Below are 126551 nucleotides of genomic sequence, written 5' to 3' on the forward strand. Positions count from 1 at the left end.
AATCGCGCGGTCAAAGACTTCATTAGATTTTTCAGGGGCACTAGCGCGGGGGTTCTGAAGTTGGTTTTGTAAACTGACTTTGTTTGACACCGTAATTAGCGGTCAAACTATCACTATTCACTAACACGCTGCAAATCAAACGGGGCAGTATGCTTTTCTTTAGGACTACCACAATATCAGGCGGCTCATGCAACAAGAATCACATACATGCATACTACTGCTTTGTAGAGTAGTAGTAATGTAGTATTGAGTAGTGGAGTATATACAACCTAAAGTACATATAGTCTGCAGTTTATACCTGCAGAAATATAGGCAGAAACATACTACTACTACTGCGGTTGCGATAGCTTTTGCTCTATGGACAGTTTAACGTAACCGTGAGGCCGGGGAAATAAATGTCATCGAAGCGCGGTTTGATTAATCGACGGAAAGCTTCTGGTCACGCAGCTCAAGAGATTCCAGGCTTCCATGGGAGCGCAGACCAGTGCCTGGGTCGCCACGGTTTCCGGGCGTTGTTTATCGCTTCGAAGGCGTTGAATGTTTGCTGCCCCCATTAATGGTCACGTGAGGTGGAAGCCAGCCCGCGCACCCGCATTGGCCCTTCGTCTCTTCGCTCAAAATTGTTGTTGATGATCCATCTCTGGTGTCAGATCTCTGTCTCTGGAGCCTGGAGGCATCGCTGTCTTTTTTTTTGAGGCATTAACCGTACAGGCTGCGGTATCTGAACTCTCGCACAAACTCACACCAACACCATACTCACATCCACACACGCACACTGTGCACGAGCTAAACCTACACCTATACCTAGGAATGCACTGTAACGTCCCGCCTCCCCGAGGCCGGGTCCGCTTACATCTGGCTGCTTTCTAGGACATAGACTGTCCTCACAGACCAACACCAGCTTTTTCTGCACAATTTGTTCTCACTCGTGCGCACCCGGGAAGAACTTCCCGGTCGGTCACCCATCCCCAAATTTCTCCGGGCCAAGCACGCTTAACCTCGGAGTTCTTTGAAGACCGGCTTCCGGAAAAGAAGTTGCAACTTGTTGATATGAGTATCCTATTAAGCCCTGGGCCGGGGTGTCACATGCTCACCCCCTTAAGAGACCGACGTCCTCGTCGGTCAATCCCAAGTCAGGAACGTCCTCTCTTGGCCACGTCCCGTACGTCCAGTGCCAGCAGCCCATGTGCCATGTCCGTGCGTTCAGTGCCAACGGTCCCTGTGCCACGTCCGTGCGTCTAGTGCCAACGGCGCATCCCAGATGCCCGCGCACTGACCCGCCACGCGCCCGTGCACATGCCGGTGGCATCTGCGCCCCCACGCGCCCGTGCTCATGCCTCCGCACTTACGCTCGTACGTGCCCGTGAAACCGCGAGAGTCGGCTCTGATACCATTCTGTAACGTCCCGCCTCCCCGAGGCCGGGCCCACTTACATCTGGCTGCTTTCTAGGACATAGACTGTCCTCACAGACCAACACCAGCCTTTTCTGCACACTTTGTCCTCACTCGTGCGCACCCGGGAAGAACTTCCCGGTCGGTCACCCATCCCCAAATTTCTCCGGGCCAAGCACGCTTAACCTCGGAGTTCTTTGGAGACCGGCTTCCGGAAAAAAATTACAACTTGTTGATATGAGTATCCTATTAATCCTAATAAGCCCTGGGCCGGGGTGTCACATGCACGCGGCTGAAAGATCTCCGAAGTCCTCGAGTGTAACGGGCACGTCACTCTAATCATTGTGGATCATCTGCGTGTTGAAGCGCAGTTCAACCTAGAATCTGAAATAAACTGGGGAAAAACCCCAGTGAGCACCCGCGGGAGTCAGTACTCGAACGCGGGCGGGCGTGGGCGCGCACCTGGCGCCTTTGTTGGAGGCATCGCTGTCTGGCTGGTTGCTTTGACGCGGTGGCGCCAAATTGTGGGCCGTGCCGAACCGTCCTGCTGAAGGCCCACAAAGAAAATACCGGCCCGGCAGGGTTCGGCGCCTGGGTTCGCCCCACGTGGCCCGATTCCGTCGAGCCTCAAGCTGCATGGGCCGCAGGAGGAGGATACCTCCCGAACGGCGCTTTTTTCTTTTTTATATTTTTAAAAAATAAAAATTTAAAAAATATATGTCCGTTTTGAAATATTTCAAAAATATCCCCCGGTCGCCCCCCATAGGGCGACAGGCCCTAAGTGTAATTTTTTTTTTCTTCAAATTCGCAACGAGATCCCTGGAAAAAAAGAGGTCTGTCGCCCACCCCAGGGGCGACAGGGGCCTGTCGCCCACCCTAGGGGCGACAGGGGCCTGTCGCCCGTTGGGGGGGCGACAGGGTCCCCTTCACCCTATATAAGCCCTGGCCGCCATATGCCGCCATCCCCTTTGTCATTTGAGCCTAAAAATTCAGGAAAAAAGAGAGGGGTGAGGAGAAAAAAAGCGGCGAAGCTCTGCCGAATTGCGTACTTGTGATCTACCGGTAACTTCCGTATGAATCCATTGATATTGTATAAAAATTTAATTTAATTAGCGGATTAGCTGAATTAGATTTGGTGCTTTATAACACTTGTTTAGTATTACAATTTCACTACTATTGCAGACTTGTTTTTAAATTAATTATGAATTAGAATAGAATTATGAAAGTACCTTATCGATATTGCAGCATAAGGCAATGGTTGCCTCCAATTGTGGAGGATTTTCATGGACCGAAGAAAAATCTAGTATAATACTTGATATCATGACCCATCTTGTTATCAGTAAGAAGTTGGATCCGTTAGCGGATGGTACGATAGAGATGGTGTTGTCCAAAGTAGTAGAGTTTAAAGATTTCACATTATTTCAAGGTATTACGACGCAAGATGTAAAGGGACACCTGCTAGAACGTCGGAAGATATACATGAGAGTATGTGAACTAGCGAATCATCCTAATATCATTGGATTCTTACAACGTTCTTGTAAGATATGGATGCGGCCAGAGGTGTATGAGATGCACATTAAGGTAACTCTCATTCAGTTGTAATCCCGTCCGTCATTTCGAATCCATATTTATAAAACAGTAACATTGTTTTTTAATTATATGCTAGGATTACCCCGAGGACACGAAGTTGATTAACAAAACGATACCAAATTTCCGTAAATTGGTATGTATCTTCGGTGGACTTATGCTGCAAACTAGACGAAGGAGGCGGATAAGATCTTCGGGTGATAGTACTTGGCCTGCGCAAGAACAGATGCCCGGAGGTTCGTCGAGTCATACTTCAGCACCTCAACCACCAACTTGTGTTAACTGGGATGACGACATGGATGACTTCATGCCCCCCAAACCATGGCCTCCAACACATGATGTTCCTCCCCCTGTACATCAACCTAGAATCAGAAAGGAGACAAAGGGAAAGGCAAGAGGTTCGTCAAGTCATGTTGCACCACCTGCAGGACAAACTTGTGTTAACTGGGATGACGACATGGATGACTTCATGCCCCGCAAACCATGGCCTCCAACACATGATGTTCCTCCCCCTGTACATGAACGTAGATCCAGAAAAGAGAGAAAGGGAAAGCCAAGAGGTTCGTCGAGCCATACTACACCACCTGCAGCACCACCATCTGTCAATTGGGATAACGACCTAGATGATTTCATGCCCTGATCTATAACATATGATGTTCATCGGTTTAAGATGTATTCGCATTTAGTATTGTTAATGTTGTATTATGCTTGTATGTATGTCTCGTACATAACTTGCATTCACTGGACATGTACATAATGTCGAGTTTGAATCGTACTTAGTCGTAATGGAGCATCGAAGTATAAACATGTCACTAGAATACTAAAAAGCACATATTTAATTAATATAACGGTAATGGAACATTTCCAGTTTGACTTCCATTTTCCCTTGAATGCATGTACTCGCCATGGACATCCATCATTCACACACTTCACCTCATATTCTTTACTACCAGACTTTATGACTCTGAATTCTCGTTTCAATGATATTGCCCATAGTCTCACAACATCTTTTACGGTTTCAATGTTTGGATATGTTGCACCTTGCACTACCTCATTCCCTCTGTACTCCCACTCCTAATTTCGTACATCTTCTGCGACATGACTGCCAAAACCATGCTCATTCCACTCTTTTGGCAATGAGTACTGCTCGTCATCAGATGAGCCCTCATATTCTTCCATCTCTATTGCGGTTTGGTCTTCTGCCTCCATCTCGTCCACAATGCTATGTATCCTCTCTCCCTCATCAGCAAGGCCCTGTGGTCCTATGTTTTGGTTCTCTGTCTCTTCTGACTCGTCTTGCTCAACATAATTGGTTTCTCTTCGAATACTCGGAGTTCCTTGATCTGCACAATGTTGGATTTTATTTTGTGTCTTCTCCCGGATTTGAACAAGAATGGCCAGAGGCCACCCACGCTCTAGAGCTGCTTGCATGTACTTCTGCCAGTCATCAGTGCTGTGTATCATCATCAATTCTCATAATTCACTTTCTACCTCCCAATTAACAAGAGACTGGACGGTGTTCACATGTGTCAACGGATCAACACGGAAGCCACGCTGCAGCCACTTACATATAGAACCAAAACTTCTTTCTAGAGGTTTATCTATGACGCTAGATGTGCACTTAAAGGCAGAAAGATCTACTCCATTTGGCCCATACATAACATTGTAGTCACCATAAAATACTTGAAACTGCATCTTGCTCGGCATATCTGTATATCACATAAAACTAAGTATGAAATTCAACTACAACGTATAAGTATTCATAACTACGTGATGACACTCAAATTCTATACTGCATATGCCAAATTCTATTCTAAATCATAATTAATTTATAAACACGTCTCTAATAGTACTGTAATTATAATAATAAATGCGTAGTACTAATTTTCTAAACTAATTTACTACAACGTAACTACAAACTAAATTATCATTAAACTCCTACTTAAATGGTTCTACTATAGAACTAATTAAATTAAATTACTCACCCGTACTTAAATTACTCCTACTTAGATGCGTAGTACTTAAATAAAAAAAATATAAACTAAATGTACTAACCTGCAGATCACAAGTGCTGAATCCGGCAGGGCTTCGCCGCTTCCCTTCTCCTCACCTCTCTCTTTTTTTCTGGATTTTTGGTGGAATTTTCAGACTCAAATGAGGAGGGAAGGGGGGGTTGGATCTTATATAAGGGGGGTTACCCCGGTCGCCCGAGGGAGGGGGGGCGACAGGCCCCCCCCCCCGGTCGCCCGCGGGGGGGGGGGGGGGGCGACAGGCCCCCCTGCCGCGCCCGTGGGCTGGGCCCAGTGGTCGCCCGAGGGGGGGCGACAGGCCCCCTTTTTTCCAGGGATCTCGTTGCAAATTTGAAGAAAAAAAATTACACTTAGGGCCTGTCGCCCTATAGGGCGACCGTGGGGTATTTTTAAAATATTTCAAAACGGACATATATTTTTGAAATTTTTATTTTTTCAAAATATAAAAAAGAAAAAAGCGCTCCCGAACGGGCCATACGGGCCACTTTTCCCTGAGAGCCCAAAGGAAGAAAGCTCAACACGGCCCACTGTGGTTAATTGGCGTCCACAGCTTCTGCTGAGACGCAGGCAAGAACCGCCGAACCGGCGCGTGAGAGAGGTTCAGAGCTTAACACAGATGGGGAAAAAAATATAGGGTCTGTTTAGTTCATTTTGCAAAAAAATTTACAAATGAATCTTGGTCATTTGAAGTACTAAATGAAGTCTATTTATAAAACTTTTTGCACAGATGGGTTGTAAATCGCGAGACGAATCTAATAATGCTAATTAATCCATGATTAATCAATAATTAGCGGACGGTTACCGTAGCATCACTGTTGCAAATCATAGATTAAGTAGGCTCATTAGATTCGTTTTATAAATAGACTTCATTTAGTATTTCAAATTAATAAGATTTCTTTTCACTTTAATGCGTTTACGGTTTTTTTGTGTTTACATGTAAGGAACACAGGGCCATAGATGGATCAGAGCGACCGCCGTTAACCCCAGCAGCCGTGCTCCTACGTCCTACCTCCGCAGTGTGCGCTGCAGCGCTGGTGCTGCTGCTGGCCTCCAGCAGCTTGCAGCGGGCCGGCCGCCGCCCCGAACCACTAGGTGCGCACTTGCAGTCGCATCGGGAGAGAGCGAGCGGTCAGGGCGGACGAGCGGGCGAGCGACTGCTGGCGGAGATGTTAAGTGCTGGGCACCTGTTCAAGTGCTGGTTTGGACCATTTCTTAGGGTGGGCCGTGGCCCGACCCACCTGGCTGCAAGAGGAGTCGAGGATCAGCCTGCTGGGCTTCTTTACATGGGGCTGAAAAACAGTATTTGTCCTGTTTCCAAATTTGACGTCCTATATTCGGTACATATTTCAAATTTATTAAAAAATACGAAAACGAGCTGGTAAAAATGTATAAATCTAGTGGAATGGGACGAGATTTATCCCGACTGTTTTCAACACTAGTAACCGTTATAATGCACGAGTTGATGGGCGATAGATTCTTTTTATTTAATGTTTTTCTGAATGCAAGAACCGCTCAATTTATTCAGCTTTACGTGTGCTTATGTGCAGGGTACGACAACACAGACCGACAACGAAGTCGATCGATCATTTTGGTAGATTATTGACAATGTTGCGGAGTACTTGGACTACTTGCGCTTGAGGGAGTTGGTGAGCGCCAAGCCGATGATGGCGACGAGGAGGCTGAGCAGCGGCGCGGCGGCCAAGATGATCCTCCTGTTCCTGTAGTAGACGGCGTGGAGGCGGCTCCTCGTCCTCCTCCTGGCCCGGAGCTCGACGATGCCCTCGAGCGTCTGCAGGTAGAGCTCCTGGCGCGGCAGCGGGTCCATGAGGGCCTCGAAGAACTCGGCCGTCCGCTGGTCGCTCATGGTGCTGAACAGGATCCTCCTGGACCGCAGCTCCTCGACGTCCCGCTCGGTGCGGATGAGCGAGCCGAGGATAGCGAGGTAGGAGCTGACGCCGCTCTGATCCGACCGGTCCGTCACGCACTCCAACGCCACCATGTTGATGAGCCAGCAGCACGGCAGCCAGCTGAGCGCCAGCTGCGGGAGGACGAGCCGGCCGACCCGGAGCGCCGCCGGCTCCACCCTCACGTCCGTCACGCGGCACGTGCCGCTGCCGTGGATCCGGATGCCGGCCTCCGCGAGCTCCACGGCCGACGTGAAGTGCGCGAACGGGCGCGCGTAGTCGCAGTACCGGACGCCGGCGCCGGCCGCTGGCGCGGCGGACCCGCCGAGGTGCCGCTGGTGGACGAGGTCCAGGAGGTGGACGGGGCTCAGCCCGTGCCACGGCGCGTCGTCGAACCGCGGCTCACGGCTGCCGACGTCGAGGTAGGCGAGGATCTTGGCGACAAACTCGTCGACGCGGACGGGCCGCAGCGCCGCGAGCGCGCGCACCACGGCCCAGGGGATCTGGTTCTCGAGCAGCAGGATGTCCTTCATGATCCGCAGCATGCGACCGTGCGTCCACGACCAGTGCTCCAGCTCCGCCGGGTAGTCCTTGGTGAGGATCGCCACCACGGCGAGCAGGAAGCACCCGTCGACGACCATCATGTTGGCGAAGTCGGTGTCGGCCATGGTGAGCCCGTCGGAGTAGCAGAGCCGCGCCTCCGGCAGGACCGGCCGGACAGCCTCGAGGAACATGTCAACGGTCGTCTTCCCCTTCACGGCGCTCCGGCAGAACTCGTGCGCCACGGCCTCCTTCACCTGCTCCATCTCCACCAGGTGCGGCGAGGCGCGGTGGTGGTAGGGCCCGATGGAGACCACGTCCGGCGAGAAGTAGCGCTCCTCCAGGCCGGCCCGCACGCTCGGCGGCACCTTCTGGATGATGAGCGGCCGGCTGTGCCGGTGCTGCGCCGCGCGGAGCGTCGCGTTGCTGGTGGACAGGCGGAAGGACAGTTCCCGCTGGTGAGGAGGGAGAAGGCCGGCTTCCGGGTCGTGGAGCTCCATGGCCGCCGGCGGGCGGAGGCGGACCTCGCTAATCGCACTGATCGCTTCATCATCCCTATATCTATCTGGTTCGGTAATTGCATGGTAATCACATAGTAAGAGAGACGAAAAAAAGCTTTGGTAAATTGCTTTGAAACTGCAAGTTATTTCCATCGTGTGTCTTGCAAGCAAAGAATGCATGCATCAGAGCATGAGTGACCGAGTCCGTATGGGAAAATTCTTGTTTATTTTTCGCATGATTGTATATAGGACTTTCTATTGTCATTTTGTTCGGTGGTAGGATATAATAATTAGAGTAAAATGCACTGTGGGTCCTTAAACTAGTTCTCCTTTTCTGTTTAGGTCCATGAACTTTGAAAATATATTTCTAGGTCCACGATCTATTTAAGTGAGCCATTTGAGGTCCAAAACGCCCTTGACCTGCTCTGACCGTCTACGTGGATCGCCAAGCCGGCTCTGACGTGGACCTGGCCTGTGTGTTGGCATCTGACTAGAGGCAAAAAAATAAATAAATAAAGTGCAAGTAGGCCCTCCCATCCCGACCCCTCCTTATGCTCCCCTGTTCTTTCGTCTTCCTCAGTGACGAGGCGGAAGGGGGCGATTAGGGCGGCGGCGATCGGCGTTCATCGAAGATAGTGAGGGGCCGGCGGCAGTGGATGCTCGCGAGAGGATCTGAAGGGAGGCAAGGAGGGACCAGTCGTGGCACTTGAAGCGCAGCGATGGCGCCGCGATTGCGGCGGAAAGCAGAACCTGCGCCCGTGTATGGTGAGTCGATTAAAGCCCCAATCTTTGAGATTAGTTAGTTGTCGGTCGAGTATTGGTACACGTAGATCATGTATTTGGTGGAAATGTCGGGTATTTGGTCGATTTCAGGAAGATTGTTAGGGTTTTGGTTGAGCCGTGGGGTTTTGTGGAAGGTTGTGTTCATGATCCATGTGCAATTTTGTGTAGGTTCTGGTAGTGATGAGTTCACAGTAGAGGTCCGACATGGCTGTTTTTTTGTTGGGCATGGCCAGTTGAGGAGCTATGTGGATGGGAAGGTTTCTTGGTTCGATTATTGTGAGTCAGAGACATGGTCTCCTTTGTGGTTTGATGATTTCATAGAGCAACTTGGATATGAGAGGACTGAAAGCATGAGGATTTACTGGCAGTTACCTGGGAAGGATGTGGCTGATGGATTAAGAGTGATTTCCAATGACTCATACACTAATGTGATGGTGTCAGTTGTAGATAGGGTCAAGAACCTTGTGGTATACTTTGATCATGATGACAACATTGCAGGCTTGGACTTTGATGATATTGTAGTGAACCTAGTTGCTGATTTGCCCAAGGTACTGAGCCCTCACAAGGTGCAGTATGTTCCAAAGAAGGTGGATGAGAAGCTACCAAATTTTTACAGTGATGTACCAAGCACTAGTAGAGGCATGGTAGATGATGAAGGAAGTGATTCAAGTGGTGGTGATGATGGCAGTTCTGAAGACTCAGATTTCGTGGACAGTGACTATGAAATTGATGCAGATGATGATGACTTGTTTGTTAAGAATGTTGATGTGGGGTTGAATGATGAGGGTGCAGCTGTGAATGCATCATCAAGTCAAGGTGTTGATGATGATATTTGTATAGATGAGGACTGCTGGGATCTTCCAGATTCTGAGGATGAAGGAGAAGTGAGATTAAGGTTCAAGTCTTGGTCTGCAGAGGACTTTAGTAATCCAGTGTTCAAACCAGGGATGTTGTTTCCTTCAGTTGAGGTTTTGAGGAAGGCAATCACTGAATACAGTCTGAAGAATAGGGTGCAGATAAAGATGCCAAGGAATGATAGAACTAGGATAGAGGCTCACTATGCTCCAGGATGTCCATGGAGGTTGTATGCTTCCCATGATAGCAGGGCCAAATGTTTCATGGTCAAGACATATCAGAGTGAGCACAACTGTCAAAAGGAATTTGTTTTGCAGAGATGCACTTCCAAGTGGCTAGCAGAGAAGTACATTGAGGTGTTCGGAAGTAATGATAAAATGAGTTTGGCAAACTTTGCAAAGGTTGTGCAGAGAGAATGGAATCTAACCCCAACTAGAACCAAGTTGGCAAGAGCTAGGCTCATTGCTCTGAAGAAGGTCCACGGAGATGAGGAAGAGCAGTACAACCAGTTATGGGATTATGGGCAAGAGCTAAGGAGAAGTAATCCTGGGATATCTTTCTATCTCAATGTAGTTAGTAATCATTTCAGTACCTGCTATTTTTCATTGGATGCATCCAAAAGGGGATTTCTAAGTGCATGCAGGCCCTTGATATGCTTGGATGGGTGCCACATAAAGACTAGAACTGGAGGAATTCTATTGACTGCAGTAGGTATTGATCCTAATGACTGTATATATCCCATTGCAATGGCTGTGGTTGAGGTAGAGTGCAAGGACTCATGGCTGTGGTTCTTGAATACATTGAAGAGTGATCTTGGAATTGAGAACACTTATCCTTGGACTGTAATGACTGATAAACAAAAGGTAATCAGATAATCCTCATGCTTGTACTCATAATTGTACTCATGCCTATATTCATTGTACAGGGTTTGATCCCTGCTGTGGATCAAGTCTTTCCAGAAGCAGAACATAGGTTCTGTGTTAGGCACTTATACTCCAATTTCCAGCAGCACTTCAAGGGAGAGACACTGAAGAATCAGCTATGGATGTGTGCAAGATCAACCACTGTGATGGATTGGAACAGAAACATGGACCAAATGAAGACATTAAATGCAGCTGCCTACACATGGTTAGAGAAGATGCCACCAAACACATGGGTAAAGGCCTTCTTCTCTGAGTTCCCTAAATGTGATATCTTGTTGAACAACAGTTGTGAGGTGTTCAACAGATACATACTGGAAGCAAGGGAATTGCCTATACTCTCTATGTTTGAGAAGATCAAGTGTCAAATGATGACTAGGATTGTGAACAAGCAAAAAGAGATGGCAGAAAAGTTCCAAGGTCCCCTGTGCCCCAAAATTAGAAAGAAAATTCTGAAGAGGTTTGAATGGGCCAACTTGTGCTATGCACTGCCTGCTGGCCAGAGTGTGTTTCAAGTAAATGAGAGGGAGAATCAGTACATTGTTGAATTGGCCACCCAACACTGTGATTGTAGAAGGTGGGACCTAACTGGGATACCATGTAACCATGCTATAGCTGCCTTAAGGCATGAGAGAATTCCAGCTGAATCTGTTGTACCAAGTTGCTATTCTGTAGAGAGTTTCAGAAAAGCGTATGAGTTCAACATTTGGCCATGCAGAGACAAGAGAGAGTGGGAGCATGTTAATGGGCCACAAGTTCTAGCTCCAATCTATGAGAAGAAAGTTGGGAGGCCCAAGAAGTCAAGGAGAAAGCAACCTCATGAGGTCCACGGAAAACATGGGCCTAAAATGACAAAGCATGGAGTGGTGATGCATTGTAGGTACTGTCAGTCCGATCAACACAACCAGGCAACATGTGAAATAAAGAAGCTAGGCTTGAGACCCAAACAACCAGCAAGAAGGAAGGCCCAAACAGTCCAGGAGGAGGGCAATGCAACATGTGACATGGTAAGTCTCAATGAGTCAGACAACATGTGTAATTGTCAAACCACATATCTTCTGATTGTCTTCTAATTCTGTGCAGGAGGACATCCAGCAAGAAGTAGGTAGTTCCCAACTTATGTCACAACTTAGTTCAACAATGATGAGCCAGATGACTGCTGAAGGATCACAATCCAGCAGGCTTCTTCTGAATCATGGACCATTACCTGATTCTGAATTTGTTCAGAACAACCGTCCAAGGGCCAGACCTGGAGTCCCATTAACAATAGCAACCAAGGCTGGGAGGCAGGCAGCAACATCAAAGAAAGGGAAGGCCTCGAAGAAAAATAGTCAAACTGGTGGAGATGGACAGGAATCATCCAAACAAAGGAAGGCAGCCAAGACAAATACCAAGATTGGTGGAGATGGACAGGCACCAACTAAGAAGAGGAAGCTAGCCAAGAAGTAGACCTAGCTTACAGCATCTGTGACTAGCTCAAATCTTTTGTGACCTTTTGTGGTTTGTCTAACCTACTGTCATGGTTGTACAGCAAAACAATAGGGCTTTTGTGCTTTTGGTAATTGCTGAAATGGGTCTACAACAAAACATTAGGCTGTGAACTCTAGTTTCTGTGAAATGCTTGTGAACTAGTTTATGAGAAATGGCTGTGAACTCTAGTTTCTGTGACATGTCTATGAAATGCTAGTGAACTCATTTCTCTGAAATGCTTGTCAACTCATTTATCTGAAATGGCTGTGAACAATAGCCACTGCCCTCTAGTTTCTGTCAAATAGTTCTGACAATTCAAGCTCATGTGATGCTTCTCAAATTACATTCATTAGTTCTTGGTCACAAAGACTTCAAATTCCATACATTTCATGCTCAGTTCATACGTGCTAATAGCTTCCATACATTCCATGTTTAGTTCTTAAACACTAAGAGCAACAGCATCACACATTGCACACACAGAATAGATACACATACAACACATATTGACTTTAGCAACCTAACTATTTCAGTGGCATTCTTCTTCTTCCATTCTCCATCTCTAGCATGCAGAAACTCCATCCTTGGGGCTGCAATAGGGCCTTCCAGCTGCATTAAACTGCCTCCTTTCAGCAACCCAAGACTCCTTAGCTTGACAACGTAATCTTCTTCCCAGAACCAAAAAGGGCATCCACTTCCATCATGCTACACAGACCAACAAAACAAGCTCAAATCTTCCTCAATTAAATCAAAGATGAGCGGGCAACAAATCAACACATCAACTCACACCCGAACTCACCTTGTGCAACGGGCAGCAGTAGAACACCTTCCCAAAGCTCCATTCCTGCTTCGATCTGCGCCGCACCACTTGCCGGAGCCCACAATCAGTGCAAAGGATGAGCGGGAGCTCATCCGCACCCCACTGCTCCGACGCCGATGCACTGGATTCGCGAGCCATTGCATGGATCTGGGCCTCAGGGGTAGGCACAGAGAGGGGGGAGAAGAACACGAGCCATTGCCGTTGACGAGGGAGCCATTACACGAGAGAACAGAGGATGAGATTGCCGTCAAAACCCACCGGCGAGTAGCAACAGGCAACACGAAGAGCCGGGAGGTCGCTGGAGCGCTGGCAGGCACTGCTCCCTCGTCAACGGCCCGCAATCCTGGCACACGCCACGGCTTTCTAAGACGCAGGGCGTGCCACCTGACCTATACCCAATCAGGAAGGTGCGAACGTGCTTGCGACGAATTGCCTACAAGCACACACACGTGTAAACATTAGTCCGAGCCGTGGTCGGCTCCCCGGGACGACTCTTGCATCGGCTTTCAAAGAACCGATCAAGTCCCGGTGTCAGATCTGATCTGTATATCTGGATATCAGTGGATAAAGCAAATAACTATGAGAACTTGCTTCAATTGAATCTAGCTAATCCAACCCACGACAGTAATAGCTTCACCGCTAGATCGGAACATCCTACACGTAACTAGGCCTAGCGAGTATAACAGATAACTAAACCATAACAAAAAACAGAGGCCTAAGAACTAGCAAGAGCCGATTCCCGGAACAATCCCTATCAAGGCTAGAACAAAGCATATATTACATCACCGGAACATCCAATCCGTTTGCAAGGCCTAACCTAGCGGATATTGAGCTAATCCTTATAAAATAAGAACAAACCATAACAGATTGGATCTACTAGATAGAAAAGAAGCAAGGTGTTATCTCTACGCAACTAATCCTTTGCAACGAGAATTAGCTTAAGGTCAAAGCATGAACGCATAGAGAAAACATGATATTCGTAGATGGTAAACAACAAGAGCATGATAGATCTACTAAAAATCATGCTACGAATATCAAGATAACTAGCATTACTCGCCATTAAAAACACTTCAGTACGAGTAATACCAAGGTAAAGGCAAGAACAATGTTGCCCTGATCGCAAGAAGACGATCAGGGCAGCATGGCGCTTACTTGGATGAAACCCTAGAATTAGGGGCGGTGTTGCGCCAAGGTGTTGTTGCAAAACTTGATGACGTTCTTCCTTTACAAATGTCATAGGGTACATATTTATAGTCCAGAGACTTCTTGCCGTGCAAGGCAACCTCTAAACTCTTTCCTAAATGAAGACTAGAGATAGATTACAACTCAATAAAGACTTGAAGATTAGATAACATGATCTGGACTCTTCCCTCCACCGGTCCAGATCTTCATGAAGCTTCCAAATATTAGCCGAAACATGCCGTATAATTGTAGCAGATTCTGGTCGTCCTATTGTTTCAGCAATTTCTGTCGACTCCGAGCGAATCTGGACGTGATTCCAGTTGTATTGGAAAGCTTATCTCCTTATCGTTCCATGCATATCTAGAACATCCAAAACGGAGTCCATATGTGGCCTGGGCGTCCATTTTTGTGCTGCCTCTTCCTGCAGTCCGAACCAGCCTCGCGAATAGACTGGGCTTCAACATAGATTAGGCCCGTGACCCCATCTCAGCTTGACCCTTGAGTGCCCAATTATCATTGTATTTGGCCAAACTTATGATATAAGCCTGTCTAAGTGGACTCCTTTACTGTTTCTTCTGACATTTGGCCTACCAATCCTGGTCAAATTCTGGCGATAACACATGCCCCCCCCCAAGTTTGGCCAAATATGACATAATCTTCTAAGTGCCAGCCGTAAACCAAATAAAAACATCATCTCCTCAAATTGGCTTCTTATGCCACTGATGGTCTTGCCCCCCGAGCCGATAGATCGGCTATTAGCCAACTGACTTTGTGACCGATTGCATGAACCGGCCTCACGCCTTCCTCGACCAATCTCAATGTTGTTGCAGACTGGTCCTAGTTTTCATATTCCATGGATGGCACTGACTTATGTGATCATCCTCGTGCTTCATCAGCTCAGCATCAACACATACGGCCTCTCCTGCAAAACAATCACTTGCCGAACCGACGCTACAAAGATCATTGTGAATCGGCTAAAAGCTGATGAATCATATTCGGTTAGCCAAACAGTCCACATAAACCAAACCATCATCATTGATAAAAATTTCTTCCCCCCACAAAAATATGCTATGTTATGCAAAGAGTGGTGAGCTTCCAGGTATATCTCAAAGCATTTACAAGTGCTAGCATGTATATACAGTGAGGGTATAGTATAAAGACACCGCATAGAAAAGCTCAAAAGAATATATCTATATTAGAACATGAGCAAGGAATTTTTAGGATTTTCAAAATAAAAAGCATCACCACTTAGCCCAACCAACTAGTACATTAAAGCATGACAAGCAAAAATCAGCAAGTACCTACACCAGTGAGCTCTTTCCGATACAAGGATCTTTTAACAAGCTTGATTACTCATGCCCTCAGGTCTTGCAGGTTAAAACATATTGCATTTGAAACTCAAACAAGCCTTTTGTTCTGTGCCAGGGGTTATTTGCTTATCAGGCCACTTCTTACCAACCAATGCTAAGCCTAGGTCTGTTGAACCATCAGAAGCTTAAAGCAAGGTTTTGGTCATTCACAGCCACGTCCAAGTTCATGCTAAAGTGCAATAGCAAGCAGTCTCGAACTAGATCAGTGAGACAAAACAAACCCACCTGGATCTTTTCATTATAGCACAGCATGGACATCATTCAGATTTTAATGTAATTTAGCACAAGATTATCATATAAGCATTGAGACTCAAGCTGCATAATTGATTCCAAGCAAATGATTTAGCTACCAAGTATGTACAAGATAGTAAAAGCAAAGTCAGCCTACACATACTAGTAGCCAAGTAAAGCGGTGCCCATATTTCAGATTTTCAAAAGAATAAAAGCCATGCTCGGTATCAGATATTCAACATATTCAAATGAGCCTAACCACACATGGTCACCAGCATCCACACCTCAAAATATATACACGAAACACAAGTAGAAGCTACTAAGCATACAAGGAAGCTAGTGCAAGTGATAAACGCATATACTGTATGATGATGCAATGGTGGGTTTGAATATTACCAATCAAATTGGTTGTTGACGAGCCGATGGTTAAAATCCCGCCTGGTCCGTACTTGCCATAATGCATTCTCATCACAACTATCGGCTGTTAGAAAGCCGAACAACTGTAGCCTAAAGTCCAATCAGCACATCTGTTGTCGTAGAGAGCTCTTCAAATGCTTTGTTGACGTGGATGAAGTAACCGATGTTGATCACATCGAAGGAGCACAGAAGCTGAATCAGCCGGCTGATGTGACGAACGCCCTGACCCTCTATCCGCGGGGGTCGGGCGAGGCGGACCCGTCCGAAGGCAACGAATGCCCTGACCGTAAGAGCTGAATTCGCCGATGTCGATTTGCTGGATCGGCTGATGTAACAGACACTCCCACGCCCACGTGGGAGTAGGAGTAGCTGATGGCGATGAACGCCCTGACCCCGTAGGAGCCGAATTCGCCGATGTCGATGGTGTCGCAGGAACGGGAATAGCCGATGACGATGACGATGATGATGCAGAAGTACTATTGGCCGGATTGATCGGCTAATGTATCAGACACTCCCACGCCCACATGGGAGCAGAAGCAGCCGATGTCGATGGTCGGAACTGCAGAGTTGGGCGAGGGAGTGGAAGTAGCCGATGGCGAAGAAGCTGTAGGAACACTGGCGGTAGTTCTTCAACCGGACGAAAATTTTTGTATGGGTCTCCATATTTCATCACCAAATCTCCGCTTATGCCCCCCGAGCCAGATCCTTCATGTATTGGATGAGATCGGCTCTCCAATCGGCCGTGCCCAACTGCAATATTTCATCCTCGTCCAACTCAGCACTGCAAATCACGTGAGACATAACATAATAAAAAAGGGGCCGGTGGCCTGCATCGGCCGATATTACTTCACTATGAACCGGAGAATTCAGACGTTTTGCCGCCGATTGCTGGAATCGACTGTGTTTGGGGCTGATCTGCCCATCGGCCCGGACTCGGATGTTAGTCATGCAGCTAATTTGTTCTGCTACTATTTCTTTCGACTTTCTTTTTCTAAAGGCGATGCTGGTGCACCGGCTTTTCTGGCCCCGATGGTATCGCATCGGCTGGGGCCGATCGCTTAGATCGGCCACTACAGGGCATGATCCCGTAGAATTCATAAAGTGGTGCTAGAATGTGTTTATTCTGTGAGGCCAGTGGATAGGACCAGCCTCAATCCGTTTTTTGTCGCTTCGATCCGATCACAGTCTTCCAGCGCAATCCCTGAGATCGGCTCTTGTCCCTCCGCGTCCCAGGCGTTCATGTCTGCGAGCGAAACCTAGCTGGAGTCATCTGCACGGACCAGCTCCACTTCATCGCCATCCCATTGAACCAAACACTGGTGCATTGTGGAAGGAACACAACAATTGGCGTGAATCCAATCTCTCCCGAGTAGCACTGTGTACGTACTCTTACTGCTGATGATGAAGAACGAGGTTGGGACGGTCTTGCGGCCAACTGTCAACTCCACATTGAGGATGCCCTGTGCCTCCGACGGCTGGCCGATGAAATCATTGAGCATCACGTTGGTCTTGATAAGATCAGCAGTAGAACGACCCAATCGGCGCAGCACTGAGTACGGCATCAGATTGACCGCGGCGCCGGTGTCGACCAACATCCTGTTCATGGGCTTGCCGTCGATGAGGCCCTTGATATATAATCCCTTCAGGTGCTTGTAGCTTTTCTACTTGGGCTTCTCGAAGATGATCGGCTGTGGGCCAAGATCCAGCTACGCGACGGCCAATCCCTCCGGTTGGGGCGCCCGAAACTCCGACGGGAGCACGAACACCATATTTACATCAGCCGATGGCTTTTCATCGGCTCTTGGCTGCTTGGGGCGCCACTCCCTCCTTGGAGGGCGGCTTTCCACCCTTCGCGGGTGCCTGACTTGTTCCGCGAGATCCGGACGCGCTTTCCTCAGCACATCGGGGTACCTTGCTTCTGCCTCCTCGAGATTGCGTAAGCGCTGCACTCTTCGCTTCTGTGAGCGGCTGAGCCCATCAGGACACCATCGTGGATGATGATACTTATCTTCTCCTTCCAGCTCGAGATCATCCCTGGATGGCTGCTCAACATGGTCGTCGTGACGCGCTTTGGGCCCCAAGCACTAGAACACCGACGTCCCGCCTGACTGGCGTGTCCGAGGCCTGCACTCCAAGCAATCATCGATAGTAGGCAATCGACTCATGCCGGAATTCCAATAGTACCTGAAGAACGGGCAATGCTAGGGGTCGCGTATAGCCTGACGCCTCCCCAGCGTCCTTCCCGTGCGGTGCTCATACTCCTCCTCTTCCGATTCATACCGACGACGCAGCTTGTACTGATACTGGTATTTTTCCAGGAGCCGATTGGAAGCTAGGAGTTGATTGCGGATGTGACGCACTTATTCTTCAGTAACATGTTGTTGCTCTGACTCGTCTTCATCCTGGGGCCATTTGCCAGAATCGGCCTCTCTCCTCTGCTCGTAATGGCGGCGTATGGGTCCCGCCATGTTGATCTGGAATGCCCAGTTCTGGCCCTCGGGTCCAAGATCCGACACCTCCACCATGTTAGCCTGTGGGAATGGTTGACTGTCCACCTTCATCGTGTGTTGGGCCAGAATTAATCGGAATTGCTCGATAGCCGATTGGATCTGCCGACGCAGCTTCTTGCAGTCATTCGTGGCATGGGTGAACGAGTGGTGCCACTTGAAGTACAGCCTTCCCTACAGCTCCTGTGCCGTTGGAAGCTTGTGATTCTCTGGGAGCTTCAACTGCTTTTCTTTGAGCAGTAGATCGAATATCTGCTCTGCTTTGGCCACGTCAAAGTCAAAGCCCTTCACAAGCCCCTTCTGTTTGACCCACTTGCACGGGACGGGGTTTGCCCCCCGGGTCCACTCTGCCACAACCACTTCTTGTTCCTCGCCAGAATCATCGGAATCACCTGCTTGTGCCATATTGACATGGCGCTTGAATTTTTCCTGGTACAGCTCAGGGTGATAGTGTTCATACGCCATAAGCTTCTGCACCATGTGTACCAGAGAAGTGAATTCTAACTGAAAAGCCAGATCCTTGATCGGCTTAGCGAGCCCCAGGACAACCAAATCAACTGCCTCCTTCTTTGTGATGCGCAATGAGTAGCATCGATTCTTAACTTCTCTGAAGCGCTGGACATAATCTGACACACTTTCCCCTCGCTTCTGCTTGACCTGGGCGAGGTCAGCAATCCCGGTTTCAGCAGCCTTTGAATGATACTGGGTGTGGAACTGATCTTCCAGCTGCCTCCAAGTATGGATCGAATCTGGGGGCAGTTATGTATACCATCCAAAAGCTGAACCCGTGAGAGACTGGGAGAAGAAACGGACCCTTAGAGGATCTGACACTGAGATCATCCCGAGCTGCGTTAGGTATCGGCTCACATGCTCGATAGAGCTGGCTCCTTCTGATCCGCTGAATTTGGTGAACTCCGGGAGCTTATACTTGGGTGGCAACGGGATCAAGTTGTAGTCACTTGGATACGGCTTAGAATAGCCGATCATCTTTCTCTTGGGCAGGATGCCGAACTGGTCCCTTAGTATTGCACTGACCTGCTCCACACTAAGAACTCCTGGCGTAGGGCCCTGGTGCGCTCCTCTGACGGCATGGACAGATCAACGTTGTCGAGAGCGCCCTCTGGTGAGAACCCCTTCCACCTGATGACGTGGTTGCGGGTCCTCTCGAAAGAGCCGACGAGATCGGCTTCGAACTGAGCTTTGACCTCATCATATTTTTGCTTGTGTTCTAGAGTCAGCTTTTCATACATGACAGGTTTGGTGACCGGTGGAACGGGAGCTTGGTCTTGAAGTCCAGTCATCTCTGCGGCGGGCGTTGTTGTTGATGAATGTCCCACCGGGTGTGCCAGAATGTGTTGTCGGTCAAAACCCACCGGCGAGTAGCAACAGGCAACACAAAGAGCCGGGAGGTCACCGGGGCACTGGCAGGCACTACTCCCTCGTCAACGACCCGCAATCCTGGCACACGCCCCGGCTTTCTAAGACGCAGGGCGTGCCACCTGACCTATACCCGATCAGGAAGGTGCGAACATGCTTGCAACGAATTGCCTACAAGCATAGACACGTGTAAACTTTAGTACGAGCCGTGGTCGGCTCCCCGGGACGACTCTTGCATCGGCTTTCAAAGAACCGATCAAGTCCCGGTGTCAGATCTGATCTGCATATCCGGATATCAGTGGATAAAGCAAATAACTATGAAAACTTGCTTCAATTGAATCTAGCTAATCCAACCCACGACAGTAATAGCTTCACCGCTAGATCGGAACATCTTACACATAACTAGGCCTAGCGAGTATAACAGATAACTAAACCATAACCAAAAACAGAGGCCTAAGAACTAGCAAGAGCTGATTCCCGGAACAATCCCTATCAAGGCTAGAACAAAGCATCTATTACATCACCGGAACATCCAATCCGTTTGCATGGCCTAACCTAGCGGATATTGAGCTAATCCTTATAAAATAAGAACAAACCATAACAGATTGGATCTACTAGATAGAAAAGAAGCAAGGTGTTATCTCTACGCAACTAATCCTTTGCAACGAGAATTAGCTTAAGATCAAAGCATGAACGCATAGAGAAAACATGATATTCGTAGATGGTAAACAACAAGAGCATGATAGATCTACTAAAAATCATGCTACGAACATCAAGATAACTAGCATTACTCGCCATTAAAAACACTTCAGTACGAGTAATACCAAGGTAAAGGCAAGAACAATGCTGCCCTGATCGCAAGAAGACGATCAGGGCAGCATGACGCTTACTTGGATGAAACCCTAGAATTAGGGGCGGCATTGCGCCAAGGTGTTGTTGCAAAACGTGATGACGTTCTTCCTTTACAAATGTCATAGGGTACATATTTATAGTCCGGAGACTTCTTGCCGTGCAAGGCAACATCTAAACTCTTTCCTAAACGAAGACTAGAGATAGATTACAACTCAATAAAGACTCGAAGATTAGATAACATGATCTGGACTCTTCCCTCCACCGGTCCAGATCTTCATGAAGCTTCCAAATATCAGCCGAAACATGCCGTATAATTGTGGCAGATTCTGGTCATCCTATTGTTTCAGCAATTTCCGTCGACTCCGAGCGAATCTGGATGTGATTCCAGTTGTATTGGAAAGCTTATCTCCTTAGCTTTCCATGCATATGTAGAACATCCAAAATGAAGTCCATATGTGGCCTGGGCGTCCATTTTTGTGCGGCCTCTTCCTGCAGTCCGAACCAGCCTCGCGAATAGACTGGGCTTCCACATAGATTAGGCCCGTGACCCCATCTCAGCTTGACCCTTGAGTGCCCAATTATCATTGTATTTGGCCAAACTTATGATATAAGCCTGATTAAGTGGACTCCTTTACCGTGGGCTTCTTCTGACATTTGGCCTACCAATTCTGGTCGAATTCTGGCGATAACAATTTATCATAACCAAACGTCCACCTACCGACATATGTTTTGCTTTCCAACTACTTAGTTTTTTCTTGAACTTTTCCTCTACGATCCGCCAATCTGCATTCCAATATTTATTGCTTTATCTTTTGTTTAATTATTTATATAGTGTATTCATCAAGGTTTAGTGGTTGGACTGAGAGAGATAAAGAAGAGACAACGGTGGTGCGCTAGGCCTGTTATAGAGAGTGTGGATGTTTCATTTTTAGAACATATTATGGACATGCATAGACTACAAGACTACAAAAATTCCTGGCAGCTTCTTTCACTAGTAGAGAACAATACATACTATGTGTGGTGGTTGGTGCTGATTTAGTATTAAAGAACAGTACTGCTGGCTGGTTGGCTGACAAGCCAAATGAACAGAGCGAATATTGTCCCAGTTATAGGAACCGGGACTATGAATTCGGGATCAAAGATTTCAGACTTTAGTTCCGGTTGCTACAATCGGGACCGAAGGGTATGTAATGCTAAAAAAATTTGTGGCCTATGAGATTTGAACCTGAGACCTAGCCCTGGGCATAATTTCCTGAACCCCAAATCCGAACCCGAATTACTTGAACCCGAACCCTAAATACCCGAACCCGAATTTCCCGATCCCTATTAAGGATAGGATTTACAGAAACCCGAATTTATGTCGGATAATTCGGGTACAGACCTCCGGTACCCGAATTACCCGAAATATCCGAATCTATATATCTTATATAGATTGCACCCACTAACTATTTCTCTCTTCATGCAAGGTGTCCACCTCATTCTCCACTAAGTGTCCCACTAACTTTCAACCACCTTATTAATTACAAAAAATGCTCATGTCATCTCTACAATATGCAATACTTTTAATCTTTAATTAAGTAAAGTAAAATCATATACATACTCTATTTTTTCATCACCTATTCTTCTATAATGTGATCAAATATTCTATTGGTGTTTCTTCTTTTAGCTCATCGATTTTTACGAGATTCAATAAACAAGAAAATGTCCATATAACCTCTACTATGTGCAATATTTTTAATCTTTAATCTATTAACGTAAAGTAATATACATACTCTATTTTTGCAATACTTTTAATGTTTAATCTATTAACGTAAAGACTTATATACATATTCTATTTCTTTGAGCACCTATTCTTTTATAATGTGATCAAATATTCTATTGATGTTACTTCTGTTAGTTTATCGATTTCTACCAGATCCTGATAAAAAATAACATGCAAGTAAAATTCATATCACCTATATAGCCTATATAGATGACACCCACTAAAGTCATTAACTCTATTTCTCTTAACATGCAAGTTATCCGGATCATATAGGAACATATTATATCAAATGTCACATCAACGTCCACTAGGGCCATCTATTTATGTTTTCCATCGATTTTTTTATGAATGTTGCCATGCAATATCTTAATTTTTCTATTTTTAAATTTTACGTTAAAATTTTATTTAAGAAATCCCGCGGGAAAGCGCGCGCGATATCAAAACCCACGACCAACTAGGCTCAGCCCCAGCCCAGGCGACATCAGCAACTAACCCTAGCCGTGCGCACCCCATCCCCCCAATCTATTCCACTGCTCCACATACCCAGCCGCCAGCCTCCTCCCGAGTACCTGCCCTGCGCCCCTGCCGGCGACGGCGGCCCTTGGACTTACCCCTGCGCGCGGCCGGGCGCTCCTGCGGCCAGCTTCGCCATCGACAGCCCGTCCGCCCCTGTGGCCCTGCCCGGCGTGCACCGCCACGGCCACCTCCCGCCCTGCCCTGCCCGCCGCCCTGCAGCCTTGCCTGCGCTGCTACTCCCTGCGGCCTTGCCCGGTGTGCGCCGCCAGCCCGCCACCGCCCTGCGCCCCTGCGCGGCTGTTCCCTGCAGCCCTGCCCCTTTCTGCTGGACCCCTTCCTGCCCCTTCCTGTTGAATGCTTGAATGATTGTTTGTGCCTGCGTGTTCTACTAATCTGATTCCTGTGTTGACAGCTGATAGAAGTTTGGGTAATCGGGATTACCCGATACTCAGGACCCGAAATTTCGGGTATTCTTTTTTCAGTCTAATTTTGGGTAGCATTTTCAGCTACCCGAATTACCCGATCTGAATTACTCGAACGCCCAGGCCTGCCGAGACCTATCACAACTCGCACATAGTTTGCTTGCCACTTCACCTACACAACACACGTGACTTAATATGAGATGCCTTCCATTTGAACTAACCATAAAGGACCCTTTAGTCCGTGTTAGTACCACCAACCGGGACTAATGTCCTTTACTCCAGGTTGGTGGTACCAACCGAAACTAAAGGGTTGGCTTTTTAGTTTTTGTTGGAGCCACCCACCGAGACTAAAGATGAACTTTTAGTCTGGGTTGGTGATTTCAACCGGGACTAAAGAGCATTTTCATTCTCTAGCCGTTGGAATCGGGGGTAATGCCTAAATTAGTCCTGGATCTAACTGTAGCTGGGACAAATGATAAGAATAGAAGACCTATTCTATAGTAGTGTTTACAAGTGCCCCTAACAATTTGCGATACATTTCGATAACTACATATCATAACCGTAGGTAAATTTTAATTTTGTTGGGAATTATCTTGTTGGTGGTTCGATAAAACTGTTGCAAAAGATATGCAAACTATACCAGGAAATTAAAACTGTCGGCAACTTAAGAATAGAAGGGAAATATATAGCATTTCTTGTAATGTGGTATACTAGTATTTAATTATTAATTAAGAATAGAAGGGAAAGCAACTATTCAAGTAGACAGCTACTCAACTGAGAGTGAGAGTTACAGCACCGTCCACGGCCTTTCACGCCAAGACCTCAATCAGAAGCATTAGCATAGTCATAGTCAATGTTTGGGAACAGAAGGATTCAAGAACGAACGACCATAATTACTTGGAACAAGCTAGCTATGTGTGATGAGGAAAATCCGAAGGAAGTTTCTCACTTAGGAAAACCTTCTCTGGTCAAGAATCGAACGGAATATGTGCTCAGGCACATCTGCGAAAAACACTCGAATGGAAAACTATGTATTGCGGGACCCCTCTGTGTCACTGTCAGCCCATCCAAGATACCCGAAATAGGCACACGTACACAAGCTTCTGGACTTAAGTTGCAATCGGAAGAAACACGGCAACAAGACTATCTCGAGTCTGGACTTGATGAAGACGCAGCAACTCTACATGTTTTTTTTCAAGTCTGAGCCCGCTCAATCTAGAGTGGCAGGCACATATATTTTCAGCACAAGTTATTTAAGTGCATGCATTCGTTGGTACTGCATCATATCTATAGTCAGATGAGATAAACCTGCGATACATGTTTTTTTCATTGCTAGGAAACCAAACCATTATGCACCTATAGTTTTAGTCATAATCATAGCTTACGCGCCCCTTATTGACCAGAGCTGAAATCCAATGTTCCAGAAGAGCTGAGAGCGCACCCACGACCAGTCTTGCCATGTCATGGACCAGATGCTGTATCCTCACTTGTTGAACCACGGGTAGGCCACACCTGAAGCTCCTTGTCCATTGAACCTGACATTGTAGTCTTCGCCTGTGGTTCCTTGGCCTTTCCATAGAGGTACATATAAAGGCCACTCAAAACCAGGCAACTGCCCAACAAGCTGTTAAAAAACAGTAACATGTATCGGTGATGACATAAAAAACAATTGAGTAGAGATATTCTTATGTGCATTTCCTCCATGTTTTCAACCCCAAACCCCATAGACCACCTGCTAAGAACATCTGCAAGCCCCTCCTCTTTCCCTGTTTGACATTGTAATTAACAGAACAAAGTACAATTCTTTTTAATGCAAAGTTCAAGTATTAAATAAAATGACTTCCTTAACACATGATTAGCATAAAGGATTACTTTCCATTGTGATTCTGGTATGCTGGTAGACATGGTTCAAAAGGAAAGAGAGAATTTTTTGAGTTAGTTTTAGGCAATTGAAAGTCTTTCAGCAAGTCGATGGCACTTGAATTTAATGCACAGTGGGTATGGCACATTGACAAGGCATCATCATCCATTAGGATTAGGTCCATTTCAATATCTAGTTATGGTGGCTTATGCTAACAATCCCTTTTGCACCTTTCTGAAACCAGTTATGCTTCTCGGACTCCTAATATAATGTCAGCACTTTGTTGGATCTTAGAAGCATTAGATAAAATGAATATGAAATATTAATTAGTATTTTAAAATACCCTTAAGCAATTTTTAGAAAAACCTATATATAGGGTTTTCTAAACTATGCACGTAATCAAATTGGAGATGATGTAATTTCAACAAATATCACATCCCTGCTACCTTTTGGTAAGAAATCTACTGGAGCCTGAGCAAAGCTATAAACAGGGCAACTTCAAGGAATTGGTATGTGATTGTTTAATTACCTCCCAATAGTGAGGCTCTCTCCAAGTAATAGTGTTCATAGAATTATGATGAACACTGCAGATAATGTGCTGAACATCGGGGGGTAAACTGGGCCTCGTTTTTCCACCGCATACAGATTCAGCCAGTACTTGGCTGCTGTGCCAAGTGCAGCCTGCCAGTTACAAATGAAGTAAAATGTTAGATTTAAAATTTCTAGAAGCAAGTGTTTTGAATATTTCAAGTCATCAATGGTATGGTATCCTTCGATAACTCTCAGCCATAGGAAATCCTCACAGGCGAGTTCCAGACATTTGAACTGTTAGCATTTAACTCATATTATGATATGCCTATAGATTCTTCTAGCCTCAGTAAATGCTGAATTCCCCATTTAATACTCATGTGGCCGCATTTTGTGTACAAGTCTTTTGAAACTAATAATAGTATGATGGAAGTAGTATGGAGGTATCACGCAAGCGTTGCTTGATTTTGCATGGCAAAGTAATAGGTTCTGCCATGATAAAGATCACGTAGATGTAAACAAATATGTGGAAAATCATGGCATTTTACATGATCAAAGTATTCCTCACAATATTTAATTGCTGGAAAATATAAAATTGTGTACATTATGAAAGGACTTACTGAGTAGACGATGGTGAGTAGTTGAATATTCCATCCTATTTGCCAGGCAAGTTTGTCCCTTCTCATGATTATTCCTATGGCAAAGGTTTGCAGACCTCCGAAAAAACAAGTTACCACTGAAGACCAGTGTTTCCATGGGTACACGCCTAGAACTTTCACCTAAAATATTATATTTATGCGTAATTACCAGCCAAATCTCAAACGTAAATTGCAGGCACAAGAAGAATTAGAATAAACACTAGTTTTATGGTATGCGTGTTAATGGAAAAAAAAGGTTAGGGGCATGAGCCTTCGTTCAGAAAATACCAGCTACAATGAAATGTACCTGTATGGGGTACCAACATGCATAGCTTATGCAATTACCCAACAAAAGCAGGGTGCCCCTCAAATGGTGTGGACCAGCAGCTCCATTAGAATCCTTATGACCCACTCTTACAACTGCACGTCCGAGCAGCAGAACTTTCCCTTTGTAGAGACTTATCAATAGAGCCCCGCCAAAGCAAACCAATACTCCAGTCACCTTTGAACTGCCCTCTTTGGATCTGAGGCGCAGTTTCTCCATGCTGCAGAGAAGTTTATACATACTGATGAAATTCACTAACTTCAGCAGGGATGCATTTCTAGATGCTTAAGTTGATATAATTTCAACTCAACAAGAGTGATTATTAGGGAAGAAACATGCGCAAATGGAGGTTGTAAGTTGTAACTCAAATAGTAACAGTGTATGAAGATGACGACAGATATCATTGACTGACACAATATGGCATTTTTTTTCAAATTCAAGGATTATTTAAATTTGAAAATACCAGTTCGTAACTGCATACGAGAAAACCTTCAATCACCCCATAACTGAAAGGGAAAAAAATAGAAAGAACTCTTTAACATTTATGTCGTCTAATGCAGCATCTATGGAAAATGTCCACGTCACACTTATTTTCACATCAAGCATTTTATATCAGAAGAGAATTAATGGTGTTTACCCAAGCAATATGGACAGGACAAAAGTGACGAGCGGAGTCAAACTTGCGAAGATCACAGCATAAGAGGCGGCTGTGTCCCGTAGCCCGAAGTAGTACAGGGACATAGGCGATGAATATCTGATAAATTGAAGATATGACTGTCAATATACACCATAACGATCACTGCTTCTGAATCAATACACACAAATTTTTTCCTCGCAAAAAAAATCAGTTAAGGTTAAAAAAATATAAACCATAAAACATAGACAATGTGTGGTTTAGTCGTTTAGAGGTCTCATGCCGTGAGAGCGAAATCGATATTTGAGAGTTCGTTTTGTAGAGAAATTTTGCAGTAGTAAGTGCCTCCTGTTTCCCAAGGTGCCTGGAAGTATAGGCTCAATAAATCCGGGCACTGACTTTTAAGGGGGTATGGTAGAGGCGTATAGAGCTGTCACAAAAATTTCTCACGCTAACGTATTAGAGAAAGGTTCAGTACTAGTATCATCGAGATGCAAGCTCTGGTGAACGATCGAGACTGAATCCAGGGAAATACTACTAGTATCATCGAGTAACTAGCTAGACGTCGTAAGTTTCATCATGCTATTGTATGCTAGCACGTCGTAAGTCTTGTCGTGTGGCTCGTTGGCCGCCCTACCTCTAGCTCGGTCGTTCGCGTAGGAAGGGAGCTAGCTATCAGGGCGCCGCTTAGCAGCAGATGAAAATCACTCTGAACAAGACGACGGCCACCAGGGAGAAGAAGCGACACGACAGTAGAAAGGCAAAGAGCATGGAAGCGGAGAACAACAAGGGTTGTCTTTCCTTGTATGTATTGTAGACCATGAAACTAAACATGACTATATTTATCATTAGTTACTCCATATATAGGATATATAGGGAAGAACACGGAGATTTTATATTGAGGCACGGGATAAACCTTGTGTCGATGAACGAAGTATATGTTTCGTAGAGTGATCCTCAGGTGCACCTCCAATCCTATTTAATTCATACTATTTATTCATAGTTTCATACTATTTCTTCAAAAATAGAGTTGGAGGTGCACCTAAGGGTCATCAATTAACACCCCTAATGTTTATAATGGAGGGAGTATATGCGGAGGGATTTAGAAAAATCGATCTTCATAATATTGCTAGTGCAAATGTCAATAGGGTAGTTCATCAGATATTCAGATACCCGGCAAGTGAATTCAGGAAGAGCCATCCAAGAGCCCTCTTGTCCAGATCCTTCCACTTCCCACTGCAGAAATGGCATTTACTTGAGTCAATGGTAGCAATGTACTTGCATGCATGCATGGTAGTTTGCTTCCATAAAAGATGATAAATAATGGGCGGATACAAAATTACAAATCAAGGAGAAACATCCTGACCTCTCGAAGAACAGGGCAAACGGCAGGGTGAAAACGGCGCCTAAAATGCTGCGGTACAAGAGCAACGAGAAGACGAACGTGCCCCAGTCGATGGCAACCTTGCTTAGCAGTATCGTCCCCGTGTTGAAGACCTCGGAAACGACCACGCACAGAGCAGGTTTCCATCCCCCTGCCGCTCCATCGACCATTTCAAGCACCAGATTAGAAATACGGCATACTTCGAATGAATGTCGCGTGATCTCATAAAAAATCAGTAACAACAGGGGATCGAAAAACTTTGAAGAATCCCCTGAAACAAACATAGGTGAAGAAGAAGAAGAAGAAGAACATCTATCAAGCGTTCGAGCGAGCCACCGAACGCCGTCTTACTAGATCGTCCTATCTCTAGAACCTTCTAGATTTTTCCATCGTGTACTACATGTCCACATATTGCACTGCTGTATCTATTTGGTTCGGAAACACGGCGAAAGAGACGGGAACGTGGTTTGCGGCGGCTTGCCTAGCTGCACTTGTACAGCACGTACCGGAGTTGGCAGCAGAGCGCATCTCCGGCGGCGGCCGGGTCGCCTGAGCGGCGCCGGCGAGCTCCTTGTCGTCGGGTTCCGGCATGCGGTCGCCCGTCGGCGAGAGCGGCTCGCGCGGCGCGTTGGGCAGGAGTGGGGAATGCCGTGTCCCTGTGTGGCTGTGTCGATGGGGGCTAGCTGCGCGCTGCGTTCTGGGCAGACGGCCGACCGGGGAGGAGGTCGAGGTTATATACCCGAGCACGAGTAGAGAATACCAGCACGGCAACGCCAAGCAGGGAAGGACCTTATGAATGTGAATTGTTGGAACATATTCTGAATTAATCAGTTTGGCGAGCTCTGAACTGGAGTTCGATCGGCGAATTCAAAGGTTCGATTTGGAATTCGCAACCAGGCTCGTTATTTCAAGTTCAATCCTCTCGCCAGCTGGTCATCACGCGTGCAAGTTTATTCGTACTCTCTTGTCCCCCGGCCATTTGCTAGCAGGCTAGCAGAGTCACTTATTGGTCATTCCAACTTGTCATGCTTTTTGTATGCTCCTTAATAGTACCCGTCTATTAAATGGTTTATTTATCAAACGAGAAGGCTGCTCTGCAACTTGTAACGATGACTGGTTGAGTTTACAACTCATGCAGAGACCGAAATGTAAAGATTATTCTTTGTTTCAAAAAGAAGTAGAGCGCCGAGCAATACCGTCAAGACTACTACAGACTCTACAGCTAAGCTGCTGAACGAACAGCATTGATGCGTAGGCAGGACCTTTCTTTGACACGGCATACAAATTCAGGCACTATTCTTTGATACGACATACTATTTTGGTACTCTAGAAACTCGTTCAAGCAGTATTTTGGCGCCATGCCCAGCGCAGCCTTCACATACAAGCTAGATCAGCAGAAAACGCTAACACCAGTTGGCACTTCAGATTGGCAAGAGATCCTTTTATGTCAGGCTTGCACATGCGATCTGTTAAGCATTCAAGGGGAGCATATATAGCTAGGCAGAAGACAAGATTTGTTCTAATGTGTGGGTTACCAGCATGCATAAGTTACATCCAACAAAAGCAAAGGTGCCCCTCAAATGGTGTCCAGCGGGTTATATTGCCAAACAGGCTAGCACGCTGTGGTTGCTGTTCGTTTTTTTTTTGGTAATGGACCTGTGCTTGCCTGTGGGCCGACAGCCCAGCCAACCACACGTCCGCCACGGCCCATCGCAAAACAGCCGATAGATCGGAAACTGATAGCATCTATTATCTTATTATTTGGCCAACAAACAGAATCTCCACGTTGACTCTCAAGACCTAAAAATTCCCACGTTAATCAAAGAAAATTTAAAAAAATAAAAATTACCCACCACTGCTATTATAAAAAAATTACCCTAAAATATTCATGTGACTAATTAAAAATCACCCACCAATGCCATTATGAAAAAATAAATATAAAATATCATTTAGCTATGTATCAATTACAAACATATGCTATCAATAAAAATTAAAGCTAACAACAATCAATCAAAATAAAATAAAAATAAGAATAATTATATGCATAATATTATTAAAGCTCAACAAATCCAATTGTTATTATAAGTAGATCATATTTGAATTATTTTAACCAACAATATATTTGCCCAACAAACAGAGCTTCCACGTTCGCTCTCAAAGTCTAGAAATTCCCACGTTAATTAAAGAAAATAGAAAAAAAATAAAAATTACCCACCACTGCCATTATAAAAAAATTACCCTAAAATACTCATGTGCTTAATTAAAAATCACCCACCAATGCCATTATGAAAAATTAAATATAAAATATCATTTAACTATGTATCAATTACAAACATATACTATTAATAAAAATTAAAGCTAACAACAATCAATCAAAATAAAATGAAAATAAGAATAATTATATGCATAATATTATTAAACCACAACAAATCAAATTGTTATTATAAGTAGATCATATTTGAATTGTTTTAACCAACAATAAGATATAATTTATGATAATGAACAGGGTGATGTATGTTAAAAAAATAGTAAATCTTTAAGTAAAAATACAACGACATGCATACGAATTTTTGAATTTTCAATACTAGCCGTGCAAATGCGCGGGATATATGCCTAGTTTTGACATTAAAGGATAACCACGAAACGGCAAATACTAGCATGTAGAGGTAGTCCAAGTAAAGCTGAATCTATGATTAAAAAAAGTAAAGCTGAATCTAGTATTGCCACCGATTAAATAACCAAATAAAGGACTCCAGTGAGAGCAAATGCATGCATGAGTACTCGATCAGCAAATAGAAGGCTGTCCATCGACAAGCACAATGACAAAGATCATTACAGTCCAAGCTAGCCACGAGTCCATGAACACTGATGAAGTAAACTTAAGATACGAAGGGCCTGTTTAGTTTTGTGACTTTTTTTGGATGTGGCTACTGTAGCACTTTCGTTTTATTTTGTAATTAGTGTCCAATCATAAACTAATTAAGCTTAAAAAATTATCTCATTATTTCCAGTTAAACTGTATAACTAGTTATTTTTTTAAACTACATTTAATGTTCCATACATGTGTTCAAAAGTTCAATGTGACAGGAAATCTTAAAAGAATTTAGAAACTAAACATGGCCGAAATGCAGAACATAAGCAGCAGGTCTCCAGCAAGCACCTTAACAAAGTTCACATCCAAACACACGGCCCAAAAGACAGCAAGATCGAGCACACGAAAGCACAGCACCACGGCGCGGCCTAGACTTCACCTGCGGCGCTGATCCTGTCCATGATGTTCGCGACAACCTCCTTGGACTGGCGGAGCAGGACGATGCTCTTCCTGAGGCGCTCCCTCTTCGTCCCGGTGCTCGGCGACGGCGCGAGCATCTTCTCCACCCCGGCGAGCTTGTTGGCCAGGAGCTCGTTGCCGAGCTCCTCCTCCAGGTCCTTCTCCACCAGCAGCTTCACGCTGAGCAAGACGTGCAGCGCCGGGCCGTCGACGAGCCTCAGCACGATGCTCTTCCAGTACGCGGTGAGCCGCGCCCTCAGGTCGAACGCCTTGCCCGCCAGGTCAGCGTGCGCCCTCAGGTGCGACACGTCCACCTCGCCGAAGCCGTCGAGGGTGATCCTCGTTGGCTTCGAGGTGTCCTCCACGGCCTCCCTGAACTTGTCGAACCCTTCCATGATCTCCGACCAGATCTTCATGTAGTCTGGGTTGGCGGTGTAGTCCGCCACCAGCTCCATCGCTATCAGCTCCCTGACGTGCTGGGCCGAGCGCGCCCGCAACTTCTCCATCAGACTCTGCACGGCGCGGCGGCAATGCGACTGCATCTGGGGGAAGTTCTCAGAGTGCTTCTCTAGGATCCACATCACCAGTTCCTCGACGTACGCCCAGACGCCATTGATAAGGTCCTGAGGAACCTGGTCAATCGTCCCGACCTTCTTCTTGAGCAGGACCAGGAACGCGGATCTGGGCAGGAAGTTGGGGAGATTGATGCCCTTCGTCTCCTCCAGGATGCGCACCTCCTCCATCAGGAACGGCTCGTCGCTGCTCGTCGGGCACTGCGCTGGCAGCTTCTTCGCGTACTCGCTCAGCATCTCGGCGATGCGCGCCGTGCCGTGGCACTCGCGCTCATCGGGGTACTCCTCGAAGTCGCCTCGCACCAGCACCTTCTCCAGCGAGTTGCAGACCTGCTTGACGATGTGGAAGAACACCCTGACAGCATCGGCTACGTTGTTCAGGTCCTGCGGCATCTGGTCCAGCTCTGCGCTGCTGCGGCTGAGGCGGTCGTTGATCTGCTTGACGATGTCCGGCAGGCACTTGGCGATGATGGCGGCCTGTATCTGCATCAGCCGCTGCGCGAGGACGGGGATGCCGACCATGGACTTGTCGATCTTGGACAGCAAGGGGTGGTACTTGAAGAGCCGCTCCTCCTCGACACGGGCCTGGTCGTACGTCTCGTCGCCGATGCGGTTGCGGACGCAGACGTAGCCGAGGCCGATGTGCACGTCGTCCATGGTGACCTTCTCCAGCAGGCCCTCTGGGGCCTTGTCCACCTTGGTGACCACGGCGAGGGTGCGCTCCCCGGTGCGGTCCACCTGCTGCGACATGCGGATGGACTCGCACGTCGGGAAGTCCACCGTGGCCGACAGCACGTTCAGGATGATGCTCTCCTTGGGGGCGACGTACTGCTTGATGATCCTGGCCACCTGGTCGTAGATGTCCTCGGGCTGGCCCTGCACGGGCACGCGCGTGATGCCGGGGAGGTCGACGAGCGTGAGGTCCGGGACGCCCCGCTTGCGCACGACGAGGGTGATGGGCGCGTCGGAGATGCCCTTGCCGCTCCCGGCGATCTCCGCCGTCGCGGCGTTGATGGCGTCCGCGACCTTGGCCTCGGTGGTGGCCACCACGCGGCCGCTGCTGTACTCTAGCTGGAGCTTGGGGGAGTCGGCGGAGGGGTCATCCTGGAGGCGCATGACGAGCGGGACGCGCGTGCAGATGCCCTGGCCGCGCGGCAGGCTGATGCCGGCAAGGGACTCGAGCACGCTGGACTTGCCGCTGGACTGGTCGCCGACGACGACGATGGTGGGCAGCTGGATGCCCTCCTGGGTGACCTTGAGGTGGCGCAGCCTGTCCACCGCGTCGAGGAGCTTCCACCGCGTCGAGGAGCGGGCGGATCTGGTCGTCGTAGGAAGCCGCGATGGCGCTCGCCGTCACGGCGCTGCCGCCGTCGGCGGCGGCCGCGCCCTTGCCGTCGTCATCGGCGTTCGCCTGCTTAGCCCCCATCTGGTGCTTCTTTGGCACGTCGGAAGCAATGGTTGTGGGTGGATGTGGTGGAGCGTGGCGTGGCTACTAGTTCGCGACGGGGGTTGGGCGGCGAGTGTGACTCCCGTGAGGCCTTGACCGGCCTGTTATATACGGGGGTGCCGGGGAAAGCTTCCTCGTGGAAGGCGAAGGGGCGCGCTACCAGCGCAGAAGCCGAGGGGAGCTGTGCCAGTGCGCATGGGCCATGGGAAGTCGCAGCGGCGATGCCTGCCGGGAGATGGGACAGTAGGCGCTGGTGGGTGGTGGCCTGGTGCCGAGGAACCCGCTACCACTGACGTGTGGGCCTGATTGGACAAGGGCCCGCACGTCAGTGTGGCACTGGAGGTGGAGGCCAGGAGCCCAGGAGGCGGCTCGTTAGTCGTTCCGGCTTCCGGCGCAGGAGGGAAGGCATCCGCCGTGCAGAGCATTTACGATCCAGCATTTCCCATCGCCAACGAACCACTACCAGGAAGCTCAAACGTCGATTGGGCCTGGTTATTCTTGGAAGGCCGGACCAGCGAGAAAGGCGCGTGTCTTGGCCCAAATTCTCCCATTTGGACCGTGTAGCTGGAACTGATTTTGGCCCAGCCAAAGGAAGTGCTTAGGTGGGCAGGATTAGACCATGTAGGCCCCTGCCGAGCCCAGATGCCATTCCATTATTGCATCAACCGATTCATTAGCTGCTGGTGCCTGGTTTTCAACGAGCTAGGAAACAGCGTCAGGAATCAGGACACAGCTCAAGGCCACCCACAGCATAATTGAGCAGGGCAGCAGGCTCAGTCTGCCGTACAGTACTATCATGAAGACATGATAATACGAGTATTATCAACAGCTTCCTTACAAGGATTACAACTCACCAAGGACTACAATCATGGTACAATAATACTTCATAAACAGGCTTCCTTTCCTGCTGGCTATAAACAAAAGAACAAACTGCACATACCAACCATATAGCTACAAGCTCACCAAAAAAAACAGAGCAAATACATGGACACTCCCTACCTCAGCACAAAAACAAATCTGAAAGCTAACCAAAAGATTACATCTGAAAAAGCATAAATAACCCAAAAAGATCCTCCACATCTCCACTCAGTCTAGATAATTTTTCTTTTGTTTTCAACATGCCTCAGAAGCTGGCATCATGATTCAGCTTTGTGCAGCTTTGGAAGGCCTAATGATTCCTACCACCGACCACCACAACAGAAAAGGTAGGCAGTGCTGGACCAGCACAAAAAGGGAGGGCTTGCTTCCGGCCCACAGGCAAAATGAGCAGAGCCTCCATCACCTTGCAGAGGGACTATCACCAATGCAGTGCTTTGGATCATTCCGACCCAAGCGACTGAATGCATACCAACTACCAAGCTAGGCTAATCTGCAGACGATAATTGTGTCAAGACGTTATTGCTGATAATAGCCAAAGTCTTCTCTTTTTTTTAAAAAAAAGATCAGGTGTCAGCCAAAATCATGCAACTATCTGATTCAAGGAAGATAACATAAGATTGTATCAGTATTAAGTTATAACATATAAAAATTAGCAATACTTACCACACGTATAGATGAACTCGCTACACTGAATTTGTAGCAATGGCATCACCGGCATTCTTGACGTGAAGTTCCACATTCCTGAGATCGCGAAGATGCTGCAAGATCTCCTGAAGGAGGTCCATGCCCCTGTCTCCTTTCTTCAGGGACTTGATGCAGTGCCTCAGGAATTCCTTGTCTGCCTCCAGAGCTTGCAATCTCTCGTACACATGATCAACCTCCTCTATGATCGCCAGCCTCTCCTGCTCTTTGACAAGCACGGATACTGATTTTGTCGCCGAATCATCAGCTTGACCTGCGTCTCCTGCTCTTGTAGACGGCATCTGATTACAGGTCTCATCGCCGACCGCATCGAACAGAGGCAGAAGACTCTTGCCCCTACTGATAGAGGTCCTGCCCCCGAACCTTTGCTTGTCACCGGTGAGAATGTGCTCAGGTGACTGAAGGCCGTCGGGGGACAAGTCCAAATCACCGGAGGAATGGCCAGCAGCCGCATTGCCGGTGATGTCGTCGTCTTCCAATGTGAAGAGTCTCTCCTCCAGTGCTTTGAGCTCCTCCAAGATGGAGAGTCTCTCCATCTCAAAGTACGTCAAGGAATCATCCAGAGCCACGAGGTGCTTCGTGCTGTCCTGATCCCTCACGGAGCTAAGAGCAGCGTCCGACGAGCTCTGAATGTTACCGCCGTCCGGAGACTCGGCGAGCTCGCAGTAGTCGTCGGAGTGCCCATCGCTGTCCTCGCCGCTGGACGACACGGAAGCGCCACTGCCACTGGGGCTGCCACCATTATTGGCCTTGAAGCTCGCCATCCTCCTCCGCTCCTTGTCTTCGTAGTGCTGCACCCTCTGCCTGCACAGCTCGAGCTCCCTCTCCAGCTCCTGCTTCTCCCGCTCCCGCTTGGTGACCAGCTCGTTCAGCAGCTGCAGCGCCTCCTGGTCGTACTCGGACTGCTCCTCCATCATCCGCTGGTACTGCAGCGCCTCCATCTGCATCGCCGCCTTCTCCTCCTGCAGCCTGTTGATCATCGCCATCGTCTGGTTCGCCGCGATGGCCGCGGCGCTCCGCTCTTCCTCCAGCTCCGCGTACAGCGCGCCCAGCGCCTTCCGCTCGGCCTGCAGCGCCGATCTCAGCTGGTCCACGGTGGAAGGCTCGCCGCCGTCCATCTCACTTGCCACGCTCCCGTCCAAGGATAACGACAGCGACCGTTTCCTCTCGAGCAAAAACATTCTGTCCGAGCGTTGCGTAGCGACGCTGTTCGTCGGTGTCTCAGGTGCTTTGTCTTCTTCCATCTCGTTCTGTCCAGTTGGTTGGTTGTCTAATCCCGTGCTCCTCACCACCTCCTCCTGTTCGGCTTCACCTGCTTCCAAACCAACAAAAGTTAAAACTGAATTTAGTACAGCAAAAGCACCAAATATCAACAACATTTTACCGGGGAAATCGTAGGTGAAATAGTGCTCAATCGTTTTACTACTACCTTGTTCAGTTGGGGCTAGGATCTCCAATGGCGATGGCTGATCATCTGCACCAGCCACTGCAGCAACGGGATCCTCAAGCGCCGCCAAGTCTTGAAATGTAACGACGTGGTCATCTTGCTCCCGTTCGCATATATCGCTTCCGATCGATACTTCGCAGTTCGTGTCCACTTCTGCCGTTCTGTTGTCATCTTCAGAAACGGCTTCTGAAACTGAATCCAAAAATTTGTGATGGTTACCAATTGACAAAGCTATGAACATGACTCTGAGAAATACATGAAGAACGTACCTTGAGGCACAAAGATGCGATCTTCTTCAGCTGTGGAATCTCCAATTTCAACGGCATCTTCAGGAACATCTTCATCATCTTGGGGAATGGAGTTGTGATCAGGATGGGCCGGGCTCGATACGGTCTCTGGACAAGGGATGGGGCTGATGGGCACGGCAGAGTCCTGGATCACATCAGCCGGCGTTGCAACCGAGGAATCCAACATCCTCTTCTCCTCCAAAACCACTCCGATATCCACATCCCTCGACTCCGGCTCATCTTCTACTTGATTCATTCCATCCTCCCCTTCAACATCCCAATGCAGACCCGAATCATCGGCGATCGTCATCTCATCAAGCACCACAACCGGCACCAATCGGCCGTCCTCGAGCGCGATCTCTTCGCCCTGAACCATGACTTCCAAGGATTCGTCCTGAACGGCAGCCATCACCTCGTCTTCTTCTCGTCGTTGTCCTTCCACCTCGCTCTGTTGCTCCTGGTTTTCGACCTCGTCCTGCTCCTCCTCTTCATGATCTTCTTGAGCCAGCAGAACGTAGCCTTGGTCGTCATCATTTCCTTCTTCAGTTACCTTCTCCTCGGCATGTTCTTCCTTTATACCCTCGGGCTCGCGCGAAGATGTCCGTACAGCAACTTTGCAGCAAGAACACGCCGTGGCGCTTTTCTCCCGTGCGTCGCTTGTCTCCTCCTTGCACGAGGACAGGCAGCCCTCGCACATCTCTCCGGCCTCGGTGAGCCGCCGGTGCCGGAGGCAGTACCCGAGCGCGGAGATCTCCGAGGCGTGGTCGCCGCAGAGGGCGTCCCGCAGCCACCGCGCGCCGCCGGACTCGCCGCCGCCCGCCTGGAAGAGCCGGTCGACGCGGGAGCAGAGGAGGCACGGCGGCGCTAGCCCGAAGTAGTCCGCGAACCTGGCGATGGCGTAGGCGAGCAGGCCGTTGATCAGGAGCAGCGCGATGAGGACCCACTCCAGGGCCGCGTGCGCCAGCGCGGACGTGACCCGGTGCGTCCTCCGGTGGAGCGCGGTCGCCAACCTGCCCGCCGACGCCGACGCCGCCATGGCTGCCGCGGTGTCCTCCTCGACCACCACCCCTACGCCTGCGGCATGGACAGCCGCGATCTCGCCTGGGAGAATCTCGCCGCCGGACGGGGCCGGAGGAAAGTGCGTGGAACGCTTGCCGCGAGCGGCGACCTGCAAGGGCAGCGGGGGAAGGGTGTTGCCGGGTTGGCAGGATGATGGATGAGTTGTTTTGAAGCTTCTTGCCTTCACCTTTCGAGCGAGAAAGCCCGGGCCATTGGACCCCATGAAAGAAAGAAAGGAAAAGCTCCGTCTACGGTCGGGCCGAGTCTAGTCTACGGAGCAGCACCATGTGTATGAGAAAAAGGCCCAGGTCTCTCCTGGACTGTCCTGTTTCTGGGACATTCCGAGAGGTAGAAAAGCCACGGAGCACGGAGATATTGGGCGAACTGCTGCACTTACCAAGAAGTGGCAACGACCGAACGAATGATTCCGACCCGTTGCGGTGGTACGGCGGCGCCGTCCGTTGGCGGCGAAACGGGCGCCGGGAGCGGCCGTACGCAGGCGGGGACGGTGGACCAGCTGCGCGGTGGTGCGGAGTTGATCGGCTGCGCTGCGCTGCGAGGCGCGGCGCCCCACCCGCCACCGACCCGGCCTGCAGCCGCCCTCGCTTTCGGCAGCGCGCGCGCCCCCTTTGCTTGCCCCTCTCCTTTGATGATCGCTTTGCCACCAGGTGCCAGCGCGTGTTTTTTCCGTTCGCTAACTGCCGCATCTCCCACTTGGCCGTCCGCGCCGCCCCCACCGTCCCGGCCATCGTTTCTCCGGGCTTCTTTTGCCATCCGGCTTTGAGAGCGCTACCAGTTTGGACTGTGGAGCCAGGCGGCAGACAGAAGATTAGAGCCCTCATCTCCAAAAGCGGCAGTTCAACTTCAAGGAATCGCCTGAAGCAAACACGGCAAAATAGAGGGCACAAAGGACGTGAGCAGAATGCTGTGAGAGGTTAAGTCCGGTGCGGATTAATTAATTAATTAGGGTGCTGTTTGGTTGCCCACAGCTCGCCACAACCACAGCCCAAACCATGCTACAGTACCCCATGCTACAGTCAACGGTAAAAACTGTGGCTGGCTGTGGCGGGTAGAATGCCCGCCACACCTTGTGGCACGGACGAGTGTGGCGTGGCCTGCTGTGGCCACCAACCAAACAACCTCTCTAGATCCTGCGGTGCAACAGAAATGCGAAAGGACCGAGTCTAGTGTCTATTTTATTATTCCCTCTATAATGTGTCTACTTCATCTTGCGCGTCACTCGTTTACGAAGCTATATACCGCTACCAGTTCGATGCTTCGATGGCACCGGTGCAGTACATACCGCTTCTCCAAAAAGATCCTAAAGGTGTGGTCTTTGGTGAAAAAGTTTGGATTTTAGTATTGTAGCACATTTCGTTGTTACTTGACAAATAATATTATTGGGTTCTCGGCTTTCTTACAACCCAATTAAAATGCATACACGAAGGTTGAACAGAGTAAAGTGGCAGACTTTCGCCCTCATATATTGAAGCGTCCTGACCCGTAGATCAAGACTAAATCATGTATTAATTACCAAATAAGGTCTCCGGCATAATACATGTTACATCAAGTGGAGTCCAGAGTCATACAGAGCTTTATTCAACACGTACACAAGGGGTGAAGTGACAACACAACGCTACACAGAACAATCATAGGATAACAACTAGCATGACGGCATGGAGAACTAGCTCTTCATCCATCACGGCTCCACTCGATCAGCTTGGGTGCGGACACGATCTACTCGTAGTCTTCTGGCACAAAGTCAGGATCCTCTGGAGAAAATCAACAGAAGTGAGTATAAAAGTACTCAGCAAGCCCCACCTCGCCCTACGGGAGGGGAAATGACATGCACGACGCACATTGAGCACAATGCATTAGCAATGCAACTAATGGTATGCAACTCTTCCCGACACAACCCACAGTAGTTAGCTCACTAGTTGTCAGGACCACACCGTAGCTTGCCCATACCGTGGGCACGGACCATTCGAATGGATTATACACTCTGCAGAGGTCGTACACTGTACCCACACGCTCGGCTGCCCGAAAGGAAAACCGACATAGCCGACACCCAGCCGTGGTCACGCCCCAGCCCGGCCGCACAAACCCTCGGGCCCTGACCTCAATGGTCTATACCCGTAAACCATCCCCGCGACCGTCAGGCTAACCAGTGGGATTAGGCTAAGTCCGGCCCATACCGGAACCTGTGGTCGTACTAAAGTAAGCTAGGTGAGATGTCAAAACAACTCGGTCCTTATGGTTCACCAGGGCAGCAACCATCCCTCAACATGTCAACTCGAGCCTACAACCACGGTAGCACTCACCTGCCAGTCTACCACCACGGTAGCGCCGGCTCCAGCATACCCAGCTGCCCTGGTCTCAGCCAGATCCCTTCGTATCATATTCTCAGCTCTGGATATGCATGACTACTCAGATGCATGCATGAGCACACTCAATCACTCAAGTACTGGTATATGTAATCGATCCTAGACCCAGGCTACAGCTAAACGTCCTCACATGGATGCAACCGCTCATGTAGGGGTCGATGAAACTTGCCTTCGCTTGCGTACGCGTCATCAGTGGCGGCTTTCTGCTCCTGGTACGGGTCTTCTGGCTCCTTGGCAGGCTCCTCCTCGGTCACTCCGTGATCTACGGGCGAAAACGGCCCAACCGGCAAACAAACACAAGCAAGCAATAAAATAAGCTCAAATGGAGATGAAAATAGGAGGAATAGATAGTATATGATTTGAGGAGAGTTAAGGAAAAAGAGTTACGTGAAAAGGAGTTGATATGAAGGAGTTTTGAGTTTACAGTATTGATTGGTAGAATGATTTGGATTAAGTGCTCACGGCCTGGTGGGTGTTTTGGGCCTTTATTAGTGTTGTGGAGTTAATGGTCGGGGGAGCTGTCTGCCATCTCACCTTGGCGCGGAACAGCTCGAGGAAGAGGGCCAACTGTTGGAGCTTCGTCTTGTGAGTGAGCTGGGCTCGGAAGGAGTGGTTCAGCTAGCGGAGCGAAGCGGCTCGATGTACTTGGGCTGGTGACGGGGCTCGTCACGGCCTTGCTCCTTTTATAGGCGAGGAGAGCAGCAGTGGCGTCGTACAGGGACGGGCGACGGCGTGGGCTGCGGCAGCTCGTCGTCAACGCGAACAGTGGCAACGCTGAAGGCGCAAGCGTCGAGGCGGCAAAGCCGGCGAGGACGCTGCAGCGGCGTGGGCGAGATGGGGATGCGGGGGTGGGCGGCATGGCGTGGTGCCGACGGCAGTGCGCGGTCCCATTGTGGGGCCGGCGTGTCGCGCGTGCGCGAGCGAGAGCGAGCGGGTGAGGCGGTTCGGCGGAAAAAATCTCGGCCGGCACTGTGCGTGGCGACCCCGATTTATAGCAAGGTGGGTGCTGGCATGATGGGTCATTTCAAGGTCAATGGTGTGGGTACTCTGTGGCTTCCAGGGAATGATGAAGTTATGGGAAAGGAGATAGGTGATGTCATGATGGTCTGGGAATTATGGCATGGTACGGTGACTCGAGAGACTTCTATGGAAAGAGACGAGATGATTTTTGTCGTAGGTGCAAGCATGCGTATGCTGGTTACTGAAGGGAACGAATGTACTAACGCAAGGCAAGAGTATAAAATAGTTTACCTAGTAGTTATGTAATACCTCGTATAATGTTAGTATTATTTTACGTTACTAGTTTAATTGCAACATAAGTTTTATTTTAGTGATTTTTGGAAATTGAGGTGGCCCTACTAAGTTGAGGATCTACACCAACTCACTTCAGAGTCGGTCGGCTTCTAGTTACTTAGTGTACCGGGTCCTTTTGACGGCAGAGCCGCCTTTTGCTTCCGGGAGGCAGAGCCTAACAACAGATGAAGCTGGCTTCCGGGTGGCAGAGCCAACCTTCGATGAAGCACAGACCCTTTTGTGATCCTGGGTGACAGAGCCAACCTTCGATGGATCACAACTTATACACTAAGTACTAAGCTTAACTGGGAGACTAACACTTATAAAGACAATTACCTTATTGGAGCAACAAAGTTACAAAGTAACACACATCTTGTGGTGGCTAACCTAGCACACCCTACCTATGCTCACTTCTACCATGCCCTTGGATGTGTGTGTGATGGAGTGGAGTAGTATGGCATGGTAAGGGGTGGCACTCTCCTTATATAGGCACTCATACCCTCTTGGATGAGTGACACATGTCATACTCTAGGAAGTTCCCTACAAATATCTAAGTTCTCTATAAATATCTATTTCTAGAAAATTCTAAATTTTACCATGACAAGAAAATATTCAAGCTTCATGTCTTCTTATGATTCTTGTGGAACATTCTAAAACCTTGTCATGGTGAACAAAATTATGCCATGGTTTATCCTTATTTTTATAGAACCTTTTAGAAGTTTGTATTGTATATTTCAACACTCCCCCCTCAATAGTGATGAAAACTGGTATGTTACAAAACTACCCCACTTAGGTTGAATCTCGTCCCCGAGATTCAGCTTCACCACTAAAGAGACTGGGAAACTCGGCTCGGAGCGCGTCTTCTCTCTCCCAAGTTGCTTCTGCTTCCGAATGCCTGCTCCACTGAACTCGGCAAATCCTGACTTCTGAGTTGCGGGTTCTTCACGTCACAGTGTCCAGAATTTTTACTGGTACCTCTTGATATCTGAGATCATCCTGCAGGTCGATTGTCTCTGGGGCCACTTGTTCTTCTGGTACTCGCAGACACTTTCTGAGTTGGGACACATGGAATACATCGTGTACATCTGACATCTCTGCTGGCAACTGAAGCTTATAGGCTACCGCTCCCACTTTCTTGATAATTGGGAAAGGTCCAATGTAACGTGGAGCCAACTTTCCTCGTACTTGGAATCTGCGTGTGCCGCGAATTGGGGAAACTCTAAGGTACACATAGTCTCCAACTTCGAAGCTGAGAGTACGTCTTCTTTTATTGGCATAACTTTTCTGGCGGGATTGAGCTGCCTTTAGATTCTCTCTGATTTCTGCTATCTTGTCTTCTGCTTCTTTAATAAAATATGGGCCCTCAATAATGCGGTCACCGACTTCGGTCCACATGAGAGGTGTGTGACACTTCCTCCTGTAGAGGGCTTCAAACGGTGACATCTTTAAGCTTGACTGGTAGCTGTTGTTGTAAGAGAACTCTACATATGGCAAACTGTCTTCCCAATTTTTACCATAAGTAAGAACACATGCTCTTAGCATGTCTTCAAGGATCTGATTAACTCTTTCGGTCTGGCCATCAGTCTGAGGATGATAGGCTGAACTGAAGTCCAACTTTGTACCAAGTGCTTCATGTAACCTGCTCCAGAATCTCGAAGTGAACTGGGTGCCTCTATCTGACACAATCCTCTTAGGTACTCCATGCAACTTCACAATACGCTCAATATATAACTTGGCTAATTTATCACCTCCATAAGTGGTAAGCACTGGGATGAGGTGTGCCACTTTAGTGAGTCGGTCAACAATCACCCAAACTGAGTCATGACCACTCTGGGTTTTTGGTAGACCGGTGATAAAATCTATTCTAACTTCATCCCACTTCCATACTGGGATCGGCAACGGCTGGAGTAATCCACTGGGCTTCTGATGCTCTGCCTTGACCCTTTTGCACACATCACAGTGAGCGACGAATCGAGCGATATCCCCCTTCATACCATTACTAAGCCTAGTAGTTATGTAATACCTCGTATAACATTAGTATTATTTTACGTTACTAGTTTAATTGCATCATAAGTTTTATTTTAGTGATTGTTGGAAATTGAGGTGGCCCTACTAAGTTGAGGATCTACACCAACTCACTTCAGAGTCGGTCAGCTTCTAGTTACTTAGTGTACCGGGTCCTTTTGACGGCAGAGCCGCCTTTTGCTTCCGGGAGGCAGAGCCTACCAACAGATGAAGATGGCTTCCGGGTGGCAGAGCCAACCTTCGATGAAGCCCAGACCCTTTTGTGATCCCGGGTGACAGAGTCAACCTTCGATGGATCACAACTTATACACTAAGTACTAAGCTTAACCGGGAGACTAACACTTATAAAGACACTTACCTTATTGGAGCAACAAAGTTACAAAGGAACACACACCTTGTGGTGGCTAACCTAGCACACCCTACCTATGCTCACTTCTGCCATGCCCTTGGATGTGTATGGGATGGAGTGGAGTAGTATGGCATGGTAAGGGGTGGCACCCTCCTTATATAGGCACCTATACCCTCTTGGATGAGTGACATATGTCACACTCTAGAAAGTTCCCTACAAATATCTAAGTTCCCTACAAATATCTAAGTTCCCTACAAATATCTAAGTTCCCTACAAATATCTATTTCTAGAAAATTCTAAATTTTAGCATGACAAGAAAATATACAAGCTTCATGTCTTCTTATGATTCTTGTGGAACATTCTAGAACCTTGTCATGGTGAACAAAATTATGCCATGGTTTATCCTTATTTTTATAGAACCTTCTAGAAGTTTGTATTGTATATTTCAACACTCCCCCTCAATAGTGATGAAAGCTGGGATGTTACATATATGCACGTGTCAAGTACAGATTGGTTGGAGGTATTTATATCCCTAACCTTTGTTACATAATGACTATAATGCCCCTACCTGCCCAGAATAGTAGCCCCTCGCGGGCGAGGGCCGACTCCGACGGGCCGAACCCTCGAAGTATCTATCTCCTGCAATCAAAAAACATCTCCCTCCATCGGAGGTTGGAATGAGCCGAAGGTTATTTATTTACACGTGTCGACTCTTTATTAGGTGACTTTTCGGTGTTCTCGATTTTACCGTTGTCGTGACTATTCACTCTTACCCCCCTATATAAGGGGTGGGGGGGAGTCGCTTTCACGGCCTCTTATTGTAGCGAAGCTCTGCCAGTTTTTTGAGCTTGCCACGACTGGGCCCAGTTCTGGTTTTATGCTAAAGTTGGTTTTTCTAGTGCTGATGATCCTGCGAAGGTGTCATATCCTTTGGCATCGAAGGTTCAGCTTGTGGAACACATCAGCCAAGCCGAGTTCCGACGATCAAGTGCTGGCTATCGGGACTGCTTGGGCGCTTTTACAGCGGTTGCTGGTGTGATCAGTGGTAGGGACTTGGTTGAGGAGTTTGTTTGTGCCAATGTTTGGCCCTTGTCAGTTGGATGGTTTGCTGGTCCTATTGCGAAGGTTAGGGTGCGTGGTCTAAAGGAGACGCTTCCCTTCCCAAAGTTTTCTTTGTCGAAGCCGGCCAGAGAATCAAATGAGGCTATTGTAGCGGAGGTTGAACAAAGAGCTTCGGAGATAGTGGGTCCGTACCTTTCTAAGGAGTATGATTCATTGTTATCTGTTGCTCAGGAGGGATCCGGGTGAACCGGTCTTTCGCTGTTATGGATGTGAAGTACCTAGATCGGAAAGAGCCCAAGAAACCTGAGAAGAGGAACAAAGGAGCTTCGGGCGAAGATCCCATTGCTAAGAAGAGGAAGACTTCGTCAGACGTGGTTGAGCCATCGAAGGTTAAACCGAAGGTGCAGGCGTCGAGGCCACCCCGCCCGCCACTGAAGGTCCCTTCTACAAAGAAAGGTAACCGCTTGGCTCGTTACCTTCGGGGGGTCCCTCGTAATGATTTGTGTAGCGAACCCTTTTTACGAGAGCTGGAAGAGACAATAAGCTATTCCCCTCTCCGGGGGGAACCTATGGAGCTTTATCTTGACCAATTTGGGTCCCTTCTTTCAAGACCGGACAGTGTCGGTGATGTGGTTGTTAAACTTAACCCATCAAGGGGCACTGGTCTTCGTAGTGTCAGCTTATTGGACTTTGAAGATGAGGGTGCGACCATTGATCCTGATGTGCCTATAAGCGGGGCTGGTACTGGGCCGAATCCTGCCCCGGTGAAGGTTATTGCGAAGGTTGCAGATGCAGCGGGTGCGACCTTGAGCGCACAACCTTCGAAGGTGCCAGAAAGCTCTGTCGGCCAGAAGACTGATGTTGTTGATGCTGAAACCCGCGAGGGCTCTACAAGGGCAGAGGCGACACTGGTGAGTGAGGACGCTCAAGAAGACGGACAACATCACTTTGATGAGCTAGGTGGGATTCTACTGCCTCGTCCTATTAATTTTTAGGGACCGGATATTGATCCTTATCTTCCTTGGGTTCGTGAAGTAGATGTTGCCACCATGATGGCGATGTTGAGCCACGAGATCGAGTTTGGATCTGCGGGGGTTCCTTTACCTTCGCAGGAGACCTCCTCGGCCATGAAGGAGCAGCAGCTGGAGAAGGAACTCTTTGATGTTAGAGGTATTCTTGCTTTTTCTGGTGGAGTGTGTGTTATTGAATTATTTTAACTGCTATGGTTTATGCAGGTTTTCAGGAGGAACTTGAGGGGTACGGTACAGGCAATCTTAGCTGTGTGGTTGCGGCTATGAACGCGAAGGCTCTCGTGGCTGGGAGAGTGCTATTGCACAGGGCGAAGGCGGAGTCCGACAAGATGCTCGAAGCTTCGGTTGAGAGGCTCTGCCTGGTTGTAGAGAACGAGAAGCTAAAAAAGGAACTAGCAGCGCTTCAGGCTCTCGATGACTCTCGGAAAAAATAGAATGAAGAATTGGAGGAGAGGACGTGACGCCATGATACTGTTGTTGCTGAGATGCAAAAAGAGTTGGATTTGAAGGAGGCTACCATTGAGAGCCTGAGACAGGAAGTTCTGAAGAGTGTTGACAATACCAAAAAGGCGGAGAGCCTTGCCGTTCAACTTTCCGGCGAGTGTTCTAAGAAAGACCAGCTAATTGAAAAATTACAAGAGGAGGCCCGAGAAAACATGCAATTGCTTAGCGAAGCTACTGACGAGATTGTTGAGAAGAGTTCAGAGATCTTCGTAGCTTACAGAGATGCGCTCGCGGCCTTCGAGGCAGAGCCCGAGCCTTTGTTAAGGTCCGACGGTCTGGGCGTAAATGGTCTTCTCGACTGGATGTTAAAGGAGTTTGCGGTCTTGGGGAATATCTTGACAAATATTTTAGACAACTCGGCAGTTATCTCGTGCGAGAACGCCTTCGCATTGCTCGAGCACGAAGGCTGCCAAGATTTGGACAAGATTGCCGCTCCTGGGTATCAGTTCCCGGAGTCTTCGGAGTTGGAAGCTTGCACTGGGAGGATTCAATCTGTGAACTTTTCTGCGAAGGTTCTGGTTATCTGCTGGACGGCAGGTTTTGCGGGATACTGCCCGCCAATGTCTTGAAGAGGTTAGGGTGTTATCCTTCGGGGTCTTCTTTGGTGTGTTAAACATTTTCTAACCGTTTTTTATTGTATAGTCCAAGCGAGCTAGTGAGGCCGCGAAGGGAATTGTTAACGAAGGTGTGGACGCTGGAGAGCTGACGGGGACATCGGGTCAAGCTGAAAGCGACGATGAAGGGGAAAACCCGAAGGTCTAGGATTATAGTCTTTATGAGATGAACTTGTCATTTTGTGACGTAAATTCTGATGTAAATATTCCCACCCTGGCCAGGCGGTTGTGCCGGCAGGTCAAACACTTTCTGTGGTGCCGCTTCGAGTCAGGCGGGATGGTGTTGCTGCACTTTGGACTGACTGGGAGCATTTCAGCTTCGCTCACCCGGGTGCGAGTGTTGCTGAGTTTTTGAATGCTAGCGGTGCTAGGAGCATTTGATCTGACTGAGTGGTGTGTTTTTTGCTCATGTGATTACCTGTGATGAATCTATGAGATGCTGGTTGTGACTAATCTGTGGTGATATTTGAACTTGCTGCGATTATCGCATGCTCACTGTATTTTTGTGTTTTTTGGCTTGGTCTATTGCTGTTGCTTCTAAGCTTCGAGTGGCGTGTATTACCTTTTTGAAAAGACGTCTCCCCCTTTACTTGTGTCGAGCCTGGGCAAAGGCTGTTGGGTTTCGAGGGTGAAACCATTAGTTTTGAACTTCGATGGGCATAGGTTGCTGGTGCTTGTTGGGACTTGGACTAGGGTCTTGAGGTTTTGCCCTTGTATAAATGACCGCAAGCTTTAAATGGCATGGGCATCTCTTATTTTTGGAAAAACGTCTCCCCCTACCTTGCACATGCTGGGCGAAGGTGTTTTGGGGCGTTATCTTTGTTTGAATGGCCGCGTGCCTTAAACAGCATGGGTAGGCTTTTGATTTTAGAAAAAAACATCTCTCCGTGCCTTACGCATGCTGGTTAAGGTTGTGCGAAGTTATTTGGGGTTTCGGCCTTGTATGAGTGACCGCGTGCTTTAAACAGCATGGGCAGATCTTGTTTGTGGAAAAACGTCTCCCCCTACCTTGCACATTTTGTTTAAATCTAAGCGAAGGTTTTTATTGCACTTTTGATTTTTGGGGCGAAGGTGTCTTGGCTTCGACTTTGGGTCGATAGCCCCTTGCCTTTTAGTGCTTGCTGCACCTTTGATTTTTAGGGCGAAGGTGTTTTGGCTTCGAGATTTGGTCGACAACCCCTTGCCTTTTAGTGCTTGCTGCACCTTTGATTTTTAGGGCGAAGGTGTTTTGGCTTCGACATTTGGTCGACAGCCCCTTGCCTTTTAGTGTTTGCTGCACCTTTGATTTTTAGGGCGAAGGTGTTTTGGCTTCGACTTTTGGTCGACAGCCCCTTTCCTTTTAGTGCTTACTGCACCTTAGTTTTATGGCGAAAGGTGTTTTGCTATTTTTAGCGACATGGGTAGTTCTTGAGAAAACGTCTCCCCCCCCCCACCTTGCCCATGTTGCTGAAAGCGAAGGTTTGGACCCCTTTGGATAAGTACGCTGGGCTCGAGGGGGAAGCGAGCCTAGCTGACTTAGTTTTACAAATTTCGTTGAGCGACGGTCGAAGTTCGCAGCTTTAATGTTGCTTCGACTATCGAGAGCTTCGGAGATAAGAGAAATTATTTTCATTCACAATGATGAAATTTACAAAGGGTTCGCCTTGTTAAAACCTCACCTCCTAAATGGAGTCCCCTTTGTGAGGAAAAGAGTACGGCTCGAAGGTGCAAAAATTAGAAGGAACTGAAAGAAAAGCACCTAGTGGGTCTGGTCTTGGTCTTGCTTATAGATTCGCAGTCCAGCCCTTTTTACATTTGGCTAGATGTAGTACTTTTTGAGGCTATCGGCATTCCATGAATGCGATAGCTCGTTGTCTTCGGAGTCGTCCAGGTGGAATGATCCGGGCCTTTTGCTGGAGATGACAAGGTATGGGCCGTCTCATTTTGGCTCCATTTTTCCTACACTTTCTGCGTTTGGCTTGCGCTTGAGGACCCAGTCTCCCATGGAGATGTTCTTTTTTACCACCTTCTTGTCCCTCTATTTGGTGGTTTCTTTCTGATATTTACTCAAATTGGAGGCTGCTTGTAAGATGTCAAGCTCTATTAGATCTGAGTCGTCCGGAGGTCCATTGCCTTCGGGTGCAGAGGTTGCCCTTAGGCTTTTATTTTTTAGCTCTTCTGGGCTCATGGCTTCGGCACCGTATAGTAGTCTGAATGGAGTGAATTTGGTGGTTCTTATTTCAGATGTGTTGTGCGACCAAACGACCTTCGGGAGTTCATCCACCCATTTACCCTTTTTCTGGTCAAAGAGGCATTTTTGATGCTTGTGAAGATAACGCCATTGGCGCGCTCTACAGCCCCGTTAGATTGGGGGTGGTAGACTGAAGCGAACATGAGTTTAGTTCCTATGCTTCCACAAAATTCTTTGAATGGCTGCGAGTCGAACTGTTTGCCATTGTCTACCTTGAGTTCCTTCGGGACCCCAAATCTGCATATGATATTCTGTCAAAAGAATTTCCGAACTGCTTCGGAGGTGATGTTTATCAAGGGCTTAGCTTGTACCCATTTGGTGAAGTATTCTACGGCCACCACTGTGTATTTGTAATTTCCTTGGGCAGTAGGTAGGGGGCCTATGAGGTCCATTCCCCACCTTTGGAGAGGCCAAGCGGGAGCTATCAGTTGCAATGGTTCTGAAGGTTTGTTGGATTTTGGGCCCAATTTTTGGCAAGCGTCACATGTCCTGACAATTTTCTCTGCATCTTTTAGTGCCGATGGCAAGAAAAATCCCTTCCTAAAGTCTTTTGCTGCGAGAGGTCTGATCCCTATGTGGGATCCACAGATGCCGGAGTGGATCTCGTTTACGAGCTCGACGCCCTGAGCGACTGGGATGCATTTGAGCCAAGGGGTTACTACCCCTGATTTGTATAGCTCGCCTTGCGAAATTACGTATCCTCTTGCTCTTTGAGAGAGCCTTTTCTCTTCTGCTTCGTCGGAAGGTTCGTAGTGTCCCTGAAGGTACGCCATTATCGGCGCCCTCTAATCTTCGTTGAAGATTGCATTGATTCTACTTTTCTTTTTGGCTCTGGTCAAAGGTGTAGAGATTTCCTCAAAGAAAACATCTGGTGGGAGTTGCTGCTTTCTAGCAGCTGCTTTTGCGAGCCTGTCGGCTTCGTCATTCTGGCCGCGAGGGATATAGATGATTGTGAAGCCTCTAAAATGTTTTTCCATTGCCCATACAGCTTCCAAGTATTAAATAAGCTCGGGTTTCTTGGCTTCGGATTCTTTTTCTATGTGGTCTGCTATGACCTTCGAGTCTGTTTTCGAGTCTGTTTTCATGACACAGTTTTGATGTCCAAGTGCTTTCATTTTGCGAAGCCCAAGCAGGAGAGCTTCATATTCAGTTGTATTGTTTGTTGATGGTGCTAACTGGTCAAAGTTGAGGCGAGCAGCGTATCTTATTTTTGCTCTCGAAGGTGATTCGAGGATTGCTGCAATGCCGACACCTTCATTCTGCCAAGCTCCGTCACAGTGAATTGTCCAAGTTTCTGCGGGCTCTTCTTCTTGAGCTTCGGGGGATGTCCAGTCCACTATGAAGTCAGACAGAACCAAGGATTTGATTGCTGTTCGCTTTTCAATATCAACTACCAGTTCTGATAATTCTGAAGCCCATTTTGCTATTCTTGGCGAAGCTTCTCTGTTGTGTAGCAGGTCATGTAGAGGTTGATCAGAGATGGCTATGATTCTGTGGGCTTCGAAGTAGTGGCGAAGCTTGCGGGAGGCCATGATGACCGCATAGGCTATCTTTTCAAGTTCTGAGTAGTGCAACTTGGATCCAGCAAGAGCTTCAGATGCGAAGTAAACTAGGTATTGTTTGCGAGTGCCATCTGTCTCTCTCTCGACAACTAATGCGGCGCTAACAGCTTTCTGAGAGACCGAAGTGCATAGCAAGAGTGTCTCCTTCGGGTCTGGAGAAGTTAATTTGGTCATGTTCTGAAGGTATTGCTTAAGGGACTTGAAGGCTTCTCTTTGTTGTTCGCCCCAGTCAAATTTCTGAGAGCTTCGGAGCACCTTAAAAAACGGTAAGCTTCGATCTGCCGAGCGTGGGACGAATCTGTTCAGGGCGGCGATTCTGACCGTGAGCTTTTGCACGTCCCTTATTGACTCTGGCTCTTCCATGTTGCAAAAAGCTGTGATTTTGTCTAGGTTTGCTTCGATACCTTTGGTTGAGACCAGGCATCCTAGAATCTTTCCCTTGCGTACCCCAGAAACACATTTTTCGGGGTTGAGGCTCAGGCTTGCTTTCCGGAGGTTGGCGAAGGTTTCTGCCAAGTCTGATATGTGATCTTGTCGTGCTGCGCTGATGACGACGATGTCGTCGACATAGGCTATGATGTTTCTTTTTAGCTGTGGCTCCAGAACTTTGGCAGTCATTCTTGAAAATGATTGGCCGGCATTTTTCAGATCTTCAGGCATTCTTGCGAAGCAGTAAGTGCCGAAGGGGGTTATAAAACTTATTTTTCTCTTCGTCTTCCGTTCTCATCCAAATCTGGTGGTACCCAGAGAAGCAGTCCAAGAGTGACATCAGCTGGCTGTTTGCAGCATCATCAACGATTTTATCAATTCGTGGAAAGGGAAAATCATCCTTCGGGCAAGCTTTGTTTAAGTCTGTGAAGTCTATGCACATTCTCCATTTTCCATCCTTCGGTACTTGACTTTGCGGATAACCTTCGCGTCCAGCAAACGATGTACCTCCGCTTTGACAGCGGCAGCCTTTTAATCGGACATCTTTCGGGGCTTTTGCTTTTTTGGCTTGGCACTAGGTCTGATGTCGAGGCGGTGTTCAACTATGTCTCTGCTGACTCCCCGAAGGTCACCTGCTGACCATGCAAATACATCTTTGTTCTTGTTCAGGAAATCAAGTAATTCTTCTTCTTCTTCTTCTTCGCAAGAGAGTGTTGCGCTAATTGTTACAATCTTGTCTGGGAGATGCTTGTCAAGGGGTACTCTTTTGAATTCGCACCCTTCTCTGAAGGTTACTTTTTCTTTGTTGGGCTTTTTGGTGGCTGTGTTTTTTTCAGCTTCGAGGGCGTGAACGTTTCTTTGCCCCGGGGCTACTCCTCACTCTATGTCTCTGGCAAGCTGCTGATTGCCACGTACGATAATGATGCCTCTTAATGCCGGCATTTTCATGCACAGGTACAGTTGGTGCACGACTGCTTCAAATTTGTTTATGAGTCCCCGGCCGAAGATGGCGAGGTAGGGGTAGTTCATTTCGACCACGTCGAAGGTGATGTGTTCTGTTCTTGGGTTGGAAGTGTCACCGAAGGAGACTGGGAGTGAAATTTTTCCGAGGGCCTCGACCCTTTTCCCTCCGAAACCAATTAAGGGGATTTCAGCTGGCTGAAGAAGGTTTCTATCAATGTTCATTCTGTCGAAGGTGCTTGAGAAAATGATATCAGCGGAGCTGCCAGTATCGACTAGTATTTTTTTGATGGTCCAACCTTGAATGTTGGCTTCGATGATCATTGCATCAGTGTGCGGGTAGCTGTTCAGGCTCATGTCCTCCTCTGAGAAGGTTATCGGCATGTGAGACCAAGGTGTTTTCTTTGCCGGTCCGTCAACGAGAATGTTGTTGACTTGTCTGAAGTAATCTCTGCACTGCCTCTTGTTTTGAAATTCGAGGGTGGGACCTCCGGATATTGGCATGATCATGCCGAAGGATGGCAGTGCAAATGTTTGGGGAGTTTGGGAGCCTTGAGGCTCTTGCTTTGGGGGTGGGCCTGGAGGGGGTGGAGGTAATTCTTCCTGAGCCTGCTGTTGGCTCGGAGGCGGAGGTAAAGAGAGCGGTTTGGGGTAAGCTGGTGGCTGAGGAGGCCAATTATTTGGGTATGGGTTGTAGGTGAAGGCGGGCGTGGGTTGGAAGGTTGGATTGTATAGAGTAGGTGCTGGCGGGAACGGCGCCGCCGAAGGTCCTGACCACGCAGTGTGGCTGACCAGCTTTGCCTTTTTCTCTTCTTCCATTCGCTCTAGTGTTCTCTTTTTCTCGGGGCAGAAATTAGTTGTATGATCCGACTCGTTGCCATGGAAATGACAGAAAAACTTTTTCGGTCCATGCGAAGGTCCGCGACTTTTTCTGCGACCGCGCCCGCAGCTTCGGCCTCTGTGCCCTGAATGATTATGGCCTTGGTTGTTGCGTTGATCTTCAGGGGGTTTATTTGGGGGAGTCATGAATGGGTCCTGATCTTGATCGGGACTGGTTTCTTGCGAAGGTTCCACGGGGAACACAAATTGCGGGTTTTTGTTCTGATAGTTCCAATTGTGATTTTCAGCTTGCCTCATTATCCTTCGTTGCTCAACCCTTCGTCTATGGTCTGCATCTGACCTGGCATATTTTTCTGCTCTGCATATAGGTCACTGAGTGTTCTGGGTGGTTCTCTAGACAGATGCGAGGCTAGCTGTCCGGGTAGTAAGCCGGCGATGCACTTGGCGATTGCATCTCTTTCTGGGAAGTTTGGAATCAAAGCCTTTTTCTGGACAAACCTTCGGAAGTAATCATAGAGTGGTTCCTTGTCTCCTTGCAGATACTGGAAGTTTTCTATGGTGTTCGGGTTGAGTCACCCGAAACCTTGGAAGTCTTGCTTGAGCTTCGACTTTAATTGAGGACAGCTTGTGATGGAGCTCGAGGGTTGGTGGGAGTACCAGTTAGCTACTGGGCCTTCGCAAGCCATGATGAAGGATTTTGCCATGATAGGACCGTCGCACGCCAGCTGAAGCTATGGTGGCTTCGTAGGTCATGATGAATTGGGTGGGGTCTTCCGAGCCGTTGTACCTTGGAAGCTGCATTGGCTTGTAGCCCAGTGGCCAAGGTGTGTGCTGCAAGGCTGCAGAGAGTGGCAAATTTGGGTCATATGTGCTAGCCAAAGGTGGGACGTAATGATCTTGGAGGGTATGAATGGTTCGAATGTTATGGATCTCGTTCTGATGAGGAGCCCCCATCGGAGGTTGCTGTTCATGATTGGACTGAGTACTTGCACATTCTTGCTGCATTTTGTCGATTTCTGCTTACATAGCTGCTACTTTGCGCTTGGCTTCGGCCAGTTGGTTTGCTCGGTTCAGTGCATTCTGCTGTGTGGCTAGCTGCTTGGCGAGGATATCTTTTTGCCTCTCCAAGACCTGGAGTTGGAGGCTCACGACGGTGAGCTCATCTTGATTGGGCCCCGAAGGTTCTGTAACTTCGGGTGTTCCGTTGGTCGGGTGGTTGGTTTTCTTGTGGTGGTGGTTGTGTGGAAAGGTAATCCTGGGAAGTTCGGGAATTATTTTGGTTGTCATCCACGGGAGGGTCTGTGGGTTTCCTCTTGTGTGGTGCCATCGGGGGTTGGTTTTCGAGCTGGGAACACAGTGGGCGCCCTTGTTGGGTTCTCGACTTTCTTACAACCCAATCAAAATGCATACACGAAGGTTGAACAGAGTAAAGTGACATAGTTTCGCCCTCATATATGCACGTGTCCAGTACAGATTGGCTGGGGGGTATTTATACCCCTAACCTTTGTTATATAATGACTATAATGTCCCTACCTGCCCAGAATATTCTGTGAATATTCCGGGCCGTAGGTCATTTCATACAAGTTGGAGTATACAAATTGTCTACCCTATCCGATTCGTGATCGAGACGCTACCCCGAAGGTCCTCGGTAACCTTCGGGTCTGCGGTTGACCTTCGTACACTTCCTTGAACCTTCGGTTATTTTCGGAGACCTTCGGTCGGCGGATTGACCTTCGGCCTCCCGCAACCTTCAGTAACTGGTGGAGACCTTTGGCTTCTTCTGGAAACCTTCGGACGCATCTGTTGACCTTCGGGCGGCAACGCAACCTTCAGGCTTCAGCAACCTTCGGCTTACTTGGCCCTCGTCTTACAGTTTCGGGCAACCTCCTGCATCCGAGATGGTGATCCCCAACAAATGTCTAACTAGGTAGGCCACCCGCGCATTTGCGCGGCTAGATATGCTATAAGATTACATCATTTATTTTGTATTGTAACTTTATGCTTTTAAAATTTTAAGTACAAACTATATTTTTTACATATAATTTTTAAATTTTAATTTGTTTTGACATCTTGTAGATAAAAGTAGTATATAAAGTTGTTAATTGAGGGTGTGTATACTCTAAAATGTTAATAAAATAGCATCGACAGTTCACATGAGATAGACAAATGACCTTAATAACATTATCAGCTAGACAAATGACCTTAATAACATTATCAGCCTTATCTATTTTCCATTCAATTTGTCCTTGTCTTCCATTACCTTATCTCGTTGGCATTGATTTGTCCTTGTCTTCCAGTTTCTTATCCCCTTGGCATCCCATAGTTTCGTTTCTGAATTTGCTTAATTTATCATCAGGAACAAAAATTTAGTTTCGTAGTTCCTTAATTTGTTACCTTCTCAGCTATGTTGTTCAAGAATTTTGCTTCAAGTTTATCATCAGGAATAATTTTTTTGACTAAATAACATAGCTTTCCTTCAGTCAAGTTTTGGTTGTTCAACTTGAATCGAAAGATAAATGATTCTCCATAAAGATTCCGTATGTTCACTTGTTTCTTCGGAGAGTTTGTACTATGTTCACTTTTCACAAACTATTTTTAAAAACACCCTTATCTATCAATGGATGGTTAACGATAATCTTAGAGAAACTTTGGTGTTTGGCTGATCAAAAGTCATGGTAAACTTTCTTGCCCATGTACTGAATGATGGGTTTGTTAGTTAAACAAAGGTCTGGATGCAAGGTGGTTCTTTTAAGTTTAGTGCAGATTTGCAGCTTGTGGGACAGTGATAAAAAATCATGGTAAACTTTCTTGGCCATGTACTAAATGATGGGTTTCTTAGTTAACAAAGCTCTGGATGCAAAGTGTTTTTTTTTTAACTTTAGTGCAGATCTGTTAGCTTGTGGGACAGTTTCTACTTGTCCAACTTGTGAATATTTGCATGTAAGTGTGATAATAGCTTACCGAGTCATCTAACAACTAAAGGACAAAAATGTAGCGTTAATCAATCTGCCTACTATAAAGTTAAAACAAAAAAATATAGCATTACCTCTGTTGCTGCCTGCTGTAATTAATTATAGCTACTCTGGTTGATGCCACTTTGCACAGATCGTTCACTGAATATGAGAGTTTTATCGACAAAGATGCATACTTTTAATAAATTTTATTACTTAACTCATTCTCGTATATTCATGATGACCTATGGATGAATATGCAAGCATGAAAGTACCTTTGCATGAAAGCTTCGAGAAATCTGATGTTCAATGCTTTGAAGATCTCCGTCGAGGTATAGAGATCACAGAGGCAAGTTCTGGAACTTCGGCGGCGAGTCGTAGATATCGCAGAGGCGAGCAAAACTCCGACAGCGAGTCGTACAGATTACTTTTATGTAGTCAATCTGTTCTCGTATGGGTTCTGTATGAGCTTTGTTCGGATTTTTTAAAATAGTAAATCTGTCTCATCTATAGAAACGTGACGTCAACATGTTTTCATATGGATTATGTTTAGATTTTATTCAAAAAAAGTAAATCTATCTCGTATGGGTGATGATGACATAGCCAAACGTGATGAGCCTATGATGACGTAGCCAAACATGATGAGCCCATCTAATAAAATATGAGTATTTTTGCCTAATTTTATTATAATAGCAGTGATGAGTAATTTAATTTTTTTTCCGATTTAACGTGGAAATTTTTAAACTTTGAGAACGAACGTGGAGACTCCGTTTGTTGGTCAAATAATAGGATAATAGATTATGGACTCATTAGACTTAAAAGATTTAGTTTGTGCTAATCAGTTAGACTATGTAATTAGTTATTTTTTTCAACTGTATTTAATGGTCGATGCATGTGTCCGAAAATTCGATGCGAAGAATATTGTGCAAAAATTTTTAGGAACTAAACATGGCTAATTTCATCGTAAATAGAAAAACAAGAAATAAGTGATTGCAAGGGAAAATCAATCCATCGCCATCATCATCAGCCGAGACCCCAGACCGAGAAGGATTCCAAGCTGGCTGGCGCACACGCCGATCCAGCCCCGCGCGGCTGCAAGCCTGTAACGCCCACACGGCAACACCCACCAGGCCACCACCAAGCGGGCACGCACCAGCCAGCCAGCGCCCGCCCGCCCGCGGCCCCGCCGCTCACCACCGAGAAAACACCGCACCACCCGCCCGGCCGACATTGTCCGGCCGCCCGATCCGGCCGCGGCCGCTCCCTTTTACCCCTTCCGCGCCTCCACGCTGACGCCCGCCGCGGCGTCCACCCCCAGTCCAACCCCAAATCCCCAACTCCGATTCGGCGGGGGCAGCCGTTCTCCGAATCCCCCCATTTTTTCTTTCCCCCCTGCCCCGGAGGCCGCGGGGATGAACCGGATCCCGTCCGTCTCGCTGCGGGGCGGGGCGGACGCGGACGCCGTGGCGGCGTCGCCGCCCCCCGACCCCGCGGCGCTGGCGCGGTGGGCACGGGCCTTCTGCGTCATCCGGTTCGACCTGGAGCGCGGGCAGCTGGTGGAGGCATGCTTCCCGCCCGACGCGCTGGCGGCGGCCGGCGGCGGCCTCGACCGCCTCGTCGCCTTCTCCTCCTTCCCGGACTCCATGTCCCACCACCTCCCGCGCCACCGCTCCTCCGTCCACGACTCGCTCTTCTCCTTCCGCGTGCCGGACCCCTCCTCCCCGCGCCGCGCCTTCCTCTACGGCTTCGTCTTCAACCGCCAGCGCCAGGACGAGCGCCTCCCTCGCGGCGGCGAGCAGAAGTCCGTCGTCATCCTCTCCCACGCCCCCTACTCGTCGCTCTTCCGCCTGCTGCTGCAGATCCTTGGCCCGCTCTGCTTCGACGTCGGCCCCAGCGCGCTGGCCATGGTTGCTTCGCACGTCGCCGCGTGGCCAGCGCCGGCGCCGGGGAAGCCCATGGAGCTCCCGATCGGCAGTGCCGCACTGCGCGTGCACCTCCCGCCTGCAGCTGACGACCCTGGCCCGCCACCCGCACTGCTGCCTGCCAACCCCTCGGTGCCGTACGGGCTCTTTCATGATGCCAACCTGTTTGCCGCGTTCCGTGGCCTACTTCTCCACCTATGGACGCTCTGGGAGCTCACGGTGGTCGGTGAGCCTGTGCTGGTCGTCGCACCGTCCCCAGCTCAGTGCTCGGAGGGTGTGGCTGGGCTTGTTAGCCTTGTTGCTCCACTTTTGTATAGTGTGGACTTCAGGCCGTACTTCACTATACATGATCCGGATTTTGCTCGCTTGAATGCGCTTGCAGAAGGCGAGGTCTTCCCGCCAATGGTGCTTGGAGTGACCAACCTGTTTTTCTTGAAGAGTCTTAAGAGCATTCCCAATGTCGTGTCCGTGGGAAGCCCCAATCCAAATTCAACAAGGGTGCTCCCAGTGGGTGGCCAAACGCCAGGGAATGGAACAAATGGGACACCCGGGAAGCTCAAGCTTGACAAACTTGCAATCAATAAGTTCTCTCCTACTAGCCTATTGAATTCCATCAAATTGAGAAGAGAAGGTCCTCTTTCTCTCATGACAGAGCACAAGGAAGCATTGTGGAGCACGTATGCGCCAACCACAAAGCCTGATACTTCTGTTCTAAATAGGCTCGTTGACGCTGGTGTGTCACCGAGGATTGAGGAGTCCATGTCAGTAGTCAACAATGAGATATTGCGACGGCATTTCTTGGAGCTGACAACCAACTTCCTTGCACCTTTTGGGCCATATCTGAGAACTACAACACCATCAGAAGGGACTTCACCTTTTGTTGACCCGCCATTACTACCACCATTTCATGCGGATGAGTTTGTCAATGGTTTGGCAGTTAGAGGTCCAGGGAAATTTTTGTCCAAAAGGATGAGATCCAATTGGTTAGATCTGTATAGGTAAGCTGGACCTTTTTTTTCGTGAAGAAATTTACTAGGTTTCTTCATGAGTTGCTGGCATATTGAAGAAGCATGACTTATATTTCTCATCTTTAACAGGAGATTCCTTGAAGGCCCCAATTTCATGCCTTGGTTCCGGCAAAGACGCGCTGCTGCGGAGCAAGAACAACAGAAGCTCTGGAGGCAGGCTCGCATGAATGTTGACATTGAAAAGCTAGTGTCAAAGATGTCCGAATTAGAGAGGATCGATTCTTTTAATGCTGTTGAGCGGTATCTTCTCAGAGAGATGGAGGTAACTTTCTTCATTACATTTAAAAAAGAATATGATCTACTAAGGTTTGCAATTTCTTAAATATACAAGCATAGCATTATTAAGGCATTCATTCAACAATCATGTATGAAACTTTAAATCTGATCATTGGTACAAGTACAAGTACTGTGTTCTGAAAGAGATAGGCCAAGAACAGCAGAGAATCCAACATTTTAAATAACAAAGAAAAAATTGCATAGGTTTGTATCAATAATTTTGTTACCTAAGACTGCAAACTTATCCTAACACAAAACATAAATAAAACTCAGCTGTCTATCTCAAGACTTTCTTTTGTGGGGACTGCTTAAGTTGGACCTCGACTCAAAACTTTAATTGGTCAGATAAGGAGAATCCTAAGTTCCCAACATATATCTGATGGCATGATCTATGAACTCATGCGAACCTATATCTATGATAAGCAAACATAAATAATTAACTGAGAATAATCTTGCTGTTTGCTTATCAGCAGCATAGGGCCCAAATGTCATAATACTCAAGAATGTCAGAACTCCCTTTAGGAAAAGATTCAGCATCATGTATCCATGTGACTTACCTCAGAATAATGAGCACGAATGAAGAAAAATAAACACTAGAATTGCTGGCTGCCACTGCCATAAGAACAGCTTGCTTGCTCAACTCTTATCAAATGGAAACTTCAAGCTACCATCTTTCCGCATCAAGAGCATAAACATATTTGGTGCTAATCTGCCATCTTTCTATAATAATTTGACCATGAATAGCCCTTCTCTTCCATACTTAAAGATTGGCAGAGCATCTGTATTCTGTACTTCAAATATTGGATACTGACATAATATTGAAGCATTTATTAAAAAAAGACATAATATTGAAGCCATTCCTTGTTTTCTGACTGCCATGGCTTCTTGAATATTTAGTATGTTTCAGCAGAACTACAAGTTGGGATCTAAAAAAAGCAATGTTAACTGTCTCTTAGTTTTGTTGACGACAAACATGTTGGGCTAATGTTTCAATGTTGATCTTCATAATTCTACTGTATGGCAACTATATTGATCATCAGTTTTGTTTTCTATATCGAATGCCATTTGATGGAATACTCTAATTTCTAAAATCTTGTAACTGCATTCATTGGTATAACGGGTAAACTAACCAACAGGATGAAAATTCCTTATGAATTATGATTGATAGGTTAAAACGAAACAGTCCATTCCCAGTATTTATTCTCTGAAGAAAAGTTAGTTTTGTTAATTTCTGACCACACATTGATGGTTCACAGCTATCTGAAGTTTTATATTTAGTATTTATTTTCTGTCATTGGTTGCAGCAGCAAGCAGAGTTTATTGCACCAGATATGAGCATGGGATTTCTTAAATAGTTTATAGCATATAGGGAGTTAGAGGTCAAAGGAGTATATATTGCACAATTAACTTGCTCAAAATCCCTATTCTGCTATTCAGTCATCTGTTCTATAGACATTATTTACTGGAGGTCCTAATGTTATTTGTTATTCTCGGTCCTACAGAACTCTGGAAGAGGAAGTGCTGATTCAATCGCAGCATGCCAGAAGCTGAAGGGAGATCTCCAAGCAGCATTTAGCGCCCTGCCGAAGGACATGCAACAGCTCCTGCTCTCCAACCCTAAGAGAGCTGTTCTTCTCCAAGGTAGCCAAGAAAAGGCCCCGGGGGCCAACGGCATTGTCACCCAGACAAGTTTATAGCAGTTCTTTTTCCCCCATCTGTAACATTACCACTGACTTTTTTCCCACACATAATACAAAATTTACACATTTTGTACTTGCCTGCTGGGTTGATCCACGGTCGTACATTTTCGCGTCCAAATTTATTAGTTTTCCATAACCTTTTTGTCTGTTTTTCCTTTGTTTTTATCCCGATCTTAACTATAACTGACTGTCTATGGACTCGCATCAAAATGTGTTGGTGTGTGTTTTACTTTTTCCTTCTACTTGTGTTTGTTTTCTTCCTAATGAAATGATATGCAGCTTTCCTGGCGTTGCTGTAAACTGTTTTTTTCCCCTTGTGTGTGTGTGCTTGTGTGTGTGTGTGTGTGTGTGTGTGTGTGTGTGTGTGTGTGTGTGTGTTTTACTTTTTCCTTCTACTTGTGTTTCTTTTCTTCCTAATGAAATGATATGCAGCTTTCCTACCTATCCGTGAAAAAAGCGCTATCCAAACAACCAACAAGTTATGTCTATATGAATTAATTATTTTTTTGTGTTTGCATATTCTTTACCGAGGAATATCATTTAATATATATCAACCATTATATACCTTTGACCACTATATGTTGTTGATGTCGTGTTTGGTTGCACAACTACAAGTCTGCTAAGCTGCGCGGTGGTCATGTTCACAAATCACACCCACTTGGTAGTTATTTGATGAACAATTTTCCTTTTCATTCATAAAGATGACCCACGTCTTATTTTGTATACGGGTTTGTAATATTTATATTCAGTGCCGTGATGGACGATTTGTCTATGCACTTTCTTTTTTTAGTTATGATGAGATGTCAGATCTGATAATCTAATTAAGTTACAATAAAGGAGATGAGTATGGATTATGGAATACAGGAATGAGGTGAGAACTCTTTGATATCCTATTTGCTCAACTTGATTTTCAATTTGGTGGGTTTATATTATATGCACACATCAAGGCTACAAAAAGGTTATGCGATCTTTGCTGAACGTACAAAGGAACTCGACATAGTTTAAATTGCTATAAAATTCTAAACATATAGATATGCATCTAGTATTAATAGCAAGTATCACAATTCGTACTCAATCGTAGCAAGATACAGGTATTCTACTAGTAAAAATAGTTTTACGGAGTCTAACAACTCATTAAAAAAATCAGCGCTTCGTTCCCCCGTTCTCCCTCCTTTCGCTGCCTTTTCTTTCTCCCGTTCACCCTCTATCTCTCGTGGGGCCTTCTTTCTAGCGGCGACGACTGGGGCGAGCGCCGCCGCCCTACGCCAGGTACCCTGGTCTTCATCGGGCCCTTCGCCAGGTCTGCGTCTGGCTCTTCGCCGGCGAGGAGCACCCTGCAGGTATGCCCGCCCCTTCTCTTCCCTTCCTGCAGCCAAACCATAACATAAGCTATTTGTCTTCGGATCTGATCCAATCACAATTGTATAAATTTATTATACCTACTAATCTCGATTTTTTCTTTTGCAAAAAATTATCGGGTGTAAACCCATGTCTTCGCCCCTGGCTGTGATATAGGCATGCCTGATTATTACGGCGGCGATGTTGAGGAAATGGAGGATGAGTACGACATGAACGAGCCAGTCGATGACATGGAGGATGAGGACGACGAGGAGGAGGAGGATGAGTACCAAGAGCCCGCGGTTAGGGACTCCGATGTCGAGGAGGAAGAAGACGAGGACCAATCGGTGTGTACCTCTCAATTTCACGTTTCTCTGTTGTATCTCTGGAGATATATGTCTGGTATATGTACTTTATGCATGCTTTTTTTTTCCCGTGTTGGGTTCTGCTGACAAACATAACTTTTGAAGGCTCTGGAAATTGATTAAGCTAAGTTACTTAATGTTTAAACCCGTGAGTTGAGAATGAACATAATCAATGACCACTGCTATGATTCCACTATCCTTCAAAGGATATTGATGCTGCTGTCTGATTTCCTCTACATCTGTGCCAAATTTCTTATATACTTATAATTACAATTTTACATTACATTGAAGTCCATTTCAGTGTTGGACAGAAAGAAAAGGTCACTGAGATATTATTTTTTATGTATTTCTGAGCAACTGGAGCCAAAACTTGGAATTCTCTGAAAATTCTGTTCTATTTAGCGTAAGGTTCACGACACATCAGCAGAAGATGTAAGAAATGGGAAAGATATACAAGGAATACCCTGGGAGAAGATGACGATCACAAGAGAAACATATAGGCAGGCCCGGCTAGAGCAGTACAAAAACTACGAGAACATACCTAATTCAGGAGAAGCAGCAATGAAGGTACAGCCTATAAGTTTACTTACTTTCCATAGGAAAAAATACTCATCACTCAGGGAGTTATTCTGGTGTAAAGCAGGCATGCAAGTCTACTGAGAAGGGCGGAACATATTATGAATTCAGACGAAATACTAGATCAGTGAAATCTACTATCTCACACTTTCAGGTGAGTGCATTGACACTAGCTTATCTGCATCCTGCCTTTGTTTGCTAAAGAAAATTTTCTGCAAAATAATTACGAGACCCATCATTAGCTCAATACTTCACATCAGATGTCTGGAACTCTTTTCTTAGAGTATTGTGTACAGGCAGGATCACTTAAAATATTGGATTAATCTAATTGAAATGCTACTTTACGTTGTGTTAATACATCACTTTTCTGCAAATGGTGCAGTAAAAACTACTTGTTTTTAAAAGCATAACCAGCATAAGTAATTAAATTAGTGAATCCTCTCACCTATAATATTGAATAAAGAAAATATCTTCTTCTTAAGACACATCAACACATCATTAAGAAACTCATAGTCATAGCCCTTGGATCTTATCTTCATTCTTTGTGCACCATACAAACACACTGTCAAGTTGTGGACGCATTAGTCAGCTGCACTTATCTCTTATCAGCACTGTAAGCGGTGACAACTCCAGCCGAGCTCCCACAACATCGACCGCAGATTACAGATTATGCTGTCTGCATCTTCATTTAGTTAAGATATCTAGTTAGGAGGATAAGTTAATGATTTGATAGTCAGTCTGTTTGGGAGTTGTTAAGCGCTCACTTATATCAATTGCTTCAGCAGTTGAGTTCAATCCAAAAAGAAGTTGATCCATAAATCCATCCAATAGCTATTCAGATCCTTAACTGAGGCCGAACATCAACAACCTGCACCCTTCTGCCCTTCCAATCAAATCTACTACCTATATCACAAGCACTCTCCATAACCCTGATTATTTCTGAGTTCCGACATGACAGAGAGTTGAATTGATTTTGATGGCTTAGCCCATTAAAGATCTATCTCTTTCATGATTCAATGATTATTTTTCATTTTGGTTAGATAAAATATGAAGGCTAACGGTAGAGATGTCAGCCCATTCGTGTCCCGTAACATCAATGGCGATGGTGTGGTGAAGGAATGTTGCTACTTTGAACTCGTTTGTAAAGCTGGTAACCCCAGCATTCTCTTTCGCTTTCAATATAAAGCAGGGTCAAGGTGGGTCCAAAATATGAAGACTAATTGTGGCAAGTCTTGATTGATGCTGCTTTAATCTGTTTCCAGTGCATAAATGTTATTTGTTCAATAAGTGGGTAAATGACTCTCTTTTATACCTACAGCTGAGAAATTTAGTATGGGCCACATCGAAGCATGATGTCTACCTATTGTTCGATTACTCTGTACTTCATTGGTCGGCCTTAAGTGGTGTGGATACAGAAATTATGGATGTAGATGGACACATTGCACCAAGTGAGGTGGGAAACACTTTTTTTTTATAAAAAAAATCCCATTTGAAACATTAGCACCTATATTTATGCTATTGCACTGTCTTATTGCAGAAGCACCCAGGAAGCATATTAGAAGGTTTTTTTCATACTCAAATCAGTACCATGGCAGTGAAGGATAATTTGCTAGTAGCTGGCGGTTTCCAAGGAGAGCTAATATGCAAAGTAAAATTTTCATGTTACTTACATTTGAGTTAGGGAATTATGAAATCTTATTGAACATGAAATACTGATAATTTATTGTTGGTACCATTTATAAATATGATGCAGCACCTAGATCGAGAAGGAATAAGCTTTTGCTGTAGGACAACATTTGATGATAATGCAATTACCAATGCATTGGAGATATTCAGCACATCTAGGTAAATGATCATCCTGTGTGGTTAGACATTTAACCTTGTGATCCAGACATCAGAAATAAAGGCCTATTTTGACTGCTGTTTGGGCTCCTTTTGTTTTTGGGTCCTACCCTCTTTTGCGAGCAACTCCAAAGTAGAAATTAGACTAAAATTTTTGCATTGATCCAAATCCTAGATTCAACTACTGCCTCCTCAATCCTACCCCTATCTATACTTCTGGTAACATTTTTCATTTTTGTTTTTCTGGGACCTGATATTGACATTCCATTTTATCTGCCCCCCCCCCCCCCCCCCCGGCCAAAGAAGAAAAAAAAACTCTGATGTCACTTTCTTTCCAGTGGAGCTCTTCACTTCATTGCATCCAACAATGACTGTGGTGTAAGGGAGTATGATATGGAAAGATACCAGCAGTATAAGCATTTCCGATTTGATTGGCCAGTGAATGTAAGTACATTCTTTACTTTTTCTCAATTTTTGACTTCTTTAATTTTGTTTATTTACATAAGAGAAGGATCCTAAAAATAAACCGCAACCATGGGGAGAACATGTTTCTTAGGCTTTGTCTTAAGAGTGTGGAGTACCGATACTACACGACCTGTGAGCACCTAGATTCAAGCCTGGGTAGTGGCCTGTCAATTCGAGGCTCTACCAACCATGAAGGATCCTCTGAAACTATTCAGATTTAATAGAGCGTACCTAGTGCTGAAAGCCCCCCCCCCCCCCCCCCCCCCCACCCGCAGCTTTACTGTCACTTATTTTTCAAGGAGGCTGGTTCAAATCTGGGACCTCCAGGACACAAGTGGAGAGACTCTATTACTGTGCCCAGCCTGCCCTTCCAGAATATTTAGATTGAAATATTCGAAAGGCATATAAGGTGAAAAATACAAGGATGCAAAGAACCCAGGAAACCGGCCAAAACCAAGAGGCTAAAATTACTAAATGATATCAATCGGTAGCCAAGTCATCACATAACTTATCATTGAATAAAAGGATGTCTATGCATTCAGCACCCAAGCATGTGGTAGGAATTCCTGAGAACTCTCTCCTTCAGCTATGACGTCTATCTGCCAACAGAAGTCTCTTGCAGCAGTGCTTGTTACAGCGGGCTTTGTCAAAGATACAATTCTCAAGTATTCTTTTGACACAATCATTTCTAATAGCATTCCTGTTTTTTAGCTTAGATTGTTCCAAGGACCAACTTATACCATGATAGGGCAAATTTTATTGAGGCCCTGTTTAGTTACCACCCCGTAAACGCAAAAAAGTGCAAAGGAATCTTGCTAATTTGAAGTACTAAATGAAGTTTATTTACAAAACTTTTTGCATGGTTGGGCTGTAAATCGCGAGACGAATCTAATGAGCCTACTTAATCCATGATTTGCAACAGTGATGCTACAGTACCATCTGCTAATTATTAATTAATCATGGATTAATTAGCATCGTTAGATTCGTCTCGCGATTTACAACCCATCTGTGCAAAAAGTTTTGCAAATAGACTTCATTTAGTACTTCAAATTATCTAGATTCCTTTGCAAAAAAAATTTGCGTTTACACCCCATCGGATCTAAACAGGGCCTGACTATACTATTGTTTTTGGTCTTGCTACTGTCTTGTTGACAACCCTATGAGACGTGCAGACTGAATTGATGACGGTTCAGTAAAAAGAACAAGGTCAGGGAATACTTAGTATTTTGATTCTTTTCTTGTCGAATGGAATTTCTGTTGCATTTCGTTCTTTCTTTTCTTACCAGTGTGCAAGACTGCAAGGAATAAAATCAGAGCTGAATAGGTGATTCACCTGGAAGTCTAAAATTCAGATATTCATTCTCTGTTTTTTAAATGCCAGCTATAAACACTTCTTCGCTGTATTTGTGTTTCTGATAGTACAAGAGCAGATTTAATCTGTTTCAGAGTTCAGTGCAGTGTGACCTAAAAAACGATTATGTGGTGCTTGTGAGATTTTGCATTTTACCCATTTGATTTAGTAAGAGCCCGTTTAGTTCCCAAAAAATTTCACGCGCTACAGGAACTTGCAACATTTGACTACAAATTTAGAGTATTAAATGTGGATAACTGACGAAACCCATTCCACAACCCCCGGGCAAAATCGCGAGACGAATCTAATGAACCTAATTATGCAATGATTAGACAATGTTGTGCTACAGTAACCAACCTCTAATGACGGATTAATTAGCCTTAATAGATTCGTCTCGCGATTTCCCGTCCATCCGTGTAATTAGTTTTATAATTAGATCATGTTTAGTTCTCCTAATTAGTGGTCAAACAACCCCAAAAATGTTTGCCCCAAAATTTTTTGGGAACTAAACGGTCCCTAATTTGTTTCTTTGTTGACACAGCATACTTCATTGAGCCCTGATGGAAAGCTTGTTGTTATTGTTGGCGATGACACAGATGCTTTGCTTATTGATGCTAATTCAGGAAAGGTAAGTGTTCTGTTGCAAAAGCAGGTTTAAAAGTCAGATTTTTTTTCAAAATAGCTGTTTGTGCATTGATTTAAGTTAATATGTCTTGTATCTGGAAGCAGACTATTCATTCAATGAAAGGCCACTTGGATTTCTCCTTTGCGTCGGCTTGGAGCCCAGATGGACGGACATTCGCCACCGGTAACCAAGACAAAACTTGCCGGATCTGGGATGCCAGAAATCTCTCCCAGTCTGTCCATGTCCTGAGAGGCAACGTTGGAGCAATAAGATCTATTCGCTTCACATCAGATGGACAGTTTTTGTCGATGGCAGAGGCAGCAGATTTCGTCCACATCTTTGACATCAAAAGTGACTATAACAGGAGACAGGAGCTGGATTTCTTTGGTGATGTATCTGGTATGTCTTTCAGCCCCGACACGGATGCACTTTATGTTGGAGTCTCAGATAGGGTATATGGCAGCTTACTTCAGTTTGGCCGCCGCTATAACTACTCGTACCTCGGTTCACTACTATGAAGATCAAAGCAAACAAGTGTTGGGCGTCTTGTGTCTCAGCTGTGCTGATAGTCAACCCAGATTAAGTATCCCAATCAGATTTAATTTAGCTTGGTGTTCTCGTCAAGAATCATGTACCCTGTTGTATGTGTATATAAAGAACTGTATTCTATCGACACCTATAATCTGCTTTGAGATAGAAATCAGGTGTCAGGACTCATCCTATTTAAATTCGTTGTAGCAGTAGATGAATCCATAAGGTCAGAACTTTGCATACTATTGTATGTGACGTTTCATAGTCGTGGTTGGTGTGCATTGCTGTACTGGTAGCAAATGCTTGTTGGACCTTTCTGTTGTGCCGGACTCTCTTACGAATGGTTTTCATATGTTGCTCGTTTGGAAATAAACGATGCAGCGGTCCCGCTCTCGACCTCGAGGAAGACATGCATGCATCTCCTGATCTCCACGATATCGTTGGAGTCCTCTGGTTAGAATTTAGATGGTTCGCCTAGTATTGGAGGAAGTGGAAACAAGGCGGCCGTCCTTGGCGCACAAATGGAGACAAATCTACCAATATGACACTGACAACCTCAGCCAACCCATAATCAACGGCGTCTCGTACGCGATCGGTGGGTCGGTGGCCCAGCGGTTTGTCCCTCTGGTATCATCGTTTGCACAGAACATTATCCCAGTGAACACCATGTTAACAGTCAACTCAATGAACTATTCTTATTTGGATCCAAGTGCTAATTGGTGAAAGTGACAAATTTTAGCACTACTATATCCAAGAATGCTAATAGAGTGGGTTTAAGTTTAGCCAAGACTTGAAAATTTTAGTAAAGGTACAAGTGCTAATAGGTGCTAAAGTTTAGCACTCAACTTTAGCCCCTCCAAACATACCCTAAGTCCACTACTTTAGCATCTAGCTTAATAGAAAAATTAATTGTAAGTAGAAATATCTCTTTGGCCATATAATCTGTATCATCGTCTGCACAGAACCTCATCGCGGTGAACACCATGTTAACAGTTAACTGAAGCATGGCAGTGTGGTACCAACTACATGAACAGAGTAACCGGAAGCCGGAATTTCAAAAGGCAGAAAAACGGAGCAGCATACAAAGCAGGGAAGTGATCATCCCACAGCCAAGAGAGTTAAACTACCATATCAAGCTATCAACTACATTAACCATGCCGTCAAGATAACCCAAGCATTCAGAAGAGTAGTCGATGTTCAGTATCCAGGAGGAATTTTGTGCCGCAGCAAAGCTTTAAAAGACTGATGATCTGATATCAAACGGAGACAGTTGATTCAACTGGTGAGTCAGGTGCAGAACCTGAAACAGTACTTGAAGTGCCCCAGCTTCCTTCGCCTCAGCTGAAAACAATACATTTGGACACAATATAGTATTTATCAGATCAAACAATGAAAAGGAATTAATATATGTATAGATACATACACATGGAAAACTCAGAACATACATATATTGCTTTGTTACAAAGTACAAATTCATAAATGTGAAGAGCATTTCTGTTGAGGTATCAAAACTTAGACAGTACCCAAAACTTAAAATGTATAGATATTACCCACCATAAATTTAAATCTAAAGCAGGCATAACATAAAAATACGAAACTGTAAAACATCAATCAAGGTCTAAAATGCTAGGTGTGGACGTTAGAATCTAGGGCACATTTTTTGTAAGTAACAACCTAGAGCACAGTGATTTCAATGTCACTAATATCTAATATGGCAAATAGGATAGGGATGGAATGAACTAACGCCCACCTGGTTGCTGTGGCCACACTTCTTCTTGCGGCAGTTCCTGGCCCCAGGGGGCAGGGTAGCATAGCATCTGGAAGGAGAAAAATGGTTAATAAACATATGCTTTGTCATGTCCATTGCAAGGACAAAATGATTTACCAACTTTTTGTGGGGAATTATTAACCAACTTATCTTATCATCTAAGCCAAGAGACATACAAAACATGCAAGAATTGCAGTTTAAACGAATGTGATTTTTTAGGGAATAAAACGAATGTGATTTTAGAGCTTGTTCAGGTAACTTGCACATCTAATTGAGTAACCAGTTTTGTTTCCAGATATAGTTTAAATAATCACAAATGCTTCGATTTCGCAATGCATAATAAGTACTCAATAACAGATTAACGAACCAAACAATTTCTGCAGTTGCAGCAAAGTACTGACTGGGAAATTGGTTCGTAAGGTGATTTTGTGGATTCAACTAATTCATCATTCCTGACATCCAATGGACCTCAAAACCATGCAATTAACTTGCCAGCATGACGAACAAGGGACCTGATTGAAAATTACAACTCAGGCATTGTAAAAACTAAAAAAGGACCGATCCATCCTACCAGTGACAAACAACCGCTGGACTTAGAAAACACTAGAAACAATGCAGCAAATCGATCATTGCAGTCACTCGATTAAGTTTCACAGATCACGCAAACAAATCCATACAATACATGGTGCATGTGCATCTATGAGTACAGAGTACTTACTTGCGGCAGATCATCTTTTTGATGTTGTGCTTGTACACGAGGGCGCGGAGGTTTGGCTCGATCCAACAGTAGCCGCCGAGGAGGCCAAGCTCCAGGTGAAGCGTGGACTCCTTCTGGATGCCGTAGTCGGCCATGGTGCGGCCGTCCTCCAGCTGGGTCCCCGCGAAGATGAGCCGCTGCTCGTCCGCAGCGACACCTACAAGCACACGACGACCGACCGATTGAGCACGGATCGAGCAAAAACCTAACCAAAAAAATTGACGCACGCGGGCAGCCGAACTAGTAAAAGCAAGCGAAGCAACGCGAGGTGGAGCACGATGCAGCGGCCAACAAGCTAAGGCAACAACACAGATACACGCCAATACCTTCCTTGTCCTGGATCTTAGCCTTGACGGCGGCGACGGTGTCGCCGCCCTCAACCTCGAGGACGGCGGTCTTCCCCGCCAGCGTCTTCACGAAGACCTGCATCTCCTCGATCTCGCTGGAGTCCTCGCCCTGGTTCGACGGATCGATCGCTTGGTGATGGCAGTGGGAGTGGAACCAAAGGCAGCGCCGCGGGTGTGGCCCTTATATAGCCGCCGGCGGCGACGCCCACCCGCAACCGCAAGGCCCGGTACGTAGCGCACCCGCAAAGTCACCGTGGAGACTGGAGAGGAAAACCTTAGCTGCCAACCTGGCGCTCAAACGACGAAGTCGCCGTGACACTACGATGGTTAGGAACGGTAACCACCTGTATTAGCGCGCTAATACTCATTTGCCTCTCACTGAGGCGTTGTTAATTACTTCCGGCCCAGATCGGCCCATCTAGCAGTAAGAGCAACTCTAGTCACTACTGGAAACCGAACATCGCCGAGTGCCGGACTCTTTGCTGAGGGTCTTTCTTCGGGCACTCGGTAAAGTAGTGCGTTTGCCGAGTGTCAAGAGGAACACACTCGGCAAAGCCTCCGCACTAAAAAAAAAACATCTTTGCCGGGTGTCCTCCGCTTGACACTCGGCAAATGTTGAGTTTGCCGAGTGTCAAATGGCAGACACTCGGCAAAGCATATAAAATATGGTTTTCCTCTTCTTATATAAATACATATGTAGTGTCACAATGATTTAAATACTCATAGTTTTACATTTGAAATTGTAGTCAAGGATTTAGATAGGCCTCCATTTTGATAGTTTTTGCATCCGAGGTCGTTTAGAAAATTTAAATTTCAAATTTAATGGATTAGAAATTGTTGGAGAATTTTTAATTTTTCAAGTTTTCGTTGACAAGATTATTTTAAACAAAAAGGTTGTCAACTAAATAGTTTCATATATTTTTGAGATATATAACTTTCATTTTGGTTGTTTCCCGTCGAAAGTACTTTTTAAAATATTAAAATTTCAAATTTACAACATTCAAACATGCTTTTCGTTGGCAAAAAGACTTCAAATCAAAAAAATTGAACTACAAAGTTGTACAACTTTTCCAGGCGAACAACTTTTATTTTGGTTTCGTGGCCATCTGATGAAGTGGTAGAAAAGTTGTTCACAAAATCAACAGCTCTCCGGTAACGTTTTCAAAACGTAGTCGAGGAGTTGTTGATTTTGTGCCCAACTTATTTACCACTTCATCGGATGACAATGGAACCAAAATAAAAGTTGTTCACCTTGAAAAGATAGACAACTTTGTAGTTCAAATTTTTTTTGATTTGGAGTCTTTTAAGGGTCAAAAAATTGGTTTGAAATTTATGTTTGACGAGTGCTTAGAGGAAGACACTCGGGACAAGCTAGGTTTGCCGAGTGTCAATGATATGGCACTCGGCGAAGGGTCATTTGCCAAGTGCCCCATCTCTGCACTCGTCAAACCTAGGCCTTTGCCGAGTGCCAGATCACGACACTCGGCAAACCACCGCAATATACTGCCAGCTCCGGTCAACTCCTCTCCAGTCGCGACGACGTGCAAAACAGAACACGGGCGCTACCACCCCCGCTCCCGGCACCACCACTGGCCCTACCACCGATGCCACCGCATGCCACGCGGCCGCCGGTGCCGCCCCGCTTCCACGCGCCGCCCCTGCTTGAGACGTGCACAGGTGAGGATCTCTCCGATCTTAGGGTTAGGATTTGGGAGATTTGGGGATTTTCATTATGGCGCGCCGACCGCCGCTGCCCGCACCGGCCGTTGCTGCCACGCGTGCCAGCTGTGGCTGCCCCGTGCGCCGCCGCCGCCGCCGCCACACCTGCTGGCCGCCGCGCACCGCCTGCGCGGCCCTCACCGCGCGGTACGGCTGCTAGCCGCCCCGCGACACCGCCGCCTCCTCACCTTAGCCTCCGCCATCTGCTCTATCCTCCTCCACGACGGCCTGACTCTTACCCTGGCGTCCTACCTCCCCGCGGCCATCGCTGCCCTTCGTGTCGCTGGGCCTGCAGACCTCGCCGCCACCGCCGCCTCCGCCCTCGCCTTTCTGCTTGCAATACTCCTGCCCCACATCCCATCCCCCTCTTCATCCCTCCTGCCCGATGTCTCCCAGCCTCGATGCTGCAGCCGATTGGGATGCCATGGCGGCTCATCTGGAAGCTCTCCTCGCGGCTTCTGTGGACCAGCGAGCCAAGGTGAGAAAACCGGCAAGGAATATTGAATTTGCAAGAGACATTTAGCAAACTTGCTCATCATTTACCATACAAAGAGTTAGAGCATCGATCGAGGACACCATTGGAGCTCATACACTCAGATGTCTTCGGTCCAATCAAGCAAATATTTATTGGAGGAATGAGGTACATGGTGACTTTTATTGATGACTTCTCAAGGTACGTCTGGGTTTACTTTGTGAAAGAGAAGTCTGAAGCTTTCACAAAGTTTAAGGTGTTTAACGAGAAGATAGAAGGTGAACTCATTATGAAAATTCAATGCCTCCGCACTGATAATGGAAGGGAGTATCTATCAAATGAGTTCACTATCTATTTCAAGGAGCACAAAATAAGAAGGCAATTGACATGCCCTAATACTCCACAGCAGAATGGAGTAGCAGAGCACAAGAATTGTCACCTTGCTGAAACTTGCCGAAGTATGCTCCATGCAAAGAATGTGCCTAGGAGATTTTGGGCTGAGTGTATGAGGACGACAGCCTATATCATTAATAGGCTACCTCAACCAAAGTTGGGATTCAAGTCTCCTCATGAGTTGCTATGGAAGGTGAAGCCAGTAGTAAGCCATCTCAAAATATTTGGTTGTGTCTGCTACGTGTTTGTGCCTGATCACCTAAGGAGCAAGTTTGAGAAGAAGGCAATTTGGTGCATTGTTGTCGGATATGATGATGCACGAAAAGGTTGGAGATGCTGCAATCCAACCACAGGAAAGTGCCACACCTCAAGAAATATGGTGTTTGATGAAGCTTCAGCTTGGTGGTCACCTGAAAAGTTCGAGTTACCTAATTCTAAAGGATTGGAGGAGGTTCCAGAAGAAATACTAGAAGATGAGGAGGAGGCACAAACTCCAAATGAGAAGAAATCCTAGAAGATGAGGAGGAGGCACAAACTCCAAATGAAGATAAAGAGGGTTCATCAGTGAAAGCCAAGAGCCCATGGAAGACCGACATACATCATATGACACCGGAGGACCCCCAATTGCCATAAATGGAGCTTGAGGAGCCTATTCAAGAACTACGGAGGACAACAAGGAAGATCAAACCTAATCCAAGGCATGCAAATATTGCCTTTGTCGATGAGCATATACTTACTGAGCCATCTTCATATGAAGAAGCGTCAAAAGGTCCTCAGTGGCATAAGGCAATGGAGGAAGAAATGAAGGCACTAAATGATAATCAAACATGGGATTTAGTGCCAAGCAAATGAAGTAAAGTCTATATCTTGCAAATGGGTCTACAAAGTAAAGACTCATCCAAATGGCTCAGTTGAAAGGTATAAGGCTCGACTTGTGGATCGGGGTTTCTCTCAACAGTATGGGCTGGATTATGAGGAAACATTTAGCCCAGTGGCAAAAATCACAACTGTTCGATTCTTGCTTTCATTGGCTGCTTGTAAATTTTGGAAGTTGTGCCAGATGGATGTCAAGAACGCATTCCTACATGGCGAATTTGATAAGGATATCTATATGGAGCAACCAAGAGGTTTTGAGAGCGAGATCCACCCCGAGTACGTGTGCAAGCTGAAGAAGGCTCTCTATGGCTTGAAGCAAGCATCACGAGTATGGTACGGAAAGATTGGTGAGTTTCTTATGCATAGTGGTTTTAAAGTCGCTCCATCAGACTCTAGCCTATTTGTGAAGACCAAGGATGGTAGACTACCAATAGTACTAGTCTATGTTGATGACTTAATCATCACTGGGGACTATTATGGGGAGATACAAAAGACAAGAGAAAATCTTTCAGACCGGTTTCAAATGAAGGAGCTTGGAGAGTTGAAGCACTTCCTTGGACTTGAGGTGGAGCGCACAAAAGAAGGGCTATTTCTGGGTCAACAGAAATATGCCAAGGATCTTCTACAATGGTACGTGATGATTGACTGCAAGCCCATGTCTACTCCTATGGATTCCAATGTGAGGCTACAAGAAGAGGAAGGGAAGGACTTGGAGAATGTGACTATGTATCGGCAACTGGTCGGGAGTCTTATCTATCTTACCCTGATTCAGCCAGATATCTCCTATCCAGTTGGAGTGGTCAGCCGATACATGAGCAATCCAAAGAAGCCTCACCTTGATGCAGTCAAGCGCATTCTCAGATACATTAAAGCCACCATCAATTTTGGTATTCTATACAAGAAGACAAAGGATTGCCAGGTGATGGGATATTGCGATGCCGATTATGCTGGAGATTGTGGCACACGACGATCAATCGCAAGATACTTCTTCAGTCTTGGGTCAGGACCCATATCATGGTGCAGCAAGAGACAACCCACTGTGGTATTATCAAGTACTGAAGCTGAGTATCGATCAGCAGCAATGGCAGCTCAAGAAAGCACCTGGCTTAAGCAATTGATGGAGGATCTTCATCAGCCGACAAATTATCAAGTATGGATTTTCCGTGACAACTTATCCTCTATACGCCTAGCAGAAAATCCAAATTTTCATGCAAGGACCAAACACATAAAAGTCCACTACCACTACATAAGGGAAAAGGTCCTTAAAGGTGAGATCGAGATGGTGCCTACAAAGACAAAATAGCAATTTGCTGACATCTTCACAAAAAGTTTAAACAAAGCAAAATTTGTCAAGTTTCGAGAAGCACTCGGCATAGTCTGCAAAAACAAGTCTGGATAGAAGTTTGCCTTGAGGGGGAGTGTTGGAAGAATGCAAGGCAACCTTCTAGAGTATTCTCCACAAGGCAATAAGAAGGTATTTTCAAGGAGTACTCTAGAATTAGTAATAAACAAATTAGAAAACCTTGTAATATTTAGGAATTCTCTAAAAGGGGGGACACATGTCACCACCCAATGATCTGCCTTGGCCTATAAATAGAGGACCCCTCCTCCTTGCCATGCCATCCATCCAAGAGTATGGCAGATGAGAAGGTGAGTGGTTGGATAGCCACAAAGAGAGAGTGTGTTGTGTACTCTTGTGTAATACTATTGTGTTATAATAAAACAAGTGTTTTGTAAGTGTTAGTCTCCCAGTTTCTAAGTACTTAGTGTATAAGTTATGATCTATCGTAGGTTGGCTCTGCCACCCGGGATCACAAAGGGTCTGGGCTTCATCGTAGGAAGGCTCAGCCTACCGGAAGCCAGTTTCATCTGTTGGTAGGCTCTGCCACCCGGAAGCGAGAAGGTGGCTTTGCCGTCGAAAGGACCTTATACACTAAGTAGATAGAAATTGAAAAGGCTAACCGACTCTAGAGTGAGTTGGTGTGTCTTAAGTGTAGGTCCTCAGCTTAGTGGGTATTTGGGCCACCTCGATTCCCAACATTGGATCTTCTCCCTTCACCACCAGAAACACCTCCTCCAAGCCCTCCACCACCAGAAACACCTCCTCCAAGCCCTCCACCAGCTCTACCCATGCCACACCTTCCTGAGACCCATGGATTTGGCTCCAGAGGGAGAACTGGTATGTTCGACTACCAGAACAATTGGGGGACAAAGTATCATGATGGTGGTGGTGGAGCAGTGGAGAGCCAAAACATCACATCATTTCAGTTATTGCCCCCGAGGTCGATCACACCAATCTGTTTGGGTAGGCACAGTCTATTTCAGTAGGATCTATTTCTGTACTGGGTGATTCAAGGAACATGAATTCTGAGATATTAGTAATCAGCTTTCAAAAAAATATTGGTACCGGTATGTTTCATATATTTTTTCAGTCTGTTCGGTGGAATATTTAAGCTCAGATCCTCAGGATAATTCTCAACTTCGTTTATGCCCTGAATAATGTTCCTCTTTGTGTTGTGGATTGATGAGGACATCTGAAGAATGTTCTTGTGTTGTTTGCATGTGGCCATGACTTGTCGATTGATGTTAGAGCAAGAATATTATGTATGTCGATGCCTGTGTTTTTATTAGAATAAGTAAACATGTATGTTTGATATTTACTATCTCATTGATTGTCATCATCAGTACTAGCATGCTCAGGATCCTCTGGATCAATGGCATTAGACCAATCTACATGCCTCAAGGAGCACGATGTTTTTTCGTTTAAGAGAAAATCATACGATATCAGTACTTATGCATCACATGGAGTATAATTTCTATTACCACATCCAGTACGTAAGTGAATATGATTTACTAGCATGAGAGTAGTGTTGCTGGCGTGAAAGAAACTGGATTTCATAGAGGTCTATCCATTAAAAATGATAACTAGATAGTCATAACATGAGCACGAGTAAACAAGCAACATCTCACTTCTGGCTAGTGACTACAGCCAGCTTTGGAACAGAACATAATGACAAGCACCACAAGTGTGTCACACCCGGTTTATGAAAGAAACCGAATGCATCCCGTATGTATGCCAGTATCAAGTTCCGTAAACACGATAGACAAATAAAGTGAAATATCATTACAGTGACATAACAAAAGAGAGTATATAAGAACTTTATTACATGACCGATAGTCTTAATCTTAATCGAATAAACAATGTCTCAGAGTAACAGCGGAATCTTCATCAGCACAGGCAGTTGACTGGGAGACATATGCCTAGAAATCTTCGAAGTCTTCAGGATGCTCCGGGCAATTATTATCTTGGTCTAAACAGTGTTTATGTAAGGGTGAGTGCACTTATGGTTGGTACTCAACAAGTGGTAGGGAAACAACTATATTATAGGCAAGGCTAAACCAAAGGTATGGCTGACATGGTTTGACTGCGATAAGCAATTTTATTTGGTCAAATTTTATTAGCAAGCATTAACTAAGTGTAAGTATATACCATTAACTCAAGTAAGTAAAGAGTAACAACAACAATATCATAATAACCATCGATTTAGATCATCTTCAAGTTCAATTATCATGTGAGGGTCCAAGCCGCTCATGACCATGAGCACGGCTGATATATCAGTTTTACACTCTGCAGAGGTTATACACTTTCCCCACAATTCGTATCCTCCTGTGTCGCCCGGGTTTGCAAGGCCCTTAAACACTTCCTTTGGTGAGTGGCGAGAGGTTCACTACGGGGCCTTTACAAAGATTCCCTAACGAGTAACAATTCGCTAAGGTTTCAAGCCAAAGCAGAGCATAACCCTCCCTAATGGTTAGCACCTTAGCTAAGGCTGCTACCCCAAGAGGACCGGGCTATACCCCATCGATGCATCTCCTCTTGCCCTTTCGGTAAGACTGTCACTAGCTAGAGTTTCTAATTAGTTGACCAAGACCAGAACTATATAGTATTGTGGTTGCACTATTTTTCTGGGTGGTTCTCCATGTTCCAATTAAAGTATATGATCTTGTTTAACAATAATAACCAGTGAACATGAGTAACTTTTGTTGCATTTGTCTCAATATCTCTAACCATGATCTAAGTATAAGCAACTAGCAAAGCTACCCAACATAAATAAAGTAACCCAAGTTTGATCAAGGATAAATAAAGTAAACTAGGCATATCCTTAATTGGGTCCCCATCATATCATAGACTCATACATGCAATAAAGTAAATGTGAATAATTTGTGAATTATTTGGGATAATGAGCACAATCAAAGGCCACTTGCCTTCCTCAAACTGTTGCTGCTGCTCCGCGTCTTCAAATACTTGCTCGGGCTCCTGCTCGAACTGCGTATCGTCTATCACACACGTTCATACAAGCAGACAAATGCAATAAATAAGAAATAGTACACCAATCAATATAAAAAGTACAAAACGACATTACAGAACTGTTCTACACGTTGCAAAGATCGCGTGAGCACAAGAATCGTTTAAAATGGAGTTAAAACGAGAAAGTTATGGCGAAAACATGGTTCTAGGGGCTTATTTGAGAAAGATTTGAAAGAACAGGGGCTCTGAGTAAAGAAACTAAGATCTAAAATGTAATTAAACCTTGTTTACAGGGGCTAGCAAGCAAAATATCAAGCTAAGCACGGTGGGTTCTATTTTATAAAAATGCAGGGACTAAAACGAAGATAAAAGGGCTATTTTGTAATTACTTTTGAACTACGATGGACGGTGGGTTGATTCCATGAAAACCGAGGGGCTCTTTATCAAAAGGGGTTGGGTTCACCGGTATGTGTTGGACCCGGGTCCAAACAAATCTGGGCCATAGGTTTTAGATCTAGCGGCTCTAGATTAAAACGGATTGGATCTATCCGATCCGTTGGATCGAGATCGGGGGCGTTTAGTGGCGACATTGTCGCCGGCGGTGGTTCGCGAACACGCGAATCCGGCCGGGGTTTTGGCTCGGGTTTGGTCGGGGAGAACGAGGGCGAGGCCGCGAACCCAATTAGGGCATCGACGTGGCGAGACAGAGGCCGACAAAGGTGTGCGGCGGTGAAGGGCGGCGCGGGCCGGAGTTTGTTCCAGCGAGCCATCCTGCGCGAAACAGAGGGGGAAACAAGGAAAGGAGGGTCCAACGTCTTTACCACAACGCGAAGCTCCGGGGCGGCGAAGGCGTCGAGCAACTGCGACGGAGAGACATCACAGGGGCGGCGGCCCCGAGCTCGAGCAAAGGCGACAGTGTGGCTAGGGTTTAGGCGAAAGCGATGGCGGCGACTTCAACAGAGGGGTCAAGAGGGGTCCATGCGGCGCTATAAATAGGGCCAGGGCCTCGGCATGCGAGCCCAGGCGTGGGGAGGTGTGGCCGGGTCGGACTCAAGCTCAAGTCCGGCTCGATCAAAAGGAGGCAACCCCGACAAGCGGGGCCCGCCTGGTGGTGAAAGAAGGAGGGGGAAGGCGGACCAGGCCGGGAAAAGGAAGTGAGCCGGAGTTGGGCCGTGCGAGGAAAGGAAAGAGAGAAGGAAAAGAGAGAAGGAAAAGAGAGAAAGAAAGCGAAAAAGGAAGTTGGGCGGGCCAAAAGAGAGAAAGGGGAAAAGAGAATGTTTTGCATTTTTCTGAAATGGATTCAAACAAATTCAAATTGAGTTCAAATTCAGGAAATTCAAATTCAAGTTGAACTACAAGCAATGAAGTAATGCAAAGGCAGCATGAGATGCACAAAGCCTATTTAACCTTATATTTCATTTTATGGCTAAGTAAAATATTTAAATTCTCGATAAATGCTCTAAATTCAAGATAAATTTAAATAAAACCTTATCGAACCTATACAAATTCAATTAAATTTATTTAGGTTCCTAAATTGAAAATTAGGGTGTTACAAAGTGGCAAGTGACTACAGCCAGGTTTGGAACAGGATAACACAATGATAAAGACCACAAGTTCCGAGTGACTACAGCAAGGTTTGGAACAAGAACACATAATGATAAACACCACTGGTGCCAAATATTGATGTTATCATGCAACATAAGAACTTGGCATTTCATCTTTGCCTCCTCGGTGTTTTCCAGCAACAGGGTGTAAAATATGACCTGGGCAAATGCTACATCCAAAAACTGGTGCTGTTTCGGGACCATCTGCACAAAGTAAGCAACACCATTAATTGCCAAAGTGACTAATTTGTGCCAAATGAGAAAATTGCAATGCCTTCAAAACTGTATGAACACAATGGCAAGCTAAGTCCGATGCAACAATCAGTTCAAGGGAACATAAACTACACGTGAGTAAGGAACATAAACTACACGTGAGTAAAAGACCTGTAATGAATCAACAAGCAGCAAATGATGCATCCAAGAATGCTCAACAATACTGCACATCATCAACATACATAACAAGAAAGCAAATCCTCAAAACATGGCAGTCTTTTGTGGCTCATCTACACATGATGAGAGCAAACAGTAAAGAAACTGACTACAAATTAACAATGAACAGAGAACAGACCTATTTGCAGCCACCAAAGAAAGAATAACATACACAGAAATATGAGAATAGAAAGAGAATTCTTCAAAATTAGCACACCTGGGTCCATCTTAATGCAGGAGACACATGACATGTTTTCCTTCCCTTCTGGGCCTATTTTCAGTTCAGCAAAGAATCTTTTGTGACTAAGGAAAGCATGTCTTGTGTCCCCTTTGGGTTTTGCAATGAAGTTTGCATGCATCCACTGGCCATTATAGAAAAAGGCTTTGCTGTCAACTGCTTTTACCAGCTCATGCTCATCCTGTTAGCACAGTGGGGTATCAGACAATGCAGAGAGGAACTAATGAACACAAAAAGTTTTAAAAAGACCAGACCTCATTCAATCGGTTGTAGTGTTCCAGAGCAACTTTCGCACATGCAGGGGTCCGCCATGATATATCATACACAGGTTTCTCCCTACATACAACAGCGGATACAACATCATTATATCAATCATGCAACTGTACATTTCAACAAAGAAGAAAATTTCCCTTCATATCGCAACAAAACAATTCAAAACTCATCTTCAAAAAAGGACTGTAATTAAAATCCCTGGAATTGCTAGGTGGTATTCTCATCAGTAGCCTGCATTCTGAGCTCAGAAGCAATTTGCCATTCTGGACGTAGAAAAGGGATTATACAACACACAACTGTTAATGCCAAATCAATTAGCACTCATATTTTGCTGATACATCAGTCATGTATACTTCAGATGGATATATACGGTATTAGCTGTTATGTTCAGTAGGAAAAGGCTATCTGGATATCTCGTAACTTCAAATGCCAAAGTTATTCTATAAGGTTCAGAATAATAATCTGGCTTAATACCCCATTTAAAGTTAGAGATGAAGACAAATGTTCAATTTGAACTGTTCCATCACTTGACAGCATGAGATGGATGACCAACCAAAGCTCATATGTTATATATCATATATGTTTCAATGTTTTTTTTGAAGCAAATTCGGGGGGGGGGGGGGGGGGGGGGAGTTCCCCACCTACTTCATTGATTAGAAATGGATTGTTTTGGTTACAATATACTCCTGGCATACCAGGGAGAGATTACAGATGAGTGAGGGAATTAGATTTTGGAGAGAAAGAAGTCCCGCCACCGTTCAACTTGTAGTTTGTCAGTAGAGTAACGATGTTTCCACGCTTCACAATCTTGAGCCACGCGGCGAATAGTCACCGTGGACGTTTGATCTGCCCTGTCAAAGATGAGAGCATTCCGTGCTTTCCAAATGTGCCAAAGAATAAGCAGAATCATGTCGATGTGGATCTGATCAGGAAGAGGAGCTCTGACGCCGAACAGCCAAGGCGTCCGAGGAGTAAGCCCGCCAGTGTCAATGTGCAAGCGATCCCAGATAGCCCGAGCACGAGGGCAACGAAGGAAGAGGTGATCGTCCGTTTCAAGTTCAGTGGTGCAGTGTTCGCACATGGAGTCCTCCAGGGCACGGATGCCACGGCAGTGGAGGTGAGCTCTGGTGTTCAGTCTGCCATAGAAGAGCAGCCAGCCGAAGAACTTGACCTTGATTGGAAGCTTGGTGCTCCAAATCCGCATGGCGTCGGGTTCGTTGGCGTCGTCAGAGTGGAGGATAGAGTAAGCTCCACTTGAGGTGAAAGGAGCGTTAACAGGATGAATCATCAAACGCCGGTCAGCCGAGCCGGTAACTGTGACTTGGGCAATACAGTCAGTTAGAATCCGGAGTTCAGCAGAGGCAGATATATGTTTCAATGTTTCATAACAGTTCTCACTGTTGACCTGTTCCAGATTGTATCACTAAACATATGCACACCGTTGGTGAGAATATCTTGGTTTAGATCAACGTGGCCCAAACATCCTATGGAATTGTTCTCATTCTGTCAAACAAGTCAATTCGCATCTCTTTTTTTATATACAAGGAAAATGTTAATGACTTTCTAGTGTACAATAGGATGGAAAATAGAAAAAAGTCTACTTAACCCTCGGAAGTTTGAGCATGTGTCTAACCTACAACTCGAACTATAAAACCGGGTGACCAACACATTAAACTTTTGAAAACAGGGCAGGAAACCCCCTGGGGTGGTATTGCCTACGCGGACGCCAGCGTGACCGTGGTTTACACGGTGGCACTGTGGTGGGTTACTGACTTGGACTGATGGTTAGGCCCAACCTGTCAGGAGCGCCCCCCCCCCCCCCCCCGTTTCTCTCCCTCTCCATCACCTCCCTCATCAGTCCTCACTCCACGAGCCTGATAGCCTCTATAGTCCTCCAGATCTTCGTCGCCCTCGAGGCCGCCCCGGGCGATTCGATGCATCCTTGCCCGCACTTCCTCCTCCTCCTCTGCTTGGCCGCGCTACTGCCGCTAGCCTCGCCCTCCGCCAACCCTGATGTGGTGCTGCTCCTTGCCAAGGTGAAGCCGATGCTACAGGGCGCGCGGCCCAACACGCAGCTCGCCACCTGGAACGCCTCCACGCCGTTCTGCCTCTGGCGGGGGCTCCGCTAGGCCACGCCCAACAGCCGGCCACTCTGCTGCGACGCCTCCGCTGTGGTGCGCAACAACTTGTACGAGACCGAATCCTTGGGTTTTCTAGAGTTGCAGTAGATGACACAACCAAAAACTTCGAGCCTCTTTGTGATCAAGGAACCCATGTTCCCCAATCCGATGATGCCGACACGCTTGCCGCCCACCCGAAGCCATAAATTTTTTAGATTTTATTTGCAATGGTATACTCCCTCCATACCTAAATTAGTTGTTGTTTAGAATAGAATTATGCTTACCAAGGAGCGATTAATTAGAATAGAGTTTTCCTGTCTTCCCTATTAAATAGGGTTGCGGTTGCATTCCATACGAGAAAATTGCATAGTTCAAATGGCAAGTGCAACGATGTGTTAGGGCATGTACAACGGTTAGACAGCATCTGTCTATTTGTGTCCAGATGTGCAAAATCATCCTACGTGGCATGAATTAAATGAGTGAGAGTCTTGCCGTCGTCTCGTTCATCCACGGCACTTGCGCGTGCTCCGAGGCCAGTCGTCGACGCCCAGCCAGGGTTTTATTTCCCAACCGGTAACCGCCGGCCTCCGGTTCCGGTTTACCGGACCGGTTTGACCGATTATCGGTCGGAACCGGTTGAATTCAAATCCAAATTCAAATAAATTCAAAATTTCCCGTGCAACCGGTTCCGACCGGTTTACCGGCTGGTTTGACCGGTTGACCGGTCGGTTTGATCTGTTTGAATTCAAATCTAAATTCAAAAGCTCTCGTGCAACCGGTTTACCGGCCGGTTTGACTGGTGGGCCTTAATGGGCCGGCCCATTTTTTTCTTTTTTTTTTATTTAACTTTAAATCCCCGCAAACTATACTAAATAAACGAATTTTTGAGAAAATTTAATACCATTAGATTCATCACAACTTGAAGTATTTTTAAAAATTTTTTAAAAATTTTTCATTTTTTAAATTTAAATTTAAATTTTGAATTTTGGCCGGTTGGATACCGGCCGAAACCGGAACCAGTCCGGACCGGTTTGACCGGTAACCGGTCAAACCGTACCGGTTCCCACCGGTAAGGTTAACCCTGCGCCCATCACCGTTGTATCCTTCCGTTCCCAGTCGTCGACAGCGGCCGGATCCCATGAGCGCGGACGCTCGCGCGCGCGGGTGTTGGATTTTGCCGGCCAGTTCGCGCGCGAATGCTCCCCTTTATCCACATCCCGCTGGCTTGCTCGTCACAAGCTCTCCTCATCCGCGGCATCAACCCTAGCAGCGGCGGCCAGCACCATGGGGAAGCAAGAGAAGGCGGCGACGGCCTCTACTCCTCTGCTGCCCCTTGAAATCGAGCGCCACAACCCTGCGAGTGGGGGAGCAGAGGTAGGATCGAATCTTTTCTCCAATCCCTCGACTAGAGCTACCCCGCCCTTTGGAAATCCTCTGATCTGGTAAGCTCCAAAAGCTGGTTTCGTGCCCTTTTCCCCCCAATCTTTGGTTCGTTGTAATTTGTAAAGGGAAGATTTGATCTTTGTAGGTGATTTGGGGGTCGGAGCCTTGGAGGCTTCTTGATTTGCGCCGTGGAGGCTTCTACTGGTCACTGTGAGGCCAAGCACTTGGCTTATTTCATTTGTTTATGTGTTCATTGACTGGCATCAGTTGCAGCGATCTTTTTTTTTTGAGGGATTTATGGCCATGTGGAGCACTACAACGTTAGGCTGAGCGACAAATGGTCTGTCGGAGATGCTATTGCTCATCCATTGTTCTGACTGTATTTCTGCTGAGAATTGAACTGTATGAATCGAATCATTGCTTTCTATCCATGTAAATATATATTATATACATCATTATTCTAAGAGTTATACGAATTATTTGATATATTGTATATTCTCTCATGTATACAACACAATGGCCACAAAGTTCAAATTATGCACTAGATCATCATGATTTATGTATCAAAAAGTGAATTAAATATTTTACAGACAGCTAAACAGATGACTCATTTAGGGGCGGAGTCTCGTAGAGGCCAAACTGGGCTCCGACCCCCTTGTCTCGGTAGAAATTCTCTAGGTCCAGTACCGGTCCAAGGCCAAAGCATAGCAATTGCTCAACATACGCATACACAACAATGTCGTAGCAGGCAGCGTCAGCGCATCTGAACTAGCCCAAGGCCCAAGCATGAACTGAATTTCACTTGCTTTCTATAATCGGCCTCCCTACAATTAACTTCACCCTCCGCCACTGGACTCATTGTATAAACTGTCTGTTTAGCTGTCTGTGTGTGTTAAATAGACAGCAGCTGTTTGGACTGTTGTACATGCCCTTAGCCCCGTGACGCTGAGTTTTGCATGGTGGCTTGATTTTAAAGGTTGGGGATTTTTTTTCCATTTCACTGTTTGGGCCGTGCGTAGCGAGCGCCCTTTGGATTCTTGGCGCTCAACTAGGCGCCATTATTTTGTTGCATGGTGCCGTTTTGCATGCCAAACGTCTGGGACATCTCCGACTCCGAGTCCGGCACCATCTTCGAGTCCTCCATTGAGTGTCCAATATCAGAATTCCTTGTTTAAACGGGACATCTCTTTTGATTGGGATTGGGAAACGGACGACCCCTGCTTACATCTCACGCTAACATTCTATGACATATGGGCCAAATCCTCTAAATCTATATTGGACCCACACGTCCGTGTTTCGCGTAACTAAATCGCTTCGTTCCTCCCCACCCGTGCTCCCTTTTTCTCTTTCCCCTCGAAGTATAATAACAAAAAAACTTCCAAATACTTAAAATACTCCCTCTATCCCGTAAAAAATGTCGTTTCATAAAAATTTAAACACATTACTAATTAAAAAAATAATTTGGAGAACCAGTTCCGGATGGAGGTGGCCACCATCAGCAGTTACTAGAGTATAGCCGGAATTCAACCTTCAGCGGCACCTTTAAAAGACGAGAAAACATAGCAGCATACAGAGCCCGGAGTGTTCATTCAGCCAAGAAATGAGTTAAACTACCATGTTAACTAGCATTTCTTAACCATGCTATCAACATAACCCAAGCATTAGCGTAGTCCATGACTCCATGTTCAGTATCATGGAGCAACTTTACACCGCGGCAAAACTAAAGAAGACGAACTAACTCCAGTACTGAGATATTTGATTCAACGGAACCTGTACCGTTCGTCCCTGGACTTCTTCAGCCTTATCTGAAAAGAACAAATCGGGCAAAATACATCAGACCAGACAAGGAAAAGAAGATTGATCACTGAAACTACAACAATGCTATCGTCAGCCGCTATGTCTAAATAAATAATTCTTAAATAAGAAGAGCATTTTGTTGAGATACTGAGCACAGACTCATAGTCTGGGAACGTCGTTCCAGACAGGAACGGGGAACATTTTCGTTCCCGCAGTGTAAAAATCCATCCCAAACGCCGTTCCTCATTCCATATTCCTCGTTCCTTGGTCCGTCGTTCTAGAAACTTTGGTGACTATGAGCACAGTATGCAAAACAATAAATCTGAAACGCACGCCGGCGCGCAACATACAACCAAATCTGAAACTGGGGAGATATGGATCATAGTACATACCACATGAACCAAAATATAAAGCAGGATTACATTTCTGAACAACATCAAGCTCTAAAATGCTAAGCATGAGCTTGAGTACCTAAGCTAGAGCACAGTGATGCCAAGTTGCCAACTAATAGCAACTCTGAAAAATTAACCGCAAACCGTACTTGGAGTCAGTAATAAGGCCAACAGATGCCGATGGAAGAAACAAAGGCTCACCTGGTTACTGTGGCCACATTTCTTCTTTCGGCAGTTCTTGGTGCCAAGCGGCAGGCGAGCATAGCATCTGAAAACAAACATCGTGAATATTGCCATGTGCATTACAACGACAAACATCGTGAATAAGATTGAAAAATGAACGATAACAGTAATAAATGATACTATTTTTAAAAAGCATATAAAGTTACTGGTAGCCGACTATAACCTCAGCCGTTGCAGCAAAATAATGAACTGTTGACAGGGAAATAGGCAGCCGCAAACAGATGTAAAGTTTTTTTTTCCCCATAAGGTGATTTAGAGGTTCAACCAATTAAAAACCATCCATCCCATGAACCTCAAAAACCATGTATGCAACTCATGGGGAAGCAAAAAAGAATTACGCTGCCTCTAAAAGGTAACTGCTTAACTGATACAAGCAAATCCACGCAAACTCACTACAAATCCATAAGTGTATCTACTCTAGCTATATATAGTATATGTGCTTACTTGCGGCAGATCATCTTATTGACGTTGTACTTGTGAGAACCGTCCAATTTGATACTATTTTAAACAAACCGCCGGTCATTATCATCCAGATGAGAGTTAACACGTGTTTGCCGGAGAGCGTGCCACGTGTTATCCCACATCTAGAGACACGAATAACCGACAGGTCATTCATCCAAAATAATATCAAATCCGGTAGTCCCACTGAAAACTACACCTCACAAGGAGTCTAACAAAATTTAGTTTGAGATTTTTCTAGCAATACACAAATAAATAAGCATTAAACTCACTTTTGCAAGATAAAACTATAGATAAATCTATAGCAAGGTAACATGCAAAACAATATTTTTCCTAAGTAGATCTAAACTAGAGGAATCCAACAAAATAAGTTTCATAATTTTTGGATATCGGTACAATTTTCTATGCATTTTGCAAGATTGTAGACATATATAAACATCACAAATCTCTAGCATAATTGCTAAATGCATAGAAAATTTTACCGATCTCCAAAAATTATGAAACTTGTTTTGTTAGATTTCTCTAGCTTAGATCTACTTAGGAAAAATATTGTTTTGCATATTACCTTGCTATAGATTTATCTATAGTTTTATCTTGCAAAAGTGAGTTTAATGCTTATTTATTTGTGTATTGCTAGAAAAATCTCAAACTAAATTTTGTTAGACTCCTTGTGGGGTGTAGTTTTCAGTGGGACTACCGGATTTGATATTATTTTGGATGAATAATGTGTTGGTTATTCGTGTCTCTAGATGTGGGATAACATGTGGCACGCTCTCCGACAAGCACGTGTTAACTCTCATCTGGATGATAATGACCGGCGGTTCGTTTAAAATAGTATCAAATTGGGCGGTTCTCACAACGGGTATCAGAGCTAAGGTTTCATGAAGTGAACCTAAAATTGGCTTAGTGGGTTGAGAGTCAAATAAAATTTGACTACTTGCACTAAGATTTACTTTGGTTGAAAATTTGAACTTAAGGTAAAATGCTAACTTTTTTTCTTTGTTTTAGAGCTAATTCTTTCTTACTGCTTCACTCGTTTAATTAAGACATGCTTAACCCCTCTTGTCTTCGTGAGTAGCGGGAGCGTAGGAAAACCCCTTTATCTGTTGGAAACCTTTTGAGCCTTTTACTAGGGTTGAGAAGGTGAGAACCACTCATTGCCCTAAGTGCTAGTAGGAGGGTTGTAGCGCTGGTGGACAATACGGTTGTTTTGGGTCCTTACAGTACTTGTACGCGAGGGCCAGGAGGGTTGGCGAGATCGGCCAGCAGACGTAGGCGCCGCCGAGGAGGCCAAGCTCCAGGTGAAGCGCGGAGTCCTTCTGGATGACGTAGTCGGCGATGGTGCGGCCGTCCTCCAGCTGCGTCCCCGCAAAGATGAGCCGCTGCTGGTCCGCGGCGATACCTGCACTGCACGCACACAACGATCGGTGGAGCACAGCCACAGATCATCATTCTTCAAGCACAACCCAACCTGACTACCTGAGCATAGATTGACGGCGTCCTTTTCTGTTGCACTTGCACGAGGGCAAGGAACCCATCGAAGCAAATTAAATTGAGCAAACTAACACGGAGATCACACCGCGAGATAGGCATGAAGGAAGGTTCCGGCGTGCCCGTACCTTCCTTGTCCTGGATCTTCGCCTTGACGGTGGCGACAGTGTCATCGCTCTCGACCTCGAGGATGACGGTCTTCCCCGCAAGCGTCTTCACGAAGACTTGCATCATCGTCTCCTCCGCGATCTCACGCACCGGTTCGATGGATGAAGCGGAAACCAAGGCTCGGCTCGGCGGGCTTGGTGCTTTATAGCCGGCGGCCACGGGCACGGCCGCATCTACCAGCAAGGCCCGCCGGTAGTAGCGCGGCCGCCAACGGCGCCAAGTTACCGGGGTCCGGGGGGAAAGGAAAACCTAAGGTGCCTACGTGGCGCTGGTCACTAATTACTATGTACAGCCCAGATCGGCCCATGGGTCATAGGGGAATCCTGACTTTCCTAATTCTCTAGAGCTCTGCGCTCTGCCCGCTGCTTCTACTGACTGTGAACGCCCGATGCCGGGCTGCCGGCCCAAAGATTCAATGGCTGCGTCTCTGTTCGTACTTCGTAGTCGACCTTTGGAGCTTTACCAAGCATGCCTCACACCTGCTATAATAATTCAATGCAGTCCTTAAGAGGTTAAGGACAAATACGCCTATCCCTTTATCTTTTTGGCGAAACCTTTTATATGTTATTACATCCACCGAGAACTATATAGTTTTAAGTGTTTAAATGCTGCTGTAAAGTTACACGACCATTGGAAAGCACCCTCTTCGCACTTCTTTTCGCGTTTGTCAATTCAATGTCGACGTACAATAGAAAAACTAATCCTACTTTTGAACAATTTTGATACACAGAAAGCAATATTTCTGAGCGGACAGTTTTCAGGAATTATCGTCCTTTACAAGCATAGTTCTGTCAGTGTTGAGGAGGTGAAGCCTGGAAAGCACATCATCCGAGTTTCCAGCGGCTTTCACGTCTGATTCAGTCCTTATCCTAATCAATTTTAGTGTACACAAGGTCATGTCAAGGAGCTAACATCGTACAACCCGAAATCCCTGGGAGAATGTCATTTGATGTTGAAGGTGATCCACAAGTCCAGTATAAGAACTCTTGTTTCGTAATAATTTAAGACGTTCATCAAAACTTTGGTTCTTTTTTGGGACGAAACATTTGTATGTACCTCGGGCAACCACGTGAACAGGTACCCCGCATCATGGCATAAACCGGCATTACATGGGTGCACCATCAGGTTGTTGGAGGTTGGCAGCCGCCACTTGACGCCTTTGACGCTCTCGCAAGTACAGGACAGTTACAAGGCAAGCGAAGAGAGTCAATATTGTTGCATTCCCTTCATCCATGAGAACATCCTCCACCCATTCCTCAACGACAGGATATATCTCTGGTAGTGAATCAATAAAACGAACCTGAAATTTTGAAAATTCTTTGCTGAGCACCACGAGAATAAAAAACAATTGCACCTCTTGCATTCACTAACACTACAAAGAACATCAAGACACATAACAGAACTTAGGTACCAAGCATCTCCTTGTTCATGCAGTGTATTGGGCTTAAACACATTCAACATGTTATATGCCATACTTGAAAAAGAAAAGAAAAAAAACTCATGAATTCAGGCTTGTTGGGTTGTTTTTTCTTTCCCTCAAACAACTTTCGAAAGAGCAGGGAAGTTCCTTTGCTGCATTGTACTACAGAAGAATAAAGTTGACCAAATCGTAAACCAGACCTAAAAACCTTACAGCTCCATGGTTAGTTATAAGGAAACTGGCAAAAAAAAAGCCTGAACTACACACAGTCCAAACAACTAGCCCAACAGGCTCACATGGAGTTATCCACAAATTTACTTGGTTGCTTTAGAAATAACTCGCAACCCTAGATTAAAAGTTTCCTCCAAAAATCTAAATTGCTAATAAGGTCCTAGATTAAAAGTTTTCCCAAAAAATCTAAATTGCCAAAAATGTGTGATATGTCGTGTACTTTGAATTAGCAAAGAATCTAGTATTCTGAACCTTCCAATTATGGGGATTAAAGCTTCTCCTGGTCCACCTATTAGCTCACAAGCCGCTTTACATATCTATATGTTTTCTCAATCTTCAACACACAACTAGCTCTTTGTTTCCAATTCTTTTATTCACAAAAATCATCAAAGTTAGTCAACTAAGGCTCTGTAAAAGGCACCTTTTAACTGCAGTACTGCTTGTTTAGATAGAAGGTCCAATCCCCTTGGATTATGTTAAAGCTCTAACTATTCAAATCAGGCCTTCAAGAGCCACTGGAAATTGGAGCACAAAAGCAAAAATGCTAAATAAAATAAAATCAGAAGAAACCGCCAAACATGGGACAACATAGTGACAAAATCCAGGTATGTATGTTTCAAGAACAGGTGGTAACCACTAACCAGCTTCTTATTGTTGCTCAAATCCAGGACATGCAACACTATATATATCGGTGTGTTTAACATCAGTATGTTCAGAAAGTCAGTGCAACCTGAAGTGACTCTGGATGCTTATTAAAAGCTTTAACATTTTTTGTTATGATAATGACACTTGACAACTCCAGATGAACACAGCAGGCTTTAACGACCAACCTTTTAATGGATAGAGGGCCAGAGTTCATTGAATACAATTTAAACAAATTATCACTAGGAATTGGCCAATAACCATCAAGGTATCCAGGAACTTCCGAATTGATTTCATATGCTTTAAGGGCAATATAGAGCACAAAATAAGGTATTCCAAGTCAAATTCAAGCTAGCATAGAAATTAAAATAACTAGGACTAAGATTGAACAGCATATATATCGTATATGAAACCTGGAACTTGATGACACATAATACATAGAGAATATAATGTCTTACCAAGAAACTGTCTGCGTAGTTCTTCCTTAGCCATAAACTTGTAAGTGCAAGCATGACAGGGAGTTTAGCAGCTGAATCCACCGTAACAGCTTGATCATAATATCTTTTTGCCAAGTGCAAATCAAGGGGAAGTCCGTGGCCATGCTCATGCATGTACCCAAGGTTAAACATTGCTTGAGCATTAGACTGTGACTGAGCATGCATATATGCTTCTGCTGCACGTTCATAATCCCTTGCTACGCCCTGTAACAGAGAAATTATTTCAATGACTGATGTCAAATTGCTGGTTAGATTCCTTTTGAAATCAGCCTAACAAAACATGACATTCAGTCTGTTCAAATATATAATTTGGCAAAGGAACAGGGTATTCTATATTGATTACATCAGTAACTGCACAACATACATTCCAAATTAATTCTAAAATTCATAATGTCAAAATAATATAATCATATTTTCAATGAAATACATAAGAGTCGTGTTAATTGGTATAAACCAATACTGAGAACCATCCATTCAACAGAAAATATGAATCACTGGAATATTTTTTCAAAAAGATCATGTGAATCTGCTTAAGATACTAAGTAAAAAACTGTGAGCGTCTAAAAAACCCAATATGACAACATACGGATTCAAAATTGTATTACATGTCAATAACCAACTTTATGTATTTTCAGCAAGTCGGAAGATTGTGATGCATACCCGACCATAGTAGTAGGCATCACCAATCAATAAAGCAGCATGCTCATTACCCTGCTCAGATGCTTGCCACCACAAAGCATGTGCACGAAGATGTCTTTCCATATCTGTGCAGAAGCCAGATTCTCCCATGCAAATACTTTGATCACCATACCTATCCAGAATCCAGGCAGCATTACTCTGTGCAACCTCATATCCAAGATCTGCCATTCTGGAATATAAGAGCAATGCTTTCCCCACATCACCTTTCAAATAAGATTCCAGGGCCCATCTGGATAGTGAACTCCAGGGTCCCCTCTCAGCAACAGACTTGTACAGCATTGTTGCCTGAAACAAGGAAATTTTACAATGATTAAATAGTTGAGGAACCTGGAGTTATTGCTTAATTAATTTATATTGGGATCATATCACTAACAGATTAGTAACCAATCAAACATATAGTTGCATACTCCCACCACTCTTAAATAAATGACGTTTAGGACAAGCTATTAGTTCAAAAATGGCATTTAGGACGTACTCCCTCTGTTTTTAAATATAATTAAATGTTTCTTACTCCCTCCATCCCAAAAAACAAGTCATTCTAGGATTCAAATTTTGTCCCAAAAAACATGTCATCTTACCCTATTTAGAAAGGGCATGCGCATGTAAGAATCAATCAGCGCCAAATAAGGATAATAAATAGGGGCAAACATGGTCATTTTACCTTCTTGTTAATTTGTCCTAAAATTCCTAGGATGACTTGTTTTTTGGGACGGAGGGAGTAGACGTTAACGAGAAAATGAATACTTCAAACATATAATTTGATGTTATAGACGTCTATATATTTTTATATAGCTTGATCAACATACAAAAACAGGCGAGAAAGGCAACAGTTTTACAGCAGCCTGGTGAAACAATCAACACACATGCAAGAGCAAAAGGGGGAAAAAGGCACATGTCAGCAGAAGTGGGTGAGTGTGCCTATATGGCCAATGGGCATGCATGAGATGAAATTTCCTCACGCCTACCATGGTATTTTAACGATTAGAATCATGTAGTGTAGCTATATCAGATAAGTTGCACGTTGCATCTGCCAGATATAGCATCAGCCTGCTGCTATGGCAGGAAGCAAATAACGATGCTTGCAAATGTATGTAGGTTTTCATAGTCGCGTAGGTTTTGAATTATTTATACATGATTGAGACATGTACACAAACAGTTATGTGAACAAGGAAACTTGTGTTATTAAGAGGAAAGATAAATGAGCTGCAAACCTGGATTCTCTCTATGGAAGAGAAAGGATGAATATACACAAATTTTGTTTGTCTTCATTCTTCAACTCTCCATGCGTTTATGGATGACATAGCTACATATGTAATTTCGTTTGTTATATTTATACCTATGGTTAGAGACCGGTTTCTTCTCTTTTTTTGTGGACAGTGATTTATTAACTTCAACATTTTATCTAGAGAAAGTATGTCGTGCCCACCAAACTGTCATTACATGCTACGTTTTATGGACGGACCATGTATGTGCATATTTACAACACTGCACATAAAATGGTTCCTACCCGGAGGAGCCAGGGATAGAAGAATCAATCAAGAAGACGAAGATATCTTAATACCAAATGTGATGAAGTCAGCTCACAACATTGCACTTTCTAAGCGTTTATAAAACCCATGAACCAAATTTCTACCTAAAGCCCTTTTACCAGAGATCATGATGGCCTGACCACACAAAGCTCATGGGCCATCCTAGTTACCAGTCAGAATTTAGCCAATAACACAACAAAAGGAGCTTAGTCATTTACCATATGAAGATTCTTCTTCAGGCCAATGCCTTTCTGGAACAATTTTGCCACCTGATAAATAGCTTTTGGTTGCCCGGCATTAACTGCTTGAAGCAAGTGATTGCATGCTTCCATAATATCCCTCTTTACACCAATACCCTTAAGATACAACACACCAAGGTTATAATGTCCCCCAGCTTCCTTATTGTCTGCTGCAAGTTTAAAATATTCCCTTGCCTGCAACAACAAAAAGGATGGTAAGTTCCTTAAATTTTATGAGTATTTAGATTTTAAGGTATACTGGCAAATCTTTCATTTTACTTGCGATATTTAAGCATTTGCTGTCAGACGTATTATACTAGTATATTGTGTAGTTCTTTTGTTTGAACAAAGTGATTCTGTGTCTTTCTCTTGGGAAAAAAAACATAAGTCACCCACTTCTCCACTTTTCCTTCAAATCTTGTTTTCCTATGGCACGCCATAAATTCAGTATCCAGTTGACCATGTCCCATGCAATTGGTGTTTGCTAGCCGAATTAGCAATCAAATTTGGTAGATCTCATGATAGAAATGATATACAATTAGTGGTGACAGGACAAACCAATAAAGGCTTTCTCATAATATATATAATTTCATATCATCCAGTTACCTGTGCAAATTATACTTACTGACTGAATGAATTCAAAAGCACTAGCAAGTGATTAACAGAAATGTCTCTCACAAGAATGTGTCTCCGTGGACACAAAAAAGTGGCATCCCAAATTCCAAGACACAAACCAATACAATTCCCTAAATGTAATCTGATAGCAAGAGAATACGGGAAAATGTTCTGTACACCTTTGTTGGACGATAGCACCAGTGGCACAAGAAGATTAAGCCGGCAAACAAGGAGCCTTAGAGACAGGAATGGTTGAGTCACTTGGTTTGTTAGTTGGCAAGTTATGTTAGCTGCTTGGTTAGCTAGTACTTGGGAGACTTTTTAGCTCGGCATCTTTGTATTCATTAAGCAAGAAAGAATCACTCCAGAGCCTTTAACGAGGCAAACTAGCTCCATCTCTTGCCATCCTGTTCACATCAACTACCCTTATCCATGGGTAGGTCAATTTCCACCATACACAAGAAGGTGATAGCAAGATCTGTTTGTCGATCTCACAAACATGGAGATAACATGACATTTGTGTTAATTATACATATTTTTCCTCAATATGATTGGTTGACTGCTCAATGTCAAACATAGATTACACAATGTTACTCAAGTTACTTCTTGAAAGATATTTTTTGAGATGTTAATATGATTTATCTTGGCAACTCCATGCCAACAAATACAAGTGTCAGCTTGTGGAACAAGGTATCAAGATTGCTAACCAAGTCGCTCATCAAGTATCTCTATGCATGGCAACACTATTTATCAGAAATAAACTTAGATAAAGCTAGCCATTTACAAAATTCCATATATAGTTAAAATATTAATAGAAGCTAGAGCAAATTGTAATTATGGAAACCATTTAGTTCCACAGCATTTTAAGCTACCTTATGTCCAGTTATTAAATTCTGTTAAATATATGCAATCAAATCCGGAGTTTTTATACTACATTCTTACCTTTGTCAAGTTCTTCTTCTCCACCCCATAGCCTTTGACATATAGATAACCCAATCCATTGTAAGCTGAGTAATGTTGTTGCTTTGCAGCAAGTGTCAACCACTTGTATGCTTCAGTATAGTTCCTTTCCACTCCAGCACCTCTAGCATAGATCTCACCCAGAAGCTCCATTGCCCGTGTGTCACCTTTCTCAACAGCCTTCGAAAACCAATGAAATGCTTTTACATAATCACGTCGGAGCCCTCGTAGTCCATAGTAATACAGTAGCCCTAATTTGTACATAGCAGCAGAATTGCCTCGTTGTGCCTGGTACTCTGTGATTTGAAAATCTTCATCATCCTCACCCCGGGACTTCCTCAAGGCCTCTTTGTTTTCTTCAGTTCCACTGTGGAGGCGGATTGGTTCAATCACTGGAGGCTCCTTTGATATCAAGGAGCTTGTTAGGGCAGCCTCTGCAAGTTCAGCATATAGTTTAACAGCTTCTTCGTACATCTGAAAAATTACAATGTTAGGATTTGACAGGTTTGAGTCCAGTTTAATAAACACCATAAATATGAAATGAAAAGAACAAGCTACAAGACAATATTTAGGTTTGAATAACAAGTGTAGCATAGGTATAATTTATTACAAGGGCATAGGGAAGAACCAATCCAAAAATTATATGTCTAGTGGAATGCAAACAAGTGAAATTCGAATCAAATTTGAGCAAATCCTACTTTTTGTACATGAACTTAAGTTCATTGCAATACATGAAAGCTACCGTAGGAATTAAAAATTTGGTCAGGAAACATGCTAATTAGAAAGGTAGAGGCAGTTACTTAAGATTCTAAAAAGAACTGTCCAGATTCTATTTCATGAAAAGAGAACACAAAAATTGAGATCCACTGTCAGAATACAAGATAGAAAGATACAATCAGTTACAGCATTTATTGCTGCTTATCAGAATAAAACCAAACTACTCACTGTATTGAAAAAATAAAAAATGATAATTTCGAAGACGTGATTATTGCTGCTTGAATAACCTTGGCCTTCTAAGATAGCTTGGTGTCACAGCATGAATTATTTTTAGAGAATTGGTGTCCTTCCATTCAATAAACTCTGGAACACTAGGATCATGAAGAGGGGATTCCATTCTTTGCGAATTACGAGGGATTGTTCATGCACAAATTTGCAAAAAGTGTTGCAATTAAAATAAATCAATGAATGTAGGAAGCGAGTGGACTTGAAATATCAGTGGAAAAGCCTACAACAAATTTCAGTAGGTATGACTTAAAACAATTTGCAATTACAGTGCCTAATCACCCCTATGTGTAACTAAACTTTCGAGAGATTAATCTACCCCACCCACCCAAAAAAAAAGAACGAAAGCTAAAATCTGACGAGAATTTCTCCTCAATTTTCCAAGTGCGCTAACTAACCTAACTGAGATCACTCAAACATCCCATCCCATTAGAATTCGCGCAGCGTACGAGTAGAATCAAACGGTCTGACCACCTCACCTCCTGGCGGAAGTAGGAGTACGCGATGGCCATCTTAGACTGGAGATCTCCCGCGTCAGCCGCGAACTTGTGCAGCAGGAACGCGCGCGATCGGGACGCCGGTCGCGTCATCCCGGCACTAGAGAGGAACGCGAGCGCGGACTGCGCGCCTGGGTGCCCCGCCGTAGCAGCGGCCTCGATCTGCGCGGCGGCAGTGACGAAAGCCACGTCATCCCCTTCGGACGCCGCCGAGAGCATGGCGCGGGCGCCCGCGACGAAGAGCGAGTCGGCCGGCGAGTCCTGCTCATCGCCCGAGGGGCGAGGGCTGGTGGGATCGAGGAGGGGGACCCAGGATGACGGGGATAGGAGCGGGTCCGCGGCCGGCGTGTCGTCCGCGAAGTCGTCCCACTCGTCGGCGTCGGCGTCAGCGCCGGTGGAGTCGGCGGACGGCAGAGAGGGGTGCGCCGAGGAGTCCTTGAGGAAGTCGTCGACGGATAGGACCAGTACGAAGGGGCGCACCCCGGCGGTTGGGTGGACGAGAGAGGCGACGATGGCGACGGAGACGGCGGCGAGGAGGAGGAGAGGGCGGCGGATGACGCGAGCCATCGGGGAAGGCACGAGTCGACGAGATCCCAGTATCCCACCACCCCCGTCGTAGAGTACTGAGTTGGGTTGGGAATTTGGAGCGGCGAACCGCGTCGCTGACAGGTGGGGCAGTCGAGCGGGCGGCTTCTGGGTTCACATTTTTGGCAGTGACGTGGAGGTGGACCCGCGTTAGAGACGTGTCGCTGCTACGTGATTGGCTGGCGCGTTCTGGGCCTTAATTAGGCCTGACAGAATTCTACCGATCTCGGCCTGGCGCTTTTTTCTTTTTTATATTTTTAAAAAATAAAAAATTCAAAAATATATATCCGTTTTGAAATATTTCAAAAATACCCCCGGTCGCCCCATAGGGCAACATGCCTTAAGTGTAATTTTTTTTTTCAAATTCGCAACGAGGTCCCTGAAAAAAAAAGGTATGTCGTCCCCAACGGGCGACAAGGGCCTGTCGCCCACCGCTGGGGCGACAGGGGCCTGTCGCCCGTTGGGGGGCGCCAGGGTCCCCTCCTCCTATATAAGTCCTGGCCGCCATATGTCGTCATTCCCTTTGTCATTTGAGCCAAAAAATTCAGGAAAAAAGAGAGGGGTGAGGAGAAGAAAAACGGCGAAGCTCTGCCGAATTGCGTACTTGTGATCTACCGGTAACTTCCGTATGAATCCATTGATATTGTATAACAATTAAATTTAATTAGCGGATTAGCTGAATTAGATTTGGTGCTTTAGAACACTCGTTTAGTATTACAATTTCAGTACTATTACATACTTATTTTTAAATTAATTATGAATTAGAATAGAATTATGAAAGTACCTTATTGATATTGCAGCATAAGGCAATGGCTGCCTCCAGTTGTGGAGGATTTTCATGGACCGAAGAAAAATCTAGTATAATACTTGATATCATGACTCATCTTGTTATCAGTAAGAAGTTGGATCCGTTAGCGGATGGTACGATAGAGATGGTGTTGTCCAAAGTAGTAGAGTTTAAAGATTTCACATTATTTCGAGGTATTACGACGCAAGATGTAAAGGGACACCTGCTAGAACGTCGGAAGATATACATGAGAGTATGTGAACTAGCGAATCATCCTAATATCATTGGATTCTTACAAAGTTCTTGTAAGATATGGATGCGGCCAGAGGTGTATGAGATGCACATTAAGGCAACTCTCATTCAGTTGTAATCCCGTCCGTCATTTCGAATCCATATTTATGAAATAGTAACATTGTTTTTTAATTATATGCTAGGATTACCCCGAGGACACGGAGTTGATTAACAAAACGATACCAAATTTCCGTAAATTGGTATGTATCTTCGGTGGACTTATGCCGCAAACTAGACGAAGGAGGCGGATAAGATCTTCGGGTGATAGTACTTGGTCTGCGCAAGAACAGATGCCCGGAGGTTCGTCGAGTCATGCTTCAGCACCTCAACCACCAACTTGTGTTAACTGGGATGACGACATGGATGACTTCATGCCCCCCAAACCATGGTCTCCAACACATGATGTTCCTCCCCCTGTACATGAACCTAGAATCAGAAAGGAGACAAAGGGAAAGGCAAGAGGTTCGTCAAGTCATGTTGCACCACCTGCAGCACAAACTTGTGTTAACTGGGATGACGACATGGATGACTTCATGCCCCCCAAACCATGGCCTCCAACACATGATGTTCCTCCCCCTGTACATGAACGTAGATCCAGAAAAGAGAGAAATGGAAAGCCAAGAGGTTCGTCGAGCCATAGTACACTACCTGCAGCACCACCATCTGTCAACTGGGATGACGACCTAGATGATTTCATGCCATGATCTATAACATATGATGTTCATCGGTTTAAGATGTATTCGCATTTAGTATTGTTAATATTGTATTATGCTTGTATGTATGTCTCGTACCAAATTTGCATTCACTGGACATGTACATAATGTCGAGTTTGAATCGTACTTAGTCGTAATGGAGCATCGAAGTATAAACATACCATCTATTGTATGTAATGGAAAATACGAGAGTGATCAGAGGCGAACGTTGAAGTGTATAAAAAGCACTAGGGCGTCGGACCTTCTTAGCCCTCTGCTGGGCACGGACATGGCCCTCGGAGCTTTTCATGTGACTAGAATACTATAAAGCACACATTTAATTAATATAACGATAAGAAATAAGAACTAAGAAATGTATTACATAATGTGAACCATCAAATTTTACATCATAATACAACGATAATGAAACACACATCACACATGCAGTGGCATGGCAGAACCCGTTGCAAACTACGGTAAACAGATTCCGGACTAACCTAACATGCCTTAGGTAATTTAAAAAAACAGAACAAACACAACGATGCAGCAAGTCACTAGCACTAGGGTAGTTCTAGTAGCCGTACCCCCCACGTAGCAAATTGCGTTGAGCCTTCTCCGCAGTATGCACCCATTGCAGGTGGTGCAGGCGGTGGTGCCGGAGGCGCAAGGCCCTTCTTCTTGTGACAAGGACAGTTGCAGTAAGGAATAGTGCATGGTTCATCCTGTGAACCGGCAGCATTGCTGGTATCATCAACTTCGTCGTCTTTGTTACCCTCGCTCACTTCCTCATAATGGTTCACCTTGCATTCCAGATCAAAGATCTTTATCTGGAGGTACTCGATGAACTCCTGAACAGAATCAATTGGTGCAGGATCGACCCACCTAGTAAAACCACAGTTTTCTGGAGCATCGGAAGACTGCAAAACAAATTTCATGTAAGGTGTCTAATTGAAGATAAAGAAATGAAACAACCGAGTATTACCCATGCGTGTGGACATTTAAAAAAACGCCGACCGTCATCCATCCCGTCGGTGCACATCTGCACTAAGCAGTCCTCACCATGTCTGCATTTTGGCCACGGTTCTATACGGTTATCGTATTGTCGAAGATGAGTTTCATTGGTAAATTCACTCTTGTGCTGTGGTGGAAACTCAAACACTGGTTCCGGAAAGGAATCAGGTCCAAGAGGCCCCTCCCATATTATGGGGTCTCCCTTTCTTCCCCCTTTTCCTTTCCCAAAACCGTAGTAATTCTTCCCGCTAGACCCACCTCCAGACATTGGGTATACAATGAGGTTTGGTGTTTAAGTGTTGCTGGGAGTTCACAAACTTCGGAGTATTTATAGGCGCACAAAGGTCTGATACCCGGAGTGTAGAGTGTAAATGCACCTAAAAAGCCTACATGACAACACAGTGAAGAGGCTAGCTGACCAAACACTGAAAATGCTAGATTCGATTCTCGAAATGACTACTCGATGCATCTCTGTGCATGCAGACTCACAGCGCTGCATTGCTGCCGCTCGGTCGATCGTGCCTAAATGCTGCCTTCCCCACTACACGCCACAGACCTGCGCTGTAGAATGACAGGTCCGTCGTCCTCGACAGAGAGACTGCTTTGAAGGTGAGCTGGAGTGGTTGCCGTGTTGTCACATCTTTTTGAAATGGTGGAAGGGCACTGCTATTGGGTCACGTATGTCTGGGCAAAGAATGCGACATTTGGGAAACCCCTGATCGCCGTGCTGAGCAGTGGCAACCTTTGATCTCGTACGCGCAGCTAGATACACTATGGTTCCTATTTTGAGCTATTCGAGCGTGTAGTCGTTATCATCGCCGGCAGGATCTCGGCCGCTAACTCCTACCGCACCTAACTTGTCCTTCATTAAATCACGGGGAAAAATCGCAAGAACTTCCCTTATTTCACGAGCATTATGGAACCCACAAACATAATAAGTTCACATCAATAGTATGTATAGAAACAAATGATAAGTAAACTAGCACAATCATAAACATCGGATACAAATAAGCGGTCCACAACTATCTCATTACAAATAAACATCAGAGATATAAACATCAGATATATCTAACCACCCCTAGTGGGCACCCTGCCAGGATAGCGTTCCCATGTGTCTTCATGCAGCCGTCGCAGAGTCCACGGTAAGTGGCTGCAAGTACCGCCTCACCCCAACTGTAGGGCGGTACGTCCTCGTCCCCATCCGCAATCTCCCGTGCATACGGAAGGAGAATCCTATCGACTGAGTTGCCATGAGTGTTGTTGAACATGATGTAACCAAACAACCAAAGTAGGTACGCCTCCAACGATCTGGTCACACTGTACTCGTCGGCATCCGCAGCCAACAGGGCAGGCTGCATAAATAATTAAGATTAATGGTTTCAACTGATAATGGAACATGTGAATTGTAACAATTAAATTTATGTATGGAATGAATACGTACTGTAAACTGTAGGAACCAGGTCTTCGAAGGACCTGCTGCTCGCGGGTGCGGGTTGATCGGACCTGCTTCTTCCACGCGGTCAACCAGGGCAAAACGGACCTCCAGATCATCCTTCCACGAGGCCGCCACCACACGCGAACCTACAGCCTCCCCGACGATAGGGAGGCCGAGGAGGTAGGCCACGTCCTGCAGCGTAGGAGTCATCTCCCCACACGGGAGGTGGAACATGTGTGTCTCCGGCCTCCATCTGTCAACGAGCACCGTCAGGAGGGATCGGTCGAGCTGAATAGGCCCAACCTCGACAAGACGGCTCAGAGTCAGTAGACCGGCCTCACGTAACCTGCAATAAACAAAATTGTCTAAATAAAGGAATACCGATGAATACATAAGTGAATGTTGGCGCTCCTTAAGTATCCATTTTATTATACAATTAGGAGTTGTTTTGGTAAATTCTTCGGGATGATTCATGTACTAACCCGCCACTTGGCACCCGAACTTGACCATTTTCGATTTTGTCCTGGATTTTGGAGCATGTTGTATTTTGACAGGAATTGGGACATTTTTGGAGATGTTTTGACGCATGGTTACAACTGGGCTAAGATGAGGAATAAAAGGAAGAATCAAAACGCAAAAGATGGGACCGAAAGGGGCCAGATAAGGCCCATGCCGGCCGGCCTGGAGTCCTTGGGCCGGCCGGCTTAGCCCTTTTCGGAGCCCAATTGGTCTCGGTTTTCTTCGGCACGAAGCATGCGTCAACCCTAATCTATGATTTACCAAAACCACCGACCATATCTGCCTATAAATACCCCGAAGCCGCCGTCAAAAAAGGGAGATCGCAGGAGGGCAGCAGAAAAGATCGCAGAGATCGCAGAGAAGAGCATCCAGAGATACATTCGAGTTAGACACAAGAGAAAGGCGACACTGGAGGCCTCATCGTCCCTCGGCGCCGCTGCAAGTTGGAGGACAGCAAGGGATCCATCCCTTGCCGGAGATTTCGTCACCATGATCGACTACGCTTCGCTTAGCTTCATGGGGTAAAGTCCTCGTTTGTTCATGGGGTTGTAAGGAGATCTTGAGTTGTAATTGCCGAATCCTTTATGAGATTGATCTATCACGATTCTTGTTGATGATGCTTTGATGCCTAATAGTTCGCGACTTGGCTTTGAGTTTGCTTTGCTCTTGCATGGTTTACTTAGATTACATCAACTATCGTGTTCTTGTTGATTCGTTACCGATTATCCTCGTGTAGTGACAGTATGCGGGAGGGAAAGGTTTTGATCTTGGAACACACCTTTGGTAGATTAGATCTGTTCTTCGTTGCTTGGCGATTACATCTCTAGTGATCCTAGACCCTATGGACAAATGCTCTTCATATCTTGTGTACACATCTATCATTGCTCACTAGTCTAGATTAGATTAGATTGGTTAGATTAGATCTATTTCACACTCAAACACTCAATATAGATCTTTTACCAACATCATTAGTGCTTAGTTAAGCATAGTAATACACTTGTTCTGTGGATTGATAAACCTTGGGGGAATACTCTAAGGGAAAAGCTATACACGATCCGTGCGCTTGCGGTACATAAATTGGCGCTTTAAGAAGCGTCAACAAGCTTTTCTGGCGCCGTTGCCAGGGACCAAGCGATTTTGCTACGTTTAACTTTGTATTAATTTTGTTGGTCACTAACACCTAACCTTTTCCCTAGAAAATTTTTGTTTTCTTGTTTTTGTTTTGATTGTCTAGATGGGCCATCTCATTCAACACGTGGAGGAAGGAGAAAATCACTAAGGGATTATGCAAGCCCGCGATCGGAGGACTTCGACATGCAAAAATCAGATTCGGTGTTGCGAGCCACCGAGTACGAGATCAAGCCTCAAATCATCAAGATGGCGGTGGCAAACCCCTTTAGAGGAGATGAGACGGACAACCCATATAGACATATCAAGTGGTTCACAATGCTATGCAACACGGTACAACAAGACGGAGTTCCGCTAGCTTGGTTTAGATGGAATCTTTTCCCATACTCACTTGCGGAAGAAGCGAGAAGATGGTTTGCACTTGCATCCTTCGAGGTAAAAGGAAATTGGGATGACTTGATGAAGAAATTTTGCGAGCGGTTCTTTCCGTTAAGCAAGGTTCAACATATTCGGAAGCAAGTGATCAACTTCGCGCAAGGAGAAGAAGAAGGGATAGATCAAGCATGGGATAGATTCAATGGATTGATTGAACAAGGACCGAAGCTCGAATTTTCCGGTGAAGTACTCTTGCATACCTTTTACTTTTCCCTAACCCCCGAGTGCATGCAATTTGTTCAAATGTGTGCAGGAGGAGATCTTATGGAGAAAACACTCACGGAAGCCACCCAACTCCTACAAAAAATCAGCAAGGGTGCGGCCATGCGAAGAGATTGGGAAAAACGATGTTTGGCAAGCTCCGAGGAAGAATCTCAAGTGCGGGTGCTTGCTGGAATTTTCAGAAAAGAGGCATCGGAAGTGAAGGAAGAACAACCGAAGCATGGGAAAGTCATAGAGACAAACCACGATGAAGAAGCATCAATCCGGAGTACAACGAAAAACGACCCGGAAAAGAAAGGAAGAACCATGGGCACCGCCAAATCACTAAGGGAATTCGAGCAAATGGATTGGATACCAATTGACTTCGAAAGATTGTTCGACAAATCAAGACCGCATCCAAATCAGCGAGGAATGGCGAAGGTGATAGCTGAAGACTTCCCGCCGGATAATCACACGGGATACATATTTGGCAAGGAATCAGCCGGTGATATTATTCGGAAACTTTTTGAAGAAAAAGAGGAAGAGATTGACTTGGACGAAGTGCTGGAAATCAAAAGGACCCTAGGAGTGAACTCGGAATCGTCACCCTACGCGCACATAGCCCAAGTATATGCGATTGGAAGCAATCAAGGTGAAGGTAATCCATCACCCACACCTCGTGTTGATTGCATGATAGAAGGAATAGAATGTTGCAATGTTCTATGTGACGTTGGCGCCCATGTTAGTGTGATGAGTTCCAAGTTTTATGTTGAGCTTTTTAACAAAACATCAAACCTAGATGCCACAATCATTAAATTGATCATGGGAGATGGTAGATTAATCAAACCGCTAGGAGTGCTTAGAAATCTTAATGTTGCCATAGCGGGTAAAAAAATTCCTACCGATTTTTTTGTGATTAATGCTAGTGATGATGAGCATGAAGGCATAATCCTTGGAAAACCCTTTCTCAAATTAGTAAATGTTGTTCTAGATGTTGGAAAAGGGATTGTCACTTTTGATCTAGATGGAGAGAAGCGCTCATTTGAATTTCATTCAAAACCGTCTTTTGCTTCACCTCTATCTCTTGATAACGAAGAGGTAGACAGCATTCGTTCCATTGATTCTTTCAGGGATCCTCTCCAACGCGCTTTGGAGAATGAAGACGCTCAAGATGATCAAGATGGAGAACTAGTGGAAACAATAGAAGAGTTGAAGCCGCAACACGGGAATTTGGAGGAAGAAAAATTTGAAGACATTGGAGAGTTAGATCAAGAAGAGGATGGTGCGCCCGATGTTGAGATGAAGCCACTCCCCAAGGGATTGAAATACAAATTTTTAGGAGAGGGCAAGAGTTTTCCGGTGATTATTAGTGACGATTTGAGCCCGGAAGAGACGGAGAAGTTGCTGAATTTATTGAAGAAGCACAAAAAGGTGATCGGCTACTCGATTAATGACTTGAAAGGTATTAGCCCCGCTTTTTGCACACATCATATACAACTCGAGGAGCAATACAAGCCGGTCGTAGAGCATCAAAGAAGGTTGAGCCATGCTATGCGTGATGTGGTGAAGAAGGAGGTTATCAAATTGTTGAATGCCGGAATAATATACCCCGTGCCACATAGTGAATGGGTAAGCCCTGTTCATTGCGTTCCAAAGAAAGGAGGACTCACGGTTGTGAAAAATGAGAATGAGCAATTGATACCACAAAGAACCATCACGGGATGGAGGATGTGCATCGATTATAGAAAATTGAATAAGGCAACGAGGAAGGATCATTTTCCACTACCATTCATTGACGAGATGCTAGAAAGGTTGGCAAATCATTCACACTTTTGTTACCTTGACGGATACTCGGGATTCTTCCAAATACCTATTCATCCGGATGATCAACATAAGACCACATTTACTTGCCCGTATGGAACTTTTGCATATCGGAGGATGCCTTTTGGGTTGTGCAATGCGCCCGCTTCTTTTCAAAGGTGCATGATGGCTATATTTTCAGATTTCATAGAAGAGATTATAGAGGTATTCATGGATGATTTCTCGGTGCATGGTACTAGCTTTGATGATTGCTTGGCAAATTTGGAGAAAGTTCTTAAAAGATGTGGAGAGGTTGATCTTGTGCTTAATTGGGAGAAGTGTCATTTCATGGTGAAAGAAGGAATTGTTCTCGGTCATGTTATCTCCGAGAGAGGGATAGAGGTGGACAGAGCGAAGATAGAAACCGCGGAAAAATTGCCACCACCTACGGATATCAAATCTTTGAGGAGCTTTCTCGGTCATGCCGGATTCTATAGGAGGTTCATAAAGGATTTTTCGAAAATCACCAAGCCATTGACACAACTTCTCCAAAAAGATGTGGAATACATCTTCGATAGTGATTGTCTTCACGCATTTCGAACACTCAAGCAATCCCTCATAAGTGATCCTATCATGCAACCTCCGGATTGGAATCTACCTTTTGAAATCATGTGCGATGCAAGCGATTACGCCGTAGGAGCCGTCCTTGGACAAAGGAAAGAGGGGAAGGTAAATGCTATCTACTACGCAAGCAAGACTCTCAATGAAGCCCAAGTTAATTATGCAACAACGGAGAAAGAATTGCTTGCCGTGGTATTCACCTTCGAAAAATTCAGATCATACATAGTAAACTCTAAGGTGATAGTTTATACCGACCATGCGGCAATCAAGTATCTCTTGTCCAAGAAAGATGCTAAACCACGCTTGATTCGATGGATCCTATTGCTACAAGAATTCGATGTAGAGATAAGGGACAAGAAAGGGGCGGAAAATGTTGTGGCCGACCACCTATCAAGGATGAACCATGGAGACGATGGAAAAGAACCTATCGAGGATCAAATGAGAGATGATCACCTATATAGATGAAGCGTCCCCTCATAAGAGAAGACTTAAATGTGATACAAAGCACCAGTCCCAGGAGGCTGATGCCACATTTATTACATCAGATGGTTCAAAACCGTACAAACCTTGGAGGACACTCGATACAGATGATGATAATTATTAACCAAGCTACAACATAACACCAGACCGCAAACCACATAGGGTCTACTACGGGCTCAGAGTACTGCGACAGCGGAGGCATCTCAACGGGGCCGGTTCCACAGGCAAGGTTGGGTGTAGAACGATAACCCTACTCGGCGTCGTCTGGAACGAAGTCCGGGTCTTCTTCTGTAAAAAGTGAGAATGGGGTGAGTACGAACGTACTCAGCAAGTCCGACCACACCCACGGTGGGGGTTATGACTGAATAATATGCATAGGTAAATCAAGGATAAGGTTACGGTTTAATTTGCAGAAAAAACGACATTTTATGCAGGGGTTTATTTTACGAAAAACCTTTTAGAAATCAGTTTTTGCAGTAACACAGAGTTCAGGTTTTAAAACTGCTACCGGACTCCCCGTCCGTCGTAGCACACGGCACAACTGCCGGACACAATTTCAAAACAACTCACACTAGCCCATCCCAAAGAAACACTAGTTATGTGACCACACCGTAACTCGCCCAATACCGTGGGCACGGCTATTCGAATAGATTCTTAACTCTGCAGAGGTGTGCAACTTTACCCACAAGTAGGATACCACCACTCGAACACCGTCGTGTCGGTGTAGATCCCAACATAGCCATTACCCACCATAGCTAAGCCTGACTAGCCATCACGGGATGCACCAAGGGGTCATTGACCGTTCACTTAGGTATAACCGGGCATAAGTCACTCGGGGCTTATCCCTTTTCCTTAGTTACCCGTTGCTCTCAGCTCTCCTGATGGCTACCATACCAACTAGTGGGATTTATGCTACGCCGTTGCCCATTCAACGGTCGAGTGGTTTGCACGAAAGTGGAGTTAGGTGAGATGACACACCAACTCGGTCCTTAGACACGACAAGATGGATATCTCCCTTCATTGCCCTGCCACATTGGCACGAGCACACCGAATGGCAAATCCGTGGATATGCCATCCATCCCGTCTAAACTTTCCTTACAAAAACACCACATTTATCCCATCCCACACGCACACATTTTCTCTATAAAACAAATCGTATTATGAGTAAAGTCCTAAGCATTCTAATATCGATTAACGTCCAAGCAAAATCAGACATTAATCTAGGTGGTCAAGGAATAGTCGTCACAAATCAAGGGGTGGCTATCCAACCGTGTTTTCATGCAAGTAAAACATATGCAACTTTATAAAGCAGGCCATTGGGTCGTGTTTATAAAAACTAGGACAGAAACATGCATCAAAGGATGGGATTGAACTTGCCGTCTTCAAAGCCTTCGGGGAAGTCCTGTCCTTCGGGCTCGGGGTCGCGGAACTGGTCCTCGTTCTCCTGCTCACAGAACTGCTCGTTGACGGGCTCTCCTTCGTTCACTCCGCGGTCTACAGCACACACAACCAAGCGTCCGATCAAAACAAAGATTCTATCGTTGAGCTCGAATCGGAAGCACATAAAATATAGAGTACGAAGTATTATTTTCAAGTGGTTTCCTAATGGCATGGCCAAGACTTGGTTAGGAAAGGCGTGATAAAGTTTCGGGTTGGTCAGAGGTCGTTTGTTACATGAAATGATAGGTTTTAGTAAAGGTTCGGGATCGGATAAAGGGTCAGGGGCCTAGTTGTAAATAATTCGGGAAAACTCGGGGCCTGATTACGATTTCTAAAAGTATTTGGGCCTAAAAGGGAAATGCAGGGACCTAACTATTATTAGGTTTAAATTGGAATAGGGTTTATTTGCAAATATACTAATGGTGGGGGTATTTCTGCAAAAAGGCAAAAATGATGAAAGGTTTCTTTAAGAAATAAAGGAAAGGGGGAGGGGTTTTTGGCAAAATCGCCATCCCCTTCCTCCCTCCCACGCTGGGAAACAGGGGAGGCGCCAGGGGTCGCCGGCGGCGGCCAATCCGGCCGTCCAGGGCCAGGGCGGCGGCCGGGAGTGAGGGGAAAAAGGGCTAGGGGTACGTGGGGTTCGATTCCCCGGCTCACCTCGGCCTGGGGTGCGGCGAGGGAGCAGGGCGACGCGAGCCGGCGGCGGCGGCGCTACTGGAGCGGGGCGGCGGCGTTAGCGCTGAGGAGGGGAGGCGGTGGCGGCCAGGGAGGCTTGAATGTGGAGTAGCGGCGCCGGTGGGGAGGCTTTTATAGCCGTGGAGAGGCGGTGGCGTGGTGGAGGTGGGTGGCCGGCTCAGCGAGGTCCGCGGGCGGCCATTAATGGCACCCCGGCCGTTGCTGGCGTCGCGGAGCGGGGCACGGGCGGCGAGGGCGGCCACTGGTGACGGGACGCGAGCGGCAGCGGCGAGCACAGGGCGGCGCTGTGCGGGGCAGCGGCGCGCGGCGCGCGGCGCGGCCAGGCGCGCACGTGGGCTCGGCGGAGCTCACGTCGCTGTGGCCTGGCGCGTTCGCCCACAGCCCTGTGCTCCGTGCGCGCGTGCGCGCAAGCGGGGCGGGACGCAGCGGGGTGGCGCGGGCGGCGAGGCGGTGGTGCGCGGGAGCGGGCAGGCTGGCAGCGGCGGGTGGCACGGCGGCGCTCCAGCCACGCGGTCCGCGTGCGCGGACTGGCTCGGCGAGGCGCGCGGCGTGTCGCGGCGCGGGCGGGGTGGCGCGCGAGCGGGCGGCCGTGTCGTGGCGGCGTCGCGGGCAGGGTTGGTGCGCGGGCTGGGAGCGCGCGCGGGCGTTCGGTGGCAGGCCGAGCGGGGCAGGGCGGTGCGGCATGCGGGGCAGCGGCCAGGAGCGGGGGCGAGGCAGAGGAGGGAGAAAGGCAGGGGAAAAGAGAAAAGAAAAGAAGGGAAAGAGAAAAGAAAAGAAGAAAAAGAGAAAAGGGGGAAAAGAAATGGAAGAAAAGAAATAGGAAAAAGAAAATGGGAGAGAGAGGGAAAGGAGAAAGGAGGGAGGGGGGGTGGTGCGCGCCAGCGGCGACTGCGGCCGCGGTCGGCCACGCGGGGCGTGCGGCCGCGGGAGGTGGGGCACGCGGTCGGAGGGGAGAGAGAAAAAAAGAGAGGGGGCGGGATTCGCGGCGCCCAGTCGCGACACATCGCGTCGGATAGAAAAATGGATGGGACGCGAATTGAAATCGGGTGTCGGGTTGTTCGGGAGAGGCTCTGGGGATTAGGGTTCAGGGTTTGAGTCGAGCTCAACGACAAAACAACTTTAGCGCATAATTTATTTTGGTGAGTTTTCGGGATGTTACAAACCTACCCCACTTAAAATGAATCTCGTCCTCGAGATTCGGCTGGTTCCTAAACATGTGGGGAAACTCCTTCTTTAAAGCGTCTTCACGTTCCCAGGTAGCTTCTTCCACTCCGTGTCTGCTCCACTGAACTCTACATATCCGTACTTCGGAGTTTCTGGTCCTTCTGGTGACAGTGTCGAGAATCTTGACCGGTACTTCTTGATATCGTAGGTCTGGCTGTAGATCTATTGATTCTACTGGCACATGCTCTGCCTCGGGTACTCTCAAACATCTTCTTAGCTGCGAGACGTGGAACACTGGATGTATATCCGACATTTCTTCTGGCAGTTCCAAACGGTATGCTACTGCTCCAACTTTCTTGAGAACTCGGTATGGTCCAATGTACCGAGGGGCCAATTTTCCTTGTACCTGAAATCTTCGGGTTCCTCGAATGGGTGAAACCTTGAGATACACAAAATCCCCTGGACTGAAACTTATCTCCCGTCTTTTCTTGTCGGCGTAGCTTTTCTGTCGGGACTGGGCTGTTTTCAGCTTTTCTCTAATCTCGGCAACTCTTTCTTCTGCTTCCTTTATGAGTGCGGGTCCGACTAAAGCACGTTCTCCCACTTCTGACCACATCAGAGGGGTCCTGCATTTTCTTCCGTAGAGAGCTTCGAACGGCGACATGCCCAAACTTGCTTGATACCCGTTGTTGTATGAGAACTCGGCATAGGGTAAGCTTTGTTCCCAATCTTTGCCATAAGTGAGGACACACGCCCTCAGCATATCTTCCATAATCTGATTCACCCTTTCTGTCTGACCATCTGTCTGCGGGTGATAAGCGGAGCTAAAGTCTAGCTTGGTGCCCATAGCTTTATGCAAACTTTTCCAAAATCTAGAGGTGAACTAGGTCCCTCTGTCGGAAACAATTCGGCTGGGCACACCATGCAGCTTCACTATATTCTCCACGTAAAGCTTGGCTAGCTTCTCTCCGCCGTAGTTGGTACGTACGGGTATGAAGTGAGCCGCTTTAGTGAGTCGGTCCACTATTACCCATATGGAATCGTGTCCTTTCTGGGTTCTGGGCAGTCCTACCACAAAATCCATCCCTATTTCATCCCATTTCCAAACCGGAATGGGTAGGGGCTGCAACAATCCTGCCGGCTTCTGGTGTTCAGCTTTGATTCTCTGACAAGTATCGCAATGGGCGACAAATCGTGCAATGTCTGCCTTCATCCCATTCCACCAATATTTCTGTTTTAAGTCCATATACATCTTGGTGGATCCTGGGTGAATAGAGTAGGCTGAGTTGTGGGCTTCATCCATGATTATTTGCCTGAAATCTCCCTTCTGGGGCACACAAATTCTATCTTTGTACCACAATGTTCCCCTATTATCCACTCTAAAGTCTGGTGCCTTATTTACTCCGGTTTGCTTCCGGATTTCCATCAGTCCCTTGTCCGCTCTCTGGGCTTTCCTAATTCGTTCTTCTAGAGTGGATTGAACGTTCAGCACTTGGCTGGAGCCTCGAGGGACAATGTGCACGTTTAATCGCGCCATTTCCTCTTGTAAAAGGTCATTCTTAGGCCCATAGGATTTCCGACTCAAGGCATCAGCTACTACATTTGCCTTTCCCGGGTGGTAATGAATTTCCAAATTATAATCCTTGACTAATTCTAGCCATCTTCTCTGCCTCAGGTTTAAGTCCGGTTGGGTGAAGATATACTTCAGACTTTTATGATCGGTAAAGATTTCGCACTTATTTCCAATTAAATAATGCCTCCAAATCTTAAGTGCGTGCACTACGGCTGCAAGTTCCAAATCATGAGTTGGGTAGTTTTGCTCATGGGTCCTGAGCTGACGGGAAGCATATGCAACGACTTTCCCATCTTGCATCAGCACACAACCCAATCCTTGTCGGGACGCATCACAATAGATGACAAAATCCCGATGAATATCCGGCAGGGTTAGCACTGGGGCTGTCGTCAATCTTTGCTTCAACTCCTGGAAGCTTCTTTCACACGACTCCGTCCAGGTGAACTTCTTTTCTTTCTTGAGCAGCTCTGTCATGGGCCGGGCTATCTTGGAAAATCCCTCAATGAATCTCCGATAATACCCAGCTAATCCGAGGAAACTTCTGATCTCACTGACATTAGTTGGTCGCTGCCAATTGGAGACTGCTTCAACCTTCTCGGGATCCACTGCTACTCCTTCCGTGGTCAAGATATGACCAAGGAAAGCTACTTTCTCCAGCCAGAACTCACACTTGCTGAATTTGGCGTATAGCCTGTGCATTCTCAACTTCTCCAGAACTACTCTCAGGTGTTGCTCGTGCTCCTGGATACTCTTTGAGTAAATAAGTATGTCGTCAATGAAGACTACGACAAACTTATCTAGCTCGTCCATAAACACTTTGTTCATGAGGTTCATGAAATAGGCCGGTGCATTTGTCAGTCCGAAAGACATCACTGTGAACTCAAACTGCCCGTATCGGGTGACAAAGGCTGTCTTCGGGATGTCGCTTTCCCTAATCTTGAGCTGAAAATATCCGGACCTTAGGTCGATCTTGGAAAAGTACTTGGCTCCTTTTAACTGATCGAAGAGATCATCGATCCTGGGAAGGGGGTACTTATTTTTGATAGTGACTTCGTTTAGTGCCCGGTAGTCTACACACAACCTCATACTTCCGTCCTTCTTCTTGACGAATAGAACTGGGGCTCCCCAAGGTGACGAACTTGGCCTGATGAAGCCAATCCGTTGTAACTCTTCTAGTTGTTTCTTTAACTCTGCCAACTCAGAGGCTGCCATCCTGTAGGGTCTCTTGGCTATGGGGGCGGTTCCAGGAACAAGATCAATGACAAATTCTATGTCCCTATCTGGTGGCATACCGGGAAGTTCTTCAGGAAAGACATCGGGGTACTCACTCACTACTAGGACTTCTTCCAAGGACTTGGCTTCCATGCTAAACACCATCGGGTTTGCTCCACTTTCCCGGGTGTGACAGGTCACTCGGACTCCCTCTGGGTTTGTTAGGTGGACTACCTTGTCCGTACAACCTATGAGGCCATTGTGTTTGCTTAGCCAGTCCATTCCGAGGATCACATCTATCCCTTCTGACTTAAGTACTACTAGGTCTGCTAAAAACTCTACCCCACTTAAATTGATCCTTACCCGTAGACAACCCAGTTGACACCTGATGTCTCCTCCGGGCGTCCGGGTTAATAGGGGTGTTTTCAGTAGTACTGTAGGTATTTTATGTTTCTCCACAAAACTTGAGGATATGAATGAGTGTGATGCTCCAGAATCGAACAGTACTGTTGCAAGAGTTGAGCTAACTAGGTACTCACCGAGTACAACGCCCTGGGCTCCTTGAGCTTCCTGTGCGTCGATGTGGTTGACGCGGGCTCGTCCAAAAGACTGCTGGGGTTGCCTCTGCTGGTTGTTGTTGTTGTTGCTGTTGCCACGGAGGGGCACTCGGTTGGCACCGGTCAGCACTGGCTTGGGTCCGTTCACTGTGTTGGAGAAGGCTGAAGTGGCTGGCTTGTTCTTGGCATAAGGGCAGTCGGCGATGAAATGCCCTGTCTCTCGGCAGTTGAAACAGGCCCTCACATTGCTGTTGTTATTGGTGACCTGGCTCGCATTATTCTGTGAGGCCCTCATGGTGTTCTGGCTTCTGGGCTGTGTGTTAGGAGCCCGTGGTCCTGTTGCTTGCGACTGAGTTCTGTACTGCATTGGGGCTTGGGACCTTGGTGCATTGTAACTGAAGCTTCTGGCCTTCTGGGAACGATCCTGCTGGCGGGCCTTACTCTCCAGGAACTTGCGCTTGTTATCCTTTCTTTCATCACTCTTGGCCTTCTCAGTGAGGATTGCCTTGTTCATCAGGGTGTTGAAGTCAGGATAGATTTGAGGGGTGAGCAGGGTCCTGAGTTCTGGATTTAGTCCTTTCTTGAACATATCCTGCTTCTTCTCGTCGTCGTTCACTTCTTCTGGTGCATAGCGAGCCAATTCCATAAACTGGTGTGTATACTCCTCTACCGTCATATTCCCCTGCTGAAGTGCGCGGAATTCATCTGCCTTGCGCTTCATGGTAGCTGAGGGGATGTGATAGCGGCGGAACTCTCTCACGAATTCATTCCAGGTGATGGTGGAGGCATCTCTGGCAGCAGCGCAGTAATTTTCCCACCAGGCTAAGGCAGTCCCGGTGAGTTGATGTGCTGCCAGGAGGACTTTATCCCGATCCTGGCACCCAAACGGCTCGAGCTTCCTCTGGATCACGCGGAGCCAGTCATCTGCGTCCAAGGGGTTGCTGGATCCGGCAAAAGTGGGTGGCTTGGCCCTCAGAAAAGCTGTTAGCTTGTCGTTGAAGGTCTGCTCTCGTGGCTGCCTGTTTATTAGAGCATTGGCCAGTGTCTCCAGTATGAGAGTCTGGTTATGGATCACTTGTGCCAGGTCCACGAAGGGTGGTGGTGGTGGTAGCTGTGCATCCTGATTTTCTCCTCTGCCCTGACTCACTTCTTGTTCTTCCTGAGGGTGGTTTTGCCCGTTAAGGCGCACTCCTGCGTCAGCAGCTGCAGGGTCCCTGACACGGGAGGCCCTCGTGACGCTTCGGGAAACCATCTGCAGATTTGGTAGAGTTTTTGTGAGGTTGGGATTAGGTGATGTTTAAGTTATTTAATTCGTATTTTAAAAAAAAACAGAATTAACCTTCTGCCGAAAGGCACACACAACAAGCACACAACAAGGCAAACAAGCAACTTTTACTAAAGCGAGGTAGGGTACAACACGGAAACACGACTAGAACGCGTACTACAAGTCCGGGTACAGGTTCAAACTAAGGGTACAACTTAAACCGAAAGGGCTAGAAGGGTACAACAACAGGGTAGGGTTGGACACTCTACTCGCGGGGCGAGTCTTCTTCTGGGGTGATACGAGCTTCCGGGGAAACAAACGGCTCGTCGTCCTCCGGGTTCCCGTTCTCTTGGGGCTGAGCAGCAACTTCTCTTTCTCTGACAGCAGTAGACCCTTCGGGGTTCTCGGGTGGAGCTCGAGGGCTTCCAAAGAGCGTTCCCCATCCTATGACGGGTGTCCCAAGTAGAACATGATCTTCTCCGATGGCCGGAACTGGGGTCCCACTCCTGGTCCATTCTTGCATGCGCCGGTCTCGGGCTTGTCTGAGGCTCTCCTGTGCCACTGCTTCGCTGCTGATCGCGGCTGCGGCTCTTGCCTCGGCTTGGGCTGCTCGGACCTGTTGGAGCCTTACCGCGAGTTCAGCTTGCTCGGCACGATTGGTCTGCTCCCTCAGCAGGTGGGCCTGCTCATCGAAGAGTTGGTCCAAAGCGGCCAGATAGTTAGCCACTTGGTACAAAGGATCTACTTCATGGCGGCGCCGTTCCAGGCTTCTCATGCGGGCTTCCCAAACAGGGGTCCTGATGGCCGGCGGAAAGAACCTCATTGGCGTGGGTGCAAGGTGTTCTTCGAAAATCCGGCATAGGTACCGAAGTGCCTTTCTGACAGCCAAGGGATAGGTGTCTTGGTGCCTGAATCCCGTAGCGGTCACTCGCCACGACTGGATGTTGGGGTGGCGCTCACTTCTGGCGATGACAATGATCACCCTGCAGCGGAGAGTGCCATGATGCTCGTACTCTCTGCTGTAGTACCTTGGGCGTTCTGTAACGCCAAGGCTTTCCAGGGCGTTGATCAACAGGCTGGGGAAGCCAGGTGCAGCTTGGCAGTCGCCCTGGGTCCATCCTTCCTCAGCCATCTGAAAATAAAGATAGAGTGAATATCCTGCGCGAATATTTGCGGTACACAAAGGGGTAGATGGTTTTTATTTATGGCAACACGATGGGGTACAACTTCATGGGTACATGATTATTAGAACAAGGGTTCTAGCTTAGAGACTACTCCTATCATGGGGATTCTTCCTCAATTCTAAAGGAGCGCTTCCTCAGTGGAAGGTACTGATCCATCACACCATCCTCGGTCTGAGTTCCTTTATCCCAGTGGGTTTCTTCGGGTTCTTCCTCTTCAGTCTGAGTGCCAACGTCCCAATGGGTTTCCATGGGTTCTTCCTCTTCTTCGTCTTCCTCTATCCATCCACCTATTCCCCAGCGAGCCTCGTATCTCCGCAACTGAGCCTGGAGAGCGGCTAGCGAGTTCTCGGCGCGTGTGGCTCTTGCCCGCTGTTCTTCCAGTTCTTCCTCTTTTTCATCCATTTGGACCTGGAGGGCGGCTAGGGAATACTCGGCATGGAAAGTCCTCGACCGTTGTTCCTCCATCTCCTGGGTTGCTTTTTCTGCTCTGTGGACCTGCTGCTTCAGTTGCGCTGCTTGCTCGCGATAGAGCTCATCCAGGCCGGTGAGGTAGATGGACAGGTGGGATACAGTGTCTTCCAGATCTTCCTCTTCCCTTCCGAGTCCTCTCATTCGGGCGATCCAGGTGCGTCCTCTTCCTTCAGTTGGCGGGAAGAACCCCATAGGAGTCCGCTGAAGGTGATGCTTGTAGATCACTCGGAGCCGTCGCAGGGCTTTACGGGCGGCTTTCCGATAGGTATCCGGGAAACGGAATCCAGTGGTGGAGATGAACCAAGGGTCCACATCAGGGTAGCGGGTGCTCCTTGCTATGAAGATCATCAGGTCACACCGAAGAGTACCCTTGGAGTCGTACTCCCGATAGAGAAACTCTGGTGGATCCACAACTCCGATGCGTTCCAGGCTGAGTATCAACAACTTGGGAAGGCCGGGCTCTGCGAAACAGATTCTGCCAATCCATCCATTGTCAGCCATCTGGAACAGGGCAAGAACCAAAGGTAAGTGTTTGTGTGAGGAAAGGATTAAGGATAGAAAAGGTCCTAAGGTAAAGGGTCTAAAAACGGGTTTCGCTCCTAGGGTCACGTCCTACGGCCAACCTACGGCTCTGATACCACCTGAAGCGTCCCCTCATAAGAGAAGACTTAAATGTGATACAAAGCACCAGTCCCAGGAGGCTGATGCCACATTTATTACATCAGATGGTTCAAAACCGTACAAACCTTGGAGGACACTCGATACAGATGATGATAATTATTAACCAAGCTACAACATAACACCAGACCGCAAACCACATAGGGTCTACTACGGGCTCAGAGTACTGCGACAGCGGAGGCATCTCAACGGGGCCGGTTCCACAGGCAAGGTTGGGTGTAGAACGATAACCCTACTCGGCGTCGTCTGGAACGAAGTCCGGGTCTTCTTCTGTAAAAAGTGAGAATGGGGTGAGTACGAACGTACTCAGCAAGTCCGACCACACCCACGGTGGGGGTTATGACTGAATAATATGCATAGGTAAATCAAGGATAAGGTTACGGTTTAATTTGCAGAAAAAACGACATTTTATGCAGGGGTTTATTTTACGAAAAACCTTTTAGAAATCAGTTTTTGCAGTAACACAGAGTTCAGGTTTTAAAACTGCTACCGGACTCCCCGTCCGTCGTAGCACACGGCACAACTGCCGGACACAATTTCAAAACAACTCACACTAGCCCATCCCAAAGAAACACTAGTTATGTGACCACACCGTAACTCGCCCAATACCGTGGGCACGGCTATTCGAATAGATTCTTAACTCTGCAGAGGTGTGCAACTTTACCCACAAGTAGGATACCACCACTCGAACACCGTCGTGTCGGTGTAGATCCCAACATAGCCATTACCCACCATAGCTAAGCCTGACTAGCCATCACGGGATGCACCAAGGGGTCATTGACCGTTCACTTAGGTATAACCGGGCATAAGTCACTCGGGGCTTATCCCTTTTCCTTAGTTACCCGTTGCTCTCAGCTCTCCTGATGGCTACCATACCAACTAGTGGGATTTATGCTACGTCGTTGCCCATTCAACGGTCGAGTGGTTTGCACGAAAGTGGAGTTAGGTGAGATGACACACCAACTCGGTCCTTAGACACGACAAGATGGATATCTCCCTTCATTGCCCTGCCACATTGGCACGAGCACACCGAATGGCAAATCCGTGGATATGCCATCCATCCCGTCTAAACTTTCCTTACAAAAACACCACATTTATCCCATCCCACACGCACACATTTTCTCTATAAAACAAATCGTATTATGAGTAAAGTCCTAAGCATTCTAATATCGATTAACGTCCAAGCAAAATCAGACATTAATCTAGGTGGTCAAGGAATAGTCGTCACAAATCAAGGGGTGGCTATCCAACCGTGTTTTCATGCAAGTAAAACATATGCAACTTTATAAAGCAGGCCATTGGGTCGTGTTTATAAAAACTAGGACAGAAACATGCATCAAAGGATGGGATTGAACTTGCCGTCTTCAAAGCCTTCGGGGAAGTCCTGTCCTTCGGGCTCGGGGTCGCGGAACTGGTCCTCGTTCTCCTGCTCACAGAACTGCTCGTTGACGGGCTCTCCTTCGTTCACTCCGCGGTCTACAGCACACACAACCAAGCGTCCGATCAAAACAAAGATTCTATCGTTGAGCTCGAATCGGAAGCACATAAAATATAGAGTACGAAGTATTATTTTCAAGTGGTTTCCTAATGGCATGGCCAAGACTTGGTTAGGAAAGGCGTGATAAAGTTTCGGGTTGGTCAGAGGTCGTTTGTTACATGAAATGATAGGTTTTAGTAAAGGTTCGGGATCGGATAAAGGGTCAGGGGCCTAGTTGTAAATAATTCGGGAAAACTCGGGGCCTGATTACGATTTCTAAAAGTATTTGGGCCTAAAAGGGAAATGCAGGGACCTAACTATTATTAGGTTTAAATTGGAATAGGGTTTATTTGCAAATATACTAATGGTGGGGGTATTTCTGCAAAAAGGCAAAAATGATGAAAGGTTTCTTTAAGAAATAAAGGAAAGGGGGAGGGGTTTTTGGCAAAATCGCCATCCCCTTCCTCCCTCCCACGCTGGGAAACAGGGGAGGCGCCAGGGGTCGCCGGCGGCGGCCAATCCGGCCGTCCAGGGCCAGGGCGGCGGCCGGGAGTGAGGGGAAAAAGGGCTAGGGGTACGTGGGGTTCGATTCCCCGGCTCACCTCGGCCTGGGGTGCGGCGAGGGAGCAGGGCGACGCGAGCCGGCGGCGGCGGCGCTACTGGAGCGGGGCGGCGGCGTTAGCGCTGAGGAGGGGAGGCGGTGGCGGCCAGGGAGGCTTGAATGTGGAGTAGCGGCGCCGGTGGGGAGGCTTTTATAGCCGTGGAGAGGCGGTGGCGTGGTGGAGGTGGGTGGCCGGCTCAGCGAGGTCCGCGGGCGGCCATTAATGGCACCCCGGCCGTTGCTGGCGTCGCGGAGCGGGGCACGGGCGGCGAGGGCGGCCACTGGTGACGGGACGCGAGCGGCAGCGGCGAGCACAGGGCGGCGCTGTGCGGGGCAGCGGCGGGCGGCGCGCGGCGCGGCCAGGCGCGCACGTGGGCTCGGCGGAGCTCACGTCGCTGTGGCCTGGCGCGTTCGCCCACAGCCCTGTGCTCCGTGCGCGCGTGCGCGCAAGCGGGGCGGGACGCAGCGGGGTGGCGCGGGCGGCGAGGCGGTGGTGCGCGGGAGCGGGCAGGCTGGCAGCGGCGGGTGGCACGGCGGCGCTCCGGGCACGCGGTCCGCGTGCGCGGACTGGCTCGGCGAGGCGCGCGGCGTGTCGTGGCGCGGGCGGGGTGGCGCGCGAGCGGGCGACCGTGTCGTGGCGGCGTCGCGGGCAGGGTTGGTGCGCGGGCTGGGAGCGCGCGCGGGCGTTCGGTGGCAGGCCGAGCGGGGCAGGGCGGTGCGGCATGCGGGGCAGCGGCCAGGAGCGGGGGCGAGGCAGAGGAGGGAGAAAGGCAGGGGAAAAGAGAAAAGAAAAGAAGGGAAAGAGAAAAGAAAAGAAGAAAAAGAGAAAAGGGGGAAAAGAAATGGAAGAAAAGAAATAGGAAAAAGAAAATGGGAGAGAGAGGGAAAGGAGAAAGGAGGGAGGGGGGGGTGGTGCGCGCCAGCGGCGACTGCGGCCGCGGTCGGCCACGCGGGGCGTGCGGCCGCGGGAGGTGGGGCACGCGGTCGGAGGGGAGAGAGAAAAAAAGAGAGGGGGCGGGATTCGCGGCGCCCGGTCGCGACACATCGCGTCGGATAGAAAAATGGATGGGACGCGAATTGAAATCGGGTGTCGGTTGTTCGGGAGAGGCTCTGGGGATTAGGGTTCAGGGTTTGAGTCGAGCTCAACGACAAAACAACTTTAGCGCATAATTTATTTTGGTGAGTTTTCGGGATGTTACAATAGAATTCTCGACAAAGATAGTTGGATGAATGAAATAATAAGGACAATAAAAGGGATGCCCTTGGATCACTTGGACAAGAATTCAAAGAGAAGAGTGATCACGGAAAGAAGAAAATACTATTGGGATCCACCATACTTATATAGATATGGAGAAGATGGAGTCCTAAGAAGATGCATACCGAGAGAGGAACGTGAAGAAGTTCTAAGAAAGTGTCACTCGTCGGGATATGGAGGACATTATGGGCACTTTAGAACTCAAGCTAAGGTATGGGCTAGTGGATTCTATTGGCCCGAGATGCATGAAGACGCGAAAAGATTCGTTTCGACTTGTCCGGACTGCCAAAGAACGGGGAATATCTCGCAAAGAAATGCCATGCCATTGAACTACAATTTACAAATAGATCTATTTGATGTCTGGGGAATCGATTTCATGGGACCATTTGTGAACTCACATGGATTTGAGCATATATTGGTGATGGTGGACTATGTTTCGAAATGGGTTGAAGCTATGCCATGTCGGAAGGCATCAACGGAGGAGTCCATACACATGATTAAATCGGTAATCTTCCCTTGATATGGCGTACCGAGAATCTTGATAAGCGATGGAGGAACACACTTCACGGGCAAAGACTTTGGTAAATGCTTGAAGAAATTGGGAATTGAACATAGAGTGTCCACGGCTTATCACCCCCAAACAAACGGACAAGCGGAAACTTCGAACAAGCAATTGAAGCACATTTTAAAGAAGACCGTGGTAAAAGGAGGAAAAGATTGGTCGAAGAGACTAGATGATGCACTATGGGCATATCGTACGGCACATAAAACCCCGATTGGTATGACTCCTTATCAATTTGTTTATGGAAAAACATGCCACTTGTCGGTTGAGCTAGAACATAAGGCGTATTGGGCAATGAAGGAAATGAACTTTGATGCGGAAGCCGCTGGAATTAAAAGGAGAATCCAAATAAGCGAATTGGAGGAGTTAAAATTGAAAGCGTACAATAGTGCATCAATTTACAAAGAAAGGATGAAGAGATGGTACGACAAACGATTACAAAACAAGGAATTCAAAGAAGGAGACAAAGTCCTACTCTACAATTCAAGATTCAAACTCTTTAGCAAAGGAAAATTGCAAAGCAAATGGGATGGACCGTACGTCGTACACTCAGTTTCACCCACGGGAGCGGTGACATTTATGGATGCGAAAGGTGACCAATATGTGGTGAACGGACAGCGACTAAAGGTATTCTTGGAGCCCGACATCGTGCCCCTTCATTACATCGACATATACACCATGGAGGAGGAACCGGAACGTCAAGCCTAACGACGTTAAGCAAGGTAAGTTTGTAAATATTCTCTTTTAGATTTTATTTCCATAGTTTTATTTTTATTTTGGACGAACTTCGAGTAAAACATAGACTCATAATTTGTTGGAGAGCACCTCGGAAAAAGTTGGAGTCCAGGGGGCTGAAAAACCCCCTGGGGCGGCCGGCCCAACACCCCTAGGCCGGCCGGCCTAAGCCTCCTCGTGTGCGAATCGGTCTCAATTTTTGGTAGGTGCGAGATAAGGAAATTTCAAACCTGTGCCTTATAGATTTCGCATGCCAAAACCGAAGAGATTTTGGACTTTTCGTCCAAGTCTTTTCGGGACATAAATAGAAGGGCAGGGTAGATCTATTCTCTCATACTTTTCAATCTACACCACCACCTCGAGAGAGACGTCGACAATGGCCGGTTCAGCGAGCGCAAGAGCCATGATTGCAGCAATGGAGATCGAGGAGAGGGGTTGGACGCCTGACACCCCCACGCCAAAGACGCCTAGCCCCATCTCGGCAACCGGTACGCAGCCCCTCCTTGTTGAAGCAAAGCGATGTGAAGCGAAGGCCCCTCCGAAGAAATTCAATACCCAAGCACGGATGAGCGTCGGAGGGAAGGGCCGTCAATGGTACAACGAGAGGCTAGCTCAAGCCCAAAGGGTGGTCGTCGTCATCAGCAGCGACGAAGACGAAGGCGAGAAGCGACAAGACAAAAAGCCACCCACACCTAGGCGTTCCTTGCGCCTCCTCGGAGTCAAAAGAAAGAACTACATCGAGCACACCCTGGAGCCGAAGGATTATGCGGGGGACAGCGATTGGGAGAGCATCATGAGCCCTGGTTCATGGGGTGCCACCGGTCGTGACTACGATGATGATTGGCCGGGGTGGGACGAAGAGGAGAGAAAAGAGGAAGATGACCCCTCCGGAGGTGATAGCGGCAAGAAGAAGAAGGACGACGACGAAGAACCCGAAGATGACAGTGCCAACAGCGGCAGGCATCACTTCGGGTGCTATTTCAAGTGCCGCAATGAAATCGCGGATCTCCGCGCCACCATCGATAGGTGTCACGATCAAACCGTGGCAATGGATCAAAGGATGGACGACATCGAGAGCTTGGCCGAAAAAGACTACAACTTCCTTGTCCGCAATATAAGGAAGTTATTTGGGATGGTCGGAGATCTACAAAAGCAAGGAGGAGGGCGTCCAAGATGCAATTGCCTGAGGTGCCGTTGAGAACGCCGACGAGCGTCACACCCATCTTTTATATCATTGCGACGAGGACGCCGCATAATCTAAGCATGGGGGGAGGTGTGACGGCTCCTAGATTGAATTTTGGTCTTTGTTTACTCAAAAGTTCGTCGTGTTGTGTGCTTTATTTTTCGCATGTGTGAGAGTCATAGTTTAGCATTGTGTGCTTTATTTTTCGCATGTGTGAGAGTGAGTCTTAAATTAGTGTTGAGTCATGAAAACAAAATAAAAAGAGTCTTTGTTTTTGTTGGATCGTGCAATTTTATTTATGCATTCAGTTTTACTTTATTTTCTTTAAAGCAATTGTTCACGAGCGTTGTCATGAAAATTATTTCGTATTTGTGGAGCTTAGTAGATTATTCGTCCATGTTAATACCCACACTTAAGCTTTGATCTAGCGCTTGGTTTTGATTACACTTGCGAGTAAGGCATGATTTGGAGGACTTTAATTTCATAAAAATAATAAAACCCCTACAAGCATAAGGTTGATCCAGTTCTTGACAAGTTGAGAGTAAAAATCCTATCATCCAAAAGCTTTATTCGTTCCACCATAAGTATTGGATGTACATTGAGTTGAGTTAGGATTTCTTTCTCTTGGGAGTTTTAATTTCGAGCAATGGTCATGTCCGTATTTTTCATCTCTGAATTGCTAGCCACGTCAATATTCGGTAATGAGAATTCCTCATCGGAACAACTCATGAGATCTACCGGATTCCAAAACCCGAACCCGAGATTATCTTGTTTATTATCATCTTCCTTGACCACAACCCAATTGTGAGGATACATTCTGTTTCTGCACATGATTTTTATAAAACATAATTTTGGGATGAAGAAAGGAAGGAGTATTCGAAAGATGGACCGAATCCGACCTGGGAAAGCCCCAGGCCGGCCGGCCTACACCTCCTGAGCCGGCCGGCCTAGGCCCCTCTGGCCTCGGCTCGGGCTCCAAAAACTCAGAGAGCCACTTTGGAGATTTTCCTATCTATGTTTTATAGAAAGTGTCCTATGAAAAGGTTCGGAGAAGAGAAAGAAAATTCGGGAGAAAGAAAGAAAGAAAAAAAATGTATGAGAAGAAAAAAATAATAATAAATGAAGGGATTCTATGGTTAGAGAAGTGCAAAGAGATATCACCTTGTTGTTTGAGAACAATATCCTCAATTCCAACCATGTGCAATCCGACAACGAGGACGATGCTTGTGCCTTGAAGTCAATCTTTTTGTATGCCTTTGCACATGTCCATCATTCTAAATCTTCTTACCCTTGAACCCTTTACATTATGAAGAAACTCTCATGATCATTGGCTCGGAAGGTAAGCAATCATTAGAAGGTTTTCTTAATTTGACAATATATGTATATACTTTGCTAAGCCTCACCTATAGCCCCACTTTACACTTGAGAGACTTTTGGGAGATGAGAGTTTGCAAATAATAATAGGATAGCCACCTATATTGAGAGACATGAAAGGACTTGTGCAAGAATTTTTGGTCTAACCTTTGTTGCAGGGTATTTTGTTTCTTAAATAAAAAAAGAGAGAGAAAAACCTCCAAGGATGGCAAGAAAAGCAAGTGTTGTCGATATTCGAGTTGCCGGCTAAAGGTAAGAGTTGTGGAGTAATATTGGATGAGTTTTTAAACGCCCATGATATGATTATCCTCGCTGCTCCTCTGACCTTTGTTTGAAGAAATATTGTTAGACTTGTTTGCATAAGTAAATTTTGCAGTTCGAAAACTCTTGAGCAACCCATGGAAGGACTTGCTGATTTGATTTGCTCGAGGACGAGCAAAAGCTAAGCATGGGGGGAATGTTGGCGCTCCTTAACTATCCATTTTATTATACAATTAGGAGTTGTTTTGGTAAATTCTTCGGGATGATTCATGTACTAACCCGCCACTTGGCACCCGAACTTGACCATTTTCGATTTTGTCCTGGATTTTGGAGCATGTTGTATTTTGACAGGAATTGGGACATTTTTGGAGATATTTTGACGCATGGTTACAACTGGGCTAAGATGAGGAATAAAAGGAAGAATCAACACGCAAAAGATGGGACCGAAAGGGGCCAGAAAAGGCCCAGGCCGGCCGGCCTGGAGTCCTTGGGCCGGCCGGCCTAGCCCTTTTCAGAGCCCAATCGGTCTCGGTTTTCTTCGGCACGAAGTATGCGTCAACCCTAATCTATGTTTTACCAAAACCACCGA

The 126551-nt window shown here is 46.4% G+C and overlaps 6 protein-coding genes, 2 long non-coding RNA genes and 2 pseudogenes across 11 annotated transcripts; 3 read left to right on the forward strand and 7 right to left on the reverse strand.

The window, feature by feature from the left end:
• Window positions 1-6633: 6633 nt before the first annotated feature.
• Window positions 6634-7953, reverse strand: LOC120689314 (UPF0481 protein At3g47200-like). Its single transcript, XM_039971612.1, has one exon. It carries the CDS (start codon window positions 7951-7953, stop codon window positions 6634-6636), a length of 1320 nt encoding a protein of 439 aa, XP_039827546.1.
• Window positions 7954-24895: 16942 nt separating this feature from the next.
• On the reverse strand, window positions 24896-28974 carry LOC120689316 (annotated as a pseudogene).
• Window positions 28975-31979: 3005 nt separating this feature from the next.
• On the reverse strand, window positions 31980-34073 carry LOC120689317 (annotated as a pseudogene).
• Window positions 34074-34849: 776 nt separating this feature from the next.
• On the reverse strand, window positions 34850-38785 carry LOC120690431 (myosin-binding protein 2-like). 2 transcript variants are annotated; one of them, XM_039973070.1, is made up of 4 exons: window positions 37392-38785; window positions 37105-37314; window positions 35637-36987; window positions 34850-35463 (listed from the first exon to the last, which is right to left on the reverse strand). In XM_039973070.1, exons 1-3 carry the CDS (start codon window positions 38689-38691, stop codon window positions 35657-35659), a joined length of 2841 nt encoding a protein of 946 aa, XP_039829004.1. In that variant the 5' UTR covers window positions 38692-38785; the 3' UTR covers window positions 34850-35463; window positions 35637-35656. The 2 variants fall into 2 exon arrangements, with proteins under 2 accessions (XP_039829004.1, XP_039829003.1); XM_039973069.1 differs by having other exon boundaries at window positions 35637-36990; window positions 37392-38764.
• A 19068-nt stretch (window positions 38786-57853) lies between these two features.
• On the forward strand, window positions 57854-61732 carry LOC120690817 (protein DENND6B-like). The gene is made up of 3 exons (XM_039973646.1): window positions 57854-59622; window positions 59722-59914; window positions 61431-61732. Exons 1-3 carry the CDS (start codon window positions 58115-58117, stop codon window positions 61623-61625), a joined length of 1896 nt encoding a protein of 631 aa, XP_039829580.1. The 5' UTR covers window positions 57854-58114; the 3' UTR covers window positions 61626-61732.
• Window positions 61733-62699: 967 nt separating this feature from the next.
• On the reverse strand, window positions 62700-63209 carry LOC120688631. Its single transcript, XR_005681172.1, has 2 exons — window positions 63068-63209; window positions 62700-62994 (listed from the first exon to the last, which is right to left on the reverse strand). It is a non-coding gene; the product is annotated as an uncharacterized LOC120688631 (long non-coding RNA).
• LOC120688630 (uncharacterized WD repeat-containing protein C2A9.03-like) lies at window positions 62750-69036 on the forward strand. 3 transcript variants are annotated; one of them, XM_039971022.1, is made up of 10 exons: window positions 62750-62968; window positions 63144-63313; window positions 63734-63898; window positions 63972-64061; window positions 65226-65360; window positions 65445-65555; window positions 65661-65752; window positions 66088-66193; window positions 68107-68193; window positions 68295-69036. In XM_039971022.1, exons 2-10 carry the CDS (start codon window positions 63146-63148, stop codon window positions 68706-68708), a joined length of 1368 nt encoding a protein of 455 aa, XP_039826956.1. In that variant the 5' UTR covers window positions 62750-62968; window positions 63144-63145; the 3' UTR covers window positions 68709-69036. The 3 variants fall into 3 exon arrangements, with proteins under 3 accessions (XP_039826956.1, XP_039826958.1, XP_039826957.1); XM_039971023.1 differs by having other exon boundaries at window positions 62787-62968; window positions 63975-64061; XM_039971024.1 differs by lacking the exons at window positions 63734-63898; window positions 63972-64061 and having other exon boundaries at window positions 62786-62968.
• Window positions 69037-69630: 594 nt separating this feature from the next.
• Window positions 69631-90509, reverse strand: LOC120687896 (polyubiquitin-like). Its single transcript, XM_039969982.1, has 7 exons — window positions 90486-90509; window positions 89920-90028; window positions 89578-89702; window positions 71573-71675; window positions 71208-71403; window positions 70472-70538; window positions 69631-70062 (listed from the first exon to the last, which is right to left on the reverse strand). The coding sequence occupies exons 2-7, from the start codon at window positions 90023-90025 to the stop codon at window positions 70009-70011; spliced, it is 651 nt and encodes a 216-aa protein (XP_039825916.1). The 5' UTR covers window positions 90026-90028; window positions 90486-90509; the 3' UTR covers window positions 69631-70008.
• LOC120687897 lies at window positions 85118-85902 on the forward strand. The gene is made up of 2 exons (XR_005680902.1): window positions 85118-85468; window positions 85555-85902. It is a non-coding gene; the product is annotated as an uncharacterized LOC120687897 (long non-coding RNA).
• Window positions 90510-90643: 134 nt separating the features above from the next.
• LOC120687894 (ERAD-associated E3 ubiquitin-protein ligase component HRD3-like) lies at window positions 90644-98960 on the reverse strand. The gene is made up of 6 exons (XM_039969981.1): window positions 98273-98960; window positions 96774-97265; window positions 95196-95411; window positions 93410-93733; window positions 92711-92953; window positions 90644-91259 (listed from the first exon to the last, which is right to left on the reverse strand). The coding sequence occupies exons 1-6, from the start codon at window positions 98855-98857 to the stop codon at window positions 91065-91067; spliced, it is 2055 nt and encodes a 684-aa protein (XP_039825915.1). The 5' UTR covers window positions 98858-98960; the 3' UTR covers window positions 90644-91064.
• Window positions 98961-126551: the final 27591 nt, after the last annotated feature.

This window comes from Panicum virgatum, chromosome 9N (genome assembly GCF_016808335.1).
Source record: "Panicum virgatum strain AP13 chromosome 9N, P.virgatum_v5, whole genome shotgun sequence".
Taxonomy (NCBI): domain Eukaryota; kingdom Viridiplantae; phylum Streptophyta; class Magnoliopsida; order Poales; family Poaceae; genus Panicum; species Panicum virgatum.

What these genes read in the sequence shown, in the direction of transcription:
- LOC120687896 (XM_039969982.1), bottom strand. Translation starts at nt 90,025, where the DNA reads ATGATGCAAGTCTTCGTGAAGACGCTTGCGGGGAAGACCGTCATCCTC. An exon ending in GAAGATCCAGGACAAGGAAG is followed by an intron (nt 89,703 to 89,919) that starts GTACGGGCACGC and finishes CGTGCAGTGCAG; the next exon opens with GTATCGCCGCGGACCAGCAG. An exon ending in AAAAAGATGATCTGCCGCAA is followed by an intron (nt 70,539 to 71,207) that starts GTAAGTACTCTG and finishes TTCTCCTTCCAG; the next exon opens with ATGCTATGCTACCCTGCCCC.
- LOC120687894 (XM_039969981.1), bottom strand. Translation starts at nt 98,857, where the DNA reads ATGGCTCGCGTCATCCGCCGCCCTCTCCTCCTCCTCGCCGCCGTCTCC. An exon ending in ACTCCTACTTCCGCCAGGAG is followed by an intron (nt 97,266 to 98,272) that starts GTGAGGTGGTCA and finishes GTAATTTTTCAG; the next exon opens with ATGTACGAAGAAGCTGTTAA. An exon ending in ACTACGCAGACAGTTTCTTG is followed by an intron (nt 91,260 to 92,710) that starts GTAAGACATTAT and finishes TCAAAATTTCAG; the next exon opens with GTTCGTTTTATTGATTCACT.
- LOC120690431 (XM_039973069.1), bottom strand. Translation starts at nt 38,691, where the DNA reads ATGGGGTCCAATGGCCCGGGCTTTCTCGCTCGAAAGGTGAAGGCAAGA. An exon ending in TCGCATCTTTGTGCCTCAAG is followed by an intron (nt 37,315 to 37,391) that starts GTACGTTCTTCA and finishes TTTTGGATTCAG; the next exon opens with TTTCAGAAGCCGTTTCTGAA. An exon ending in CCTAGCCCCAACTGAACAAG is followed by an intron (nt 36,991 to 37,104) that starts GTAGTAGTAAAA and finishes TTGGTTTGGAAG; the next exon opens with CAGGTGAAGCCGAACAGGAG.
- LOC120688630 (XM_039971022.1), top strand. Translation starts at nt 63,146, where the DNA reads ATGCCTGATTATTACGGCGGCGATGTTGAGGAAATGGAGGATGAGTAC. An exon ending in CTACTATCTCACACTTTCAG is followed by an intron (nt 64,062 to 65,225) that starts GTGAGTGCATTG and finishes TTATACCTACAG; the next exon opens with CTGAGAAATTTAGTATGGGC. An exon ending in GAGATATTCAGCACATCTAG is followed by an intron (nt 65,753 to 66,087) that starts GTAAATGATCAT and finishes CTTTCTTTCCAG; the next exon opens with TGGAGCTCTTCACTTCATTG.
- LOC120689314 (XM_039971612.1), bottom strand. Translation starts at nt 7,953, where the DNA reads ATGGAGCTCCACGACCCGGAAGCCGGCCTTCTCCCTCCTCACCAGCGG.
- LOC120690817 (XM_039973646.1), top strand. Translation starts at nt 58,115, where the DNA reads ATGAACCGGATCCCGTCCGTCTCGCTGCGGGGCGGGGCGGACGCGGAC. An exon ending in AATTGGTTAGATCTGTATAG is followed by an intron (nt 59,623 to 59,721) that starts GTAAGCTGGACC and finishes CATCTTTAACAG; the next exon opens with GAGATTCCTTGAAGGCCCCA. An exon ending in ATCTTCTCAGAGAGATGGAG is followed by an intron (nt 59,915 to 61,430) that starts GTAACTTTCTTC and finishes TCGGTCCTACAG; the next exon opens with AACTCTGGAAGAGGAAGTGC.